General features: G+C 37.7%; 3 protein-coding genes across 15 annotated transcripts; 2 read left to right on the forward strand and 1 right to left on the reverse strand.

The window, feature by feature from the left end:
• The first annotated feature begins 7420 nt into the window (after positions 1 to 7420).
• On the forward strand, positions 7421 to 41996 carry LG02H4orf54 (linkage group 02 C4orf54 homolog). Of its 5 annotated transcripts, XR_012493242.1 has the most exons (5): positions 7421 to 7492; positions 23698 to 29133; positions 34170 to 34232; positions 35883 to 35939; positions 37252 to 41996. XR_012493242.1 is itself a non-coding variant. In XM_074323173.1 (4 exons), the coding sequence occupies exon 3, from the start codon at positions 23729 to 23731 to the stop codon at positions 29105 to 29107; it is 5379 nt and encodes a 1792-aa protein (XP_074179274.1). In that variant the 5' UTR covers positions 7427 to 7492; positions 16223 to 16343; positions 23698 to 23728; the 3' UTR covers positions 29108 to 29133; positions 37252 to 41996. The 5 variants fall into 5 exon arrangements, 3 of the variants coding, with proteins under 3 accessions (XP_074179253.1, XP_074179274.1, XP_074179269.1); XR_012493240.1 differs by lacking the exon at positions 35883 to 35939; XM_074323173.1 differs by lacking the exons at positions 34170 to 34232; positions 35883 to 35939 and adding an exon at positions 16223 to 16343 and having other exon boundaries at positions 7427 to 7492.
• Positions 41997 to 47790: 5794 nt separating this feature from the next.
• Positions 47791 to 101145, reverse strand: MTTP (microsomal triglyceride transfer protein). The gene is made up of 20 exons (XM_019757656.2): positions 101059 to 101145; positions 100708 to 100742; positions 92322 to 92479; positions 86480 to 86667; positions 85050 to 85193; positions 79168 to 79275; positions 77834 to 77950; positions 77331 to 77470; positions 75503 to 75653; positions 73242 to 73399; positions 71062 to 71230; positions 70073 to 70180; positions 65982 to 66194; positions 64249 to 64460; positions 61936 to 62033; positions 61708 to 61829; positions 60108 to 60335; positions 52972 to 53096; positions 50649 to 50819; positions 47791 to 49148 (listed from the first exon to the last, which is right to left on the reverse strand). Exons 3-20 carry the CDS (start codon positions 92380 to 92382, stop codon positions 48977 to 48979), a joined length of 2685 nt encoding a protein of 894 aa, XP_019613215.1. The 5' UTR covers positions 92383 to 92479; positions 100708 to 100742; positions 101059 to 101145; the 3' UTR covers positions 47791 to 48976.
• TRMT10A (tRNA methyltransferase 10A) lies at positions 100870 to 117408 on the forward strand. Of its 9 annotated transcripts, none has more exons than XM_074323190.1 (9): positions 101231 to 101363; positions 107765 to 107914; positions 108045 to 108241; positions 109115 to 109277; positions 110012 to 110083; positions 111114 to 111188; positions 112954 to 113103; positions 114854 to 114959; positions 116153 to 117408. In XM_074323190.1, the coding sequence occupies exons 3-9, from the start codon at positions 108057 to 108059 to the stop codon at positions 116419 to 116421; spliced, it is 1020 nt and encodes a 339-aa protein (XP_074179291.1). In that variant the 5' UTR covers positions 101231 to 101363; positions 107765 to 107914; positions 108045 to 108056; the 3' UTR covers positions 116422 to 117408. The 9 variants fall into 9 exon arrangements, with proteins under 9 accessions (XP_019613221.2, XP_019613222.2, XP_074179291.1 ...); XM_019757659.2 differs by having other exon boundaries at positions 101233 to 101608; XM_074323184.1 differs by having other exon boundaries at positions 101237 to 101450.
• The last annotated feature ends 7237 nt before the right edge of the window (positions 117409 to 124645 follow it).

Raw genomic sequence — 124645 nt, forward strand, 5'->3', positions numbered from 1 at the left:
CCTCGGATGCCAGCCCTTTCCCTACTCCTCAGGGTATCTGTTGTATCTCCCAGATTGTCAGTAATTTTAAAAAATATATTATATCCATCTGTATTGTTTTAATGTTTTTATTCCTCCATTATGCCCATATTTCTTCTATAAAGTAAAACATGAGGTAGCTCGGTAAATAATCTAGTAAATACCTAGAATTGTAAGCTATAGTATAGTTTAAAAATAAGGTGCATGAAACAAGTTGCAGAACAGTATATAGGATATGATTTCAACTGTGTTACAGAACGAAAATATATTTCAATGTGAATACAATACGTCTGAACTGAGCCCATGGCTATCAGAGGGAAGATGGGGCTGAAGAGGACCAAGAGTTGTGAGATGTAGGAGACATTTCCTTTTTGGAGGTTTTTAAGTTCTAGTCAATCCAGGTGGGATTCTGTAGGTGACAAGATGCCATGTAGGAAGCTCAGGTCTTATCTATAATTTAAGACACCAAGCTCTTTATTTGTTTACTAAATGTTGTACTTTAATTACAGGTCATAGAGACTCTTTATAAATCAATTATTAGTCTTTCACAAAACTGCTGTACACACCAGAGATCCATACTCAGATTTCAGAATGACTGTATCGTCCACCAAGGAGTATAACACATCTTCCATGCACTAACCTATTACTCTTTTAAGGTCTATGCCCACCTACTTGACATATTTCTGCTGACTCCTGGCAATGCCAATTTTGCTGTAAACATTACAATTATTACCGGGCAAAAATGGCTTTGTACGGTGAGTGTCCTGTCACTACCCAGCAAAAACGAGATAAATCATTCAGTGACTGATCACAGTTGAAAGTAGAGTCAGTAAATCTTTGTAGTGTTGGGCTTGCCAAGCAGAGCTCCCTGGCATTACTCATGTACTGACCAGTTAGGGAGAGAACCTCCAGGTCACACCATTCACTCTGCACCCCCGACTATCTTTCTTCTTCTCATCCAACTTTTTTTTCTATGATCATACTGCAGTCTCTGCTGAAATTTAAGAAAGACTGAAAATCAGGGACACCTGTTGTAGTTGGAAATGACCGTGTGGTCTGTGTTATAGTGGCCATTGAGCCTGACAGCTGCACAAATGCAAGGCCAGTCAGGATCCACTTCAATAGAAGTGTCTTCTCTGTTTGGAAGAAAAATGCCAGCAGAACCCCAGATCCTGTCTGTTGCTGCAGGTTTGTTTGTTTTTGCAGAAAAAAACATTTTCTGGTCTCATTATATATACATGCATACACACGCATTATATACCTGGGGTGCAAAAAACATGTATACACATGACTTGTATTCATCTTTTGTTACCGGTATATACTGAGTATTACAATTTTAATACAGTGTTTTCCTTTCTTAAAATGTGTATACATTTTTTTGGCACCCTCTGTATATGTACATTGATGGTTGGACAAGCAGTTAATTGAAAAAAGTCAAAGTGGGGAATCATAAAAATAACACATGTATATATTTAACTATTTTGTTTTATCTTAAAGCATAGATGTCTATGTTTTTCCAATGTTTAATGTAAAGCCAAGGCTTCATTTGAGTATGGAGTTGTGTTGCTGCCTCTTTGGGGTGAACTGCATTTTCTGACATGCCATGTACAATTTCCAGGTTGGATTCCTTTAAAGTGGAATTAACTCAGAGATACTTCTGAAACAATCAGAGAATAGATTTTATCTAGATTTTTACAATCTTTCCCCAAAAAGTTAACTCACCCATACATACTTCCACAGTAATATTTTTAGTGACTTGTTTTTATTAAGTCTTTCCAAAGCATTCTCTGTAGTAGTCATAGAAAAAAGGACTCTCATTTTGCTGTATTTCACTGGCTTATATAATATATGTAATTAAAAGAATATAATCAAAATAAGAAGTACAATTGGCATTGACTAGTTTGGGGACAAAGTCCAGCTGATTCTTGGGCAGTGAGCACACCAGCTGGAGAGAGCAGAGGGAGGCAGGTAACTGTGGGAGTAACCATAAGCAATGCCCCATTAGCCACAGAGGGCATCGGTCAGCAGGTCTTACTTAATTCTAGTAGAAGGTGAAGTGTAGGTCAGTTTATGGAACATCTGCTGTTTATTAATCTCTTTTAGGTTTTTGCAATACATTTTAAGCAGCATAACCCTTTTGTCAGATGAAACCTTACACAGAAGACCAGAACATCCGACAAAAGTGGAGGTATTCTAGGGGATGGATTCATCCCTCCATATTCCTCCTATTCCCCTGAGGTGGCCCTTAAAGAATATCTGGAATGCCTAGGGCTGTGTGAAGGACAATATGAAAACCTCTGACAGAATTCAATCCTTGCATAATAAAATGATACATTGAGATTTAAAGATACCGTAACTCAGCTTTTCTGGTTCCAAAATTTAAACCTTTGACTACATTTTCTGTCTTATATTTCCCAGGAAACTTGAGGCTGCCTCTCATGAGTCCTTTCTGCCAGCTGGTAATCTCTGTGTGGCAGCCCAAAGGCCAGGAAGGAACATAGTGGAATAGGCTCAGCATGGTCCTGATTCTTTGTATAGCTCCCTGAAATAGACACCAGCATACAACCTCTGTGAATCAGTGTGTGGTGGGCCAGGCATGACTTTCTGTCTGACCTTTCTTCAGGACGGTTACTTTTCAACACTTTGTGGGCCAAAGAGGTGTTTTCATTGCTAAGTACATAGTCCCTGCCTTTGCCTTCAAATTGCTCCCAGGGGAGGTAACATCTGAGCTGGGCTTTGTCAGAAAAAGGGGGAGAGATATGGAAGGCATTCTAGGCAGAGCAAATATCAAACCCAAAGGGCTTGACTTGACTTCAGCCAGTACCATGTTTCAGAAGGAGAACATGTGAGTGGGGGCCAGAATCAGCCCTTGTATCTATGCTAAGGAGTTTGGATTCTATCCTGAAGGCCATGAAAATCTATTAAAGGATTGCAAGCAGGATCATGACATGACTGGATTTGTGATTCAGTTGGGTTCCCCTGTTAACACTAGAAGATGAATGGTGGTGGGAGGACTGAAGTCAGGGAGACCAGATAGGAGGTGGCTACAGTGATTCAGGGGAAAGATGATAGAGACCTGAATGAAGGCAGTGACAATTTGATGGAGAGAAGGAAACAGATACCAAAGCATTAAGTATGCCTGTACTTAGAACACTTTCCAATGCTGACTACAAAGCTAGATTAAAGTGGCCAAAACAATTTTGGGGAGCATGAAAGAAAGTGCAGATTTCACATGTGCTCAAGCTTCAGATTCAATTTCACGGAATATTCCAGAGCTTCTAGCATTCCTATCAGGGCTACTAAGTATAGCTGGACAGGCTGTATACTGCACAACTCCAGAATATGCTGCTGACATAGATTGCAATGTATCTGAAACACCTTCAAGTTGTACAACACTAGCCTACTGCTCTGTATGGTTATACGAAAGAAAATTCCCAGAAATAGTCTACATAGCTTCTTGAGAAATGTTATGTGATGTATATGAGCCCTACTAAATAGAAGAGGTAGTGTGAGGCAAGGCCACTAATGGTAGCTTTTAGGATCTAATGCAAGATGGACACAGTCCTTGCTCCACACAGGTGCTGAGAGAAGAGAGGAATGCAGATGGCAGGAGACACTTGGGCAGTTGGGGAAGGACAGAGGAGGTCGTACAAAGCACCTGGCATCAGAACAGACTTAGGCAGAACTTCCACCAATATGGTGAGCCTCTGGAACATAGTAACCAGCTCTGCCAAGGACACCTGGCCATGATGCCCAATTCAAGGGCTCAGCGTATGGACTGCAGAGTAACTTGAAATAGTGTCCGCAATGGCAAGCCCGTCAATATCATGGGTACCTCCATACCAAGAGGCATTTTCTTTCCATTCTATGTTTGGGAAAGACTGAGATTTATGCACCTTCCTTTGTTTCATATTAGCCAATAAGAATGGTAAGTCTAGAAGCAGGCCCTTTGTTCACAATTCATATTGCATGTGAAATATATGAAGAAGTAAATAAATATGTGTACTTGTCTTTCACTATACACTGTCCTACATACAAACCAAATTTCAACACAAGTTTGAAATCTCTGAGAGATGAAATTGCAAAAGAAAGTGTCACATGCTCTGTAGATCATAATATCAATGCCTAACAGTGCCGGGCACTTAGTAGATGCCCCACGAAAGCTCACTGAATTCACAAATTAATGGGTTATGTTAACCAAGCGCTTCTGCACAAATGATCTCATTTGATCCTAACAAGTCTGTGAAGTAGGTGTTATTATCTTCGTTTTATTGAAGAGAAAACAGAAGCTCAAAAAGGTTAACTGACTTAAGTGCTCAAGGTCACACAGCTAATAAATAGTGTAGCTGGTACATTAATTGAGATCTTTGATTGTCTCTACCACTCGACAGCTGCTTGTAAAAGCTTTGGTCTGCATAATTCTGATTTAAAGGAACCTACTGAGAAATCCTCTTGTAAAGAAAACCATGCCTAATGTATACTTTGTAAGTCATTATTTAGGTATTTTTTGGATTTTCCTAGAGTGAGGTTCCATGTTACAAATGATAAATCACTAGTTTATACTCATTTTGAGCATGGAATATCTGCAGCTCATAAAATATTAACGAATGGCTGGTGGCCACACACACACACACAAAAAAAAGAAAGCCAAAAAAAATTAGACTTCTTAATTTCCCCTTTTTGTCCTGTTTATTAGAATCTACTTCTCTCATATATAGCTAGCATTATGTAATGTTTTACTTCTTTATTTTATCTGATTCAAGACTGAAAGATTTATTTTCTAAAGTTGGGATTCTAAGTTGTTTGGTTGACCTGATAAACTAATGAAGTAGAAATCGGTCCGTAGTGGAATGAAAAACCTCCCCCCAAAATCACAGGTATTGAAAACCATCATTGGAGGGAGTCATGATTATTGAGGCTCATAGATTTGTTCTATGTAAAAACTGAAGCAGTTGATTCCATTGGTGAGGGAAGCTGATCTCAGAAAGTTTCACCTCTCAGACATACCACAGAGAACGGGCACTGCCCGTGTGTGGTTTCTCAGATTTCCTTGTCTCTCCCACCTGCATGGGGGCCTTGTGGGCTGAAGTCAGTTCAAAATTTCACCCCTTGGGTGGCGATCCCCATGGCTCCCCCGGGACATCATGTTTTTGGTTCCTGTCCTAACCCACTGTGGAGCTTTGCACACTTGGTGTGCTCTGTCTCCTGATCTTTTTTTAGGTGAGGGTGAACAGAAGCCCAAGGATCAGGTGTTGGCTGCAGAACAGAGATGTTTAGTTTCCATCAAGATCAAAGGTGAACATAAATCAAAAATAAGGATAACACCTTCACCATCAGTGTCAGACAGACAATAAAACAGAACACAATTTTATACTTAAATCAGTAGATATTGTCCAGGAGGATTTGTCTAAAGCAATGCATTGTCTTAATTTGATCGATCTAGTCCAACTCTGGTGGAAGTGTCACATCGTGAACACAGAGCAGTGGGCCTCAGCAGCCTGGCCAAAGGTGGTATTTTCAAGCATTTCAGAGACCTTGATCATGTCTTTGGTTAAAATTCATTCATTCATTCTATCTGGCTCAGAGCCCTTTTCCTCAAGTTAGTTTATCCTAGGTATTGAGTAGAAACTGATTGAATTTAAAAATAAAAAGGGAATTTGCTTAGTATTTTAGTTGATAAAAAGGGGTCCAATAAAATCTAAACATATATATGCATGCATAAAATTTTGATGGAGATGGCACTATATACCCCAGCAAGCAAACTGCAAATTCACAATGGTGTTTACTGAAGTGCACTATATTTAGAAAAGGCAAGTCTGATGAAGCTTGGCTTTGAGAGCCGTTTGATCCTCCCTTTCATTGCTACGTGGTGGAGAGGACCTTGGCGAACCCTGCGTGGGGAGAAATCACCACCAGGACTCCCACTGCATGAACCTCTGCTCTTGTGACCAAACATAGCCCTGCTGTTTCAGGAAGGTTTGCATAAAAGGGATTGATTTTCATTTGATTCTGCAAATAAACTCACTGAGCAAGCCTGGCGGAAAGGAAGAAAATAAGATGGAAAAAAAATTCTTGGGTAGTCTGGACAGCTTCCAAATGCTTCAAGCTGACAGCACAACTGGTTTAATCTGCTTCTTTAGAGCTGAAGGCATACTTAGCTTTCAAGGCCAGAAATTTGGGACTTAATGAGTGATCGCCTGAGATTCTGTTTTTTTGTTTTGTTTTGTTTTGTTTCTGGTAAAAACAAAAAATACTAAAAAACAAGTTATTACGCTTGAACTATTTATTCTGCATTTAAAATGATGGTCCCACTCCTTTACTTAATTTGTTTTCACTTGTTAAAATGCATGACTTCTCTAAGAAAAAATAATTTTGCATCTATTGTTACTATATGATTAAATTAAAAATTTTTAAAGACAAACATTAAAATCAAATTCATCAAGCTGGATCTAAAATAATTGTTATTTATTTATTTATTTACTGACTATTTCTAATGGGTAAGAATTAGTCTTGGTTTAGTCACAAAGATAAAGACTAATAAAACACGTTCACTTGTTCTCAAGCACTCACAATCTAGTAGGGGAAGCACAAATTCACGACTATATAAAGACATATGTTTTAATTTTCATATAGTGCGATAAGTAGTATATTAAAAACATGGGCAAGATGTTGTGGAAACCAGGAAAAGTGGCAATGAATTTGGCTTGGGTGGAGCAGAAGTTTGTTATAGTTTCACATGGATATTAATGTTAAGCTGGGCTTTAAAGAGATACTATCCAACAAGATTTAGAAGCAAGACTGGGGCCAAATTGGGACATATTGTACAGCACTCTCAAAGAGCGAGGCCAGCTCTGTTCAGAGAAGGTGGGTGGGCCAGAGACAGGCTCCCCCAGCTGCTACCACCTAGTCCAAGCCCCCAGCAGCACTCACCTGAACTGAACGCTAGGCTCCTCACTGGTCTTCTTGCTTCACCTCTCCCCCTTCTGTAGAGGTCTTTTCTCCACAGAACGTCAGGATGCATCCCTTCAATATGATGATCTTTACAGAGCGAGCACCGCTTGTATGTCAGGCGCTCTGCTAGACACTTAGAATATGTGAGTAAACAAAACAGACAGAAACCCTTGTCCTTGTTGAGCTTTTTTTCTCATAGTGGGAGACAGTCACACAATAATAAGTATAAATAAGTATATTTTAGACTACAATAGAAAAAAATAAGTACAATTTTTTTTAATTGAGCAGAGAAAGGGTACAAGGAGTAGTGGAGAGGGAGCAGGTTGAAACTTTGAACAGGGTGGCCAGGGTAGACCTCACTGAGAAACTGATATTTAAGCAAAACGTTAAAGAAGGGGGAAGTGTTAGCCATGTGAATAACTGGGGAAGAATGTTACGGGCAGAAGGAACCGCCAATGTAAACAGCAGAAATGAAACAGCAAAGAAGCCATTGTAGCTGGAGCAGAGAGCAAGGAGGAAAGAGGTAAGGAGCAGTCAGAAAAGTACCAGGGAGGGGATCATCTCATGACGGGTCTCTTTGGGTATTATTATAAGGAATCTGGCTTTTACTCTCTGGGAAATGGGTTTGGAACGGAAGAATGACGTGCTGTGACTTATACTTCAAAAAGAAACAACCTGGCCGCTGTGTGGGGTTAGACGGTAAGGAGAAAGGCTGAAACAGGAAGAAAGCTTGGGAGGCTGCACCAGTAACCCAGGAGGGGGAAGATGGGGGCTTAGAGCAAAAGGCTAAGCAGAGGAAGTGGTAAATGAGGTAGGATTCTGGATATATTCTGAGGGCAGAATCAATAGGATTTGCTGATGGATTGGCCATGAGGTGAGAGAATGAACGGATGCAAAGATGACACCAAGGATTTTGCCTGAGTATCTAGAAGATGGAGTTTCCATTTGGCTGAAATGGGAAAGGCTGCAAGTGAAATAGATTTGGGGATAAGGAGTCAATTTTAGACATACGAAGGGACATGCATCTGAGCTCATGAGAGAGGATAGGATGGAGATACTCATTTGGAAATCATTGGTATATAAGTTGTACAGAAAGTACCGAAGTGTACTGGGTGGAGTCACAAAGTGAATGTGTGTGTATGGAGAAGTAAAGAAGACCATGTACTGAGAAAAAAAGGAACAAGCACAAAAGACTGAGAAGGAACAATCACTGAGGCAGGAGGAACACCAGGCACTGTAGTTTCCACATGAAGAATGTTATCAGCAAGGAAGAAAGAATGGTCAACTATGTCCAATGGTGCTAAAGAAAAGTACAGGATTGGCTTTTGTATTTAACAATGTAAGCTTATTGTTAAACCCAAGGACAACTATTAACTCTTACAAGAGCAGTTTTGATAGAGTGGTGAGGGTTAAGCTTAATTGGAGTAAATCATTTGTAGTCTGTGTTCCATAACCATTTCCACAACCTATTCCTGTTTCTGTCCTGCATCTTATTCTCCTGTCTATTTCCCTTGCTGTTTTCTCATTTCTGTCTTCATATCAGGTTTGGATTTGGTTCTTGGCCCCATTTTCATGGTTATAGCTTTGACTCCTTTAAATAATGACTATGTCCCAGTTACATTGCCTTCAGAGGCCTCAAATATGAATTCCTCCCAGCTCTCTTTGACTCTGACCCTTTCTATTCTGACTTTATCCTCATGTTTTACTGCCATTGGATTTGTTCTGGCTTTAGAAAGGACCAGATACTGGTGTGAAAGAGCTTACCATAGATTAGGTTGTTGGCAAAGCTTTCTTGGTGCACAGAATCTACCGAATTTCTTTCTTCCCTTCAACCCAGTCTGTTTCATTTTTCCTGAGGCAACTCACAAAACTGGATGTAACAGTTGGATCCACCCTTCCATGAGGTGAAGACCCTTCATGTCTTCAGCTGCCCATAAAACCTAGTTTCTTTTAGTGGCCACATAGTTTTCATGGAGAGTTCTGTATCCCTAGTAGACTGTCTTCCACTGAATTCCTTTGAAGTGATTTTGGAACTTTCTCTTTTGAAGATCAGCCCATACAGAAACTTCACTGACTTCTTGTCAGGAGCATTAATGTACATCTTATTTGCGTCACTATATGCCAGACTATGTGTATGCTGAATACTAGGGACACGTAGATGAAGGTCAAGAGGATTCCTAATGGATATTTTTGATCCAAAGAAACATAATAAGGAGTGTTCTTCAGGGACGTATGTTGGCCCTTATGTTTGTTATGGTTCCATTTAATACCAAAATGAGGCCATAATGATGAATGGTAGTAGATTCTAAAATCTAATTTCCCTTGAAAAGTAATGGCATGATGCAATAAGAACGGAAAGTTGTTGAATAATGACTGCTAAAGAGTACTATCCAGAGAGAAAATTCAAATGAATTCTCTTTGTTCATGTTCTTTAGTCCAAATATTTTATGAAAGCTTCCTGAAAATAAACACAGTAATATCTTGTGACTGTGGCCACAGTGACTAGGTTAGGCATCCTAATGAAAACAGTATAAAATTTACCATTTACTTAAGTTGACAATGATGGAAAATTTTGGAAGGTGTCTGTGGTAGCCAGCCTCCAAGATGGTCCCCCGTGATCCCTCCCTTCTAATATTTATGCTCTTGTATAGTCCCCTCCAACATTATGATCAATAGACTGAGGCAGAAATGACGGTATATGACTTCCAAAGCTAGGTCATAAAAGGCATCCGGGCTTCTGTCTTGCTCTTTCTCTCTTGAATCACTCACTCTGAGGAAGCCAGATGCCATGTTGGGAAAACATTCAAGCAGCCCTGTGGAGAGGCCCACATGGTTAGGAAATGAGGCCTCTGACCAACTGCCAGTAAGGAACTGAATTATCTTGCCAATGTTTGAGTAAGCCATCTTGGAAGTGGATTCTCCTGCCCCAGCTATGCCTTCATATGTCTTCAGCCCTCTCCAACATCTTCACTGCAACTTCCTGAGAGTTCCTGAGCCAGAACCCTTCAGCTAATGAGCTTCCAAATTCCTGATCCACAGAAATTGTGTGAGATAATAAACATTCATTGTTTGTAGTCACTAAGTTGTGGCATAATATTTTATGAAGCTATTGATAGCAAATACAGTGTCATATTGAAATTTTTGAAGGTACTATGCTTCCTTAGATCCTAGAGTGCTAATAAAATCAACTTTATTTATCTGATCTCTCAATGCACAATTCAATTTCCATTTGAAAAAAAAATATTTCCAAAGTTCTGGGCATTTTACCCTTTTGCCTTGATATTTACCATCATTTAGTGATAGAGCTTAGTGACTCAGAAATTAACAGGCTTTAATTAAACCACTGTCCTGCCACCACCCATTAGCAGTATGACCTTAGGAAAGATGTGCCTCAGTTTTCTTGTTAGCATCATAATTATAATATAAACCTAATACAAAAGACTGATGTAAAGATTAATTAGATAATATATGGAAAACAGCACATTGCGGTCTCATAAAACTTGTAATGATTATGATGATGATGATAGTGGTGCTATAATGATGAGGATGGTGGAGAAGATAAAAATCTCCTTGTTTTCATCTTACAGGTAGATCCCTTATGAGGTAAAAGAACCTTTGCAATTCTATATAGGGATCTCAGTTATTACCCTGTACTTCTTCCTGCATGTATGTAATTACATCGATAATCATCATCATCTAATTTTGCAACATACTTATTTGTCTAATTTCTTCACAGCCTATATCTATAGCCCACAATAAAGTAAGCATGTTACAGGTATTCTCGTGATAGAAACACATACTGTTGAACCAACTAAGGCACAATTTTAGCAATACATTTAATTTTGATGATTATTTACATTTTTATTGATTACTCTTTTTATAGGTAGGTGACCTATTGTTAAATCTATAATGAAAATGCATGAATTGTTCAACTATTCAATTCTTTGTAGAAACATGTAACTGTAACTTTTGCTAAGTATCTGAAGACTGTGGGGTGAGATAAATCTCCATAGTAGGATTAGTTTTAAAAGTTAAATAGAGTTCGCATTATTTAAAGAAGATTAGGGTATGTTTCCATCTTATGGTTAAATGTGACTTGGTTTTCCTTTCCTCATGGAATTTGACAAATGAGGGAAAAAAGACCGACTTGTAGTGTAGACCTACTGATAGCGACAAGTACCTGTAACCTTGGAGCCTTTCTTATTCTCAATTTTATCAAGTTTACAGTAATTGGATTGAACTCAATGACCTATAAAGTCATTCTTTCTCCAGATTTCTACTAATTCTCCAATAGGGAAATCACAAGCTCACTTCTTTCCCCACAAACACTACAAAAGATGAAAGGCTTGGCTGAATCTTTGTTTCTAAATGACTCTCTTGTCTTAAAGGTGAACGCTACATGCCTGTTATATACCTTCGTAGTATCTTAGGTCAGTAAGTCATAAAAACTTCACTAGGTGGTTCCAAAAGGATCTAAACTCATTCTCAGGACACCTGTTGTCATGAGATCAGCACTATAAAAGCAATACCAACAATAGAGGGCTCCCTGTATGCTGGGCTACATTTTAAGCATCTCACATATTTTACCTCCTTTAATTTCACCCCAACCCTAGTAGCTATCGTTATTCCCAGTTTACAGAGTTGCCTGGTGTCTCATTAAGAGTATTCTACATTCTCCACTCACCAGACACAGGGGAAAGCATTCTTACTGTCTCCATTGAGCCATTAATATAGTCGTCTTCCTGTCAGTAACAGTGGGAGCTGAACTGGAAAAAGTTCAGTTCTTCAAAGTGAGAAGTGAGAAGACACATCCATTCATAGCAAAGGGGTAAACATGTGGTCTAGAAGTCCATTCTGGAAGGTGTATATTTTACTTAGAAATTGTAAAATCTAATCCTTCTTACCCTCCACTCCCACAGCACATACAATACACACATATGCAAGGCATTTGCTGCAGCAATTTTAAATAACTTAAATTTGATTGCATGCCACAAGATTGAAATGGGACATATTTCACATTTAGTGGCTTTTTAAAAAGCTCAAGTCCCACACTTAAAGTCAATCAAATGAGTGAATCATTTTATAGAAGAAAGACAACAAATAACTTAAAAATTTGGAAAGATCAGCGCTCTGGCTTGGGAAGAAAAAACTGTCTGCCTTTCTAGATAATTGGATGGGTCAGTGGTACTAGATAGGGGTCTCTTGTGACTATTTGATTTATCTAATTTAAGGTCATTGATATTCAATAAAGTTTTTTCCATGCAAACAACTGGTTCCAAATGGGCTTTTTTTTTTTCAAGCATAGAACAGTAAGCTAGACTTTAAGATAGAACTTAAAGGCCAAAAGTTACCTTTCACCTCTGAAATAGAGAACCTTGAATTCAAAAGCATTTGATTTATGCAAATTAAACCACTCTGTGGGAGTGGGAGGCTGGGAAATACAATGTTATAAAATTATATTTTGCATATATGTCCTTTACTACATAACTGAATAAGCATGCACTCTTTATTATATATTGTACATAATTATGCATATTCACATGTTATACAGAGCTGTATATTATACAGACCTGAAATTAGACTTCATGGACAACTTAAGGGATTTCCAAGGGTAATTTTGACCTCACTTAGCTTTTGCCTTGAGCACAGTCTTAGAAACCCAACCAGCTTGTGACTCCAATGTGAATTAAAATGGCCCTTCAGTAAAGGAGAAGGCCCATGGGATGGATGGATGTCTCCTGGTCCCATGTACTAACCCAGATCTGATTGTTATTAAGGTGAGATCTCTCTGTTAGATACTAGCATTCACCAGGAATAGAGAAGGAAGCAGGTCAGAGTGACTCAGTAGCATTTTTGATCTGTCTGTTAGTTCTTATCCAGAATTTTACAAAAGTTGCTTTAGTCACACTAAGACAACTGGGAGAAAGCTCAAGTGAGAAGATCTTTTAAAACTAGGGGAACATACTCCAAAGTCAGTGAGAGCATGTTTTGTGAGCTATCATATTAAAGTGTGTTGTGTTTAGTTAGAAATGGTTTCCATGCCCATGAGTTTGCTTCTCTAGCTGCTAAGGGCATAGGGAGAGGACAGTTCATCAGAGTTAGTCAGATAAATCTTCTGCACCTGATCTCTTCTTAGAAGCTGGTGCATGGTACTTATACAGGGACTGACTCAAGTCTAATGGAAGGGGATATATGTTTACAGGGACTAAAATAGGAGCACATTAAAGTCAAGGCAGGTGCTTGACGGGGGAATGCGAACCCATCTTTTCAAAAGAGGCTCTGGAAGTTTTTATTTAAATGTTTTCAGCAAAATAAACTGTTACTAGGAAAACATCTTGTTATAAATATAAGAAGGGTCTGCAGGCCTGAAATGTATCTGCCTGATTTCTCCTCCCTTTGTAATCCCACTAAGCCTAGAAGCTCAGCAAGGAAAGATCTCCTTGCACCCTTCATCACCCATGGCTGTGGGCAGCAAATGGTCAACTTTCTGAGCTTAAAGTAAACAGTCTTTCTTGATTAATGACCCCTGCCCTTTTACAGAGATCTCTTTTGGCCCAGGAGGCTCTTGCATGGTAATTATATGCACAGACTGCAGAGGCAGTGACTATTTAATGAAGAGCTGTGGCATACACGAGTCCTGTTTTGAATTTACCTCATCAACTGTTGAGCTGAATTATAAGCAAAAGTGATTACTTTAAGATTATTTATTCTGAATTTGTATTGCTTGATGACATATCTGGAAGTTTGTCTTTGCATTATTTTTAAAAGTTTGTTACTAAGCAAGTTTATAAGGTAAACAAAATAACAAGGGATTAGTTTGCTAACTTTTGAGTGCCAAATGTTTCTAAGGACTTTGGATGCGACCACTTTTAAACAGGTATTAATAATACCCATAGATCATAATGCTTTGATGCATTAGTTATGAATCATTTTTAGCTATTTAATGAGAATTCTCCCTAAATAATGTTGCTGGCTTCTCTCCAGTTATCCAATAATAATAATTAAGTTATTTATTGGTTGATCGATTCAATAATATAGACAAAATATCATTTCCTGGATCCTTACCTTTCACTCAAGTCAACAAAGATTCTCTGTGTGTCTACTGTAAGTCAGGCCCTTTTGTAGGCTTCCAGGACCACATCAGAGAACAAAGTAAATAAGAAAAAAAAAAGAAAGAAAAGGAAATCTCTGACCTTGTGGAGCTTATAGTTTCCTAGATGTTGGCATTAAAACAATAAACAAGTCAGAAAAGTTTTTAAACTCCCTGCCTGCAGAAGGTTTACATTTTGGTGTGAAAGTTGGGCAGTAAATTGGGACAATTTTATAAAGGTAATTGTAATGTAGTACAGTATACTGTACAGGGTGATGGGGTACATGTTCATTCTGAAGCCCACTTTAGACAGAGGAGTCAGGGAAGATCTCCTGAGGAGAGAAAGATTAAGCTAAAATCAGAAGAATAAGAAGAAGCCAGGTATTTGAGAGCCAGCGGGTGGGAGGAAGATTTTTGCAAACATTTTGATAGCCCAAGGCAGGGAAGAGTGTGCTGCTGGAGGAACGTAGAGAGAGAGAACTGCTGTGACCAGAGTTTGTCGTGAGCAGCCCTGGAGACACAGGTAGGAGCTAGGTCATACATGCTTTAGATTTTATCTTAAGTGCAAAGGGAAGGGTTTGAGGGGAGGGAGTGGCAACACTGATTTCTATTTGCAAAAAAAGAAAAAAACAATCCTGATAACTGGCAAATTAATGGCAGAGGGGCAAAGAGGGAGCAGAGAGAGCAGTCTGAAGGCTGTAAGAATGATGAGGATTTGGATGATGGTGACTCAGGAGATGGAGAGTAGGGAATGACTTTGGGATATACTTTGGAGGTTGTTTTGAGAAGACTTATTAAAGAATGAGATGGGGGGATGATCAGAATAAAAGGGAGGAATGAGTTCCCAATTGATAGAAGTGCCACATATTGAGATGGAAAAGACTGGGATAGATTAAGATTGGCTGGGGACAGGGAAGGGTGTTGCAAACAACCACGAGATCTCTTCTTGACACTTTACATCTGTGACATCTATTATACATCTACATGAAAACGTCAAGTGGCCCGTGGGGTATATGAATCTGGAATTGAGGGGCTATGTCTTGGCTAAAGGCATAATGTTGGCGGCCCTTGGCAAATGTAAAACAGCTAAAACCATAGACCAGGATAAGATCACCAGAGGAAAGACTATAGATGACAAGGGGATAGGTAGTCAATGCAGTTTTATTGTGGATTCACTATGTACAAGGCAAACAGGGATCAGTCAAAGTCTTTAATCTCAAGAAATTTATATGCCTGGTATGAGAAAAAAACACATGAAAGTGAAAGTAAGTGTCAAAAAATGGGGGTGGTGGTGAAAGGGGCACTTTATTAGTCCTGAGAGGGCTAATTTCTATGGCATTGAGAACAGGAGTCACTTTTTCATAGTGGTTGTCGTGTAAGGATGAGAGATGGAAGGCTGAACTGAGACTCAAAGTGATTGTGAAACCTCCAAAAGGGGGTGGTTCATATATGTCCTTTTTTTTTTTTCTAACAGAGAGAGAATTGTCAAATTGAAATTCTTAAATTCTCAAAGTGTCTTGTGAATCACAAAGGATTAGAAGCATTGCCATAGGAAATCAATTCAATCACAGTCTTAAAAAATTGGTTAAATTGTAGAAGGTACAGAGAAGGAAGAAGGATATTTCAGAAAGTAGAAAGCATGGAAGACATAAGCAAAGAAACATTCTGAGAAATAAAAATGCCAGGCATGCTTGGGAATGGCTTTAGACTTATATGATTGGGACCGGGATTGGCAGAGAACAGTGAAGAAATTTAAGCTGGACAGTAGGAGGGGATTGAAATGGGAGACAAACTTCAATGCAAACTAAGGAGATGGACTTTCTCCTTTGGACATGAGGAGTCATTGGATTCAATTCAATTAAAAAATATTAAGCATCTGATACATACAAGCAATGTATGGGGTGGGGATGGGAGATGCACATGTAGGGGGAGAAGGGTTAAAATTGTCACACAGCATACCCATAGGTAGCAAGAATTAACTTTTATTCTATGGGTCAAGCCCTGGGCTAAGTGCTTTAAATGGACTATCAAATTTATTCCTCACAACTGTATTGAGGTGTCCCCTATTGGGGTAAAGGGAAGTTAAATTACTTGTCCTCAGTTATGAGACTGGGAAAGGTGGAGTCATTATTTAACTCAGGCAGTGTAACTCCAATGTTCAAGCTCTGGAACACTCTGCTGATGACCACAGAATATCCTGACTTTCTGGTGCAGCCAGAGATGGCCATGCTTCTCATCCAAACTAGGGCTATGGACACCTTGGGAGACACCCGGAGTATACCAGGTATGTGAGGTGACAATAAATGTTGCATATTTTTATTTCAAGATTAAAAAAAAATGTGTGTGAAAATGGACATGGGTATTTATGGTTGTAAAAATCACAGTAAGTTTTAATGAACGTATTTTATAACATGTGTTCAGAAAAGTGAAGAATCATAAGCCTACAGCTCCATACGCTTTTACAAAATGAACGCATCCATGTAACCAGCACCCAGATGAAGACATAGAACATTCCATCACTGCAGAGCCACCACCTGCCCTGTCTGTAACACCATCACCAGGAGTGACCACTATCCTGACTTCTAATACCCGTGATTAGTTTGTCCTGTTTTCGACTTTTATATGAATCGAATCATTTAGTATTTTCTCTTTGCATCTGGCTTCTTTTTCCTAACATTATGTTCTGAGATTCATCTATATTGTTGCATGTGGCAGTAATTTGTTTATTTAATTCACATTAGTTTTTAAAGTACAGCAATGCCATAATGAAATTATTTGCTTTTGTAGAGAACATACCCAAATTTTTTGAGAAAGCAATTTAGTCTTCTTTCCCTTTGGTCACTTTGATGGCAAAGTTTGAGCAACAGAGAAACAAGCACTGAATTGGGGGTCAGGAGACAAGGATTCTAGTCCTCCTCTACTTCCCATGGCTGTGTGATCTTCGGCAGGTTATGTAAAGTCTCTGAAGTTCGTTTCCTACATTAGTAAAATAACAAAAACACAGCTAAAGTCTGTTTGGTCTGTCCCTGTATGAGTTGTCTTTGCTTCAGTTATAAGCTGAATGGGCTTAACTTAAGGAAAGTTAATAGAGGAAACAAAAAATTCGCAAAATAAAATTATTTTTTTCTATTATAAAAGAAAAACGTGTTTATTCTAATATTTCAAACAACACCGAGCTGCATAAAGGAAAATTTAATAACAATTGTTCAATCTTAACTTCCCACATATACAAAAACAATGTTAGTTTGGTGTTTATTCCTATATATTTTCTGTTGATACAACTATATGTTCACTGAATACATTTTATTATTATTATTTTCAAAATGCAATCATACTAATACATTTTGTTCTATAACTTTCTCTTCATGGGAATTCTTTCAAGATCAGAATATATGGTCCTGGTCACTTAATGGCTGTAGAATTAATGTCTGCATAACATGTCATTGCATCCATGCACTGTGCTTAATCAACCATTCCTTTATTGATGGATATTTAGGTAGTTTTCAACTTTTTGCTTTCACAACATGCAGCAAAAACATCCTTGTACATGTATTGTTAAACCCTAATGTTCTTATTCTGTATGATATTTAGAAACTGTCAGGTCATTTTCTAAGAAGTTCCTTAATTTTCATCTTAGTTCTTGAATTTTGAGCAGATTTGAATGTGAGATTTGAATCAAGAAAAGAAATGGGATCTTAAACTTTTTTCACAATTACTCCAAATACTCATAGAAAATAGAAAGCTGAAAAATAAAATATTGAGGAAATCTTTAAAGGCTCATGTTTGAAATCACTGAAGTCTGAAATCAGAAATGTGGGGAGAAGAAATACTTTCCCAAGTAACACAAAACAGAACCATGATTTTAGCCTCCAAAAGGCAATATCAAGAATTAAAGGGCAAAGAAAACATTTCTTTCTAAAATTACAGAAATCAGTCGTTCGTGTCATTCTGTAGATAGGCAGCTGAGTTGACTGGTGATTTAAATTCTGTTTCAACACCAACTTGAAAAACTTACAATAACTTATTAAAGGCCGATGACCTGCTATCCCAGACCAGGAGGCACCCTTCACAAATGCCCTCTCAGCCCCTGCCTCCTGGAGGCTAGGATGACAGACGGTGGGCTTTGGTGAAAGGAATAAACAGTTGCAGTTAGGCGCTTCAAAATGGTCTGTATTACATAGAGGAAGATTTATTAGTTCTGTCAATGTTTCACTTTGAGGCTAGGTCTGGAAGGGATAATTTTCCTTTATCCAGTAAGATCTGAAACACCAAAATCCTCCACCACTCTCAAGAGAGAACCAGATGAAATCTATTGGCAGGAGTCAAGAGGAAGAAGGGGTCTGGGGTAGGGAAAGGGAGGGCAAAATGTCTAGGAGACCACTGGGAGAGGAGAAGGGGATGGAGGGAAACCACAGAGAGCAACCCCTTGATACACACCCTGACTCACAGGGAAAAAAATAAAGAACTCTTTTTTTGCACCACCTCTACCCTGTGTGTGCAGGCTTGAATGTCTATTAAAGTTTTATTTCTGATAGACTCATAGATACAGAGAACAAACTGATGGTTGCTAGATAGGAGGGGGTTTGGAGGCTGGGTGAGAAAGGTGAAGGGATTAAGAAGTGCAAATCTGTAGTCACAAAATTGTCACGGAAATGTGAAATACTCATACAGTATGGGGAATATAGTCAATAACAATGTAAAAACTATGTATGGTGTCAGATGGATACTAGACTTAATGGGGAAAGCCACTTCTTAAATTACATAAATGCCTAACCACTGCACTGTACACCTGAAACTAATATAAAATAATATTGAATGTCAACTATAATTTAAAAATACATATATATGTAGTCATGGGATGTTAAGTACAGCATAGGGAATATAATCAGGGTATTGTAATAGCTATGTATGGTGTCAGAGGGGTAGTAGACTTATTGGGGTTATCGGTCTGTAAATATTTCATCATTATGTTGTTTTGTACATCTGAAACTAATAAAAAAATATAATTTTAGAGATGGCAATGTACATGGAAACATATCACACAAATAAAGATAACCAACATAGCTATTATGTATTATTCCTATGCATTACGTTTAAACTTTTATATGTACTGACTCCTTTGCTAGTGAAAAAAAATGTTAACATTTTATGATGAGTGGGAAATCTGGATAAAGTAATTTAAATCTATTAAGCCTATTATTATCATTAGTATTACTATTTTTAATTAGCATAGCACTAAAATTTACCATCATTCCACTGGTATTTTTATTCAGATGTACACTAACTTAGTAATATAGGAGCACCATTACTATTTTATATTATGTATTAAAAATTAAAGGTTAGAAAATTTAAGTGCCTTAGACAATATCTACCAGACGTTTTTTCTCAAGAGTATGTCTAAATTGCTTCTCTTCTCTATATAGTCAAACTATAGAAATAAGTACACAATTTTTTATTCTTTCTTGAAAAGGAGTATGGTTTATCTCACTTAAAAAAACAAGTTTTATTTCTGGTGGTGAACTCTTGCTTCCTGTCCTTCCAAGTTTTAAGGACACAACTAAGGGGTTGCATCTGCAATGTGCATGGCACATTCTACAGTAACGTGCTCTTCTTTGCACAGGAAGATAACGCTACTTATTCATCCTGGTGGTACATACCCTTTTCTATTCACAGGGATAGTTTCACACTAATCCGGCCACTCCATTTCCTTGGACTCCAAGGTGACCAGCTGGTCCCGTTTGCAGGCAGCTGGTTGAGGCTATAGAACAGCTAATTGGCCAGCAGTGGGAATGAGCCTGTGACCTCCACCTCATGGACTGAATCATCAACTGAGTGTGGGCTTGAGTCGCTCAGAGCTGGGCAGTCAGGGCTCCAGGACTTAGTCACTGTGAAAAGTCACACAGACTACATGTCTTCACTCAACCTCAATTTTTTATCTATAAAGTGAGAATCACAAGCTCTCTCATAGTGAGATGATTAAATGAGCTAAAATATGTAAAGCATTTACCTCAATAACTGAACAAATAGGCACCCTTTGGCAGCCCCAGGCAGAAAAAAAAAAAATAATATGGTACCTTTCCTTTGGATGTAATCCTTAGGTGTGCCTACCTGGGCCATACTCTGGGCCTTAAACAGTGGTCAACAGAAAAGTCTCCTTCATATCATTGAGAGAGAATAGGTGTGCAAGTATTTATGGAAAGCCTTATACAACATTTAAAGTAATCAGAAAATCTCTCCTATTCCCAGAGATTCCTGAGAATGTCTGTGTACCATCCTTTCTCTGACTCCTACTTTGGGTCAGAGTTTAAACCTATCTCTTCACTTCTAGTCTAGTCATCTACATCTGATAAACTTTTCTTTCTTTTGAATGATATGCTTGTCTATCATGGTCCGTCACTGTCAGAGACCAGAAATATAGCCATCTCCTTTTACCAATTGGTGGACAGTCTGGCCTTCATTCTTAATTTCTTTAATCATGTTAAAGTTTTCCATACTATGAGACATCTCACAAGACTTTCAGGGAATGCTAAGAAACGTTCTCTGCAGAGATAAAAATAGTCACATGAATCATTTTCTTTGTTGCTCTTTGAATTGCCATATAAAGTTATCTACCAAATATACCTTGCCTGGTCGAGCAAGTATTCCTGCTTAACATGGGTTAATGCTTATGACATTAGTCACTGTTAATTGCTCAAGAGTTGAGATCAGGTAGGCAATCACTGAGTTCATCTGTCAAAAAAATGACTGTAGTCATATTAAGGAATAAAAGACTCCATGGGTACCAAATGACTGCCAATCTTTTCAATAGAATTGAGCATGTTTCGTAGTAACATATACCACCTAGAACTCTGAAAATGCCAGAGGGCAGGCAGTTTGGGGTAATTGTTTTACTGTACCCTTCAGTTGGTCATTTTTTTCCATTTATGAGTTCTTTTTTTTTTTAATCTTTTAATAGAGCCTGTTCTTTTCCAAATTCTCTGCTTGTTTGGTTTTTACATAGAATATGTGGTTTGAATTAAACCCTACTTTTTAGAAATTGACTTTATGTGAAAAATATTTCCCTACAAAATTTTTCCTACACTGGCATTCATTCATATGGAAAAGAGAAAAGGAGCCACACAGATATTTTGGAGGTAAGTACCTCTTTTAGGATAACCTCTCTCTTTGTCTCTTGGGGAGATTTGGCTAGGGCTGTGCTCTCTGGAGGAAGCAAGGATCTGGAAGTAGATGTCCAGAACTTCAGGCATTAAGCAATTATATACTGTACCCAGTGCATCTGACCTTCCAATGTTATACTTTGCCAACTGTAGGGGAAAACTACTGAAATCTGTCAAGTTGTTATGACAGGCAGGGCCATATGGAAAATGCTGGAAAAATTCCTCCTTAGACTGTAACTGCCTGGATGGGCAGAAACTCTGCCCTCTATTCATTTATGGAGTGTGTATGGCCCACAGTGCTTGAGACAATGGTCAGGATTTATTGTCCAAGGCCTCAAAGCAAAACTAAAGTGGGACAATACTCAGTTTGTCTGAGGAGCCAATTATATCTTATTTCATTTTACTTATAGGGTCAGTTTCCTTAATCCCTGAGTATATAATGTGTACACAGGTTTATGATATGAAGAAAAAGAAAACAAAACCCAAGAATGGCTATGTGCTTTATTTGTGGCCGTGCAGATGAAATTGCCTAGTGGATGCATTGCTCCCTTCTAACTGAGCATCAGGGTGCCATGGAGAGTATTTGAGCATGGAAGTCAGCAAGGCTCTGGAGTATGATGGTTAAGGTTCAAGTTCTGGAGCCAGAGTGGCTGGGTTTGAATTCTGCTTTATAATTCCTTATCATCTCTGTGCCTCAGCTTTCCCATCTATACAATCACTCATCAGGTTGTTACGCAGATTAAATAAATCAATATACACGTATTTAAAAGTTCTTCAAATAGTGCCTGGCACAGAGTAGCACTATATAAGTCTCAGTCATAAGTATTATTTTTAAATTGTTATTATCATTGAGAATCTAGGATTTTTGTGCCATTGAACGTGGTTCTCCATAGTGAAAAGGTTGATTGCAAGTTTTGCAAATTCTGTCCCTCTCTCCTTCTCATTCTTTCATTCCCATCCTCTCTCCCTCCCTCTATTTCTTTCTCTTTCCTTTCTTCTTTTACTTTCTCTCCCTGGTGCTCTGGTTTCATATCCACATTGCGATACTTGATATTTCCAGACTTTCCTTACGTCGTGTTTTTAATAGCAATGATGTGAGCAGAAATGAGTTGTCGTGGGGAAGAGTGGCAGGGCTGTGCCATCCACATCTCAATATGGGAAGGTAAATGCTTCTGTTGTTAGGGGCTCCCACTCCATACCTACCCCCACGCCTAACCAGAGGAAGGAACATTTTTCTGTGCGGGGGTGGCTTTCATGTTGGAAGGGGAAGGTTGATGGTGTTATTTTTGTTCCCCACAAATGTGGATGTTTAAAATAGTGCTTTATTCAATCGGCATAAGTGACACATAGACTATGTATAGTGGTGGAACTGGGCCTGGCAGGTGATGAGGGCCAGATCTCATCAAAACCAAGAGTCGTGGTTCTCCACTGATAGTGCCCAAGGGATCTGTCCTGAGGATGGCCAGCACAGAACCCCCATCATGGGTTGCCTGGCAAATTCACTTGCACAACTACTGATTTGTCTGAAATGGATGTACCTCAGAGCCAGTGAACTAGGATTTTGGCTTTGTTTCCATGGGGCATGCCAGCGGGTCACATTTCCTCTGTGAACCTCCCTCCAAGCCGCACTGTACTCATGAAGGGTAAGTGTGTTCGTTGTTCTTTCGTGCTTATTGGCTTGGTGCCCTGCAGGTCTGGAATTCAGCCAGTGTAACAGAATCAGGAGGCTACAGCTCTGGCTATATTTAATTGGAAGTTTATTGTTTTGTCACGGTTTTAGAAGTTTAGGGAACTTTTTTTGAGTTTGATTGGATAGTGTTGGGAGTTGAAGAAGTGTCCATTTTGATCCGATATGCTCCTTTTTAGAGACTATAATTAAAAGTTTATTTAATGCACCATGTTTTAAGTCTTTGAAAATTGCCCTTTTGTACTTCGAGTCAGCACAGTGAGGATTCTAGAAGGGACTCTTCCTATTTTGAAACAGACATATTACGTTTCATGGAATGTGGCTTTGGGGAAAAGGGGCTGGAACATTTTATTCCTATTAAGACTTTTATTACCACAATACCTCTGATTCAAGATGAAAGAGGAAGAAAATGCATAGTTTTTGAGGCAAACATAAAGCTTACCGGAGGTCCAAGGGCGATTCTGAAATCGTTCTAGATAGTCCTGAATTGATTTGAAATGCAACGCAGAATTTGGATTTTTATTTAAGAGCAAGGGAAAAAACCCATTTAATCAGACTTGCGAGTGAAAGTAGCAGTGAGTGAAGAATAATTTCATATTTGTTAGACGCCACTATAACAGATTACACAGAACACTGGGTTAATTTGAATTAGACCCCACATGCTTCCTCCACCCCCAAACTTCTCCTTTCATCTTAGAGCCCCCTCTCTACCCTCAAGTGTGGTTTCACTATGACTAGAGAATAGACACTAAAAATATTTCTGGAATGACGTGACCCACTCTCGCCCCATCCAGGAAAGGGACAAGGCTTCACAAGAAACAGCACATGCTTTCCTTTCATTTCTGGGAGTCCCAGGGTCGACCTACAGATGCTGCTCCTTCCCTCGCCGATGGCATTCAGACTCCTAGTTGCCGACGGTGCCAGGCAAACAACTGGACAGAACAACTCAGCTACAGGAAGGTGGCCACAGTCTCGGCCAGAGCAGCAGCCCCCGGGCCACAGACCACCTCTGCCACCCCATCCGGGAGCCTTGCCTCCTCCTTCAGTCTTGTCAGGGCCCCGACACAGGGGCTGAAGAACTGGGAGGTGGTAGCAGCAGTGGCAGTGGTGCCTACAGCCTTGGGGCCAGTCCAGGCACGTGGGACCCTGCTTCGGGCAACTCTGCGGCCCCTCCAGGGCCAGGGAGAGACCCAGGACAGCCCCAGCGCTCACCATTGTTTCTTCTTGTCGCTGAAACCTAGGCGAGGCCTCAGCATGGAAGCTGCTACTCCTGAGCTGAATCCGCAGGCCAGACTGAGGGAGGTGGGGGACCGGGTGAGCAGAGCTCAAGATAGCCCGGAGCTAAAGCAGCAGCTGCAGCTGCTGCCTAAGCCATCAACCTCCTCCCAGAGAGAAGTGAAATATGTGGAGATGTGCGCTTCAACTGGAGTCCAGAGGGAGAGTCCTGGGACCATGAAACTTACCCCGGAGCTCTCCCCTGGGGATCAGAGGGACTCTAAAAGTCCCAAGGAGAAAGTCCAAGATGAACCCAGTGGTCAAGAATGCCAGGCTCCAACCCCCCAGAAGGATCCTTCTTCCTCAGAACGCTCCAGATCCCAGCTCTCCCGCACTGATAAGGGCAGCAACTTCTCGCCTTCCTCCTCCTCCTCCTCCCCAGTGGACAAAGCAGAAGGTGGCCTTTCCAAGATGGATGAAACCACCATATGCACAGGGGCTCTGGCCACTTCATCTTCATCTTTGGGCTTTGAGAGTGACAGTGGTGAGAGCGCAGTGAGCTGCCAGCCCAGCGGAGGAGTGGGAGGGAAAAGAGCAGCAGAAGGAGGGGGAGGAGGGGAAGGAAAAGATGGGACAGAGTGCAGGGACATTATTGCCAAGTCTCAGGGCAGCAAGGGCACCCCAAAAAACGAGGAGGCTCACTACATCACCACCCACGAGATCCAGCTGAGTGAAGTCGAGCAGGACATGGATTTCGACGTGGGGCTGGCCTCGCGCTGGGATTTCGAGGACAACAACGTGATCTACTCATTTGTGGACTATGCTTCCTTTGGTGGCAGCGACGAGACCCCGGGGGATGTCACCACCCCGACCGAAGAGGAAGACAACAGCTGCTACCTCAGCACCACTCCCAGCACCAATGCCACCCGGACACCCAGTCCCACCAGCAGTGACCCAGCTCGCCCCAGCGCAGGCAGCAGTGGTCGCAACACCAGCAGCACGGAAGTGGGCAGTGGCCCCTCTGACAGGGGCCCGACTCCCCCACCCACTGGGCCTGGCACTGCCACTGGGCCTGAGCCCTTGCCGGAGCCCCCGGAGGCAGCTTCAGGGGCAGCAGCCGCCGCACGCAGCTGTGGGAGTGCAGCAAGCCAGATCCTCCTATCAATCAAACCGACTTCCCGGGCTATAAATGAGCCTAGCAACGTGCGTGCAAAGCAAAACATTATTTATGCTGCCAAGCATGAAGGCGACATGAGCCTCCGAGTCTCTACAGCTGCTGAACACAATTCAAGTTCACTGAAGCAAGACGGGGCTGCAGCGGTGGCTCAGGACCATGCAAAGAAATTCATCGCTGTCCCTGCTCGCCTGCAAACCCGGTGCGGGGCCATCAGGGCGAAGGAGTTGGCGGACTACTCCAGCGGGGCCTCCAGTGCGGTGAGCGAACTGGACGATGCGGACAAAGAGGTCCGTAACCTGACCTCCCGCGCCTTCCGGAGCCTCGCGTACCCCTACTTCGAGGCTCTGAACATCAGCTCCCGGGAGTCCTCCACGCTCTCCGAAGTCGGCTTTGGGCGTTGGTCGACCTTCCTGGACCTAAAATGTGGGGGTGTTGGAGCCCGAGTGGAACAGAGCCTGCTGAGGAGCAGTGCGGCCTCGGTGGCCGCAGGTCTGAGGAAGGCAGGTGGGGCCAGGACAACCGCAGACCAGCTTTACATCCACTCCAGGAAGTCCCAAACCAAGGCCTTGGAGTTCGTGGTCAGCAAAGTCGAGGGGGAAATCAAACATGTGGAGACACCTCTCTGTTTCCAAAAGCAGGTCCAGACGGGCTCCCGCGTGGTCACTCTTCTCGAACCCCTGAATTTACGCAGTGAGAGCAAAGCCAGCTCAGTTGCTGGGCCCTGCAAGGCCACCAGAGGTTCCAGCAAGGGCCCCGGGTCGGTGTACACAGATGACGGCTCTGAGACCTCTGAGAACAGTAAGCCTGCCTCCCGTGCAGAGGGCCCCCAAAAGAAGTCCAAGTTTGCTTCCAGCCTGCTCAAAAACATCATCTCCAAGAAGATGCAGCGGGAACATGAGTTCAAAATGGAGAGGGGAGAAGTCATTGACACATCCCACCATAACCTCTCCAGCATGTCCAAGGAGCCAGGGAGCACCACTGGGGGTGAGAAGCAGCGGGAGAGGAGCCTGCAGAGACAGAGCTCTCGCCACTCAGAGGCCGGCTCTGAGTACACGGTGCTCAGCCTGTCTGATGCAGGTGGGGAGGGGTCCATGGCCGGGTCTAAATCCCCAATTTTCAAAGCCAGTGCTCCTCGGGAGAACAGTGCAGGCTCTGGCCGAAACATCACAGACGGACACACAGAGGAAGCATGTGAAATTAAAAAGAGTGCATCAGAGACTGTCAAGGGCATCTTCCTCCGTAGTCAGAATAGTGCATTCCGATCGTGGAAGGAGAAAGAGGCCGAGAAGCGAGAAGAAAAAGCCCCCATTGGGAAGCTGAAACTCCCCAAAGGGGGCGACTGGAGGGCTGATCTCGGGGAGATATCTGCAAGCAAGTCCACTATCATGTCTCGTCTCTTTGTCCCCAACATCCAGCAGACACCCAAAGACAAACAGCCAGGGAAACAGGCCACTAAGTACCCTGCTGCCCAGGCCACCTCCACCGCAGTGATCAAACCCAAGGCTCCGGAAATCAAGATCCGGCTGGGGAGTGTGCAGCAGCCAAGCTCAGACTTCAACATTGCCAAGCTGCTCACGCCCAAACTGGCAAGCAGCAGCGCCTCTAACCTCCTCAGGACCATTGAGGACAACACCAGGACGCAGCAGAAACTCTTCCGGGGGGAAAACCTGGAAAAGGTGCCCCACTTCCAGGTGAGAGACGTCAGAGACAAGTCCAAGTCTCAGGGTCCCCTCCACCAGGTGAGGGATGTCAGGAAACTCATCAAAGGGTCAGGCGATAGCAGTGACAAGGGCAGTGTTACCCCAGAGCAGGGTCTGACTGGGCCCAAAACCAGGCAACTGGCTGCTGCAGCTGGTGGATCCAGATCCCTGTCCCCCATGGTGATTACATGCCAGGCCGTGGTGAACCAGAGGGAAGACAGCATGGACCGAGAGCTGAGGGAGGGCCTGGGCAAAGGCGGCAGCAGCAGCAGCGGCTTGAATTCTTCTTCGCCAGAAGGGACAGTCTTGGTTCACAGGGCATCTGGCAGGCTGCCTGTGGCCACCATTGCCCCCAATAAGCCTGAGCAGGGTTCATATCTGCCTGTGCTCAAGATCGTCTCCAAGGCTTCTGCTCAGAAGACCCCAGAGAAGGCCAAGGACGAGGAGGTCAGGGAGGAAGGGAAAGGTCCTAAGCCATCACGGAATGCCCTGGAGAAGCTGACGGCGGCCGTGAGGTCCATGGAGGAACTGTACAGTTTCAACCGGAACGAGTGGAAGCGCAAAAGCGACCCGTTGCCCATGATAACGGACAGCCATGTCCTGTCGCTCATCGCCAGCGAGGAGAGGGGAGGGGCTGGGGGTGCTGAGGGCGACCCGGACAAGCTGGCCAAAAGGCTGGGTGAGGTGGGAGAGCGGGGCACGGGAAACAAAGGCGGAGTGGTCCTGCGAGGGGGGCCCATGGAGCGTCTGCAGCGGAGAAACTCCAACCCGAGCGCCGAGAGTGTGTCTGCCAGAGCTGCTGCCTTTGAGAACCTGGCCAGGGAAAGGCCCCGGTCCCTCTATATTCCCCCAGTCCACAAGGATGTGCAGAGAACCCAGCCGCTGCAGCCCCTCCCACCCCTCCCCAGCAACCGGAATGAGTTCACAGTGAGTGCCAGCAGCACCCAGAAAACTGGGGGTGTTGCTGGCAAGTTTCCACAAGGGCTTTCTCCAGAGAGTCCTTCAGCAGCAAAGGGCATCAAGTCTCAGGGACTCCGGTCCCTCAAGATCTCTCCAGCCACCAGGGCACCTGTGGGGGAGGTGACCAATAGGAAAAATGGCAGCAATTTGGAAAAGAGCAATAGTGACTGTGAGAATTACCTGACTATCCCTCTTAAAGGAAGTTCTGCAGCTGGGGAACTTCCAGGCAGGCCTGGGGCTGGGAGGGAGGGGGCACCAGCCTCCTCAGTGGCCACTCTCTGCAGCTTGCCTCCCCTGAGTGCCCGCAGTCAGGTCCCCAGTAGCCCCAAAAGCTCCCATGTCAGTGGAACCAGCCGGCCAGCTTGGCGTACCAAACCTGACAACCCACGGGAGATGGTAGCTGCCCCCACAGGGCCACAGAGCCCCGAGCATCCCCCCACTGCCATCTACCACCAGCAACCACTGCCCTTCCCCCTGCAGGGGGCCCAGCCCCAGGTCCTCTGCTTCTCCCCACCTGGCATGCCTGCCCAGGCACCTGCAGGCTCAGCTTCCGTCCCCACAGAACCCTTCCAGCAGCCTCAGCCTCAGCAGACCCAGCGCAAGATGCTCCTGGATGTGACAACTGGCCAGTACTATCTGGTGGACACACCAGTACAGCCCATGACCCGGAGACTCTTTGACCCCGAGACAGGGCAGTATGTGGATGTGCCTGTGACCTCCCAGCAGCAGGCTGTGGCTCCCATGTCCCTCCCTGTGCCTCCCTTGGCACTGAGTCCCGGGGCCTATGGACCCACCTACATGATCTACCCTGGATTTCTGCCCACGGTGCTGCCTGCCAATGCCCTGCAGCCCACACCAATTGCTCACACTCCAGGGGGCAGTGAGCTCTCCCAGATGGCTGCAGAGCCCCCCAGCAAAGAGGCAGCTTCAACATTCACCGAGGCCCCATACTTCATGGCCTCTGGTCAGTCCCCTGCCTCCTCTTCCTCCTCAGCGCCAGCAGCCACATCCCAGCTCGTGGGGGCCAAGGGCTTCGCCCAGCTGCACGGCAAGCCTGTCATCAGCATCACCTCGCAGCCCCTGGGGCCCAGGATCATTGCCCCTCCTTCCTTTGATGGCACCACCATGAGCTTTGTGGTGGAGCACAGATGAAGAGTAGTCACCAGGAGCAGCTGCTGGTGAGTGTGACTTTGATAATCAGGTTTAAGGGATTAAGAGCAATCCTGTTTCTTTGTGTTTGAAGTAGCAGATTTACAGCAGAGGAAGCTGTCTAGAAATGGGCATTTTGGATGGTTAGAGAAAAACCCCATCCAAACCACTAAGGAGCTAATTTTCTTGCCAAGCTTCCTCCTCTCTCCACTCCTCTGTTCCCATGGCTTTTCCCCCTTTGACGTTTTCAAATTGCCTGAGTGTTTTTCTCACCTGTGAGTAGGAGGGAAGTGAACCTTGGATCTGCCAGGTTAGCTTTTGGTGAAGGTTGGCAGCGGAGAGAAACAAAAACCCGGTCTGGATTTCATGGAGCGAGACTCACTCTGTTCCTGGCAGCCTCAGTGGCAGAAGGCAGAACATCCTGAGAGATCACTGGGAACAGCAGTTAATCTGGTTGCTCCTCGGAAGTAAGGAGAGTCAAAACCTGACATTTTCTTCTTATGAGGTTTTTAAAAAATCTGCAGAAAAGCTTCACTCCCTCGTCTTCATAGTCCTCTTGAAGTATCTTATACAAAGAGACTGATTTTTGAAACTCTTGGTTTTCTATTTTCAGATGATCAGAATACTTTTTCTTAGCTGAGTTCAAGGTTTTTAAGGTCACACACACACACACACACACACACACACACACACACTAGCACACCCTTGACCTCCATGAGGGAGGAGAGCTGCTGTGGCTCCTTGGAGGGGGCTGCTGAGTTTGATTCAGTCCATTCAGACTGAATCCATGACTCACAGCTGGCAGTTCCTACAAGGCATTCGTTTTCATATCTGCATTCTCTCCCTTCAAAAAGAAACAACTCCCACTTGCCCCCTCTAAAGGAAATAAGACAAAGTCGATTCCTAACACCTGAGTTAATCCAACTTCACAGACAGGAATCCTTGATAGGTTTGTCTGAACCAGGACATATCAGGTCACACACATTATACAGGGGCAAACTTCAGCTGTGGGTGCAAAGATGTCAGCACTGTGGAGACAAATTGCCCTCATTCTCCTGTTCTCTTCACATTAGAAAGGATTGACATCATAAATGTTTCTTGGACTTTCACTTCTTGGTAAGATTATACCTAACCAAGAAAGGAGATGGAGAGGAGAGAAATTTTTTCTATTCTTGTAGGAAAGAAATAAGCCATTTCCTTTCTAAACTGAAAAAGAACAGAGCGACTTTCTTTTCATTGTGCAATGAAAGAGCCTACATTAGGAAGTAGGATCGTTAGATTAGAATCAGAGCTTCTTCTCACCAACTGTGTGTTCTTGGGCTGTAAACTCTCTAGCACTCAAGACACTCATGTGTCAATAATATCTACTGCTCAAAATGAATGTCAGATGATATAACAGAGTATAGCAACTTACAAATCTTTTTAAAATTAAGGGATTGTTACTATGCATTACATTTATTGGACTGCAAGACAGCATTAGGCCACTGTTCAAAAATCCTTGGATCTTCCTCTAAGAATTCAGGTGAAAGCACAAGCCTCATTTTACTTGCACTCTAGAAACAGAGGATTTGAATTATTTTTCTCCAAGAGTTTACCACAGGCGCTGTGTGATGAACACAATCAAGGAGGGGGAGGATTAAAGATAAATATAATGCATCTTTTGTCTGATGTAGAAAATAAAGCCAAACATTAGTATGCACGTGGAAGATACTCAGAATTGGAGAATTCGTTTTGCAGAAGGAAAGGAGTAGCCTCTAGACAAAAGCGTTTTAATCTTCTGGACAAGTGGTATGTTTACCTAAGGCTATTTTGGAGCAGCTAATCCTGTGAGGCCTTTTTGTGAGCTGTGGAGGTGCAGAAGCAAGGGGAAGGGAGGACAGGGCTGGGAGGAGGGGGGAGCCAGGCACAAGCTCCTCGTAGTGTCTGTCCGCTAGGCAGCTGCCTTTGGCCTTTCTCCTGTCTGCTGAGTCTGGAGAGATTAGGCCTGGAGTTGTCTCCATCAGACCCAAATATAAATCAGAGCTTTTAGTATTCGAGATTTGAACCGTGATTATTTTGAAAGTTTTTCCCTTTTTGAAAGCACAACCTTTATTTTAGTCCACAGCCCTAAAGATAGAAGGCGAAAGCTGGCCTCACGATTTAAGGAGACTGGTGATAAAATAATGATTAGCTTTTTGTGTACAGGAAAACATATAATTATGAAAACTCAGACGACTAATGAAAATCCTTCAAAACTCACCTTCCTGAAAGTTCTATGCCACTTGCCAAAGAAAAGTCAGATACATAAAGAAGTGTGTAGTTCTTTTCCTTGTGAGAGGAAAAAAAAAAAAAAACATTGTTCATATATATCAAAAATTCCATTGTACACACTCATTCAACTGATGATCATACACTTAGTCCTTGTGAGAAGTCTTGGAAGCTGATTTCAGTTCAAGATTTCCTTTGAAAACCAGACGTATCCCAGAGATTTCCCTTGAGGTGGAGTACGGTTTTTTGGTGCCCCTTTGAACTAAATCACATAAATGAATTGATCCAATCACATTTCACAGAGAAGAAAACTGGGGCTTAGAAAGAAATGGTTTTGCTGAGGTTCCCAGACAGTGAGAGAGCCAGGACTGTGGAGCTGACTCTTAGCTCCTGGGTCACACTATGCTCTCTGCAGGCCACTCTGTGTGTTCCTCAGTTGGAGGCATGGGAGCAAAGGGAGAATGGCAGAGGACTGCAGTGAGCTCTGAACTTGCAGCCAGGAAACCAGGGATCTAGTTTCTGCCTCTCTGGACATTTGTAAAATGAATGTTTGAATAAAATGCACTAATTCCCTCATTCTTTCAACGCATGAATTACGTGTTTACACTCTACCAGCCACAGTGTACTCTGCAGTGACTATAAACCCCCATGTGACCGACTACGGTCCCATCAGCCAGGAGCTACCCTCCAGCAGGAAGACACACATTGGACATACAGAACTGCAAAACCAGTGTTCAAGTCCTGTCTTAACCTTTAAGATTCCTTCCAACTCAAATAATAAGTATTTCATCATCTATTTTTAGCTGCATGTTGTAACTGGGAGCTTTGCTTTCTCCCCCTGTATATATTTGAGCATAACCAACTGCTGTTATCTCTTCCTAATTATTCTGTTACGAATGTCCCTTTAGTTTTGTTTTTATAGGTGGGTCTTTCCCACTTCTAAGAAGATAATTAGTAATGTAGTAGACTTTATTATTATCTAGTACATCATAGATTGTGATAAATGGATGAGGCTGTTTGTAGCCGGTGCCCAGTGGCCAGATAGTAACAGGAACCCATTTGTAACACACCAGTGGTTTAGGCACACCAGTTGCAAAGCTTCACTACTTTCTCTTTTTCTGTTAGGACTATTCTGTTTTAGATCTTTGTTGTTCGTTCATTTTTGTTTTGAAAGTCCCCGTTGCATAGGATCTTTGATGCTTTTTCCAGTGAAATTATTTTTGTTTTAGTTTCCTGTCATTGGAGGCATGTAGCTATATTTTTCCTTCTCTGATATATTCACTTTCATGCTTTCTCCTGCCCACCCACATATTTTTGTTTTAGGATTTTAGTTGAAAATTGATATTAAATGCCATTTGCAAGGGCAGAAAGATAAAATAAATATGTAATACTAACAAAAAAAATTTTAATTGCCATTATGCCTGCTCTGCAATGGGTATTGCAATTATTTTGTTTAATTTGAATGGTGTTTTTTTTTTCCTGTGAGGCTTTATCCATTTGTTTTTTCATTTCTGAGTGTGCTTTATGTTGCTTCAATATGTCAGTCTTTCTTTTCTCCTTACTTCCTTGGAATTATTTCTACCCCTGAATAGAGCCTCACAGGTCAGCAACTGAAGTGGAAAGAGAAAGGGGGCTGGATGCAGGTGATCTAGTTTTGTAGAGTGTTCTAAGGGGCCCCTACTGGGGTCCTTAGATCGTCAAACCCCATCCCCTTGTGGTAGGAAACTGGAGCTCAGAGAGGTTAAGTGGCCCTTCTTCATTCAGTGTCCCTTTGGGCCCTGAATCATCCCATACCAGAGTCTTTTTTCAGTTTGCTTTTTTCGTTGCATTCCGGTCCCCTACTCCTTTTCTCCCCAGGGTCACTCTTATTTGGTGGTCCTCCTGCCAGCGTCTGTCCCAATAGTTGACTTCCCCTCCCTTTTTTCCTCTCTATTTGTTTGAGAATTTACTTTCTGTTTTTTGCTTTAGTTTATTTATTGTGATTTTATTCCTTGTTGTGGTTTCTCCTTTCCCATTCACTTCAAGCTGATTTAATTTACCGCCCCACCTTACTTCTCCCCTTCTCCTTCCTTTTTTGTTTGTAGTTTCTTTTTATCACAGCCTGGACAATTTAAAGGGCTGGCGCTTCCTGCCAGCTCCCTCACCTGCATGGGCTTTGGATCTTTATGCAGGAGACCAGGTGGCTGGGCTGGGGCCATTTCATTTTCACATCATTCCATTATTACATTCCTGAATTAATTCATCTATTTCTATTTTTTCCTGACTTAGTTGTTACTTCCTCTCCCAATTATTATGCTGGGGGAACCAAAAACATGTATATGCATGACTTGTGTTCCTCTATTGTTATTGGTATATATTGAGTATTACAATTTTAATACAGTTTTTTCCTTTCTTAAAATGTGTATACATTTTTTTCCCGCACCCTCTGTCTATGGCTGTTGTTTTATTTTATCCTCTTAATATCTTTTTTTTACCTTTTCTTTTCTCCCTTTCTCTTTTCTTGGATTGTAGCTTTCCTCTAGCTCCTAATTTTGTGCCTTTCTCCACAATTTTATTGCCTTTATTATTTTCTTCTCTACCCTCTATAAAAATGGAAAGTAATAACTGAGGTGTATTAATCATTTATTATATACCAAGACTTAACATCATGCTGTCTGATTCCTAAAACAAGTAGGCACTACTTTTACCCCTATTTGACAAATGAAGAAATAACTTCATTTGTCAACAGATCAACTGGAATCCAGGCCCTTTGTGCTCCATGGCAGTGCTCTTATACATGGCCCCTTGTTTGCCCCTTCTCTTACTCTCTGCCCTCCAGGTCTCAATTCCTTGTTGTGAACTGTCTCCCTTCCCTCATCTGGGAAAAAGGGAAAAGAATAAGGTAAGAAATTGACCCAGAATCTGGTAATATCTAGCATATACTATGCCTCCATGTGTGTTTTCCTTCTGATTGAAAAATTAGCTGTCCTTCATTATTAGAACATTTTGTGTCCCAAAGAGAAATCTGAGCCAGTGTCAGCACTCCTAGGGGCTGTGGATCCCAGCGGTGGAGTACAGGTAACCCCTGTATAACACAGTTGTTAGGTTCCTTAAAAATGCCGTGTTATGTGACTCCGTGTTATACGAAACAAAGAACTAGTACAAAAAAGGGGGTTAGGTTCCAAAAAATTTTAAAAACACACTATTATGTTTTTATAATTAAGAGAAATATCTTTATTAAAGCAATTTTCCCCAAAAGTATAACATATTAATATATATTAAATAATGTTTTCTTCGTCATCACTACTAAGCACCATTAACCAAGGGCATTTTCTTTTTGACAAGATATCTTCATCCTCTGAAATTAATACTCCACGAACAAAATGGATTTAAAATTCTAATGTATTTTAAAATTCTGCAATCAAATCTAATAGGACATCCATGCTCGAATGAAAAATTTCAAATGAGATATCTTAAAAGCTCTTATTACATTCTGTGTTGTTCGGGGATTTCCCTAATTTCAAATGAGATATCTTTTGCTCTTAGAAGCTCTTATTATGCTCCGTGTTGTACGAGGATTTGTCTAATTCTCAAACCGCATTAGAGTGACACTATTCTAGGATGTCGTGTTGTACAAGGGTTTCCCCCAATTCTCAAACTGTGTTAGAACGAAACTGTGTTCTAGAAGTGCCACGTTATATGGGGCTTACCTGTAATTGTGTGTATATATGTGGCAGGGCAGGTGTGGGATGTCCACCTGAGAGTGGGATGCCCCTGGATGCCAACAGGTTCATGCATTTTTGTTGGAGGGGAGTACTGTGGTTTGACTCAAGTCCAAGAAGTCAGGAAGCACAGGCCTAAATTCTTGTACTCTCACTACTCTGGATGCATGACTTGCCCTCTCTCAACCTCAGTTTTCTCAACTGTAAAATGAGGATACCTTGTAGAAGTGTTGTGAACATTCAATTATAAAACCATTACAAAGGAAAAACCGAATAGTTCACGGCACGTAGTAAGAGTTCAATCTGCCTTGGAGACTGTAACCTCATGAATGCCTCAGGAACCCCCACTCCCCATCTCGCAGGGGCCTTCACCAGAGCAGAAAATCAGACCTTATCCTTGCAGACTCCTAGGGCAGTGTCAGGCCCTTGTATCCAGGATTGCTTTATATTTCCCAAAACAGGAGGCAATGTCTACAGTTCTGCAGTCACCTTCGAGCTGGCTGATCTCTTGGGGCAGGTCAGTTGGCTGTGGGTCAGAGTCCTCTAGTATCCCCCAAAGCTTTCCAGAATGTTATACAACTCGGGCCCTAGATTGCCAGCTGCATGTAGTGATTTTCCTCTCTGTCTGGGCACAGTCCTATGCGGAGCAAGGGAAAATCTGACCCAGCATCCCTGCTGAACTCTGTCATGTGTTCAGTCCTATTATCACAGGAAGTCACCCAGGCCAAACTGCCTGGTGACACAGTGTAGTCACTGACCGCTCTCATCTTTACTGACTTTTTCACAATCCTCTGGTTAAACTGGTGATTTTATTATTTTATTCTTAACAGGAATTAGAGCAACTTTATTACTTTCAAGACTTCAAATAAAATTCCTCTCAAGTTGATGTAAGCAGAAACAATGCCCTGTGAATGAATGGAAAGGCAATGTCTGGACTATGGATTCTGAAAGTGACGCCAGTAGATTGTATAAACAGGTTTCTCCTCTGTTTCTCAGCCTGCTCCCACCGTCCTGGAGTGCCCCCGGCCCCCTCTCTGTTCTCTCTCTCTCTCTTTCTTCTTCCCTTCTCTGTGTCTTTTCATTTTGCTCAGGGAGTCTTTGCAAATCTTGCCTCATGATGGAACTCAGCCTGAGTTGTTGTCATATCCTTGGATTGCACTGAAATGATTCTTCATAGTCTTCTATTTTCTTCTCCACCTCTTGTAATTATATTTTCTTTTGCTGTTGCTACTTTACATGTCCTCAGGTAGAAAAACTTAAATTTAGCAAATGAGAAGTCTTTAAACCCACAACAATCTCTTTCATCTTGAAGGTCATTCCTTAATAGAAAATACAGAAGAATAAAATACTCAAACATGGAATATATCCACATGAAACCATAATTATTCTTATAGACTTTTTTTAAATCATATATTTAACAGGTCCGTTTCTAGATGACAAGATTAAAATGTCCCTTGCTGGCTACTCTGATTATGCAATAATTGGTTAGCTAACTATTACTAGATACTTCTTGAAGGTGATTTTTCACATGATAGAATCTTCTTAATCCCTCACAAATATGACCTGCAGGCCACTCTGTTTTAGTCTTCATAATATTATGTTCAAATATCAACTCTCAAGTGTTAAAAAAAAAAGTTATTTAGTCACAGTTCTAGAATACTATAGAGAGAGGAAGTCTGCAGAAAGGGCTAATTTTCAGTTAGCATTTGAATATGTCAATGCTTGTCTTAGAATGGGTTTAACTAGGTTTAAGTTCTAACTAGTATATTTCATTTTAAACCAATGTACTAGATGAAATTCCACGTAATTTAGATAGTAATCATTCACTTTACAAGATTCTCAGTATAGATTTCACTCATTTAACTAGATTGCTAGCTTACGCTAAATTTCATTTCAGCATGACATACGTATTACCCTGTTTTATCTCTTCTATGGATGATTTCGATGAAACTACACATTTAACTCAAATCAAGGTTCAAAGAGAGGTTCCACTTTAAGTACTTTCTTCAAGTCAGTATAAGGTCTAATAAGTTCAGAAACATCTGCCAAATACATTTTAAAATGTGAATGTCATCATCATTAATATTGAAATCAGCCAAATAGTTAAATAAAATGTATTTTGATGTTTTTCTTGCTTCTTTAAAAGTGAGATTTACTTTTAGAACTAACAATCTGTTCTTTGACTATGTTTATTTATAGGAGCAAGACAGAAAGACAGACCTCTCTTCTTTAATCTGAAGGTTGTATTATAACAGCACCAAGAATTCATCTGAAAAACTTCCTCTACATGTGTTATTCTTAGTATTTGCTTCTTATAAACCAAGTGTGTAAGTTTCTATATTTTCCTGAACAACCCTGTGTAAGACAGTTTGTGTTATTTTAGTTTTACTAGGCTGATTGAATGGTTGCATTTTTCCCCCTGTAAAACTATTTCTTTTTACACTTAAATACAGGATATACGCATTCTATTCATCTTTCCCTCCTTTGGACTAGACAACAATCCCTTAAGTTTTTTATAGTTCAATCAAACCATACAACAGCATAGGTTTGGTTGTATTGTAAACCAAGCCAACAAACCAGTAATTTGGATCATAAATCTTGTAGGTCCTTGGAATATATATAAGGACTAGCTGGCAGAATTATAGCACATGCTTGGATTTTAAATATGTTGGGTCTGTACTTTGAATCATATACCAGCCAAGCCTAGTCATTCTCCTGATTATATTCTCCATGTTCTTTTCTTGGGTTTAGCATGATTTCAGATGTGATGGTGAAAAATAGTGGTGTTAACCTTTATGCTTTAATTTCCCCATTTTTACAGTGTCATGACACTATCTGTTGCCTTAAAATAGAATGACTTAAAATACTGAAGAGCTAGTGATTTAAAAGTAAGCCTTTAGTCTCAGGAAGGTATGAAATATTTATTTCCCTCTAGTAACCCAACCTTTGTTAAGTGTGTACAGCATTTTTTTTTTTGGTCTTTTTCAATGATTCCCGTCATAGTTGCATATACTCCTGTCTCTCACAGATTGTTTGGAGTCTGACGAGTGACCTGTTTGGGGTGATAGAATAGCATGTAAGCTCTGATTCAGTGGCTCTGATTCTCTCCAGCCCTCGCCATACCAATAACTGCGACCTAGGATTACATCACTAGTTCCTTAAGGTTTTAAGAGATGTTGAAAATCCAAATCACAGAATTTTTCATGAACAGTAACTATTGACTCAGTTGTAACCCAATTCTGAAGGTTATTTTAGTGAGTGTTCACAGTGAGTCTGGAAGAGTTAATCAAACAGATAAATATTTAGCTTGTCAGAGTTAATGTATGTCAACATATATTTGACAAATGTTACATTGGCATAGTTCTTACTTTAAAAAAGAATACCTTGAAGATTCTCCCAGGCTTTTTTATTTAAGGAATCTCCTCTTATTTACTTATTTATTCAAAGGTAAAGCATTCTGGTAATTTTTTAAAAGGCCTTATTTTGATTTTAGTGGTCATCAATATTTGGTTTCTGCTTAAAATTGCTTTTTGAAACCACAGAATTTTGTGCTATTCATGACTGAAGTTGAGACTGATTTTTGTATGGTTTATGAAATCTCATTACTTTGTAGTTATGCTTCTTATTTCAGACTCTATAAAAAAACAACTCAATTTCACTTTCAAGGCCTTCCTTAAAATAATTTTTTATCTAGAAAATTGTTGGCTAAAAGAAAAGTTTTGAGGGAGAAATAATTCCATTCATCATTGGGCTCATGGGCTATGTAATGGAGTGATGTCTCTGAGACATGACACATGAAATATGAAACAGCCTCTGTGTATGGAAAAGATGCCTTGTACCATATTAGGAAAAGCATTATTCCTTTGTCATAGAGGCCCTTATACCCGGGTACATCAACAGATTCACCTCAGAACATACTTAATTTTTCACCACTGGGGAAGTACATATATCAGCCCTTCCTCATTTTCAGTAGAGATCGGCTGGGTGTGAGATCACTTAATACTGAAACAAGAAAGTAGAATCAATTTCGAGGATCTCAAACCTATAGTACTCAAAACAGTGCCATGAATTCTCAAGTATTAGGTTGGTGCAAAAGTAATTGCGGTTTAAAAGGTTAAGAATAATTGCAAAAACCACAATTAATTTTGCACCAACTTAATATTTGACCATATCTAGTGAAACTTATACAGGATTTGGGTGGGTAGTACCACAATTGATAAGACTATTTTAAAACCATGTGTGACTTTTAGGAAAATCCAGTAGTCATGTTGAGTTGTCAACTGCTTGCCAGTTTTTCAGAGACTCTCCTTCCCGAGAAAATGTGGTCAAGTTTTTACCTTCCACTGGTCTAGGGGCTCCATTTTTTAATTTATTATTTATTATTATTTATTATTTATTTAGCACCAGTAGATCTGAGCCTTCAGTTCTCACACTGAGGTAAACTGAGACAGAAGCTAGGAAAGAAAGGAAAATGTCTCATTTTGGGGTCTATAAGAGAGGCCACATCCTCTGAGGAGCTTCCAGGAGGTAGTAAATGCCTAAGTGGTTAAGAACGTAACCTTAAAATAATATTCTATGAATATGACATCTTCTATTGGTAATTTTATGGTTCTCTATTTCCTTAAACCATGCAAAGCTGCTGGGCCATTTACTACCTCAAATGACAGGGAGGAACATTTTAAAAGACATGAGGTAAATCCAAATCCTCATTGTCATTGTTATTATCTCTTGAGGTCACATTGATATTTGAAAGAAGTGGTTGTGCCCTTCCTCTTTCAACCAAAGTTAAGTGGAATGAGAGTTTATGAACCTTCCAACCCACAAAAGTGTTACCCTCACAATGTCCCTTTAGCTACTGAACTACCCTTTTATGTTTTATGTACACAAAACTATTTGTAGCACAACAAGCATGTAGCCTTTCCTAAATAGCACCTTGAGCTTGAATCTACTTAGACTTGTAACGCCATTTTCTCTCAGCATTACAAGTGTGGCTCAGTTTTCCAGAGGAACCACAGGGCATCGTGTGTTGGAATCTTAACCCATTTCCTCTTTTTCCTTGTTGGTTAAATGGTCAGGTTGAAACATGCTCTATTTGAATTGTTTTTGGAAAACTGAACACATTTGTAACCAGTATGAAAATTTAATTCACCAGAATGTGTTTTTTTTTAAAGCACTCATTGAAATTGCCCTCAGGATTGAATAAAGCTCAGATATGCAGTTAGTGACTTAACTTATAGGCTCTCTGTATGTCGGTATATGTCTGTGTGTGTATATGGCTCTCTATATACCATTGGCTAAATGAGTTAGAACAAATTACATTTTGGCATCTCTGTGATAAATCTCAAATGTTAACGCACATTTCAAATTCATCCTTCTATCACTAGGAAATGCCTAGTGATATAAATTTATTTTTCTTAATTTCAGATTAGACTTTATCATCCTTGCCTCTTAAAGAAATTTAATGCATTTTAATTATTTTCATACTTTGTGTGTTTGCTATGAATTGAATGCTCATGCTACCTGAAATAATACTTTGGACTGCAGGACAGTACTGATTCCTAAGTAGATTGACTATACTCTCATGATAAGTATATATATATATGTGCATGAGAAAACACATTCAATTATAGTCTCTGTGTTTAAAAATGATCATGTATACATTTTCCTATGTGGTGCTTGAGGAGTTTCATTCTACAGTTTACAAGGTGTAGGTTTGCACCCCAAATTCTCAGGGTATGTTATTTTACCCAATACTTGAAAGAAAAAGGTGCCCTGTATCTTACCAGTACTGTTGAGGGGAAAAATTATGTGTAGGTTTGGTTTAGAAAACTACTTATAAAAATCAAATTCATAAAGTATGTTAGGCTTTTACATAATTTCTAAGGAGATATACATATAGATATGATATATATTTTCAAGAGACTGTTTCTATATTCTTAACTAACTTCTGGGTCCTAAGTAGACCTCACAGGTGCATAAAATCATTTAAAAAAGCATGTAGCATTTGCTAAATTGTATCTTGAGCTTGAATCTAATCAGAATTTCAGACTCTGGTTCTCTGGGGGAGAGGGAGAAAGCATATTTATCTGTGGCACACGTGATGACAAGGCCCGGGGTGGGGGGATTCTGAAAATTGGTCTTGCTTGTATGCCCCATGTCTCCGAAGAGAACTGAACATTCACGGAAGTATTTTAAGCTGTCAACATTCTTGTTTCATGTTGCAACTAGAGCACATTTTTAGACTTATTCCTATTTAATTCATAATGGTGCAGAATAAAACACATACATAGCACATCTAATTTGATTTTTTTAAAGTTTTATAATTGCTTTTTACAAGCTAGTGTTAATGGCAAAAAGTCCTTTCAAGGGCTCCCTGAATTACCTGTAGTACCTGAATCTATTTCTAGCAGGTGGTCCTTTTTTTCCCCTCTCCCTTTGAAGATGTAGTTTCTTTTTTTACATTTAAATCATATTATTGTACAGTAAAGACAATGGTGGTTGAAAAGAACGTGAAGACTGAAGAAGTTATGTCCCAAACAGAGGAGAGTAAATTGTGTGATGAATGGAGAAAGACATTGGATAATGCTGAATTATACCCCTGACTATGAAATAAGCCAGTGGTAAATGGAAAGAATGTGAAAAATTGAACTGTTCTCAAGATAGAAATCTTGGTGGAAGAGTTCCTACCTGAAGTCTGATGTGACTCAATTATAGAATGCAGTGAGCTTGGCCAGTGGGACTATGAATCTAGCCCCACATCTCTGAGAGTTACTCTCAGGGTATTGCATATGGAGAAAACTAGGACTCTGTGAGACTAGCCTACATACCTTAATTGCCAGCATTTGTAAGTGGTTGTGCAATCTTGTGTAATGGTCTTTTATTTTGACTCTTGAAAACAATATTTTGTTGTTGTTATTGTTGTTTTCCAGTAAAAGTAACTGCAAAGAAAACATACATTATTTGTCTTTATTTTAATTCAGAAACAAGCTTTGGACATTTTCATTTTCTTCAATCTTGTAACTAAAATCCTTCACTTAAGTAACATACTCTAATGTTTCACACCTAGCGTTGTATTAGTTTTCTATTGTCGCCAGAACTGCAAAGTTAGTGGGTTAAGACAATGCCAATTCATTACCTTAGAGTTCTGGAGGGCAGACGTCTGGAATGGGTCTTTCTCGGAACCCCTAGTATTTTACCTGCCTGACCAAAGGAGTGTAAGTGCTTGCATCATTACGTAGAACTGTGAGGAGAACCTGCCAAGGTGTGCAATGCTCCACTGACACCAAAGAGACAACAGTGTCCCTGAGAATCCACGCTGAGGCCCAGGAAAGTTCTTCTAGTGACCCCCTTCAAAGCCTAAATATAAGAGGCACACATTTTGGAGACTTAATGCACAGTGAGGATCAATGCTATAACAGGCCCCTTAAGTCATTATTCAACTGAACTCATTATAAACCTTAACACTGAAGCCCCAGAAAGACTTGAACCGACATTCCACATCGAGGGACATCTAGGATTCCTCACATATGTCCCGGATCAGGGGTGAAAGGGCAAGAAAGAAAGTTGAGGACAGTTCCAGGCCTATATTTTCCTAAGTCACCTCTTGCTGCCAGCTCTTGTTTCTAGTGAATTCTCAAATTCCACTCTCCATCTTGCCTCTAGTGTGTACTGTTTTACTCTGCATTGCGTTACCCGACTGGACTTCATTGCAGGACACGCATCCAGCCCCGAGTATTCCTGACTCGAGACTACACGTGTGGCTGGACTTTTCTGAAGGTTTAGGGTATATGGGATGGAAATTAGCAGGTGCAGCCAGCTAATTTCATATGGCAGCCAGCTGCATTAGCAAACTCCTTAAACCTGAACTGCTGGTATATCTCTGCTTATGCAGCTCCGTGCCGTCTCTGGCACTAGATAATGTTCCCTGGTTGTTGAATGCATTTGTGCTCCAGCCATCATCCCTAGTGCTAGAGCCCTCTCCCTCTCTTCATCCTCTGCTTCCTCTGTTCCGTAGCTTGCTGGCTCAGAATCTTCTAATTTCCTGTTATTTCTTATATAGAGCAATTTAGCCACCTATTGAAACCTTGCTAATGCATATCCATTAAACTATGTCCAGAAGACCTCACCTTCATAAACAAGCATGGCCATTGTCCTAGTAATGTATTGTTGAGAAAGAATCCACCCCAAAACTTAGTGGTTTAAGACCCACAAAAACCATTTGTTTAGCTCATGAATCTGTAATTCACGCAGGGCTCGGCATGGAAGGTTCTGTTTCACACAGGGGCTTGACAAGGGCTTGGAGAATATACTTCCAAGGTGGCTCACTAACATGACCAGAAAGTAGATGCTAGCTATCAGCTGGAGTTCAGCTGGGCCAGCCAGGAATCTCAGGTCGTCTTCAGCTGGGCTTCTCCATGGGCAGCTTGGGCTTCCTCAAAACATGGTAGCTGGGTTCAACAATGAATATCCCAAGAGCAAGCAAGCAGATGCCACCAGTTTCTTAAGGCCTAGTTCAGAACATGGCGTAGCATCACTTTCACCAAACTCTATTTGACAAGCCATCACAGAACCCAGATTCAATGGCCAGGAACATGGATCCCCGCTCTCAATGGAAAAGTGTCAAATAATTTGGGGACATGTTTTAAAATCACTATTCATTAAGGGGGTATTTTTAAACACATACATTTATAAAGGGAACTTTAAAATCAAGTCTTAGATTACTATAGGCTCAAAGATTCTTGAAAGACTCTAGAATGAAACTAGTATATATAAGGTTTGGTGGGCATGTATTTTTGTGTGTTGGGCATATGTTGGAGTCTCACAAGGCAGAAATCACTGTTGTATTTCTAGTGTGGAGGCAATCAATGTTCTTTAGAAATGAAGAAAAGCCTACTATATGCCAAGTGCTCTGATTCATGAAGAGGTTAGGATTTCAGGAAGCCGCTAAATATGGTGAGAATGCCTGATATGCTGATGAAGCTAGCTAGTCTAAGCCTCGTCAAAGGCATGGATATTGAAAGAGGAAACTGGCTACCAGCCACAAAGAGATCCATGCCAACAACTCAGCATGGGGCAGGCAGGGAGCAAAGAGGGCTTGGTGTGAAGAGACCAGGGGAAACCAGAGCAATAGCAAGAAACTGAAAGTGAAGAAGCTGTTTAATTGTGCCAGAAGCACAGGGGATCTTCTGAAGGGGCCGGTAAGGGAGGTGTGTAGGGCGTAGCAGCACAGCCAAGCCCTTTGATATGAAGTTTACCCAACAGAAGTGGTATGAAGAGAGGCATTAAAGACATAGCAAAACTAATATGTTCTTTTGCTCTTTTTAGTCAAGTTGAAACCTGACCAACAGATGGTTCCTTGAGTGAAGTGTTCTCTGAAGGTGTATATACCTTCAGTACTACTGGATAGAGAGTAAGAACAGGTTTTATTATATAACGTATGTATACTCGTACATACAGACAAACACACTAGATATAGTATTGCAGGATAACATTATTATGTTACATAGATTATTATAATGTGAGCATTATAGAGATAAAATATTACCTTTGGCCTATAGTTAGCATTCAAGAAATATTGACTACTATAATATTATAGCATTTCTGTTTCTGAAAAATTCAAATTCACTTCTGTATAGGTTGCTTAAAAATACTCAAACCAATTTTGGGGGATATCTTCTATTTATAAAAATAAGGCATATTCTTTGAAGGAAATTTAGAAAATGTTAAAATGTTCTGAATACTGAAAAGTAGGGAAAATTCTTCATTACTCAGAGAGACCCACTATACAGAGTGTCTCTAGGACTTAATACTTGTAAGTGTATTTGATACTTTACATGGTATTTTGTAGTCTATTTATGTGTGTCATAAAATTAGAAACCTATCTCCTTATCTTTCAGTGTTCTTATAGAATGGATTTTTAACAGATGAATCTCATTTCCTCATATGGCTGTATCATAACATGTTTAATCAATGTCGTATTTTAAGTACTTAGTTTTTATAGTTTTGGGCTATGAAAATAATGCTGCAATGAACATCTTTGAACATAAATCTTTCCAACCATTTCTGATTACTTCTTTGAGATAAATTCCTCTAAGTAGAATTACTAAATAAAAGGACATGGACATTCTTAAAACTTTTGACATATTGGATTTTGAGATGTCTCCCTACCTCTCATATCCCAACCTTGCCAGCCCCAAACATGCATGCACCTTATTTAGAAACTTTATATAGTTGACTCCCTTTACCCTCTTCGCCCATGTTGTGTAAGATGACTGATTAAATCAATAAATAATTTGTAGGGAAGGACTTATTGTATATGCTTTGGCTGGATTTCTTCCAGTTCCCTCTCCAAACTTCTCACTACCCGTTGTGCCTCTGGTCTGTATCAGTAGGCATTGTTGAGTACCATAGGCAGTAGATCAGAGGCAGGGAAACAAAAGGGAAGTCAGGGTGTTTGTTTCCATGGTTCCCTCACAGTGGAGGTGGTGAGGCTACTTCTTCCCCCTCAATCCAAGGCCATAGCTCCACACAGCTTGTGCTGTCTGGGTTCCAATGGTTACTCTCTCCCTTGACCTTTCAGGCTGCCTAGTGTTATGAATTTCAGGATGCTGCACCATCCCTTGTTTCCCTAAATCCTGCCCTCTTCTTTATATAGTTTATTGAGCAATTCTTAAATTACCCAGGTTGGATGTGCTGTCCGTTTCATGTAGAGACCTTGTTTCCTGCAGGGACCCTGACAAAGAAAGAGAACTTGGCCACGAGAGAGGTGGTGACTAAAACTAGAAAAAAGTTTAGACACAGATGTAGTATTCTGCTCAAGTCCCGAGGAAGGATAATGACTAAGCTGGGAAGCAATTTTCAGGTATTTTCTTTGTTCTCAAAATTTTCTCCATTTCACTTATGATGTGGAATCTCCTTATTATTTCTTCCAAAAACATACTTATTTTATGGCTGAATTTTAGATTCATTCCATGCTTCCTCATGAAAACACTTATCCTTTCCTCTTGGTAATCATCACATTCACAGAGAACAAAGGCAAAGGAATTTGGTAAAGAAAGGATTGGTGAAATCTGAAGTTAATTTGGGCATGTAAAGAAATGGATGAAAGTCATGTTATTACAAAATGTGACAATAATTTTTATAATGTGAAAGTAGTGAAATTTTTCTGATAAGCCCATAAACAAACTTGGTAATCTTCCTAAGTTCAGAAAATAGATTCACTCCATGAAGTCAGAACATAAAATGTTGCTTTCTTCTGCAGTTCTATAAGACCACATGTAAAAAGTTACTATTAGTGAACACTTATTAAGTGCTGACTCCATGCCAGGCACTAGCCCATTACCGCACTCCATCCTCACAACAACCTATGAGAGCTCCTCATTTTACGGATGAGGAAGCTGCCAGGCTTGGCGGTTTACATAGCAGCAGGATGTGGAAAAGGTGAGATTTCCGATATGCACAAGTATCTTACTCCAAATTGCCCTCGCTGTACTCCTCCATTTCCCACCTTCCTGGATGCTGCATGTGAGAGGTGGCGACATCCAAGTCAAGCAGTGAGCGTTAAAGAGGAAATGCCACTGTGCTTTCCAACTAGTTGCAAAGTAGAGGCAGAAATAAAGTGCAAACAAACCTGACAAATGAGAGCAAAGCTGATCATTGATAAATAAGAACATCGCTCACTACACCGCTAATATTTAAAACAACATTGATGATAGCAGAAATAACATTTATTAAATGCTGCTGTGTGGGGAATTAGCTCAAACGGTAGAGCACTCACTTAGCATGTGAGAGGTAGTGGGATCGATGCCCACATTCTCCACGTTTTACTGCTGCCACTTCGAATCTCCAGATGACAATCTCCAATGCTACTGTGTGCTTGGCACTGTATTTTACATTCATTATCTCAACAAATCCTGAAAACCACTCAGTGAAATAGAGGTTATCATACCTATTTTAGAGATGACAATTGATTGAGTCACACACCCAAGATCATTCACCCAGTATGTAGTGGAACTAGAATCCCAAGCCAGGCCTCCCTGTCCCCTTCCCTTGTTCCCCACTGCCTCTTAGTTGACAACTAAATTGATGAGGAGCAGTGAAATTTCAATCAGTCTGAATCTGGAACAGGTTACCTCAAGTTTTGCTTCCCCTCCCCGTGCAGGAGGGCATTTAGATTATTTAAATATGTTTTAAGCTTTCAGCAGCCGGGCGGTGGGTAGTGTGACACTAACACGCAGAACACGGCAGTCATCACTCATAAGCGAATCACTGCTTTACGCGTCACAGAAGCAGCTGTGATGTGTTAACCATCCCATGGCTGAGGTTCCTTAGCCCACGACTCTTCAGCTTAGTGCCCTAGATCAACGTGCCTTTGCTGCAGCATGAGTATCTTTACAGATGCTTCTTCTAAGGCCAGTGCCATCACCAACGGCACACCTCCCCGGCTTCCAGTTTTTGATTCCTTTCTCTCTTCTCAATAACAGAACAGTAAGGACCCCAGTCCCAGAGCTTTATGAAAAGTGGGCTTAGAGCTTGTTTTTAAGTTTACAGGTCTTTAAGGGGTTCTGACTGAGGTTAATTTCAGTGGCTCATTTTCCACAGGGCTCTGACCTCCTATTAGAGAATCTAGCCTGTTCCAGAGATCTGCAGAGACTTATTTGTGTATGTGTCTGGGCTCAGGTAATTGGCATGAACAGAGAAATAGGGTATTTGAAATAAGAGAAGACAAAAGCAATTCAATAGGATTTCCACATATTTATTTCATCACACATCATTTTAAATTTACAACCAATGGTAGGCTACCTAAGTTTCCATTGTGTGTGTGTGTGTGTGTGTGTGTGTGTGTGTGTTTAATGGACAAATGAACATATCTATTTTGGGTTTATGATTACAAACATGTATATCTGTTTTAATAATAAATGTTCAAAATACCTCTTTTAATTTGTATAAATATAATCTTTTCTTGATTTTATATGTTACAAGTTCAAATCCATCAGTTTCTCAAAGCAATATTAAATTATTTCAGTCATTCTGGCTTTCATACAGATTGTAGTCAAACAGACTGGAACTTCCACCACAGAACAATTGAATGAAAGATAAAACGATGAATATATGATGATATCCCTTATAAAGGACAGATATCTATTATAAAGGACCACACTGCAGGCTCAAAGAGACATAGCACAAGAAAAAATAAAATGGAGTTTCTGTAAGTAATATTTTTAATTTTTATGTGCTAAGTCCATTATTTTTGTAAGGCAGAAGGCAGGGGACGGACTATGTGGTCAGCAAAAGGACAAGATGGGATATTGTAATTCTGTGTGGTTTCTATCTGAATTCTTAGTAAAACTAACAACAGAAGAGAGTAATATTAATTCTTGAAGCTGGATGACCAAAGTCTTTAAAAAGTCTTGTCCCTTACTGCCCCGTCTCCTTCCACCCTCTCTCCCCGCTACCCACCCCCACAAAGGTCTGTTTTTTCCTGATTGAGGAATATGTTTGGTAGAAAAAAAATCCATGTTTAAGGTTCTATCAAGGGCTACACACACACTGATAAAAATTATTGTAAAAAAATGAGGTCTTTTCAGTGTGTATTTTGCTTTTTTGGTGTTTTTTTTTTTAATAAACAATAGTTTCTACTTAGGGCAGAACTCTTCTCGCTGTATCAAATGGGATTTGGAAGAGGTACAAAAAAACTAAGAATATTGCTAAAAATGTCACATATTTTGGCTCAAAGTGACATTGTGGGTAGTATATTGAATAGGCCCAAATTTGGTCATTTGAGGGATTTTTTTATAGCTTTTTACAAAAATCTTAAATACAAGTAAATATGTAAACACCGTGCTCTCAGAGAGCAAGCACTTAGGCATGTCACATTGTATCCCTTCTAGGGAGATGGATGCAAGTGAAACATCACCAATCAGTTTCAAAACCAACCATTGGAAGTATTCTCAGGTTGAGGGGGGAACACCACCTTGCACATCTCAGAGTTCTCTCGGTGGAGAGGGAATTCAGATCCCGCTACTAGCCTTTCTTTCCTCTTCCGTGAGACATATCCTCGGCCTGTGGACAGCCTTTCATACTTCGTCTCAAATTGCCTGTGTAACAACAACAACAATAACAAAATTACACACATATTAAAGTCACCTCACACTCTTCACAGCCAAGTTATTAGTGTACACTGGAAGCTTCTGTTTCAGAGCAATTGGAGAAAGGATATGAGTGCCAAGGACTACCAACTTCCATGCCCGTGAATAGGGCGATTTTTCTCTTCTCCTTTCCTTTTATACAAACAGATACACTTCAAATGCCTGGAATGTGGAAGTCTGCCATGCATTTTTCTGGAATGAAGGACTAAATTTCTCTCAGCTTTTTGAATATGCTGTGAAGCTTTGCAAGCCTTGCTATGTCTCCCACCCTTCATTCCAAGAGCCCCACCTTGAGTACACTCCCCTTTTGAGTAAGTAGCAAGTCCAGCTGGATTTAAGATGAGAATGCTCATAGGGAAACATTCCCAGAGCTCTGGCCTGAGTGAAACATGAAACCAAACCAGTTAGCCATATGCCTGAGTTGGTGGTCACTGCATTTTGACCGTTGGAGGTTGATTTTTTTAAATGCATTAATGGAACTTTATTCCACACATAAATTAGGGTAAATTAACAACAGCATAATATTCTGATTATAATCCACTATATTGTATTCTGCAAAAATATAACCAACTCATATTTGTACTTATGTCATTTGTGCATTCCTGGTATGGATCAGGAAACGTCAGTAATACAAAGAAGGTGCTCAACTCGGGCCTACTTATCAAAAGAGATGATGTAAGATATGGCTTGCTGTTTTAAGTATACAAATTGCTTTCATGGTTAATAGTGTGTCAAGGAAACGTCTACAACAGAAGAGTCATTGCCACCTAGACCTAAAGTGTTCTACTTCCACGTGACAGTGTTGTTATAAACATGGTTACAAGACTCAAAGGACATGGTGTAAGTGAGAAGCTCTAGAGTGGAAGAGGTGCTGGGAAAGTAACATGGACAATTATATATTAGGCTTTTGAGACACTAAGAATTCTACTGAAAACATTTTTTTTTTTAATTCAAAATCCCAAACTCTGAAGTTTGAGCCAAAGCTTAAACAATGTCAAGTTGCTATTGTATGGATTACCTAAAAACTGTGAATTCTATTGGGCTCTTAAACTATGGTAAATAATTGGAAGACGTTTTGTTTTGAACTTCCTGTCCAGGAAACAATTGTGAAGACAGCCAATAGTAAATACGCATCCAGTATTTTTGCTGAAACTACATGGCAATTCTTATGATAAATCAAATCCCTTTGTTTCTTTGATAAATTATTTCGGGATAGAATGTGATATTATTTCCCAAATGAAATGAACTAGTCATTATGGTTTTTGGTATCTTAAAAACTGATTTTCTTTAGCTTTATCAATTATTCTTTTATTCATTTAAAGAAAATTCATGTTTCACCTGGATTTTCACCATTTTCTTTTAATTTCTGAAAATGTATGCTCAAAGTGGGTGCAAGCTCCTGGTGAATTGGGGATGGCCCTGGAACATTCCACAAGTGCTGCTCCTTACCTGAATGGAGCTCCATCCCTGTCCATCTGCAGGCAAACTAAGAATGGGTACTGAGAAAACTGCACTGTGGAGATAAACTCCATGCCTGCTTCTGTTTCTGCACTGATTTCCAGGCCAGCTTTCACAAAAGAGGAGTCCACGGTGATGTCACCAGTTATTACCACAGCCAACCTAAAGATTTGGCAGAAAAAAAACTGTTAATACGCGTTTAACTGAGCTGAACTAATAGCTATAATTTCACAGGGTCTGAACTCATAACGCTGAAGACTGGAAGGAAATACTTATGTGAGTAATATGTGACTTAAATGTGCTAGAGTTCTCTTGGTAACCAGGGCCTGATTAGTCCCGGAGGCTGGGCAGGGAAGGTTTGCCCTTTCCCTGAACCATCCCCAGCCTTCAATTCTAGATGTGAGAATGAAATGTCTATCGGGTACTACTGTTTGGAATAAGCATACCAAGTGCCAAGATGAAAATAGCAGTATGCCTGGAAACTGGTCTTCTCAGGAAGTCAGAAATACCTGAGTTATCTTAAAAGAAAGTCTAAACTCAGAAGGAAGACAGCTTATGTGCATAACCATTTTCTTGGTTTCTCTGTTGGCTTCTATGTAGCTATTTTAATTCCACCTTATTACTTTCTCCAGAGGGTCTCTAGACACGTAAGTCTATGGTTGCCAAGATATTTGAAAAAATGTTGTGTCACAAAGAACCATTCCTACAGTAGGGCATGTACAATGGGTGCTCCAGGAATGACGGCTATGGTGGGTTCTCCAACAATTGCCCAGAGGACTAGATAGACATACTGGGTTGACTAGGGAGAGTGGCTTGGATGAAAATGAAGAGGAGAAACAGTCCCAGTAGAAGGTTTATGTCTTGGACCACTCTAATTTAATTGTAGACTTTAAATGAGATTGTGGGAAGCGACTCTCACAATTAAATCAGAAGTGTATGTCCATGCTTTTTTGATAGGGATACTCAATTTTGCTGTGCAACTTAAAACACACCAGCTGCTATTGTTATCAGTGTACAAGTAGGTCACAGGTGGTATCACTTAAACCCCTGAATACCTCATTTTACCTTTTAATAGCTTACACTCAACAAAAGCTTAAGTGGTATTTTTTTAATTTATTTTTCAATTACTGTTGACATACAATATTATATTCGTTTCAGGTGTGCAAAACAACGTAGTGATTAGATATTTATATACCTCACAAAGTGGTAATCCCAATAAGTCTATTACCCATCTGACACTGGACTGTTTTAAACAAACAAATGGGAAATTGAAGATAGATTGGCTACCCTGTAGATATTGCTAGATTCTTAGGGATACTATGTCCTTTTTGAAAGTCCAGAGTTTTTGTTGTTGTTATTACTGTTGTTGATTTCTTTCTGCAAAGAATTCAATTCAGTTTAATTTGGGGAAACTTCTATCTAGAAAATATTTCAGAAAGAGGAAACAGATGACTGATTCAATGGGAAGTGCTAAACTATATTGCTGATTCCTCTGCTCTGATGGCATGCTCCATGTCTCATTCTTTGGTTCCTTTAGTAACACCATGGGCCACCTTTCACATTAAATGTGCCACCTTTTGACTGTCCTCAATTTCTTCATCCATAATTCAAAATTTTTAAAAAGTTAATTTTATCACTCCTATATCACTTCTGCCTCACCATATTTTTAAATATCCAAAAAAAGGTAAAAATCAATTGCATTTCAATTTCCTTTTCTTTGGGGTTATAACAAACAGAAAAATAATTATTTTGATTATTACACTGGTTCAGAGACATTATTTTAGGATCAAAATAAAATACTTTCATTTGAACTGACAGGTAGATTAGAAAAACTAAAGGAGCTGAGAACATTTTTGTTTAGAAAAATGAGCACTAACAAAAAAACTTAAGGACTCTTAATGTTTAATACTTAGATTCTGCACAAAAGTGATCATTTAACTTTTATCCACTGAAGACAGAAAAAAAGATTTGAAATCCCAACAAGAGGGATAAGCTCCAAAAGTTTGTTTCAAAGTAAAATTTCCTGACAGCACTGTCAACTACTGAAGTGGAATACCAAGAGAAGATGAACCTCTCATCCACTAGGCATGCCATCAATGGAAGTCTTTAAAAATCAAGAAGATTCTTGGCTGAATTGTATTAGGTACTGACCTGCTCATAAGAAACTATGGGGATAATGAATTCCCGTGGTTACTTCCTATTCTGTGCTTTACTGGTTACAAATAGAAAGCATAGATTTTGAAAAGTCAGAAGGTTAAATAATTCTGAAAACATATTTCTACAGTTCTTTGCAGAGTATTATATGTATGCTTACCGATTTTTCACTCTAGTTTTTGACTCACGATACCACAGACTAAACTCCATTGCACCAGAAATATCAATGGCTAAAGCACCTTGGATGTCCATATTGGCCTTCAGGCCAGATTGCAACTGAAGCTCCTGGAAGCAAAAATATATAATAATAGTGATAATAATCACAATTAGCCAACCCCTTTCCAAGGCACATGGAACCTCTTGCTACCTGGCTAACACCATCTGAGCTGTGTTAATGTTAGAGTCTTTCTCTGGGTTTGGAAACACATTCTAACCTTGATCATTGGAAATAGATTATTAATTTGCTAAATTATGGAGTCAATTAAAATACTAAAAAAGTGAAGTGACAATTAAGAAGAGTGTTTTCTTTACATCACTGCCTCACTTTGGGAGGGAAACGGTTCTCAAAGTGTGTGTGGTCCCCTGATGAAAAATATCAGCATCCTGAAAACTTGTTAGAAACGGAAGTCCCATACCTACTGAATTAGAAACCCTGAGAGTGGGGCCCAGCCATCTGTGTGATAATAAGCCCTCGTGATTCTGAGGCACCCAAATTTGAGAACCAGCAGAGTAGGAAAAATGAAGGCGTCTCCATCAGGAATCCAGTTGTGGCTTTGGGGTGGGGCAGAGAGTTTGGGCTGGGTGACTTCTTGAAGTTCTTTAGCACTTTTCTAGTTATACGCAGTGTCAAATACAGACAACCGCATCCTGCTGGCAAATGAGAAGCATGATAAAAACTGCCAGTGCAGCATAAAAGCCACAGGAACTGCCTAGATCAAGCTAGGAAAGGAAGGCAAGGCAATTTAACTAAACCTTAATATCGTGTTGTTTGACATTTGGAATGACATCAGATTAACATGTTGAGTCCAACATGAACTTGACAGCATATTCCAGAGGGACAGTACTCACTTACAAACATATTCCCTCCTAAGTAATTTTGTAGTTGTCTGAAATTCACTGTTTGGTGCTGTTTGCCAGCATTTCGCCTTTCAGTCTTGCAGTTTCTATGCATGTTAGCTTTGGTGATGTCGGCTGAAAACTTCATCAGCTGGATTGGAATCAGAACACTTGGGGACAGTATTGGAAATGGTAATGGTTTGGGGAAAAGGCTCCGTATCCTTAATGTTGATTAGGTTCATGACAACTGGCAGCATGACCAACTTTATGTAACTGCCCTACTCACACCACACAAGCTGTGCTTTGCCAACTAAAAATGTCATGATTTCACTGTCTAGAAAGGATCCTGTTGATCTCCTTGAATTATCTCCACTTTTCAAAAAATGTGGCAGGGAATGTCACTCAAAGAACTTGGCTTACAACCAGGTATAAAAAAAAAGAAAAAAGTCTGATTGTGGCATGAAGCTTCCTTCAGTCTGAAAAGCACTTGGATGAAAGCATGAGATTCCCGACACAGAGTTCGAGACACATTAGGAGAGAGCCCTAAGGATACTTACAGCTACTTTCAGTCTAGAACAAATGTGGCTGTGATAGGATGCAGGGGTTGTCTCATGCATCATAACTAATATGAAGAAACACAAATTATCTTGAAAAACCACAATAATCATGTTGAGATTTAACCTATGCTTATGAACTGCAGGAACAAGATATCAGAGTTCTGCATTTGCACTGTAACTGTGATTGGTCCCAAATGAGCCCTACTGTGTGCCCTGTCTCTGAAGCATTTCTTTCTTTGTATCTTCTTCTCTGCTCCCAGTTTGAAAAATTATAATCTCGTTAGTCCACCCAACCCAGCAGAGGTCTGTGATGTGGACTTTGGCCTTCGGCCTTCCTACTGACCATACATTAGGTGGATGTCCCAACATACCAAGTGCCATGGAAAAGAACATTTCACAGCTATTAGAAAATGTTCCTTTTGTAGGGAGGGAATATTTCCACTGCAATGTGGGTTTTGAGGAGTGCCTTGGCTTTCTGGGAAGATTCCATTTCTCTCAAGCACAGGGATCATGGAAGAACTCGTATGTGTGGTCACAGAGGAATTTTCTTGGACCTCCATAGACAGACCACTGACCCCTGTAGAAGGGACTAAACCACAAAGTGCAGTGGTTCTGATTTTTCAGGGGGGAAAAATAAGAGCAACTATCAGTTTTTGAACACAACTGCATCCTAAAAGCTCTACATTTGAAATTTCATGTAATTCCCATTCTAATCTTACATGGTAGGTATTGTATCTGAAAACTGAAAAGAAAAATCAGGCTTGGAGGCTACATGTGGAGCCAGACTGTCCTAGTGGTGGAGACTATTCTACTTCCATCCATGACTATCATAATATCATAACTGTCTTTGTCTCCTGATGTACAAGGAAGCCTGCTCTGAGAGACATTGCAAAAAATTTGTTTGACCCAAAGTGCATATTTATTTAAATTCTTGCCTATGAACTAGAGGACCAAGACACTGGAGCTTTGTATATGTAGCTACTGTGGCCTCTTTGATCTTTTAGTTTTGGTTCCAAAGATGTTTCTTATAGCCCAGACACTGATATTTTCACAACTCATCCCATTCCTTCCATTCAGGAAAATATGTTCTTTGCTGACTAAAGAGGATCTCCCTATTAAGCTGACTTTATCAGGCATCCTTTTCTGAAGAGCAATACAATTAGCCGCAAACAGAGACAGAGGGGGCAAAGAGTAATTCCATCTGCCCTGGTAGCTATGACAGGCCATCCACTGCCAAAATTTCCTTCAATGTCAGCACTTGACCTAGAGTGGTATGTGCCTCTGAAGCTGGAATGACATTATTGGAGTGCTCTGTAGAGCAGGGAGCCTCAAACAGCTTATTTGTATAATATCCCCAGATCTGCAAAATACTCCAATCTGAAATTTACAGGCATTGGATTATAGTTAATAGCTTGGGGATGATCTTTCTCTTAGACTATATCTTAGGTGTCCTAGCTTAATGAATAGAAAAATCTTATAAATTAATCTAGATCAGAGGTTGGCAAACTATGGCCTGCAGGCAAATCTGGCCCACTGGGTGTTTTTGTAAATAAAAATTTTTTGGAACACTTCCACACTCATTCGTTAATATATTGCTGATGGCTATTTTTACTCTACAATGGCAGAGTTTAGTAGTTGCAACAGAGACCATGTGTCCCGCAAAGCCTAAAATATTTACTTTCTGCCCTTTACATAAAACGTTTGTTAACTCTGATCTAGATTACTACTTATATTTGCATCAAGTTTTATACCTGGATTCATACCATTAGGCCTTGTTGATGGGTAGCTGAGCACATACAGATGATGTTGAACTGTTATTATACCTGTCTTAAAATGTGAACTACATCCTCAGCACTCATGCCTTCTTTAGAGATTCTTTCATTAAGAATGAATCTCCCCAAAGGTAATACTGCAAAGGAAATGTACAGTGTATAATTTTGATATAATTTGAGAACTATTTTCTCATGTGACCTTGAGGATTGAGGGATATGAAAGGCACTGCTTGTTGTCCTTCTTTTCATTCATATCAATAGAAACATAGTTTCATTCATAGTGTCAATTCAACCATTGTCAAAACTATATTTACCAGCTTCTCTTGCAGCTAGAGATATCCCCATGACACAATTTTGGTCAATAACAAAAGGGCTTCCTTTTATAGATGCTTATCTTTAGTAGGAATAGATGGTGCTCCCAGAGAAGTTCTTAAAAAAGAGTCAGGCTCTATTGTCCCTGACCCTTCTCTTTTTCCTTCTTGGAATGAGGAAATAGCGCTGGAAGTGCAGCAGTCATCTGATAATCATGAGATGACAAGCAAGAGGTTAAGAGCCACAAGTAAAGATGGCTGAGCTGAGGGAAAACGAACCTGGATACTGATAATATTTTAGGATTTTTATATTAACACCTACTTCCAAATATTTGTTACATGATAAAAATCAAACTATGTGGTTAAGCTACCCTAGATTATTTTGTTGTTGTTATATACAGCTATCCTGAATTGTTATGAGAAATAATAAAGGTAAAGAATTACCATTAACTCTAACCAATCATGTTTTGGAGGAGTTTTAGTAAAATCTGATATTTAAGGTCTCTCCCGGCTCTTAAAATCTATGATTTCATAACCAGAACCCAAGAAATGAGAATCCTCAAATTATATGGCAAAGAACAACGCTGGTAAAAACTTCGAATCATTTTCCAAATGCCTCACTTCATTAGTAGAAAATCTTTGTTTAAGGTTATTAAGTAACTGCCCAAGAGCACACAGCAACAGTGGGGCGAAATTCAAACCTAGGTTATCACTTATGAATTTATTAAACCATAAAAGCAAACTTCCTAAGTAAGTCCCATAGTCTAAATTTTAATCCAATCTCCTCACATATCTCTAATATTATTATAAGTATGAGTTAAAGTACATAGTGATCACTTTAAGGATTTCCCTTAGGATCCTTATTTAGCAAATATTCCATTTTTTATATTGGTATGCTTAGTAAGGCAGGAAACATAGCAAGTCATTTAAAAAAAATTAAGCATCAAATACCCAAACTCAAAGGTTATTCAGATAAACGTCTGTTTCTCAAAAAATCCATTGAGGAAGACCACTGTTATTCCATAGTATCTTGGGTCACCTAAAATTCTACTGCACAGAAGATAGTATTGTCATACTTCAGTACAGTAATGTAAGATTTGGGGGTGAGGAAAATTGAAAATCATTCTGAAGAATGCAGTCCAAGTGAATGCAAGTTCTCCTATTCTCTACTAATGAATGAACCTTTGTAAGATTCTGTGAACGTGAGAGTTTGGGGCAAAGAGTCTCCATGAAACATGTGGTTGGTGTCAGTGGTTGTTTGAGCCTCTACTAATTTGGCAGGGTCAAAATGATGCACTCTATGGCTCTTCATCACTGTTGTCATGATAAATGTCCTCAGTAATTTATGAAACTATGTGGTTTAACTACTGCCTTCAGAGTAAATATCAGGAAATGCCCAGGAAATATCGGAGTAAATGCCCAGGTAAACTAAGTGGATGGGTAATGGCATCTCTGCTGTCTTGTAACCTAGCTTAATTTCTCCATAATTTCTTGTTTATGTTAGCATCAGTATTTTCTCTTTTTTTCAGTTGTATTGAGATATAATTGACATTACATTATACTCATATTGTGTCAAATATTTTCTCTTTTGCCTCAACAGTGAGGAGTTGTCTTAATCATCTAATAAAGGCAAAATAAATCCCTGTTTACCTATAGCAAAGGAGAAAAGGAGAAAGGGAAACAATACCAAGAGGCTGAATGCTTAGAATGTGAGCTCCAGGATGGGTGGAATTTTGTCTTATGTCCCCCAAGCACAAGGCACATTTAAAATGTGCCTGGCACATTGTAGGGATTTAATAAATATGTGTAGAATGAATGAATTACCTGAGAATGATCTATTAGCAGAATAAGTCCTTTCACCACACTGACAGGGTCGCTAGATGCTGACAGCATTTTGGACATCAAATCACTGTATCCGTTGAAAAAAGTGACAGGTCTGAGCTGAACATCAAAGAGGATGACTGACAAGCCGGCATAGGAGTCAAGGTTCTCCTCCCCCTCATCGGGAGTGGCAGCAATTAACGCCTCCAGTCCTTGGGCTTCAATGACCACCTCGGGAAAAATGGATATAACATTCATGACGTAAGGTCTGTGCCTGTTCTGTAAGTGATGGTGAGCTACAGCCAGAAATTTCCTAGGGGTCAAAAACTCAAAAATCTGCAGCAGCTAGGCAAAACGAAAACACAACACAACACAACTCTATGCCTGAATATGAGTTAGTTTTCTTCATTTAATCCTCACAACCACCCTTTGGGGGTACATATGATTTTTATTCATGTTGTAGGACTCAAATTCTTCTGTCTGACTACAAAGGTTGTGAGCTTTCCATTTTACAGTGTCATCTAGAGACTCTTAGTCTCTCCAGGTCTCATACATAATGAATTAGCTATTGTGTAAAGCCCCTACAAGGAGATGGAAAAGTGTTGGGAAACTCACCCTAAGGCTGCTACTATGAGAGGTGTGGAACTCTCTAAGCCATGACTCACATCTTTCCATATCAACCTTTTATCTGTAGCTCAAAGGAAAAGTGATAAACACCATGTGGGGACTCACATCTTGATCTCTACCATACCTAGGAGTCCTACATTTGCTTTGTCCCCTATGCGCAGCCCCTTAACCACTGGGTGTTTGGCATTTCAGAATGCATGTCAGGAAACAGACGTGATTCCTCAGGAAACAAAAGCATGGTATTCTGACTAGACTTCTATCAAAGGGTGTGGTAATGTAATATTGATAGGAACTCAAGTTCATATAGCACTGGATCATTGTTAAAGCTTAAATAATTTGAGCTTATTTAGAAGGGTATAATTTGCTACGCATAAAACCTAAAAAGAAAGCATATTTCAAAATTAAGAAGCCTTTACAGAGTGTTACCACATTTTAGATAAAATGAAAGGGATGGAAGTCAGCTAGTTGTTGAATACCTAGCCTACACTTTATTCTTTTCTCTCCTAGCAGTATTGGGAAACCATAGATTGACTCTTTAGAGAGCCATGTTCTATTATGAAAGCTTTTATTATGGGGAATCAATCTCTTCATAGAAACACCCAGAGAAGGAAAACAGATTCTAGAATTAAGTATCTGGGACTTCAAGGAATACATCTGTGAATAAAAATAACATATTTTTTAAAACACATGTGAGAAATACTGGCACGATTTCAATTTTGTCAATATTTGTACCTTTGAAAAGACAAATAGATGTTTGGCAAGTCCAGTGAATCAAATTACTTAGGTTTCTAGTTCATATTTGGAACTTCCTCTGGGATTATAAACCTCTTGCAGATGATACAATCATGGGTGACATATTACACAAGTCACCATTAACTTATGCATTCTATAGTGTTATCATCAGCATATATTTTCTTTTGCCTCAACAGTGAGGAGTTGTCTTAATCATCTAATAAAGGCAAAATAAATCCCTGTTTACCTATAGCAAAGGAGAAAAGGAGAAAGGGAAACAATACCAAGAGGCTGAATGCTTAGAATGTGAGCTCCAGGATGGGTGGAATTTTGTCTTATGTCCCCAAGCACAAGGCACATTTAAAATGTGCCTGGCACATTGTAGGGATTTAATAAATATGTGTAGAATGAATGAATTACCTGAGAATGATCTATTAGCAGAATAAGTCCTTTCACCACACTGACAGGGTCGCTAGATGCTGACAGCATTTTGGACATCAAATCACTGTATCCGTTGAAAAAAGTGACAGGTCTGAGCTGAACATCAAAGAGGATGACTGACAAGCCGGCATAGGAGTCAAGGTTCTCCTCCCCCTCATCGGGAGTGGCAGCAATTAACGCCTCCAGTCCTTGGGCTTCAATGACCACCTCGGGAAAAATGGATATAACATTCATGACGTAAGGTCTGTGCCTGTTCTGTAAGTGATGGTGAGCTACAGCCAGAAATTTCCTAGGGGTCAAAAACTCAAAAATCTGCAGCAGCTAGGCAAAACGAAAACACAACACAACACAACTCTATGCCTGAATATGAGTTAGTTTTCTTCATTTAATCCTCACAACCACCCTTTGGGGGTACATATGATTTTTATTCATGTTGTAGGACTCAAATTCTTCTGTCTGACTACAAAGGTTGTGAGCTTTCCATTTTACAGTGTCATCTAGAGACTCTTAGTCTCTCCAGGTCTCATACATAATGAATTAGCTATTGTGTAAAGCCCCTACAAGGAGATGGAAAAGTGTTGGGAAACTCACCCTAAGGCTGCTACTATGAGAGGTGTGGAACTCTCTAAGCCATGACTCACATCTTTCCATATCAACCTTTTATCTGTAGCTCAAAGGAAAAGTGATAAACACCATGTGGGGACTCACATCTTGATCTCTACCATACCTAGGAGTCCTACATTTGCTTTGTCCCCTATACGCAGCCCCTTAACCACTGGGTGTTTGGCATTTCAGAATGCATGTCAGGAAACAGACGTGATTCCTCAGGAAACAAAAGCATGGTATTCTGACTAGACTTCTATCAAAGGGTGTGGTAATGTAATATTGATAGGAACTCAAGTTCATATAGCACTGGATCATTGTTAAAGCTTAAATAATTTGAGCTTATTTAGAAGGGTATAATTTGCTACGCATAAAACCTAAAAAGAAAGCATATTTCAAAATTAAGAAGCCTTTACAGAGTGTTACCACATTTTAGATAAAATGAAAGGGATGGAAGTCAGCTAGTTGTTGAATACCTAGCCTACACTTTATTCTTTTCTCTCCTAGCAGTATTGGGAAACCATAGATTGACTCTTTAGAGAGCCATGTTCTATTATGAAAGCTTTTATTATGGGGAATCAATCTCTTCATAGAAACACCCAGAGAAGGAAAACAGATTCTAGAATTAAGTATCTGGGACTTCAAGGAATACATCTGTGAATAAAAATAACATATTTTTTAAAACACATGTGAGAAATACTGGCACGATTTCAATTTTGTCAATATTTGTACCTTTGAAAAGACAAATAGATGTTTGGCAAGTCCAGTGAATCAAATTACTTAGGTTTCTAGTTCATATTTGGAACTTCCTCTGGGATTATAAACCTCTTGCAGATGATACAATCATGGGTGACATATTACACAAGTCACCATTAACTTATGCATTCTATAGTGTTATCATCAGCATATATTTTATTTTACCTCAGACTAATTTCTTACATACTTTATTCAGCAAAATTAATGGAAAATGAGTTACCTGGCTACCATGAAGATGAGACTTCCCGAGGTACTGAACGATGTTCAGATTACTTCTCCTTAAAATGCCAGAACCAGAGTAAAGAATATCAAGGCCGTAAGTAGCTGCCGAATGGGAACTACCTAATGACGAAAACAGAAAACAACAAAAACTATAATTTAATGACAGTTCCAGCAATACTCAGCTGGGGAGGGACATGGAAGAGGAACCCCTTCTTGGTTTACGTACGTTGTATGTAGCCAGTATAGAAAGAAGAGGATCCACTCCTGGCAAAACGGTCATAATTATGAGCAACCATTTCCTTCAGAACTCGACGAACCATTTTGCTGCAACATGTAAAAGGAAAAAGCTGCACATTCATTGTAATGGCTGTTTCCCAAGTTAGATTTGGAAAAAAACCAAATCCTCAGTGGAAAAAAAAGGAGGCCAAATGTTCCTCATGATGCTCCAAGACTGGGGAGGTGCCAGCTGGAGTGCTAGCATCAGGATGAGGGCTTTCCCCTTCATCCTCAGATATTTGAAATTTAGTTTGCTATCAAAATGAGAGCAACATGAGGCCACTCAGCTATGAGATTGCTTAAGCTGGTGGATGGAGACACCCCAGGAGTGGGAAGCACATGTTGTTTGAATCATCACGAGTCTATTGTTAAATAGTATATACTTTTAAGGAAAGCTGTACCAAACTGAGGAGGTTCCCAATATTTCTTTAAACATTTGCTATACCCTCTAACGTTGTTGTCACTGGCTAATGATATATAACAGTAAATTTCTAGAAATTTCTTCTGTTTATGCCGTTTTCAATTAAGGAAAAATCTGTTAGACCCATACAATATATAAATCATTGTCTCCTCTAAAGTAACTCGTGCCTCTACCTCGTCTACCTATGAAATAGTGCTGAGATCTTTCCATTCCTAACTACTTAACCCTAATCATATCAGTAACTATAAAATTATAACCACACAGCAAAAAATATTTTTTTAACCAACTAAAGAAATCTGGACTTTGATCTAAGGTAGAAAATTGTCAAGAGGAGGAAATGGGTACCTTATATGATTCCTCCCCCACCAGTATCAGTAAGTTATAAGATTTTAGCATGGAAGAAAAAAAGATGAGGAGGGTCATGACAGCTGTCCTCAAATATTCAAAGGGCCTGCACATGGATGCATAATTTTTCCTGTTCTGCTTTCTTGGGGGATAAAACCAGGGCCTATAGAAAGATTTCAGTTATACAAAGTGAGGGTGAGTCTATGAACAACGACACAAATTCCTCCAGAGGAGGTGATCCTCCTGCCACTGGAAGGGTGCAGGGAGAGTCTGGACACCACCTGCCAGGAGGCTAGACCCCTACATAGGAAAGAGATACCAGGCAAGATGGCCTTTAATGTCCCTTACAACGCTAACGTTTTTGGTTCTCAGAATCTGACCCACAGTATTTGCGATGGCTTCCTCGCCTTTCCTAGGCTGCTCCCTAGCCCACTGCCTCTTCTTTAGGCCCTGAATCACTAGGTTCACAAGACAGGGGAAGCAAATCCACCCAGGATCTCCTCCACTGAGTGTCCTAAGAGCAAACAAAGCAATAGAAGGAGAAATCAGATCCTCAACTAGTAATAGATGGCTGCAGACGGACTGTTTCTTCTCTCCCTCACTCACGCTCCTTTCTTCTTCCTTACTTGTCCTGCTCTTCTCTCTTTTCCACTCACTTCCTGTTTCTTTTTCCTTCATTCTTCTTATTTCTTGTTTTCCTTTCCTTCAATTTTTTACTGCCTTTTTGGGTTTTTTTTTCCATTTTCTCTTTATTTTCCATCTCTCCCATGTCTGTTTTCCTTTTCAACTGGTAATGCTCAAATTTGATCTTTCCTGAGGTAGTGCTCTGCATGTAACTCAGGGAAAATGGAAATTTCTTTTCTGGCTCTCTGTTTCATGGAGGAGGGGTAGAGATTTTGAGGGGAGCTACTTGGAAGCGAGACATCAGTGAATTCAGAAGAGACTTGGGAACTGGCAAGAAGATGAATCCAGGAAGGGTAACTGAAAGCAATGAAGTCTGCCGGTCCCAGTCTTCCTATCTTGAATAGTCCTTAAACTGGGTCATGCCTACGGTTTTAAACGTAAATGGTAAATTTACTTGATCTGTGATAAATGAGGCTTTAAAGATTTCGAACATTTGGGAAGTTAAGATGACAGACTATCAAGTGGGTCTGTCTAGCACAACCTAACATCATTTTGTTGTGCTAGTTATAAAAATAGTCCTATTAAAAATGTAGTCGGATTTTAAAACATGACTAACACTTGGCAATATATATTTACCAGACTAAACAGGAGACCTAGAGCAAAAATCGTACCCAGAATTCCAAATCATAGTGCCAAAGTGAAGCTGTTTTACCTGGTCCACTATACAGTTCTCTTATAGGAAATTTGGAAAATTCTTGGATCTTGTGACACAACCCAGCGTAACAACCACACCGTTAGTATTATCCACATGTGTACCACACAAGTATACAAATAAGTCTGAATCAGCAGAGAGTTAGGTGCACCGTATCCTACCTTGCAGGCATTTCAAAACGTAGGATGTCTTGAACAATGGCAAGCATGTATTTGTTCATTTCTTTGGGGAGCTCCCCAATAGACAGCAGGATGTTCTTTACTTCCATGTAGGATGGATTGTTATTTAAAATGATAGTAGCAGCAGTAGTGCGCACAGTCTTTTCATGAACTTTATGATTCTGATGGTATATCCTGTTCAAAGTCTTCTTTACCTGTTCATAAGACGTTCAAACTTAGTGCACATCTAGATTTTTTTAAACTGATAATGTGGCAGGCAGAGTCAGTGGTCTTAAAATCCACATGCATTCCTACATTTCCCAGGTTCCTTTGCAGTTAGGTTGGGGCCATACTTCTGGCTAATGGATTATGAACAGTATTGCTTTCAGCAACTTCTGGGCTGAGTCAGTTAAGAGTTGGTAGGCCTTCTCTGTCTCTTTCTTCCACTACTGTAGTGAACTTAGGATCACATTTTTCCTTACCTGTCTGAGGCATAGCATGAATGAGAAATGAATTTTTGATAAGCTGAAATTTTGAGGCCCCTTTGTTATTGTAGCATATCACGATGTTACCTAATATAAATTTTTAAAGACACTACTGGCATGTGGCAATGGGGCTCTGGGGAGAGACGGCTACATGAACTCACATTTCCTTACAGGGAAGTACCTCAGACTCTTCCCTTCTCTTTTGTTAAATTAATAGACTTTATTTTTTTAGAGCAATTTTAGGTTTCATAGAAAAATTGAGCTGAACGTACAGAGAATTCCTTTATACCTCTGCTCCTCATCGCTCCCCACAACAACACACATAACTTCCCCCTCTATCAATATCCTGTACCACCGTGGTCATTTGTTAATTTGATGAACCTATACTGACAAATCATTATTACTGAAAGTCCATAGGTTACATTAGGGGAATGTTTTTTAAATAATGCATTAACACCAAAGAAAATTTGCCAAAATAATTGCATTCTGTGGCAACAAATAATTCCATTAGTTACCAGCATTGCCTTGTTGTGATATGCTGTGTGTAGTGTTTTGTACTAGGCATTTATAAATATTTCTTTCAGTTCTACTTCCCTTTGCCTTTTTTCTATCTCCCCCAAATATAGGCCTGTTCTCAGGTGTTTAGGAGTTAAGTGACCAACTTAAGCATAAACAACTACAAAGGGAAGAGAGGTAGAATTTATATGTGGGTCTGTCTGTCTCAAAAGCCCCTGATCCTAACCATCATGCTTTGCATCCTATCAACTTGGACACAAAACTGGTGGGAAGGTGTTTAGCTGCAAACTGGAAACATCATTCTCAGTGCGCAGTTTTTCTTGAGGTTTACCAACATTCTCTGCCTTAATAGAAGCTGAATTTAGACAGCTTCCTGAAAACGTAGCTGTAGGAACCAATACAGTAATACTTAAGCCAGGATATTTCAGTGTCAAAAATTTAACAGCATCTTAAAACTTATGGAAATAAAGATATTTCTGAAAATACTTTGTTTCTTAAAATAAGAGGCTATGCCTTAATATTTATGCTTCAGGATATAAGATATTTTCTGTTCAAAAGGTGAGCTGCTTCAGAACAACCTTAAATCCAAGTTAAGAGTCATTTCTAAACAGGAAAGAGAGGTTGGTAGTTTGAAAAAAAAAAAATAGGGCGACTTCAAAGTTGTTTGCATTTGACTTGTGTGTAGGCCTGCTTTTTTCCTTTTGTAAATTTTGCAAATATTCTTGGGGAAATTACCTCATCTGTTATGAAAGGGACATCGTATCTCTGGAGACTGGTGATAGCGAGGTGGCTGATGGACCCGTCTTCTGCCTCTGCGTACTTTAGCAGGAGTGGGATGCCTTCCGGAATCAGGGCATTCTTCAGAGCCAGCAGGTACATCATGATGTCCTCTTTTTTCTCTGCTTTCTCAAGTCCTCCCAGGATTAACTTCTTGGCTTCTACCACTGCCTAAAAAAATTCACATACTACCTCAGACATATGCATAACCATGCATTAAACAAGGCTTGGGTAAGATTGGCCTCATTCTTGGGCCCAAGAAAACAACTTAAAGGTTTAGAAAGTTTTGCATTGTGTGCCCGACTGAGGTACACATGAAAATGAACAAGTAATGCTTGATAAAGGTGTTGTGTTTTTTATAATGTATACATTAACATATTCTTAAGCAATGAATATAAGAATAGACATATTTACTTTTGAACACATTCTGAATGTATAAAATCCTTTTAAAAATTCCCTTGTGATTGATTCATAAAACTGCCCATTCATTGAATTTCTAAAGCAATGATTAGATGGTGCCTAAGAGGTGCCACCTACCTTTTGTTAGGTGACAATGGGTGAAAGGGAATGAGACATCTCTGAGAATACTTTTAAAATAGAGTTTTGACTTTTGAACCATTTTAATGTTTCATATATTCAAAAAACAAAATAAAATCAACAAGGATGAAAGACTGCTAAAACTGAATTCAAACAGAAACAAATGAACATAAATGTATATCAAATTGGTAACATAACTAAACAGGAGAGAATGAAAAAGAATTAATCCAAGCAACTTTTGAACATAGAACTCTGACTGTATACCTTTACTGGAATATATTTTACAGACAAAAAGAACAGGGATGAGGTCTTGAATCTTATTTAGTCAGTTTATTTCTTGTAGTGATATTGGTCTAGCAATTCCAAAAGCTTTTGTGTGCGTTTTCGGATTGAGTGAATGAATGGTAGATTGATGTTCTTGAAAACCAGCGTTCTCACTGTGACAGAAGGATGAAATAATTATGGAATGGGAGAAGTAGAGAGAGAAAACCCTGTGATACTGGATTGGAATTAGAGGTAGCAGTATGAACTCACCATTTAATAAATATAAATATATGTAGTTTGCCCATTTTAAGAGGCAAAGGAACTCAATTAGTAAGAATTAAAAGAATTTAGGAGTAAAATGTCAGATGTCTGCAACTCACTCTCAAATGATTCAATCAAAATAAAATAAAATGAAATGAAACAGAATGAAATCATGCAAATACAGTAATATGTTGAAAATTAGTGCATCTAGATGAAAGGTATACAAATGTTCATGGAATTATACTATTCTTACAACTTTTCTGTAGGTTTGAATTTTTTCAAATACGAATTTGGGGAAAAAAGAAATTAGGATGAAGGGAAATCAAAATGTAAGCAAAAACCAAACAGAAAAACGAAATAGGGACTTAGTACTCAAGAACGTGTCTCGCTGCCATTCAGACTGCCATAGGGCTGTAGCTTTCACGCTACTAAATGCTGAAAGGCTATAACACGTGATAGGATGGCAGGTACCTTCTGGGCAGTGTAAGTATTGTGTGCTCAGTAGACACCTTAAATTTATACTTAGAATACATCATTTTTTTTCTGATTGTATAGCTTTGATTTGGGCAAATGGTAGATGAGTAGCCCAGAGCAGCAAGTTTAAAAGAAAATTTGAATACTTACTACAGTCCATTTGGTGGCCAAGTCTTATTATTTTCAAAGATGCATTTTTTTTTTTTAAAGGTTGCTCAAAAACAAAATAATTGAGCGACAGTGATAGTGACTAGTTCACTTTTTAAAGCTGTGACGGGAACTAAGCTGTCCCATTATCAAAAGAACGTTAAATTTAATCCTTTGTTCAGTTTCCTCCTTATGCTATACACATCCTCTGACTCATCCTATTCTCTCCCAAAATTTCAGCCGCTTTCTTTTACTGGTGTTCACTCTTCTCTGGCCTGCAGATGGGTATGGTCACCTGCCTGTGGCCATAAGGATTTCAAGCTTAACCTGGTGGCCCAAAGGATTTCATGTTTAACATGGCCAAAACCAATTAATAGATCTACCCTCTTCCTACCCCCAAACTAGGTTCTACAAACTTTCTGTAAGTGGTGGACATCACCATACAGCTAGTACACTAACCTGGAAACTTAACAGTTGCCTAGATTCCTACCTCTTTCCCATTTCCCACATTCCATCAGTGGGGACTCCACCTCCTAAATGGCTCTTGAATCTCTCTCCTTCTCTCACCATACTGTTCCTACATTAATCACAATTTTACTAATTCTTGCCCAGGTTCTTGCAAATCTTTCCGATCAGATTTCACTGACTCTACTTTAGCTGATACTCAGGCAAGATACCATTTTGCTTCTTTCTAAATAAAACATCTGAGTATGTCATTCACCTGCCTAAAAACCACACTGTTCTCCCTTCTCTGTATAGAATGAAGGCCGGACTACTTACCTTGTCATCAGTCAAGATCCAGCCTACCTCTCTTCTCTCTTCCCCCCTTTTCTGCATCTCCACTCCCACTTATCTGCCCCACAAACATATATTTTGTGCTCCAGCCACACAGAATTTCTCACTGTTCCCAAGCATACCAGGCACATTTTGACTTTAGGACTTTTCAGACATTGTTGTTTTTCTCTTAGCGTCCTTCATTCTGCACTATCTCTTCACCTACAAAGCTCTTCTAGACTAAGCTCAAATATTACTATTTTGGTGAAAGCTTCCCCAGCACCCCAAACAGAATACTTTGTTACACCTTCTGTAGTCTCAGAGCACTCTTTTTATATTTCAGTATTATTGTATTTATCTGTTTGCACTTGATAAACAAACTAGGAGTTCTGTGAGGATAGTAAAATATTTTATGTATCTTTATATTAAGGGATTAATATCATATCTCGCACAGAATAAATGATCATCAAATATGGCTGAATGGATGTTTTCATATGTGAGGCTTGTCTTTAACCAAGATATTTGACATATGATTGCTGAAGTAAACCAGCTACTCAAATAATTATGGAAATTAGAAAAATGTAAGCAGTCATAGTTCTTTGATGTCATAAAAATTATACAAATTTGATTTCTGCCAAGTCTTAATAAGCTGTTACTCAGACGTTGTCAATGCCTTTGATGTTTTTAGTGATCTTCTTCATAGCTAGTTTACATTCTAGTTATGAGTTGCCTCTTTTGGAACTATTTGGTTTCAAGAACATTCTGTTTGTTGTTTTTAATAGCAAGCAGTCAGTAAGCAAAATAATATAGTGATGTCTTTTGAAGATTGAAGAAAAATGCTGACTAGAAGCTGGTTGTATGATCAATGTGGACAGAAAAAAGACTGGTTTTATATAGTTAGCATCTTTAATATATTTGCATTATAGAAAGATGGGCTGTGTTGTATATTAATCCACTTGGATTTTCCGTATTTAGTTATGCTTACAAAGTGAGGTTTTGTTTTCTTTTATTTTAATGAGAAAGATGTTAAAATTGATAGTCCACTCAGGCAAGTGGAGAAGCTTTGAGAAAATGAAAATAAAAATAAAATATAAAGTTCTAAGTACTTAGAAATAAATAATTCCCACCATCAAAACTCAAAATTGCTAACCACAATTACTGCAAATAAAGTTCTCCTCTAGAAGGTAGCCCTAGAGTCTAATTATTTTTCTAAGAACAAGACTGTACCACACATACCATTCAAACTTAGTACAGAGTGGGAACTCAATAAATATATATTGATGGGGAATTAATGGACTATTCAGTTTTTAGCAAGTACTTATTGAATATTACCTATGTACAGGTACCATTTTAAGCAATTTGTGTTGAACTAAGAAAGATCCAATTCTACATGGAGTTTAGAGGGAGACAGTAAACAACAAACATAATAAATAGCTGAATTATAAAGTATGTTAGATGACAGTAATTGCTATGCAAATAGGGAAAATAGAGTAAAGTGGATTGGGAGTGCCAGTGGTGAGCAGCATTGTGAGTCTTAAATAGGATGGTCTGGAACCATATACTAATTAATATGACATTGGATTCACACTTACTTTGAGTTTGCAGCCTTCGTTCTGACACAGCTTCCTGACCAGGGCCCCACTGATGATCATAACGGTTTCTCTGATGTCATTGCTCCCAAAGGAACCTTTGAACTTACTCTATTAGCCAAACAGGGATAAAATAGGTTACCAAAACATTTAAACATTTCCAAACGACATTTTTAGTTAAGAAGCAAAGTAACCAGTGCCTGAGGAAATTGATGTTATGTTCCTAAACTTCAAACTCAGAATTTTACTTTGGAGACACTTACAAATTCAATATCTAACTTTGAAATGAAGAATTAATAGAATCTCCCCTTTCCAGATATTCTTAACATGGATCTATGAACTCCTTAGAGGTTTAGGGATTGCATTCACTGGGTCAGTAAACAACAACAACAAAAAAAAACTGTAAAATTTTACGTATGGGTGAAAAGGAGCTTCAATGTTATTATCAGATTTTCAAACAGGCCCATTTGCCTTCCAAAAAGATGATCCACATTTGACTAGATCATCAGTGGATAAATGCACTTTAAAAAACTTTTTGGATCCAAGAGAAGTCTAGCTTGTGCTCCCAATATAAATTTTTAAATATTGGAAGAACCGCATCTCTGCAACATACTGTGTATTAAATACCATGAAGATTTTTGAAGTCAAAGCAAATCTTTTAAAATCAATTTTTGAAGCACAACCAAGACTTCTCGCTTCTGAAATTTTGTCCTATGTCATATTATATGATAGGCGAACACAATCTTTAAATTTCCATAAAGTATAGTTTGTATTATTTAGAGGAATTGCAAAGAAAACACTATGTAAAATAATTTACTGTACAGTTAATGATTAATGGAAAGAAAATAGTTCAATAGAATTTTAATATGAATAATCAGAAGGCTCTAGTGCTCCTTTCATTTTGACACAAATAACTTTTAATTACTGCTTAGATTTTTAAGCGCTTTTTAGCAGCTGAGAGCCTTTATTTTCACAGTATCCATTTGACTTACAATAAGGGCTCTCAGGAGTTCTTCATCCGGATGGGAGGCAAATCCACAGGCATAGAGAAACCTCTCCTGGAGGATAATGTTACTGTCACTTTTGAAATCCAGAAAGTCCAAAATAGCATCTAATGAGTCTGGGGTCTGAGCAGACGTGACAGCATCCACCAGCTGAGGCCTACAAAAAAGGCGTAGTCATGGATATCAATGTTTAGGGTGTTTTAAAAATTATTTTAAATTTCTACCACTTACAGAGTCTCCATTGGTTTGAGTTTCCTAAAGAAGTGAACATTTTTTCATTTGAACAACAACAAAAAAGAATGACTTCCTCAAAAAGACCTCCCCCATTTTATTTTAAACCTTTCCCTTAACTCCCCTGTCTTTCATTCACTGTATACTGAGAATATACAAACCAATTTTATTATATTATATTACATTATAGCCAGTATTATATTATTATATTACATTATATTATATTATATTATACCTAGTGTTATATTATAGAAAAATAAGAACGGGTCTTATATTAATTTTTGCTCCAAAAGACGCATTAGAGCTGATTGTCTGGTTAGGTCTTATTTTCGGGGAAACAGGGTCTTTGGCCTGGTTTCATCCAGTGTTTTTCAAACTCTTTGGCTCACAGAATCCTTTCCTACTGGCTTACTTGTTAATATTCTGCAAATTACAAGATCCATACAATAGACACTTTGGAAATGTTACATTCCATCACCCTGCTTTTCTTACAAGAAATAAAAGGAATTATTCTCTGTATCTTACAGTTGTTTAAAATGAGGCTCAGAGAGGGCTAAACGTAAATGACTTGCTTGAAGGTTATAGGCTATTTGAAGTCAGAATTGAAAACTAGGTCTTGATTTTAGTTCATTCTCATATTCTTTCCACTACACTATTATATGTGTGTTACACTGTGGTAGAATATTGTGTAAATAATCTGACTTAGGAAATAACACGAAGTCATCCAAATTATTGCTGCCTTAAGAGTTTTAGAATACAAATAAGGTTAAGTTTTAGTGTAACCCATATTCTAAATTATAGTTAACTTTTGCACTTTTCTTGTAAGTATTTTTATCTTTGAAATAGATAAGTCACCCTACCAATCAATATATTTTAAAGTTCTATAATTAAAACAGAGTCTGAAAATTAATGATTGTGTATATCTTTTAACTTCTGGTTTAAATATTTATCTTTAAAGAGCAATCAACTTGTGGTTAATCATATGGAATTCCTATCAATGTTTTTAATGTCTTCAAGGCAAGTAAATAACATACAATCAAGAAGAAACAGACTTCTCAGGAAAACGGCTAAGTTCTCTTCTTGGGTAACTGAGTCCTTTGAACTCCATGACTGCTGCAGCTTCTGCTGTGTGTGTGTGTGTGTGTGTGTGTGTAAATCCATCAATTGCCACTTTTGATTATGTTAATGGATGGTTTTCACTGTCAAATTAATTGAGCCATGTTCTATATCTTGAATTAGGATAATTAGTATCATATATCATATAGCTGAATTTGTATTTGTAGACAAATTCTTTATTACAGACCAAAAACCCTTGTAGTTACAAAGTAAATTTGAGAATTAAGTCAACTCTCTTAATCATGTAAAATGAATCACTCTTTCATCAAATATCTAAATAATGTACGGTTTTTTTCTCCAGATTTTTTTGGCTGTTTATCCCATTTCTCACTTTTCTGTATAAAACAAGGCTTTGATGGGGATGATCACTGAATCTTTAATAAGAGCACATTTTTCAGTTGAAAAAGTCATACACCTTTTTGTTTTTATAATCATCTCTGAAATCTTTTCAAGTGTAAATTAACAGCTCCGGGAACACAATTTCGAAACCAGTAAGACATCACGTGCACCATGGTATTATGATCAAGCCTGCCCTCCTCTATCTATGCACACATCTAGACCTGATTTAAACTCATAAACCCTCAAAAAAAATGTTCATTCTGAGTCACTGTTGAAAACTTGTTATTGCATTTCACCATTAAATCACTGCATTGCAGCATAACTGTTCAATGAAAAGGCAAAACAACAAAATAATTGATTTGGAGGTAGGGCAGTTGGTAAGAAGGAGGTTTTTCTTGCTTAATAAAAAAAAGTAAAATAAAATAAAATAACCCAGAAATGCTTTCCTACAGACAACCTCACACAACATTCAGGGAACTTACAGAATTTCCTTCTTTTCAGCCTTTAGGATTTGGAGGATCTCTTCTTTCGTCGCAGTCCTGAGGTGCTGAATGAAGGCTAGGAAGCTCCTGATAGCCTCAGCCTTGGAGAGATTGTCAGGCTCCAGGTGTTTTCTGATGGACTGCCAGTGCTCCGAGAGCTGCAAAACATAGCTGCAGGCTCATACACCATTCATCATTTTGAACATCCACACTTACAAGGGGTTCTCTGCCCAGAAATAAGTTTTTCCTTGTATCTGACAAGCAAAAGAAGCTTCTGGTATCTTACCTCAATATACCTGATTCTCCCCTGCCCATATCACACTCCTGCGTCTCTCAGAGGCAAATTTAAGCCTGCTGACCTTGTGTAAGATTCTTCTGTAGAAGGACTATTTTTGTTTATTACTATTTAGCTCAAAGGATCTCAGGCATCTGGGCATATAGGTCATTCTATGGCTACACCAAGGGAATTATACCTGAGGCCAGGTTTTGACTGCCATAGTGAAATTGTGCAAACTTTTCATTAACAGCAGGATATTTTGGAGGGAAAAAAATTAGAACTGCTGAAGAATTGTGTCAGGTTTCTCATGTACCGGAAGTTCACAGAAAATAAGCTTTTGTAATAATTTGAGCTCCCTATTCTAGCTCTTTATTTTATTGTTTATATGAAATGCCATGTTTTACTTAACTGTCTGAACTGTTCATTATTTATGTTTATATTAAGTAGAATAGCATTTAGATAAGGTCATTCTCACATACACTATTGTTATGCTATTATGCTTTTAAAAATAGTTCTAATTAATGACATCATTTGGCTTTGAAATAAGCTAAAGAATTTATTTTTCATAGTTCACTACTTTTCCCCTGGTGTGAAGAACGTGTTAAATCCCATTAGCGACCTTCAGATCTGTAACTCTGGGATAATTAGCATGCTACCAGTTTTTTAATTATTCATTCCCTCTAATAAGCAATAGACATATTTTGTTCTTTTTCAAATCTCTTTTGCTTATCTAATTGTAAGAGGATATTGCAAAGAAAAATTCCAGCTGTACTTAGCTAAGGATTTACTGGGTCATTTCTGAGGTCAGAGAGCATATCAATGTGAAGTCAGATTTTTTTTTTCTTGAAGTTGTTGCAATAGTGACATTATAATGAAGTTGGAAAAGTAAATACTTCAAAGACATCAAACCTTCCTACAATAATGAAAAAATAGTTATCAAAAATCTTAGATGGCTCATAATGTTTGATAATATGGGTAGAGAAATTATAGTTCACAACATAAGAAAACATGATTGGTTTCATTAATCACTTTCCTAAATAATTTCCCTCTCATGTGACATAGAAAATGATACTGGAACGTTAAATGAGATAAAAGAAAAACAAATAAAAGAAAAAACAAAGATAGAGAGTGATGATTTTCTGTTTAATTTTGGTTTTCCCTTAATTCAATTTTGGTATATTTGAAAAACTAGTATGGAATTAGTGTCTTGTACTTTAAGCAAATTATTGTATTAGTTCTTGATGATTCCACTTTTATAAACATTGATAATATCCAAGGGAAGAGCATTTACTGGTAGCTACAAAAAGGGCATGAAACCAAGGGTCTGCTCTCCTGACAAGAGGTTAAATATTAGGAAATACTGGACCTTAGAGTCATTTCTGTGGCCATATGTCACAACTAATTCATGCAATAAGTGAAATTTCTCTTAGTTGGGTTAAAAAGGTTACAATATGATCTACTCTTTGCTTTTGGGATGTGCTATCTCATTTCTGGCTATAATTGCAGGGAAGGTTGGGCTGGGGTAAGGAAGTGTTCCCTAATCTAGCCAAAGAGCTGGTATCCTTTTTTAGTCCTCACAGCAATACTCAGAACGCTGGGCTCAGTAATGCATTTCTCCTGTGGACATATTGCTCCTAAGCGGCAGAACTTGCAGGATTCAGACCCTTGTGCACACTCTTGATACCATGTGCTTCCCCCAATGTCATCAGGCCCTTATTTCCCCTGTATTCTGGGTGATACTTTTAAGAAGCGGCCCTTAAGTCATATCATTTTTTTATTTGAGATGAGTGGACGGTAATTATTTGTTAATTACTGTGTTATGCATCATCTCGGGTGCATATATTAGGCTACTGTCACTAAAATTCATTGGTGGCTGGTAGTTCACAAAATTAACTGAAGTTTCCATTGGAGACAAAAGGAAAATAGAATTTTAAGCCATGATTGTTCCCATAATTGGCCACACAACACAATTGTTCACACTTACAGAAGAGCACCCTTTACACTCGCTCTGGAAGACCTGCCCCACAATGGGAAGGGCCTCGTACTTTGAATCAACTGCTTTAATTACGGTGGCAACTTGCTTTCCAGGTATCAGTCTTGGGCCTGCTTCAGTGGTCTTCAGCTCTAGTTTCTGCCTGTATAAATAATCAAGGAAGAGAAATATCACATGAGCAGCATTCTATTGAGTGAAGAAGCTACTAATTGCTTTTTTTTTCAAACAAGATACTAATTTATTCAAGTTGTTTAAGTCTCTCATGTCTTTCAAGCTATGACATCTCCAGCAGTAACAGAAACCTCAAGACAATTATGACATCTTTCTAGAGCAGAATGTTATTTAATGATTGAAAATTTAACTCTGGATTTTCAAAATATAATGACGAGAGAATTCAGGGAAGCCAATTTGCCTAGATGCTGAACAAGATATGTAATGTCACCTCTTTTGAATTTAGCCCCGCTTGCCAAAAATGATATCTTCAATGCAACCATACTCATATGTTATTTATTAACTAAGACAATTAGGAAATCTTATTTGCCAAAAATAGCCTCACTAATATTTTTGTCTTACATGCTCTTTTAGAACTTTGTCTCTTTCCCATCAAGAAATAAGAGTCTACATTCCTCTACATGAGACTGGGCAGAACTCTGTGACTGTCCCAACTAATAGAGGACAGAATTGACACTATGTGACTGGTAAGGCTAAGTCATAAAAGAGAATTCAGCTTTTGTCAGGAGTGCTAGCAGCACATGTACCTTTGGAGACCTGAGCTGCCATGTAAGAAACACCACGTGGCGATAAAGAGAAATGCATGAAGAGCTTCAATAATTTGTGTCTTCCCAACCCAGACACCAGAGAAGTGAGGGAGCATCCTTTGAACCAGCTCTGGTCAGTGACTATTTGCAACTGTATAACAGACACCAAGCAAGGCTTGTCTAGTAGGCCAGGGCAAGCCCCAGAATTATGGGAGAGAATAATAAAATGAATGTTGATTTTTACACTACTAAATTTGGAGTGGTTTGTTATAGAGCAATGGAAACCTAATAGACCTGATAAGTAATTTAAAATATTAATTTATTTGAAAACCATAATAAAATACAAAATTCTACCCCAGAGAGACTTTAATACAATTTCAAGAATTTATGGTTTAAGGCACTTCTCCCAGGTTTTACATTCATTCCCCTCTGACATGAGGGCTACTTCAGAGGAAATATTGAGAAGCAATGGCTTAAGATATAACACATTTAAGACTAAAAAATGTTCTTCTAAATTAAAATCTGAAAATAACACATACTCTTAGATTTAAAATTCCAGTTCTTATGCCTGTGAGAACTATTCTGACCAGAGAACTTTTCTCAAATTGAAATAACAAGCTTGAATATGTAAGTACTATAAATCACGTCAAAAATTCTGTCACACATTTTACTATGAAACTTTGTATGTGTTTATTAACAACAACAAAAAAATCCTGAAGAGAGAACATCCAAATGCCACCACTTTTAACCCTAACATTGAAAACATTTGACAGAGAAATTAGAAAATAAAATAGAATGAATCAAGTAGATTGTCTTTTTAAAATTTAAATTCTATTCAGTGAACAATTAATTTTTAATGAAATTCTATTAAAAAACATTAAGTATTTACTATATGCCATAATTGTTGTAGATAATGTGAAAAATAAAAGATGAGCAAGATATAATCATTGCTTTCAAGGAGCTCACAGTCAAAATGAGGAAGCACTATATACATTTAAAAACCAAGTATAAAAATATATTAAAGAAGAGTAAAGAAAATTAAAATTTCAGCATTGTCTTACTTTGATACTATTTTGCCTGCAATGGTTTGTAGAAAATTCAGCCCAAAAGCGTGTATCTCTTCTGCCAGCACAGCTATAACAAAGCTGTCTTCTATCTTATAGGTAGTGACAGACGTGGCTTTTGAGGTGACACCCAAGACCTAAATAAGTAAGTAAGTAAGTAAGTAAATAAATAAATAAATAAATAAATGGAGTTGTAAAATATAATCAGCTTTTTATGTTTGGATTAAGTCAAACACTAAATTATCTTTTAATTTTCTTTTTTTTTTTTTTTTTGTCTTTGAATTTTCAAAGGCGCTTCCCCTTTACACTCTCCCCCACCATTCAAACTTATAACATACTACAATGAGCCTATTCGTTTGATATTATGTGAAACTATACCCTAAACTAAAAATTATAAATGTTCCCAAATGATATCATTACCTTATTCTTCTATTATTTTAAATTAATTTCTACAAAATGCAATCATTTGGATGCTTCGAAGAAATGGTTATCAATCATACCTGATTTCGGGTTGTAAATCCAGGCCTTTCTATTTTGCATGAATCCAAGGCCTTAGTTTTGGTCACTTTGTCTTGATGAGCCTGGTAGGTTACTTTACAATCCCCAGAGATGTCTACCTAAAAATAAAAGTCAAGGTATAATTTTGGGGATTCTCACATGGACCATGTGAATTCCAGTGGGAATTGGTTTGAAAATCTCGGTCCCTAATATGTCACGGGGAGGGGGGGGGGGCTGCTTTTTTGTCCAGGCTGACAAGATAGGAAGACAGAAAGAACTCAGTGTTTCCTGCAGCATGTGGGTTCTTTTCCATCCTCTGGCTGAGTCTTACTAGTGCCTTCTTATTGCCCAGGGAATAATAAAGGATTTTCTACTTCTCTCTAATGTCTAATAAGAGTTGGACAAATAGTCTGGTCCCAATCAAAACCTCTGGTAAATGGGTAATTATGTGGCAAGAGGAGTTGACTTTTAATGTTATACCTACGCTATGTGTGTGAGAGTGTGTGTCAGTGTGTACATGTGTGTGCACTTTGACTAGCTGAGTATAACTAGAAATCTTTAAAAATATGTTGGATTAATTCAATTTATTATAAGTCACATCAGCAAATGGAGTGTATGCAGGTGTATCCCAATACAGACTCTGTTTAGCTTCTCTAAACCTTCCCGCTAGACTCTGCCAGCACCACACCCAGCCTTCATTGTAGCAAGCTAACTAACATTTCCTTGGCTAGGCCCTCTATCAGATTTTCCTCACCCATTCCTGGGCTGTCTGAATTCAGATTCAGCTCTGCTTTTGATTCCAGGTGTGGTACTGGGGGAACCACTGAACTTCTCTAGTTTAACCTCAGTTTCTTTGTAAAATGATGAGGATTGGCATAGACCAATGGGTCCCCAAACTGGCAATGCATCCAAATTGTCTGAGAAAATTTAAAATACAGATGCTCAGGTCCTCCTTAATCTATTCAGTCAGAAGCTCTGCAGTGAATCCTGGGAATCTATATTTTTAATACTCTCCCCATGGGATAGGGATGCATAGTGATGCCACTAAAACTCTCCCCAAGGTTTTCTGCACCTCTATCCTTCAGTCGTTCTATAGGTCTTCTTAGTATAACTGAGTCGAACTCTCTTTACCCTGTATCTGAGTACACATTGGTGTAAATGACATATGTAAATAAGACTTTACTTACATTACAAAAGGTAAGACCCAACTTACCTTTTCTGATCATTATCATTGTAGTAACATTTTACTGACTTTCTGCAAGTAGAAATCCATACGAACAATTTTGGTAACTCTATTGACAAATAAGACTCTGGATTTTTAATATTAGTTAAGTACCTCATTGGTGGTTCCAGAGCTTAACTGCATCTGAAATAGGCTAGCCAGGCCTCTCTTGAGATTTTCTATGGCAACTGGCTCATTTTGATATGAGTAGAAGTTTTTGACCTAAGGGGGAAAAAAAAGACAAACATAAATGAAGCAAAAATGCATCGCTTATTATCTTTGGTTAAATAAGTGGCAGGAAAGGTCAGATTCTTACCCCTACCAATTCTGGGAGAAAGGGATTTGTTACTCCAAAGCTGGGATATCTTTTGTTGTGAAAAGAAGCTATTTAAATTTCTATGCATAAGAAGCTGGACCATCAGAATATGAAATTTTGGGAGACTGACAATGAAGGTTCTGAACATGATGGGCATAACATACGGAAGGAAAGAGAACACTGGTTTAGGCTGGGATTTCTGTGAAAACAAGGATTGCCCAAGGAAGAGAAATCAGGAACAGTCTCTTTGAACATGTCAATATGTTCTCTACCTGTAACTCTGCTTGAAACAAAAACTAACCAGCGGTTAAAATAACAGCAGAGAAATAGGGTTTTGGAAGAGCATAGCAATCACCACTCTGGACACTGCTAAGATAACATAGCCACAAAGGGCCATGATAAGGACCCAGGCATGGCCATAATGCCCATGGAAAAAATTCCACATTGGACTTTCTGTGGCCCTCCAGAGCATTCACATTGGCCTTAGATCTGAGGAGATAGTGAAAGTTGGAAGATTTCAGGTGGAGATTGCTACCATTGCACGGCCTGCTCCAGGGACTGCTTTGAGTTGCCCGTTAGAAGGCAGGAAAAAGAGGTTGGAATGAGGAGGGTGACTGTGGTTTGACTGCAGTAGTAAGTGGCATATCATGGTTTTATTTCATCCTTGATATTATAGGCACAGGGGTAATTTAGCTCATGTTTAAGAAACAAGGATAAAAATACAAAGAGAATTTTCTGGAAAGCAGTCTGTCATTTTTCACCCTATATTAACTCCAAACACATCACACGATTTAGAAATAGGGGATGGATGGAGCTTCTCTAAAAATTCCCAAGGTCTATGGTAATTATAGCTGAGCACTTCTACCAGAAATATCCTGAATGCCTTCCTATTTTTCTTGAAAGCCAACCACAACTTCTCAAGTAAAACAGAAAGTTCATTAATTACACAATGAATTCAATTAATACCAATCTGAACAATTCATACTATGTGGAAACTCTCTCATACCCTTAGAAAAAGATAATATTTTTCCTAAATATTCCAAACGTCTCAAATCCCTGTTTTTATTTTCCACATATACTCTGCCTAGTGACAGATTTACTAGGTACTTTATCCAGCGACAATCAATTTTAGTCATGATACTGGACAAATCTATAAATGTTGGAATTGTGCTTGTCCAGGTTAAAAAGGAATTGGAATTGTGACCTCAGCATCTGAAAATCCATGGCATCTTCCTCAAACAAATCACTGACAATGTCTCAGATCCAAAGCTGAGTTTTGTAAACTGGGTCTTCTTACTTTTTAGGAATTACAGTGTAACTTCCTTTTCAAATATTTGGGAGTATGATATTTCCAGATATCATGACTATTAGAGGTTCATAACTGGATCGCTTGCACCCAAGTACAGTCAGAAGGGCTCACTCAGTAGCAATGCTCACATGCCTATGGACTGTGACGATGTTAGCCTGAGTCTTAATTACTTTAGAAAGCAAGAACAGCCATCAAGTGAAAATACTTGTACCATCACCGGTATTCTCACTTTCCTTCTAGGCTACAAAATGTGCCTGAACTCTTTATAAAGTTTGATCTAAAATGTCAGGAAACCTAGTTCTCAGATTTCATCCTTGGACTATGCATAAGACTAAGTACTTTTCTATTTCTGGCCCATTTCCATGGATCTAATTTTGATATTGACCACTAGGTCACTAAGAAAATGGTGTTAGAGACATTTTTTTTTTCCTGGCAGGCTAAACAATGTAAACTGTGAGACATAAAGAAAATTTCTTTTTCATTCTTTCTATTAGTTTTTATGATTACCCTAGAACTACAAAACTGGACAACTCTCTTTTTCCTTGATTGCTACCTTCCCTTTGTATGACTGGTACCTTTGGGGCATAAATTCTGTCCCCTTAGCGCAGACCACTGAGATCCAAAGTGAAGACAGCACTGGTATCCAAATTAGCTAAGTTGCAAAACTGTTAGAATTGAGCAGGTCTTCAATAATGAAAAAAATAATAATACAGTCAGAACTTTGCAGTTCAATCCATGTGCTGTCACAGCAGTAATCTTAAATTCATTATTTCACAACAGGAACTGAGTAAGTTTTATTATATTCAGGCTATAAAACTGATTTCTTCATTCAGTTTGAAATGAGTTCTGAATATCTGAGAGCACAGGACTCTTATCTAAATTCACAGTCGCCAGAGCTTCCAGAGAGAGGCAGTGGCACAACCTAGTTACAAACTCAGACTTTAACCCACGGAAACCAAACATAGAGAGAGATGGGTGAGTTGTGGGGAAAAAGATAAAGTGCCTCTTCCAGCCAAATTTTGAAGGTCCATTTCCCTTTGTAATCAGTAGGGATTATCCATATTTTTTCCTTAGGGAGAAAATGGTTCTATACAATTCCCTTAATTTACACATTCTTTAAGAATAAGAGAAAGCAAAATTCCATCAACTGGACAAACCACAAAATTAAACAAGAAGGATCCCAGTAAACAGAGATTAGTCATTTTATTTGGTCTACTCAGCTGGAGTTATGTCTCTAAACGTGTCTGTGATATGCATCTAAGACAGAACAGAGCTAGGAAATGGAACCCTGGAAAACAGACAAGTGAAAAAATATATGAAAAACTACATTTTCAAGGTGTCACATTTATTTTGGAGGTTCAGTGTGTGTGTGTACAGAAGCCACACTGCCAGATTCAGAAAGCAAATCAATGGCTAGAAATAACAAAATAAAAGGTTGACTCAGCAGCCACATGGTCTATTTAATCAATACTAACAGTGAAAACCAGAAATGAAAATCTGGTAAATATCCAGTTAACTGGATTAGCATTTCATGCCGAGAAAGAATTCATGCTATAACTTGAGGCATCTTTTGGTTGTCAGTGTTAATCAACTTAACCAGAAAACTGTCATGTTTACAACTTCATTTACGATTTGTAGACAAAACTAGAGTCATGTCCAAATACACACAGGGGAGATGAGAGGGTAGGGAAAAAAGATGTATCTACGTATTTTAATGGGCTCTCGTTTGTAATGTAAATATAGGAGCTTAAAACAGGGGCTCAGGAAAGACAAAAAATACGTGTTGATGAACATCCTTGAAATCAAAGAAATTTCAGGCCGTAAAACTTAATTTGAGCCTTGGGTAGAAAATGTTCTTCAAGGAAACTGTCGATCAGCAGCAGTTCAGTGTTTCCTTTCATAATCTCTCTCGTAGTAAGCTGAAGTGGGAGTTTAAATAATGATCTTTCTGAGAGTCATGTAGCTCTCAGTGATTTTACATAGTTTCTTAGTCCTCAGGGACATGTTTTTTCCAAAGTACTTTATCGTATCATTGAAAGATAGTAGTACGATGCACTTTAACCTGTGGCTATAATAAATTACCACAAGTCATAGCTCCTGTATAATTGGCATATTGGAGTCACTGAAATAATGATGTGGCAGCTCCAACCCAGCCTTTGAACAGTGAGGACACTGAGTCATTTGTGCGTGTGTAACAAAAGACTTTGTACTCAACTGCTATCCAAGGGGCTATAAAATGATTGGTTGTCATTAAGACTATAAATGCAATTAATAATTTATGGGCTCGAGTATTTTGCCACATTGGAAGGCCAGAGAAGGAAATAACAGTATTTAGTGTTGTTAACAAAGCTGTGCCATATGAAAATCAAGTGAGTTAACAGATATGGTGAAGAATAATATAGGAACATTATAAGTCAACCAAAGAGGTAGCATTTTCCCAAACACTTTCCAGCTAGAAGATAGTATAACATAGTGGTTTCCAGCATAGATTCTAAATTTAGACCCTCTGTTCTAAATCTCAGTTCTACCACTTGCCAGTTGTTTGACCCTAGGCAAGTTTCTTTACTTCTCTTAACTTTGGTTTCCTCATCTGTTAAAGAGGATGATAAAGCAGCAACTGCTTCCTATGCCTATATGGAGGATAAAAGAGATAATTCATGGAATGTCTTCAGTCAGTCCAGGAATTGAGTGCTCTACATTTTAGTTATTATGAAGCAAACAGTAAAGTTAGCAAAGCCTTTCTCAAAGTCCAACTCATTTTACCTCCATATAACTTATTTGTTCATTCCTTTAGTTTACAAACATTTACTGCCTTCCCACTATGAACAAGGTGCTGAATATATAAAGACAAAATTGTTGCCCATGAGAAGTCTACTCTGACTGTGAATGGCAGAGAAATAAAGAGAGGATTACAGTACACTGTGATAAGTGCTTAGATAGAAACAAGCCCAGGGGAGTACAGGGTTTGAGAGAATGTTGGGAAAAGTTCCCTGGGACACCAAGTCAGTCCGTGCAAGGCATCGTTCTGGGTGTTGTGGGGAGGAAGACAGTGGAAGGGCATGAAGGTGAGTGGAGGGCTGGAATATAACAAGAAATGGGAATTTTCTCTACTGAAACCATAATCTAGCAATGAACACAAATGATCAAAAGGAAAGTGACAGGACCATGAATAAACTACAAAGTGCAACAGGGTTCTAAAGAGGGCTGGTTATTTCCGACTGGCTAGAAGAGTGTGAACTTCCTGGAAGAAAGGTCCTGCGGGCAAAACCTGAAGCGTGGTAAGCATTTTGACAAGTGGAAAGAGAAGCATTTTTGAAATGGTAATTTCATATTATGATGAAATGGTAATTTCATCATAAATGGTAATTTCATAATAATCCTTCGTGTGAGTCCCTTTGTAGTACTTTATGTAAAATCGTGCATCATGATGAGAAGTATATTATATGTCTGAAATTTATATTTTAAAGTATTTGTTTTCAGCTTTATTTTGGATCTAGAAATTCTGAATCTAGAGAAATTTTAGAGACACGTAGAGTTTTAACTATAAGAGTCCCTTTCTATTTTTCTACTTTAGTTCCTAAAATTGACTTTTCATCTTTACTAACGCATTTTTAAGCATATCAATGTAATACCTATACTTTTTATAAACCCACATATGTAATGCCTAATTCATTGATCACAACTGCTTCTCAATTCCAAACATATTTAGACCATTTTAATAGACTAAAATCAAACTATAAGTAATGTACACTTACAGAATTTTCTGAGCTAATTTTCAAATGACTATAGCATTCATTCATTACCTTAATATATAAAATGCTTTTCAAAGTCATACTTTTAAAATAATCTCTCAACGCTTTTTTAAAAAATCAACTCTACCTTAGAAATGCCATATCCTTTCAAAATCTTCAGTTTTGTACTCTAGCCAGATATTGATATTCCTCTAACAAGTTTATATCACTTTTAACATCACTTATCTAAGTTAGATAATTTAATTCTCATAATTTGTCTACTTTCCTGAATTTATCCAATCATCTGTGATGAAATTTTGTTACAATATCTTTCTAATCCTTTCTAATGTAATAAGAATGACACTTTTAATAATCTCTCTTATCAATAAAGAAATACTTGGTTCTATTATAAAGAATTTCATAAAAATAGGAAACATAGACGGCTAGAAAATTAAGTGAATTGAATGCCTTGATTTACTTTTGAAACAATTAGCAATCTCTATTTATTTAATTCTTGAAAATAATTTTATTTACCATGAAAGTAGCGACAGCATAATCACCTGAAAATAATTTATCCTGAAGGAAAGAAAATTATGAAATTGGAGAAAAGAAGATGTGGGACCCCCAAAGTCACTTTTACCTTTCCATGGACTAGATGAAGGAGCATAGGTCTTTGTAAAGCTTCCAGGTTTTCTTTTCTTATGATTTTGGATGGATTTTTTCCTTTGAAAATGCTCTTATCTCCCCTCTTCTGATTCACATTTTCGACATTTACATCCTGTATCTGGAATCATGGAGAGAAACATATTAGAAAATCTTTCTATATCATCACAGTCTCTTAGAAAATAAAATGGTAAAGCAATGAACAGGGTTGGCCATAATTTCTTCTGTTGTTTTTCAATTCATGACTAAGAGGGTCTAGCCATCAACTTTAAAAGAATGGAGAAGGTATTCAAAAATTAGCTTTTTGAATTATGCAAAAATACTGATACTAAAAGAAATACGTGACTTCAAGTTTGTAATAATTGTGACTAGAAGATGGCTCTTTTATGCCATTGTCACATTTCTCATTCATTTTGAACTGTTGCTATTTGCCTGATATATTCACTCTCTGTACCATTTGTTGGAAAGAAATCCTGACCCGTTGTACTTCATCTGTATATACGAAGTTAAACATGAACAATCTGATTATTGAACAAGGAGGTACAGAATGTTTTCTGCGGAATACTGTTCTATTGAGAAATGGCTCAGAGAGGTAGATGAAGTTTTGATCCAACTTGGAAAATATAACAGCTGTTAAGAGACATCCAAAGAAGCAAAGATCACTTGTTAAATGTATTGCAAAGACACCTCATTATAAAATATAACAGCAACTACTTCTCAGTTACAATGAAGTAAATTTTGGTCCTGTATACTTATTTCACACGAACATGTAGAGGAATAACTGACTTTACTAAAGAAATCTATTGCTTTTGGGTCATTGAAAAGCAAATATGGAATCATCATATAGTAAAATTGGTTGAGATCCCAAAGGCATTTGACCTCCTTTCTCAACCCATAAATCTAAAGCATCATAAGTGGCCAAATACTGTCATGCAGAGGAGCACCTGGTTCTTTCCTCAGGAAGAATACAGAATAAGTTCACCCCTTCATTGGTAATTCCACCTTTTTTTCCCCAAGAAACTCAGGAAAATTGGAAGGTCCCAATTTATCTTTTCTTTCAGTTAGAGTGGCCTCAATTGTTTTTCACATGACATGGACTCTTGACTCCTCACACCCAAAACATTTCAAATGGATTTTAGTTTAACGTGCTTATTAACATGACATAAAGAACTGGACATCACACTCCAGTTACTCACCAGCATACGCCTTCTTTTGCCTACTTCAACAATTTGGAAAGGTCAGATCACTTCTGATTAGCAATAACTTCAAAACTGTAGGTCTACTTACTTTAGTGATAGAGAAACTAAATGGAAATACAACTAAGAACACAAGAGCTGTCAAATGGTATACTTCTCAGAGACTTTGCTGACATGTAACGTTTGCCGCTTTCTGGTAGAAAATGCCCACCGTGATTTGGATCAGTTGGTCATCATCACCATCAGGATTTCTCCACAGTAAGACGACGTCCACATTGGATGAAATTCTGTAACCCACACTGTCTTGCAGTTTTCCTTTGCCCCGATTAAGGAAAACTTCAGTGGAGTATGTGAGTTTGTACAGTCGGTCATTATTTAATGAGAGACCAGTTGTGTGACCTGCATAAAGATAGTGACACAAGTCAAGTCTTAGTTGTCAGGCATCCATCAGGCCAGAGACTATGCTTTCTTGCCACCAATGCATTCCTCATGTAGCACAGTGGTGCCAAGTGGGAGCTTAATAAATATTTGCTGAATGAAAGATAGTTCTACTTCTCCATTTGCTAAAATCATTGGCTTTAGCAACAAAAACTAACAAACAAATAAGCTTCTATTTCAGAAACCTTAGTTTGTATCCCTGGTCAATCAGATTATCTAAATATTGCCCTGGTTGACTACAAAATATATTTTTTTTAATGTCATTATATTGCCTTTAATTATATGCATATGATTTTTTCCACTCCAGCTGGATTAAAGTATAATGAATACAATTTTAAGTAGAGGTTCAGCCTGGGATTGCTTTGTAAAATTAATCAAAATAATTAGTAATTAACATATCATTTAAATGCAATGGATCAATGCCAAAGTAATTTTAGAGGTTAGAAGACAATTCCTTAAATTGGATATTTGGAATGAATATTTGAAGAATATCCCTCTAATGAAATTTATTCTGTTCATTTAATCAGTAAACTTTTAGTACAAAGGTGCACTTCAAGGCTACACACATGTAAATTTAAAATAGCTCTTTCTGAATAAAAGAATGTTTCACATAAAACCTTAGCACAGACTTTAATTCGGCAGGGCAATTTAATGTTTAATAGGATACATGTCAGTACTGTGAGCCAAAAAAAATGACATATGGAGGAGTTCACACACTCTTCAATTCAGTTTAATTTAACCCCCCAAAAATATATATATAAGAGTAGGATCAAGTCTTTCCTAGAGATGACTTGAAGTTTATGGTTATACAAACTCTTTTTTGTATGTTTTCTATCTCTAGCTCTCAGGAGGTAGTCAGAAAATATTTCAGTCTATATTGTTCCTCAGCGCTAATGAGGTTGCATTGCCTAGTCAATGAAACTAGGCCACCACAACATTTTTCTCCCCCTCAAGAAATATTCATAAGAGGGCAGGGACATGGAGGAGGTTGAGATGACTAGGCCAGAAGTGAGGCAGCTGAAAAAGGAAGTGAAATTACTTTGCAAAGTCAAAAGTTAAAAAAAAAAAACTCTGAAAAATCTTTGCCATCTACTGTCTCCATTACCTACTACAACACCTACTGCCCTGAGGAAAAAATAGTCATAATACATTGTCTCTAATAAATGAAGTGTTTTATGTATATTAACTTATTGAATCTTCACAAAAACCTAATGGAGTAGGTACCATTATTAATCTCATTTCATAGATAGGGAAGTCAAGGGGCACAGAGATTACACATTTTATCCACGATTATTCAGATAGTTGTGGAATCAGGACGTGAACCCAGGCTGTCTGGCTCTAGAGATCATGCTCTTACCTATACTATACACATCGAAAACTTTAAGTAAAACTCTTTTCTATTCCTAGGGAGTGAACTAGGAATTCATTCATTTATTCATTCATTCAACAAAGATGTAGTGAGCACCCACTAGGTGGTGGGCACCTTTCTAGGCTCTGGAGTACACCAGTTAACAAACAGACAAATTGTCTATCTTTGTACAGTTCATATTTAAACGAGGAGGAGATGGACAATAAGCTTATATATTTATAAATTATGTGACTATATGAAGAAAAATGAAACAGAAAAGGGAATGGAGATACTGAAGGAAAGACCTTTGTGAGAAGGTTAGATTCTGGACAAAGGCTTTAGGCTAACCACATGGATATCTGGGGGGAAGAGTATTTCCTTCCCCTCATCCCACACTCCTACCTTGCCATCCTCCCCACAAAGGGAGTAAGTTGAAAGGCCCTGAGAAGAGTTCATGCAGGTGTAATGGAGGAATGGCAGGGAGGCCAAAAAGGCTGAAATTGAGTAAGGGAAAGACACAGCAGAAGGAGACGAGGTTTAATAGGTACCTATGGGTGGCATGAAGACTAGGAGGGACCTTTGCATAGACTTAAGAGTTTGAGTAAGATGGGTGGTGAAATTATACAACCTGACAAACTTTCCAAGACAGAGGATGAGGAAACAAGCAGTAGGAATCTGGAAAAGCCAGAAGAAAGAAGTGTGGGAGTGTATAGACACACACACACACAACCCAGACTATGTCCAAACACCAAGTCAGGTAGAACTCCAGGTGTGAGATACAGAAGGCAGAAAGTGTCAGGACAAACCTCGAAGGAGATGAAGTCTGTGACTCCCTCTAGCCTCTCCTACCTCTCTACCATTTCTACGTTTTAACTGGTGACACTGCTGCAGGTTCAAGCGTTGGCTTTCTGGCCAGGAAAGATAGTTTGACCAGAAAGGCCCTTTTTTATTGACACCTACCAAATTCCACATAAGGCATAAAGGAAATACATCTTATCTAATCCTCACAGTAATTCTGAAAGGTAAGCATTATATGACAGCTGGAAAAAAAGCTGACTTTGCGCTCAACCCAACGTAGCAGACATAATGCAGAATTTGACATTTAAATATACTGAGATCCAAGTTTTGTGGACTACAAAAATGTGTCTTCTGATTTAAATAACTATGAAAAGTTTTTAGGAAGGTAGCCTTTCTTAAATTCCAAAGCTTTCCAAACTACCATGTTGTGCATTTTTTCTTATTTTTATTTTACTAGTCAGAAGAATGTAGATCAGTTTGTAACTATGACTTGGAAGTGATAAAGCACAGGAAAGAATGAGACTTGTTCTCTTAAAACTTTTTCCTACCTCTTTTAACAGGAGCTAAAAAGCCTAAATGGTTCAAATAAGTGCATTGTGTGGTAGTGTTGTCCCTGTTACCCTTTCTTCTTTGATAAACATTTTTCTGTTTATGTTGTTCCGAGATCTGGCAACACTGGGCAATGGGGTCATGTTCTATTGATATTGTTGACTTAATTTCTTTCTTAGCGTGTTGCTCTTTAGAGTATGCAGAACAGCACTTTTTGAAGCTGATGTTAGATAAAACCAGGAGAGAAATTAATTTTAGCCCCAAAAGGAGTCAGTACCTCTTCATTGTGTCCTTTCAAGTGCATCTAGAATTTTTAAATGACTTAAAAACAACAAAGCTCTTCATTTTGAACCGTTTAAGAAATATCTGAAAATATTCATTCATCAAACTTAGATGAATACAGTAATAGTACAGTTAACTGGCTTAAGCAAGAAGATAAAGTGGAGGTAAATTAAAGGTGAAGTTTAAAGAAACATGCAATAGTGATAAGAATGACAGGTAATGGGATTTAGGATTCTAAAATTATAAGAAAATTATAAGGCTGGAAGTAAAAGAGTAGGATAAGTGGGAAAAAAATGGAAGATGATTAATATGAATAAACTGAAAATTATAAGTAGGACCAGAGACTGACAGAAAGACTGGAAGTGAAGAAACAGTTCATGTTTATAGGTGACAAGATTAAATAGTAAGTTTATGTGTGTTATCAAAAGCAGAAGTACTATAAAGAAAACCCGAAGAAGGCACTGAGAATAGACCCAGCGGTACAAAATATGATGTGGAAAAAGTAGGGAAAACTTGAGTCTTTAAAATGTTCACAGTCAGCATCTCTTCCACACAGACCCTTTTCCATATAATCCTAGTTCCCTCCTCCATTCTCTTCACAGTCCAACTGGCACTCAACATCCACCCAAATCTGGGAATTTGCTAAACAGTTTGCTAAAACAATTAAATTTTACATGAGTTTTGAGGTGATTCACGGGTTGCCACTATTTATAATGATCTGATTTTAAAGTAAACTTTTCACAAGTAGTTTGCTTATTAAATGTCAATCATTACAGAGGGCAAGGAATCAATAATGACATCGTGGTACTAGAATACAAAAGGTTATCACATCTAGGTAGAGAGAAAGCTGTCAAGTCCTGTACTTTTCATTTATGGTATTTGGCATAAGCAGCTTACACCATGAAGCTAATGACTAGGTTTGGGGCCTTCACTTGCCCAGGCTCCTTTCACGACCTTGGAAGGGGCTAACAATGTTACACATGCCGTATCTTTTTTCAGTAGCATTCACAAGAACAACATGTGTTTGTAATCTTTTCTCAAACATGGCCCTGAAATTACATAAGCTTCAGGTTATAAAAATCTGGGTTTACCACTGAGCTGTACACAACAAACACTAGCTGTCATCTTCTAAACCTGTGTGACAGTTGTGTGCGTGCGTGTGCATGTGTGTATTTTTAAATCTTTATAAATACATGTATTTGAAAATATCAGGTTATCTAGTTTTCTAATTTATAGAGTGGGAAAAAAAAAAGCCTACAGTAACTACTATATCTCAATTATTTTTCTCAAAATAATCATGGTATTAGGTTTGATATTATGGCATATAAATCACTCATATTTTAAATACACAACAGTTTATTTGACAGATAATAAAACAGTAAGCTCTCTATGTAATAATTCTTAGTCAGATATAATTTACAAACCTTTACTTTTTCCCCATTAAATATTTTGTCATCCAAGTAAGGACTGTATTTTTAAATACTAAACATTTTGGAAAATTGGTGAAAAATATTGTCTTTAGTTCAAGAATCTAAAGTATCGTTTGCTTAGGTGAAATAATTTAAATTTAGCCCTCCATTTACTGTTCCAATAACAAAGATTATCTTTTCCCTTCACATGGAAATTTTCCATGCAAAAAAATCTTGAGACAAACTTCACTTTTTGATCAAAAGCCATAGTTATCCAAAAACTGGTTTAGAAGTTTACCAATGAATTATTTTATATCAATTACTTAGAGTACACAGTTATTAAAATTGGACTTTATCATACTAAGTTATGCGTTAGGTCAATTGACTTTGACAGTGGGCCCTCTTAAGAGACGCTAAAAAGTGATAACTTTACAGGTGAAACATTTAGGAACCCAAGGAATGTATAAATGTTCATTTAAAACAAGATTCCATATTAATACATTTCATGTACCTTTTTGAAAATACTACTTGTATTTTGTGTTTTTTCTCTGAAATGTATCAATTCATGTTTTTTTAAAATCAATTCTATCTTAAAATAGAAACGATAACTAGCAACACTTTTTCCAAAGATAATAAATCTTCTTTCTTAAACCTACATCATGTAATTTTATTTTCTGTAATTTACTAACTTGATAATTCTATCACTTCTAAATAGTAATGGAATTAAATACATGCTTTACCATTTCATACATAATTCTTTGGCAAATCAAATGCCCTTCTCATTGGGTCTAACTCTTCTTGATGTCACATTGCTAAGCAACTAGAAGGAAATTTAAGAACTGATTTTTAAAAATCTTCTTTTACAACTCAAATGAAGGAGCTACACTCAGTGAGTGACCAACAGCAGCAGGTAACAATAGCTGGCATCATTTTCTCCCTTTTAAAAATAGACCATAAGTGAGAAAATGAAGCAAGAAGCCCACTAATCTGAGGGACTGTAACTAAAAGGAACTTCTGTTTCCTTAATGTATGGAAGAATTTGAATTAGGTTTTCATTCTAACCTAGTCATGCCTTCACAAACATTCCATAGTTACATGGTTTTGAAGATGGTTTAATTAGAAACTCTTTCACTATTTACACACACACACACACACACACACACACACACTCACACACTTTCCCCTCAACAATTAAAATTAAAATTTAGCAAAAGGCAATACAAACTTACCTTTAACAGAAGCTGAATATGAGGAAATGAAGCAGAGGAAAAGCACAGCAAGAAGAATCATATTGACTAGCCACCCTCTAATGCATCCAGTTCCCAGCAAGAAGTCACTGAGAAGTGGACTCTTCTGATGGCAAGGAGGAAATACTCCTCTTCAGAACCTGCAACAATAATGTTTATCTTTGAGGAAAGGTCAGATTCCAAACTCCAATATCAGGACCTAAGTTCACCAAAGGGCTCACTATTAATGATTAAACATAGGTGGGCTGTAATTTTCAGTCTTTCACTCTTTAATTTCTTTTACTCAACAAGGAAATTCAAAAACATTTTCACCTTTGAGAGCTAAATAAAATCAATCTACCTTCTTGTGAATTCAAAGTACTGAGGGACATTCAAGGAAAACTGGTGGTGATGCTTTTCTGCTCAATCATCATCATCATGCCTGTGTTAAATGCCTGTCTTCATATTTTACCGCTTTATGTGGCAGGGTGGTGAGGATTTTAAACTCAGCTAAACTTCGTTGAATTTTATTATGTCTTGTATGTTCACCTTTGAATTTTTTTATACTATGTGTACGCTATTAGAAAAGAATCACTCTGAATTTTAGGGCTTAAATTGTAAAATTTTAAGTTGTACCACCACTAATCACCTCAAAATAGTGTTACAGTAGATAGAACTTTCATTTCTGAACCCTAGATGATTCTCCTTATGTGTGAAACTATATGGGGTTGTAGCAAATTAGCATTGTCCATTATTAACATGCTAGCAGGCCGATTGAGTAAACATATACCAGGGATGCCAGAAAAATGTATACACGACTTGTATTCATCTTTTGTTATCAGTATATATTGAGTATTACAATGTTAATATAGTTTTTTCCTTTCTTAAAATGTGTATACATTTTTTGGCACCATCTATATACATACATATACAGAGGGTGCCAAAAAATGTGTACACATTTTAAGAAAGGAAGAAACTGTATTAATATACACCAATAACAAAAGATGAATACAAGTCACGTTTGACTTCTGCAATTGCAAGAGGTGCTCAAAGTGGTTACCATCAGCGTCCAGACACGTCTGATTACCGTGAACTACTGCTTGAGCAACGCTGACCAAAGTGTTAACTTCTCTTAAAATGTGTATACTTTTTTTTTTTGGCACCCCCGGTATATACACACACAGGTGTTCATATATATCATAGTAGACCTCTAGCTATGACAAGGAAAACTTGTCCAAGTCCCCAAAGTGGCTGGATGGAGTCCCTCATACTTTCTAAATCCCATTTCTAGGAAGAGATTCAGAGGGGCAATTCCAGCCCTTAGCACTTTTGCTACAGGAAATTACTTAGGAACTGTCTCTAGAATTAGAACAAATACCCTAGTATGGCTAAGGCCACGCTGACTGAACCAACTCTTATCCTTGGAAACTCCCACAAGAGGCCTGATATGTACCAAACTTACTAAAATGAGGTGGTTTGGGTGGCATGTGGGATTGTTTTGGCAAAGGTGAGAATAAAGTGCTGGTGAAGAGCTATTTGAATTAACTTGAAAATACTTAAGGCCATGTTTAAGTATAAAATGTGTTCTTAAATCTACCCTCGTCTTGCTCAAAATTATTTTCTAGAATCCTGACCTTCGGCTTAAATTTAGACCATCCAGGCCAACTTGATAGGGCCACAAAATGAAATATAAAATGTTTTAAAATCTTCGAAGTTTATACAAAGAACTGAAAGATGAAAATTGTCTTTATCATTGAGATGAGAACTTCATTTGCTATTATAAGTTTTGTATATAAATTATGGCTAAAGTACCTATACAAAAATAAAATGTTTGGTTGTAATTATCACCTTAAAGTTATAAGTTTTCCTGGGGTAAACAGAAAAGGCCATTCTTAGAAAAATACCTTTGTTGAAGAAATGTAAGTTTTTATGAATAGTAGGTATTATAAATACAAGGTAATGTGAAAGTCTTTATTGCTTTACATTTGAATAGATTTCTATGTTCCCACAATTTCTGCATTACATACATAGGGATATGAAGCCATTATAGTCACATCAACTTTACATATTTATTTAAATTAAGAAGTAGTTTGAATCTCATATGATTCAATGAGAACTGTCTTTTGTATTTCCATTTGAGGCTGATAGTTACTTAGACCTTTAATGTTTGTGATTAGACTAAGTGGTGCATGATATGTGTCTCTTCGGGTAAAGTACCATTTGTTGTCAGGTGTTTACCAGAGTCCAACCAATAAAAGGCCTATCACTATTGCCTAATAAAATAAATGCTGTTTCATTTAAGCATTTGCTTTCCACTAGAGAGCTCCTATATATCACTGTGTTAGTCATTTCAACATAAATTGTTGAAATAAGACTGCTTCTGTTGATAATAAATAACATCATCCTTTTATATTTTGCTTGTAAGTTTTCCTTTTTACAAAGTCATTTGAAGGACTTCAGATTGTTTCACCAGAGATGAAATAAAAATACCAAACTCTTTTCATATTCAGTGAATTTTGTGTACCAAAGAAGAGGCATTCTCTTCTGTTGCTTTTTGATCAAGCAGAACAAACTTTATACAGTAGACGTGGGAGATATCTCCCAAAACTCATCAGCTATTTTACATGGTATGTGAAGCAAGACAGAAGCATAGCACAGCATAAAAACAACAAGAGCTGCCATCTACGGAATGATTACTATGTACAATATACTATACTAAGCACTTTACATTTTTTATAGTATATCCTAATGACAATCATTTTACATAATAGAAAAATAAGGCTCAGATTAATTTAGTAAAATGAGTTAAGAATTACAGAAATACACCTTGAAACTTAATATTCTCCTTTACTTAAAAAGTATTAGAGGTAGAATGTGGAAAAAATTGATTTCTCATGGATGACATAGAATTATTAGTTGGAACTGCCCTTTGATTCCATCAGAATTTTGTATGGAGGCTAACAGAGCACTTGAGTATTGTGGTTAGGTGTTCTGAGCTGCACTTACAGAGGGAAAAACTGATCTGTGCTGGCCAGGTCAAAATCAAATAACAGATTTTACAACAATGCTATTGCAATGTAATTCCACTGGTAGTACATGACACTGGAATACTTGCTATACTAGTATTTTGCAGTGATAAATAAGAGGCTATGAAATAAAGATTGATGACTAATTCCAATGTACAGTGGTGTTTCTGTTAATTATCAGAGGTTGTTAGAAGTTAACTCATTTTTCTTGATTAGAAGATAAATGAATTTCACCACTATAAAGGCTGGAAGAAAATGCATTACCCTACTAGATATAGATATAGTAAGTCAGGATGTATGATAGCTATAGAGGAAATAAAAAGTCTTTATAACATCACAACACTTTATCCTTAGAATCAATGGGAAAAAAAAATTTCTTAGAGGGGCACTTCAAGTTATCCCTAAGTGGTCATAATAAAATCTAATAGTTTTCAATTCAAGGAGGAAATTAGCATTTTTTAAGAACTATGAAAAATACATGTTAGGTTAAGAATATTCTTATGATGTGTTGAAATGTTTCACACCATGGCAAAGATATAGAATACATATACTATTTTAAAGGTATTGTTTAAGAATTCTGTCTGATAAAATAAATACATACTAAATGCCTTTCCTTGACAAGAGTAAACTTGAGATTTAGGTTTGAAACATTTGGAATCTAAGACTCTCCAAAAAGGATAGTGATTTTTCCAACAACCAAAAAAAATCCTTATGGGTCAACAACAGTCACTCTAAAGGGAATCTAACTTTACATTACCTTTGGCTACATGTAACTGAATTTCTAGCATTTAAAGGAGAGGATTCATGGCTTTCTTTCAGTAGATGAAAGAGATGGCTCTTTCTCTCTTATTTTGTAAAGAAAACAAAATTTAAATTTTGATCAGAATTATTTTATTTACAAAGACAGTCCAGAGATTTCCCATACAGCTTGCACTGTTATCCCTATTATTAATATCTTACATTAGTGTGGTAGATTTAATAAGAAACCAGTATCAATACATTATTAGCAACTAAAATCCATACTTTAGATTTTCTTAGTTCTTATCTAATTTTTTTTTCTGTTCCAAGATCCATCTATGATATATTATATTTAGTTATCCTATCCTTAACCGCTTCTTGGCTGTGACAGTGATTGACTGGGTTTATAGGTTTCGGGGAGGAAGACCACAAAGGTGTCATTTTCATCACATTATATCAAAGGTACGTACTATCAACATGATTTATCACTGTTGATGTTGACCTTGATCATCTGGCTAAGCAGAAATGTCAGGTTTCTCCACTGTAAAGTTACTCTTTTTTTTACTTTCTTTCCATACTGTACTCTTTGGAAGTAATTTGTGTAGCCATGGAGTAGGGAGTTATATTCCTCCTCCTTGAGGGTGGAGTATCTATATATTTAGAATTCCTCTGCATGAGAGATTTTTCTCTTCTCCATTTATGTATCATTTATATCAGAATGGACTCATGAATATTTACTTTATATTTTGGGTTATAATCCAGTACTACTTTGTTTCTACAGTTTTTCCAGCTCTGGCCACTGGGGGCTCTTGCAGTTGGCTCCTGTGCTCCTTTGACATATCCCATCTCTGTGTGTGCATGCACTCTAAAGCATTTCCTTAATTTTAGGCACTACAAGAGGCTCCAGGTTTATCTTGCACATTTCCACCCCAAACCTAGAATCAGTCATTTCTCCAAAGAGCTCTTGTTCCTTTTATTGGAGAATGGTATTAGAACCAAGATCTGGGCACAAAGTGTGCTATTTCTACGAGTCTTCCAACCATGAACACACAGTATCTCTACACTTACTTAGATCTTTTTTCTTTCATCAGAGTTTTGTAGTTTCCCTCATATAGACCCTGTATGTTTTGGTAGATTTATACCTAAGTATTTCTTTATTGTTTTAAGTTTAGAGCTCCAGTTGTTCATTGATGGTAGATAGAAAATCAATTGACTTTTGTATGTTAACCTTGTATCGTGTGACTTTGCTATAATCACTTACTAGTTCCATGAGAAATTTTTTGTAGTTGATTTTTGGGGATATTTTTACATAGACAATTATGTCATCTAAGGACAGTTTTACTTCCTTTTCTTTCCTTGTCTTATTGTACTAGCTATGACTTCCAGTATGATGTTGAATATACATTTTATGAAAAGTACATGTTGAATGTACTTTTTACATTGCATATTCTTTTCTGAGTTCAGTCACTCCTCTTCAAATCTTTTCTCCAATCACCTTATTTCTGAGTTTTTCTGTTTCATGTTGTTCTATCTTTTTCATTTTACAATTTTCTCGTTTTGAAATATTGTTATACTTTTCATTTGCTTTTCTTCCTGCTTCATATTCATTTTTATTATAATAACTTTTAATAGGACTCAATTATGATCCTTTTTGTGGTATATTTTTTGGCTAAATGTTATTCTGTACTTTTAAGAGAGGGAAGTGGGTAGAATAGCTTTTCAAGCCTCATGGTTCTAGTTTCCTTTTGGTTTCATAAAGTGATAAATATGCATCTTTGTCATTGCTGAGCTGTCCCCTTCTTCACTTCCACATTTATCTGGACCATCTTTTTACCTTTGCCCCTATTGTCCCTGTCCAGTTCAATTTGAATTCTACTCCCAGGAGTTTTTTCTTAGTGTTGGGCTTTGTCCAAGAAGGGCGCTTAGATTTAAGTCTTGAGAGTTGATAGGCCCCCACACCCCTCTCACACTTTCAGATCTTCCTGCTCATTCCTTTGTACTCACCTTGAAATCTGCCAGTTTTGCTGCTCATCTCATACTGGACTCCTCTTTTTTCATGAATATCTGTTGGGAGTTTTGGGGTCCTCCCATTCTCATAGCCTTCAGATGCTATGTTGTCTTCCCACTACTTCCTCCTACACAGATGTTAATACTAAATTGGTGGTTTGTTCCCACCCACTCATAGTTTGAGCTTTATAAGGATTCTTTTTCACTTAGTTATGTTGTAGCCATGAGCTGGGTTTGTTGTCATTATTGTTGTTTTGACACGAGTATCCTCCTAGTGCTCTACCTGTTTGTATGAGGAGATTCAGACTACACTGCCTCCATAGTCATCTTTCTAGAGTCTTCAATATTCATATATCATCCGGGAGGGGAGTGAATGAGGGATTTAAAAAAAAACAAAAACATTTTAAACTTTTTCTGTATTTTTGAAGGCTTAAGTAATTAAATTAGTGCTGACTGCCCAATGTTCCCAGGCCAAACATTTGGAGAGGACACGTTTTGTTTAGCCTACTCAGTATTTAAAAAAAAAAAAAATCACTGACAGCACTTAAATACCAGGTTTCACATGAAAGTTCAGATTTCTAGCTGCTTTTCAAAAATTGAGATCTGATGTCATTAGGTCCACATTCCTAGTTGGAACTTGTACCCTAATTAAATAGAGAATGTGCTCCCATGTTTGTGACACTTTACTCCCAAATAGCTTTTTCTCTTTTGTTACCGTCTAGTCCTCATAACTATTATAGGTTTGTAACCATGGACTAACATTTTTATTTCAACCTTTTATGTTGGCTTAAACTACCAAATATGTGATGATTTCTAAATCTGTTTCTACTTAGATGTCCCACAGACTCCCCAGAACCCACATATTAACAACCAAATTATTGTTTTTCAAAACCTATTTTTCTTCCGCTATTCTTTAAATAACCCAGTTTAACACAATCACATTCCTACAACTGTCCAAATTAGAAAAACCTTTAGGGTTATTCTCTCTTCCTTCTTTCTCATCTGACTCATAGCTTTTCAGTCATGTGCCAAACTATGCCATGTCTTTGCTTTTACTGTTCCCAATATTTTAAATACCTTTCCCTTCTTCATATCTGGAAAACTCCTATTTACTTTCCAAGATGGAGCAAATTTATTCAACTTCTGAAACTATGTCTCCTGTCTACAGGAGCATTTAGTTGCTCCTTTCCAAATACAAGTGTCTTAAGTATATTTTATGTTATATGGTATTTATTTTCTGCTGGTTCTCCCACTAGACTAGGGATTCCTTAAGGACAGCAATTATGATTTAGTCATCTTTGTATCAAAGTACTAAGACAAAAAATATGGAACTCAATAAACATGTCAAATAAACACATGAATTTTACAAATCAATGAAAATAAGATTATTTCATATCATGATTTTACCTTACTGTACCTTTTATATGCTTCATCTTTAGTAAACCCCCCCCTCCATTTTGTTATTTTTTGCTGGTACTTCACTTTAAATCTTGCACCATGACTATAAAGTGGCTTTGTAAAAAGAAAACTTATTGACCCCACTATTAAAACATAAGGGTTTTTTTAAGTACATTAATTTAAAAAATATAACTAAGGGTGCCAGGTATTAACTCTGAAAAAATATAAAATTATTCATAAAACAGATCCCTGAGGGGCAACTGCACAGCTGTTAAAAGATTTGTCACATCACTATCCCAACCTGAGTTTAAGGACCTACATATGAGGAGCTACGTATCCAATTACTAGTCATCTCTTAGCTACTCTTTGCCCTGATATGGAGGCAGCTGAAAAAAGATGCCCTACTAACAAATCGGAAATAGATCCAATACTCAATTAAGAGATCTTTCAGATCTGAGGTGAGAAACAGAGTGACCCACAACAGGGTAACAGCTGACATAGTTTTTCAAGAAATATTGGAGAGTTTCAAGCAACAGTGACTTAATTTTTGTGACCAAATTTAGATAAATTTCAATTCTTTTAGAAAACTCAAATTCTTAATTTAATTTTTATTCATTGAAACCTTTAAACATGTTCAAATGTTTTCAAATATCAAGAATAATTTACTTCAAAATTGTTTCCATACTGAGATAGCAGTCTATTCATCGATTCAAACTTTATTTTTATTTTTAAATTCTGCAATAATCACCTATGAGAAGTAGGACTGAATAAAAAAACTAAACAGAAAACTACAATCTATGGGATTATGCTTCAGTTCTCCCTCAGTTGACTTGGTTTATATATAGCAAAAAGATTACATAAGGTCAAGTGTTATAAACAATGAAATGTCACCTGATGTTTTGCAAAACAGCATTAGGAAAAATAATTCAAGGAATGAATGGAGAGTAAGATTTCCGGCTGTAAGCAAGAAAAAAAGGCTTAAATATTCTAGATTAAAACTCATCTTATGGGGAATTTGACTCACTTTTTAAATTTGATTGTCCATTTGAATTGTGTAAAACCATGTGATATTCACAACCTTCTTCCGTAAAAATTAGTTTGGGCACTCCTGCTTTCATGTTCAACACAGAAGAATTACGAGCCCTTTGCATTTTTAATTTTTAGGAGTAGGAACGTCTTACCCAACCCCAAGACCCTCACAGAAAGATATGAATGAATACCCGCATAACCTGAATGTCCGCAGATACACACGTGCCTGTAAGTGGAAAAAGAAACATCACTGTAACCAGCTCCCTCTACGAAAGCCTTAACTCCTGACCCCGCCCACATACACTCCCTCCCCTCCCTCCCACTGAGGGTCTGGTTTGGGCGCAGGTCTATGACGTAAGGCGTAACGCCGTAGCCGCCTACGTGCAGCTGCCGTCCCTGCCTCTGGGAGTTGAAGTTTCCCAAGGAGGACTGGGGAGCGGTATCTAGAGCACTCCAGAAAGGCTCTCTGCGCGTGGTGTCAGGTTCCTCGATAACTCCTCAGCTCGGTAAGTCTCCTGCAACTGAGCCTGGTGCTCGCCTACCCTTTGGTATCCTTCGGGCGCAAAAAGGGTGCGTGCCAGTGCCTCCCTCCACTCGCACCAAGCGCTTCCGGGGAAGAGGGGAGTGGGGCTGTGGTAGTGGCAGTTGTGACATCAGACACGTGCGCCCCCGCGGCCCTCCAAGAAGCTCCTTGATTGGCTGGCTGTAGCTGAATCCCGCCTCTGTAGTGCATCCTCCCGGGCATGGCCTAATTGGCAGAGTGGGGCGAGGCTGTGCCCACCCGCGGTGGGGAGGTTACGGTTGATGTCTGCTTGGGGATCGGGATGCGGTTCCTAGTATGTGAAGAGTGAGTTTCCAAACAACGAAGGGAGAGGAGAATCCGACTCTGAAGGGCCGAAAACCAGTTCTGCCACTTGGTAGCTAGAGACCGTGGGCAAGTCGCTTTCCCTCTTTCCACCTGCCTTGTCTCATTTCTCCTACGAGGGGCTGACGTAGCCGCGCGCTCTGACCTGCGGGGAGCCCAGGGGGAAGGTGCTGCAGGTGCTGTAGGCTCCTTGGCGGCGAGCTGAGGACGATTTTAAGAGGACCGAGGTGTTACTTTATTTCACTGAAATATTTTAAGCGTTAAAATTCGGGCATTCATGTAGACATACAAGGATAGCAACAGATGATTTTCTTACTTTTTGTTTGTTTTTAAAATCCTCCTCGTCTTCCTATCCCATCTCAACCCTCTGCCCAAAGGGCCTGGCAGCTGAGCCAAGTGCTCTCGCTACTGCGGATTTGGCTGGCTTGTTTTAAAAAGGATTTTAAACGGGTGTTTCCTTTTCTTTTTCACCAGAGTCAGTTCTCCTTCCATCACCATATATTTGACCCCCTTTACCGTCTTCTACCGTCCCCCTCCCCCCTTACCCTCCGGTAACCACTGAACTATTTATAGTCTGTGTCTGTGAGTTTTTATTTATTTGTTTGTCTTGTTCCTTTGTTCTTTTCAGTTTTGCATTCCACGTATCAGTGAAGTCATATGGTTCTCGACTTTTTCTGTCTTACTTAACTTCACTTAGCGCAATAAATCTCAAGATCCTATGATAGGTTATTTTTTAAAGAGGTGAAAAATATTAGCCAAGCAGAATTGAGGTTGACTCTCACTTAAACCATAGTTGTCTGGGAACAAGTAAGGACCCATTATAAGGTGACCTAGGAACCTGGAACTTCATCCAAAGCAAGAGAAATTTTGCCCTGGAGAGGCGTGGACTTGGGCGTCTGGCAGATCTGGGTTCAAATCAACCTAACGAGAAATTGGGAAAGCTTTGGTTCTCAAGTCTGACCCTTGCGATGTTTATAGGGATCCAAGATCCTCAGATACCAAATAAAATAGCTGGTTATTTTGATGTTTGCCCAGGATAGATAGAATAATGGTGAAAAAATGCCAACTCCAGAAGGACAACATCTGGGTTTGGACCCACCACTTCTTGGATGCATGACCTTTAGAATCTCCGGGTATTTCCTTAAAACCTCCTCTCAGGTCATGTAATTCCAGTCTGTAGTAATTTAAGCATTCGTTTGGATCTTTCTGAAAGGGAGTCTGTGTCATAACTTAAGACTTTTAGCCATATCAATAAAATCCATAAAAGTGTGGGGTTTTTTTGTTTGTTTTACTTTGGCCATTTACAGATTTTGATGTGTGCTCTCTCTGCTGAAAGCTGCTAGGAAATGGAAATACAAGGAATATTGAAATATTTTTTAGTGTATTTGTACAACGCCAAGTGGCCTTAGTCATCTTTATCTAGTTTTATAAGGACCACATGACACTACCTATTTCTGTGACTAGACGAACCATTTTTAAAATTCTATGTTAAAGTAAACAATTTCACACAAATACTTCTGCAGTTGCTACAAAATATTCTTAAATATTTGTTAAACACAGTTGAATGAATGAAAATGTACTGTGAGAGCATCACTGCATGTGAGGGAGGAATGCAAAACTCTGCCATGGAGTTTATAAACTGTGGCCCAAAAATAAAGCAAGTGTACCTAGTAAAACACTGTATGTTTGTTAACGGGCAATCCGAACAAGCTAGTACATAGTGAACTGCCTATTTACTATAGGCAGTGGAAGTTGGTATCTATCCTTGTATGTAAAGTGTGCTGTAAGCAATAATTTATAGGATCTCAAGCTAACATCTTTTTTGTGGTATTCCATGCCTCCATGTATCTAGCTTAATCAAAGCTTTAAAAAATTCACTTACTACAGTGCATTTTTGTAATTGGGAAAAGCTTTAAAAATAATAATAATGTTGACTAGGTTATGACCTTGCTATATGTTTGGTAGTCTGTTTAAAAACATTAGTATGGGGGCGGCCAGATGGCTCAGTTGGTTAGAGTGCGAGCTCTAAACAACAGGGTGACTGGTTCAATTCCCACATGGGCCAGTGAGCTGCACCCTCCACAACTAAATTGAAGACACTGACTTGACTCGGAACTGATGGGTCCTGGAAAAACACACTGTTCCCCCAATATTCCCCAATAAAAATTTTAAAAAATAAGTAAATGAAACACTAGTATGCAGAGATAGGCCAAATTACATGTAACTCAGAATTCTTAGATAGAAAAGGCGAAAGCTCCCCCTGGTGTACATGAGCTGTAACATTGCTCTACATAACATTTTTAAATTTTCGTATAGAGCCAATCAATACTTGCAGTTTTTAAACATAATAGAGAACTAGCAGAAAATGATGCCAATGATGGATGGAAATAGTCTCCCTTAAAATATTATTGTTTCATGATGAGAGCAGTTTGTCTCCTGTGAATTTCAATTGTTCTTTTAAGTTTGCATGTTTAGCTTAATGAGCAGGTTTAGCTTGTTTTCACCACCCTAGATTGTTATAGATGCATGCATTGCTGGTTTTTATTTAATGCACTACCAATGGAAACGAAGTTAAATAAAGATGATCCTGGGGATCACATTCATTGTAAAAATTTTTTCTAATCTTTTCAGGTTTATTGAGTTTCCTGTCTCCCATTCCTTAAATTCTTACTTTATTTTCCAACTTTAAAACAAAAATTAATGAATGCACTCAAGGTTATACATTTATCTTCAATTACCTTTTGCCTGTATTTCTCTCATTTTGTAATTCAAGTCTTTTAACTGCTCTGACATCATTTTCATTCTATTTCTCTGAATTCGGAGTCAGATTATCAGGATGTTTTCTAATCCATCCAATACCTCTTAAACGCCAGGTAATCTGAAGTTTGTCTCGTGTATTGAAATTTTCGTGTCCTCATTTCCAAATAGGTTCTTTATCATGAATTCTTGTTTTGCTTTTATTATGCCTGCTTTTCTGTCCCCATTTCCTGTTTTGTTTTTGTGGTTCTTACTCTATGATCTCTGAAAGGTTCCAGCCAAATTTATTTTAAAGTCATTTTCACGTCACCCTATTATTTTCAATTTATGTAGAATGAGTTAATCTGATTGTTGATTTTTTTTTTATCATTTCTTTTTGTAATTTTGCTTTGTAGACTCATCTTGGCTGGAATTACTACTTCCCCTCTCCAAACCACCTCTCTATTACTGATTTTGTGGTGCTTCCCACTCATGGCCCTTCAGTCCATAGTAGAGTTTACATAGGTGATTCAGAATTCTAATCATTTAGTGTTATAAGTTCATGCCACCTCAATGGCTTGGCCCAGGTTGTAGCTGAGAGGCTGTGTCTTGCTTCCTTCAGATTCCTCTCCAGTACTCAGCTTCGGATAAACTTTTGTCTAATTTTACCTGTTTTCAGGCTTTTTTCATGGAAGGAGGAGCCCCACCCCCAATACTAGATTAAGGTTCATCTTAAATTGCCTCCCATCTTCTGTCTTGTATTATTATTTTTCTCCCTACTTTAAAGCTAGAGAAACTCCCAGCTGCCTTTGCACAGAAGACCCAGCAGGAATAGTATCTATTCTAGTACTTGTTTTGGGTTTTGAGAGAGGCTTACCTTTTTTGTTTCCCCTTTTTATATTTTATCACCTATTGTCTAGTATTTCAAGAGTGGAAGGCAGGGTGCCTCAAACCATGAGCTGTTGGCAACCATCTCTAGGAAGTCTGTCCCAGTTTTTGATTTAGTGGCACAGGAATAAAACGAGCTATTTTTTCCTCCTTTCTTTCAGTGACACAAATGTCAGTGCCCTCCAACAGCAGGGTTGAAGCAGCATAGCTTTTATATTCTTTAGAAACCCTCATTTTCTAAATAAGATTTGGGATTCTGGGAGATAGTAGAGTTAGATCTGGGATGAAATATTACCTCCATCATGTCATTCGTCTATTCATTCAACAAGTATTTAGAGGACCTACTCGCTAAATTTGTTCTAGATGACTGGTTTCTTAGGAATTGTTTAATAGCTTTGTAATTAGGGGCAAGTTATTTAACCTCACTGTGCCTTCTTCCTTTGTAAGGTAGACATGATTCTTTCTACCTCGTAGGGTTGTTTTAAGGAGTAAATGAGGTAATTTTTTTAAGCACACTGAGAATTAAATGTTTGCTATTAATTACTATTTTCATTACTTTTTTATTAGTTTCAGGTACACAAAATAATGTAATAATTAGACATTTATCATTTATATCCCTCACACAGTGTCAACCCCCCTCCCCCATCCACTATCCCTCTTGACATTCACACCCAGCCATTACATTTTCATTACTTTTAAAAATCGTTTGTAATATCATATTCACTCATTTATTTATCCCACCAATATGTAATAAGAATCTGTTAAGTGTCAGGCACTGTGTTATTACTGGCAATATAGCAGTTGGGCAAAAGCAGGCATCATCCCTGCCCATATGGAGTTTCCAGTGGAGAATCGAATTTGAGTTGTCGTATCTAGGAGGTGTTTCCCCAAACTGAGGATACAATTTCCTTAGTGGTGTAGGGAAAACTTGTGAACTCTTACTTGGTTTACCAGATGATTCTTTCTCCTTCTTAGTAATTTTGTGACCTAGTGAAATGCCAGGGCTTTTGCTGTAGCCCACAAAGCACATACCTTAAAATTTCTTGTCTTTTCAGTCAAAATTTGGTACTTTCTAAGTTTGTTTAGTTATCCCATATGTCTTGTTACAACATTGTACTTTTAAAGACATCAAGAACCATATAATAAAATTACTGCTTAAATTATGTTCAGCAAAGGTTTTGTCCTTCTACTAGCTGAATTGTGGAGATTTTTCTTTTAGATATGATGATACCTTCTCTGCACAGACTTGTTAGCTGTTTAAGAAGAAGGAATCGTAGAATTTTCTTTAAGAACAATAGAATGTTTGCAAGCTTCATGCTTAGTCTTTGGTAGGGATAAATACAGTTTTAAGCTTTGGGTTAATTATCTACGAGAAAAGAAATCTCAGTATTTCTAGCCCTTTTCACTGATCTGGAGGCAAATTCAGTTATAGGCAATAGATACTGTGTTTCCCCGAAAATAAGTCTGGGTCTTCTTACATTAATTTTTGCTCCAAAAGACACATTAGGGCTTATGTTCAGGGGATGTCATCCTGAAAAATCATGCTAGGGCTTATTTTCCGGTTAGGTCTTATTTTCGGGGAAACACAGTATATAGATGAGAGTAGTTAAAGCCAAAAAAAGATATTTGAGATTGTCCTAAGCGTTCCACACTGATTATATAATCAACTTATGCATTTTGGTTTTTAATTATGACTAGAATGGGATATTTACAATTGTATATTTACAATGAAATTTATTGGGGGAGGGCAACCAAATTTGTTTTGTGCACTGCTCAAAATATATAAATCTACAGCATATCTTTTGTCAAAAACCAATTGTGAGTGTCCACCTAGATAATGAAAGGAACATTTCCATCATACTGTAGCATTAGAGACAACTGAAAACAGGTGCTTTTCATCGCTTTTTAAAAATAATATTTTTATAAGACAAAATGTTTACATTATAAAATTTAGAAAATGCAGAAGATCATGGGTAAGAATTAGACATGTTTGTGTGTATACTTTGTAAAACAGAATTGGACATAGTATATATTGTGTTGTGTTTTTTTATTTTCTGATTTAACAACAATTTTCTTTTATCAGTAAATAATTTGTGGAAGCTTGATTTTTACTGGCTTCTGAGTATTCTCAGCCATGTTATAGATGAACTGTGATTTACTTAGTCCCTTTTGCTAACATTCAAGTACTTACTAATTTTTCATTGTTACATATAACACTGTAGTGCATGCAGTAGTACCCCCAATCCAGTTTTGATTTCCATGGTTTCCGTTACCCTACAGTCAACCACAGTGCGAAAATATTAAATGGAAAATTCCAGAATTAAACAATTCATAAAGTTTAAATTGCGTACCATTCTGAATAGCGCGATGAAATCTAGTGCCATCCCACTCCATCAAACCCAGGAGGTGAATCGTCCCTTTGTCCAGCAGATCCACGCTGTGTATGCTACCTGCCCATTAGTCACTCAGGAGCCGTCTTGGTTATTAGAGAGAGAGAGAGACTAAATTCACGTAACTTGTATTACAGTATATTATAATTTTTCTATTTTATTATTGTTATTACTCCACTGTATCTAACTTACAAATTAAACTTTATCATAGGTGTGTATGTATAGGAAGAAACAAAATATATAGGGTTGGGTCGTATCCGCCTTTTCAGGCATCCAGTGGGAATCGTGGAATGTATCCCTGCAGATAAGGATGAGACTACTGTATACCCTTTTGCATTAATTTTATGTATATTTCTGATTCATTTACAGGAATTTATTCTAAAGAAATAAATTATTCGGTCAAAGGGTATCAACATTTTAAAGCTCTTGAAACATAGATCTGTGTAGCCTTCTGGAAAAATTGTGCCATGACAACCAAAAGTATATGAAAGCACGCATTTCATCACATGATCTTTGCCAGTAAATGACATTTAATTTTCTAAATTTGCATCCTTGTGCATATTGACACAGTTTACTCTTTATCACACCTACTGGTCATTTTGCTTACTTTTATGTGTGTTTATGAATCATCTGTTCATGAATTTTTCAGAGGCATCACATAATGTCATCTGAGACGTTGCCAGCATTTATTGAGACTTGTAATGTTGAAAGAAAACAAGACTTAAGTGAAGATCAGGAGGAGAGCCAGAAACCAAGATTAGGTAACGAGTTTGAACCAATATCTAAACGACAAATGAAGAAGCTAATAAAACAAAAACAATGGGAAGAACAACGAGAACTCCGCAAGTATGTTTCAAAATGCGTATATTCTACCCCTGTTCAGAAATATGGAATGTTGGACGTTTCCTAGTCCTTTGATACCTTAAAAGTAATTGTGTTAATTAAAATAGGGGCTGTGTATTGTTAGCCAACACTATCAGTTGGCTGTTAAAACTGTATGCTTTGAATTTTTTTTTTAGCAGTGTTGATAATTTTACACCGTCCACTTTTTCTCACCCAGAACCTATTATGAGTAGCAGCACAATTTCTGAAATAACTGACTTAGGAAAGGGATATAATTAGCATCTATGTCCTAGATATGGAACAAAAATAACCACCACAGGAAGATCAAATTTGGGCCTAACATTGACTTTGCTAAAAGAACTAATGCAGGTTTTGTTGAGAAGTTAGGCTGAAGCTGTTACTGCATAATGCCAGAATTTGCTGGGAGAAAATAAACTATAGCTGATGCAAATTAGAGAAAAAGTATATGAGATTTTTTTTTTTTTTCACTAACGATTTTACTTTGCTTTTTTCCTATCCCATATAAATGTTGCTTGAAAATCCTGTAGGGGAAGAATGATAAAAGTAAATTTCATCAGACTGTATTTACAAAGTTTTCTTAGTTTAGTCTGATACTGATAAAATTAATTTATCAGTATATTTAGGATTTGTGTAAAAAACATTATAATGTTTTTGCAAACTCATTTCCTTCCTATCCAAAGCGTTTAGGTAGACTATATAAAGTTGCTGGCATTTGACCAGTTTTGGTCCACAGAAGTGGCAATTTCTTGTGGTTCACTCAGCCAGCTGATTTAAAAAAGTAATTGTCTATTCAAAAGAGTCTTGTAAATATCTCAATATACAAATAACAACAGTTATTTCAATTACTAATTTTAGACAAAAGCGGAAGGAAAAACGCAAGAGAAAGCAATTAGAGCGACAATGTCAATTGGAATCAAACTCAGATGGAAATGACAAAAAACGTATTCGAAGAGATGTTGTTCACAGCACACTTCGCCTTATCATTGACTGTAGTTTTGACAGCTTGATGGTATTAAAGGTATCGTGAATCATTGTCAGAAAAATCCTGTAGGTAAACTAAGCTGAATAATTCTTACTTTAATATGTAATATCACTTTGATATAAATTTATGTATTAAAATGCATCTTAAATCAGGTTTTTCAAAATCTGTGCCCGCTAAATTAAGCGAGCTAATAAAATGCTTTTATGTATCTGCATATGCACATGTATATGTATTGACATAGGGAGACAGACACCGTAATTAGATTATAAAACTCAGTATAAAACTCATGAAAGTCTGTGTTTTTGTTATTTATCCTAATCAAAAATAAGAAAATAAGAAATATGATTGGCTTAATATAATTATTTCTTATTTAATAATTTGAGAAACCTGGGTGTTTGAACAATGCTAATGAAGAGAACATGCTTTAATTACTTTCCAAACCATTGGTAAGTTATGATAATAGTAATAACATGGCACTTTTTTTTCTTTTGCTGACTTTTAAGAAGAGCAAATGTTTTCATGAACTAGCATTTTAAATGTATACAAAATATGAAATAATGGGTCATTTACAGAGTATTGATTTTATTTACAGTAATTATTTTGTTAGTGTGTAAGGAAATTGAATGGAAATTATTAGAAATGACTTGTATTTCAAAAGAAAAATATGTACTTGTCTAGTTATCCCTTCTGCTTATTCCGGGCCACTAAGATTGTGGAACAGCCATAGGTGATTTTGAAAATGCTGCTTTAAAAATTGCACTCTTTTATAGGACATTAAGAAACTCCATAAGCAGATTCAACGATGTTATGCAGAAAACCGACGAGCACTGCATCCTGTGCAGGTATGTGTCAGGAATTTAAAACAGATTCCAGTTTCCTTTTAATGTCTTCATTGGGAAAAGGCATAGATAATCCCAACTGCCTTTACAAGAATCTTACAGATAGTCTTCCTTAGAGAACAGAATGCCTATTTGAAACGTTTTATTTTCTACAAAAATAAACTATTTTAAACATTTTTTTCACATATGTCATTCTCAGTCACAGCTCAGGCATCATCAGTCTTGTACACGTTTGCTCATTGCTATGTAGTCACACATCTTCATTAGAGGACAGACACACACTTTTATGCCAGTTTCTCAGCTCTCATTCCTTCCCTTCTGGGGGCTGGGGGCACTGCCTCTGCCTGATCGTGTGCTATGATGCTGTGGTTGGTAGGTTTCTTTCTACTTAAAGGATTTGGAGTCACTGATAATTTTTAAGGGTATTTCCTTAGCTCGAGTGAGGGAATGCTTTATGAGACTAGTTGTCTGCTGTTGAAAGTAGGGTCTTTTTCTTACTGAATTTGATTGAATTCTGGGAGACCTAAAATTAACACTAGCTGACTAGTGTTGAGAACCAAGAACTCTTAATGTTTTTGGTTAGGTATTTTTATCAAGTGATCGTAATATTATATTTTTACATTTTGTATTCTTCTCACCCTGATTAGACGTGAAATAGGTGTCAGGGTTTAGAATCAAAGGAACCTTATGAAGACTTTTGACTAGTAAAAAGTAATGGTGATGGCAAAAGAAAGGGAATGAAACTTGACAGGAAAGCAGGTAATTTGTAGGAAAGTAATCAGTTGAGAAGCAGAATATAGCGCCTGAAAAATGGGATGAAAATGTAGATGGAATAAGGGAGTTAGTGGGTTATGAGATACAGAAAATATGTCATTTCTATGACAAATTCATTCTTGTATGTTTAAAGCATACCACATACTTATTTTTCCTAGAATGAAAATATTTTTTGTGTTTCATTAGTGATCAGATGAGTGTATGAGGGAAATAAAATATTGTACTTTAATATAGTCTTTTGCTCTCTATCTTTTATCAGTTTTACCTGACAAGCCATGGAGGCCAGTTGAAAAAGAACATGGATGAAAATGACAAAGGATGGGTCAACTGGAAGGTAATAAAAATAGATTAACTCTCTCAAATTCCAAGTATATTTATGCTTAAAAGTCTACATTTTTAACCTAAACTCTACATAATGCTATTCGATACAAGAATAGGCAGTCTCCAAACCCTGAGAAGCTAAACAAACTGAGATATCTGTTAGTTTGTCATTGAGCTTTTTAAATCTCACGTGCTATTTTTTACCACCAGTTTTTTAAAAAGGACAGATTTTAAAGGTCTTTATACAGTCTCTACCCAGCAAACTAGCTATACATTATTTCTTAAAGTGAAGTCACTCTAGAATTTGGAAATGTGCTTGCATTCTGTTTCTATGTGGCTATTAAACTCTTGAACTGTGAGTGGTCTGAATTGAGATGTGCTATAAATGTGAAATTATACATTGGTACAGAAAAAAAGAGAATGTAACATATCTCCTTGAAATTTTTAAAAATATTTGTTATGTTTTGAAATGACAATGTTTTGGGTATATTGTTGGTAATACAATGTATTATTAAAATTAATTTCACTTATTTCTTTTCACCTTTTTAATGTGGCTACTTGAAGATTTAAAATTACATATGTGGCTCACTTTTTTTTTTTGGTAGGACTAAACCATTTTCAGTCATTTGCCAAGATGACTAATAGATTGTTAGTTTAGTAACAATCCCTGAAGAATCCTAACCTAGTATTCAGAGAAATAACTGGGTCATTCCTGTACTTTCTTTTCTTTCTCAAAGCCAGTTTTCCCCATGACAACTATTCCTCTCACACTAATCCCATAATGACTGCATTTATTTTATTAATAGCCTATTTTTAAAGGCTTTTTTTAAGTTTTAAAATACATTAACCAAGTTTTATGATCATGCATTTTTTCCCTAAGAAATAATATGTTAGAATAGGCGTACTTTCAGTTATTTTGTGGCTTGTTAAATTTATTATTTATGCCACCAGCTTTCCAGAGAGACATAAGTTCAATGGTCTCTAATTTCAGTTCCCTCTTGGGGCCTGAAATTAAGCAAAGGGATCTAATTTAAAATGTAGCATTTTCCAGAAAAGTGGCTATTTATTAATCAGTAAGTTATACATTTTAGGTGAGAGGTCTCCCGCTTAATTTTTTTTTTCTTCCCTTAAAGATTATTGGGTAAATGTCATCTGAGCCTGGCGATGCAATTTCCTTTATTCTGTCAAGGTAGTTTGCAAAATTCTGACTGCCAACTGTTGTTTTGTACCTCTGACCTAACAATTTTGGTGCAGATTTCAAATGTGTATCTTTGTAGAAACAGATGCATGGAATTTATTAAATCTATAAGCCCTTTCATTTTGATAATTCATGTAGATGGAGAGGAAGTTACTGGAGAAAGCATTCTTTGGCTGGAAAACTGTGTGAGAAAATATGTGACAAATTGCATTTGTTTTGTTGGAACGGAGATAAATTTAGAAAGTTAAGGTTAGTCCCATATTCAGGAAAGAGTTACTAAGTTAAGGAGTTTGAATCTTATCCTACTGATAAAGATAAAACATTGAAAGTAGTGTTTTTAGAAAATGATTCTGCCATCAGCGTGTGGAACTAAATTGGAGGGATCTGAGGCTAGAGACAGGGACATAACATTAGGCAGCTACTTAACTAATTGAGGTGTGAGGTGATAAGGAGTTGAAAAAATGCATGGTAATGACATTATTTCAAACTTTCACGTGATTCACTTCTTTTCAAAATGACTGTTAGCCAATTTTCCTCAAATCCTATTCATTAATAACATCTTTCCCCATGTGTCTCAAAGGATATCCATATCAAACCAGATCACTATAGTGAATTCATAAAGAAAGAAGACCTGGTTTATCTTACATCAGATTCACCAAATGTACTGAAGGAATTAGATGAATCAAAGGCCTATGTGATTGGAGGATTAGTAGATCACAACCATCACAAGGTACTATTAAGTTTTTATTTTTGCTTTTGCTTATACTTAAAATTGATACCTCATTTTTCTCAATGGGAGTAATAATACTTCTTGGTGTTAATAATAATACTGATGATAGCTGATCTCTATTGAGTACATACTGTCTTTCAATCACCTTTCTAGCTAAGCAGAGCATTTCACATGTATTAGTTTGCTTAATCCTCACTATAAACCAGTCAGGTCAGTTCTATTATTATCTACATTTTACACGTGAGGAACTGGTGGCCTAGAGAAGTTAAGTCTACAATCAATAGCAGTAGAAGGTAGAGCAGTTATTTGAAAGTGTGCAGATTGTTCCATAGCCCAGATGCGTAAATGATGTGCTGTATTGATAGGAAATGATGCTGCTAATCAATTTCTAGGCCACTGGTAAAATTTATAACAAAACTGGTAAATTTATATTTTAAGTATGTGATTCTCATGGAATGTGTTTTCTGTTATATCTCTACTTTTGTCTTTTTCCACCTTTTTATCCTCATTCAAATGAAAAATTACTGAAATATACTTTCTAATAACAAACATCATTTTGTACTTTGCTAGCTGTTTTGCAATATGCTAAGTTCAACCCAGCTAAAGAAAAAGCATGTTTACTAAGTATCTGAGGAAATACTGTCAGCAGAATAATCTGAAGTAATCCATTATGATGTATTATATATTATATTATATTATATAGCACCACTATGCCGCAGAACTTTCTTGCTGCAGTGCTGGAAATGTTTATCTCATCCTGCTCAGTATGGTAGCCCTCTGTCTATGGAGCACATGAAATGTGTGCAGCATAATTGAGGAACAGAATTTTTAAAAATTGTCATCAGTTTAAATTTAAATATTCCCATGTGTCTACAGTTGGACAGAGCAGCTCTATAGCATCAGAGGGAATTTTATCAAGATGATCTTTAGCCTTTTTATTTTTTCTTAGTGGAAAAATTCTATTTTGTTATTTATGTAGAACCAAACTTTTTTCTTTCATGTATGTTTCTCTGAACTAAAACAATTTTGTATTTAAAAGCACCCGCCTCGATCTGTTATTAATTACTTATCCCTAAAATATGCAAATTACTGGTTGAGAAGGTGAGTTCTTTCTCCTGTACTATGTCTTTTGGCTATCTCAGTTCTGGTTAGACCCAGGCTTTAAAGATTTTAATTTTGAGAAAAGAGAAAATTCATATTCAACATTTTTTTTTAATTGACAGAAAGGTAAAAATTAAATTTATAGGAAGTTTTTAAAGTTTTTAAATTCAGCCTTTTATTTAATTTGTCTTTGTTATTGTGCATCTTAGTGTTATGTGATTGAAACATAGTTTTGTCTGTGTATCTTTTACATTCATGGGAAAAGTAATGGTGCTTTTCTCGGAATTCAGTTTGAGTATTTTAAACTGAGAGAAAGGCAGTGTGGAATGGTGAAAAGGTATTTGAGTCAGGAGGCATGAGCCAGGTTTTCCTATAGTTCTTCCACTGAGGAGCTTTGTGACAGGGCAGGGAAAATAATGTCTTTGGTTTCCTCACTTGTAAATTGATTAAAACAAATACCCTGAACATTCTGACTATACTAATTGTCAAGAGAATATGTCCACGTTAGCAGTTACACACACACACACACACACACTTCTTCAGATAATGTTCTCTGAACTAAAGTGTTTTCTAAAAATTATGTATTCTGTCATAGACTTTGTTAAAATTACGTAATGTTCTAGTCCAAGTTATAGTGTCTTTGTTTTAGGGACTCACATATAAACAAGCATCAGATCATGGAATTGATCATGCACAGCTCCCCCTTGGAAATTTTGTGAAGATGAATAGTAGAAAAGTTTTGGCAATTAATCATGGTAAGCTATAAGGGGAAAAATTGAAAATATACCTGAGTGAACATTGTAAAAAATAACATTACATTTACGTTTTGGGCAAATAGAACATACATACCTTGGTGGAGATAAAATTATAAAATGTAATCATTTTTACTTTGTTTCAATATGGAACTAATACATGCATATTTTAGAAAATTTTAAAAGTGCAAAAAGTATAAAGAAAAGTAAATAAACTATAATTTCACTGCCCAGGGATACTTGGTATCAACTTTTTGGTGTGTTTCCTTCCATTTCTTTTCCTATGCATATATAATAGTATTTATTACATAATTGGATTCTTATTCTGTTGCATAAAATGTTATTAATTTGGGGCATTTTCCTCTCATTTATCATTGTATTTTTCCATGTCATTGAATCATTAATGGCTATGTAGTATTCTATCATCTGAATATATAATAATGTAACCATTCTCCTGTTGTTGATTTTTTTTCTTTTTACTATTATAAGTAACATTGTAATAGATATTTTTGGACCCTAAGTATTTGGAGTTTTGCTTTTAAAAGCTGTTTTAGTAGAGATTTTTGTTAGTATACAACTGTTCATTGGGCACGATAGCAGGATCTAGGGAGTTATAGAAATGAACTTGCTGATTCAAGGACAGAACTTCTTCTAAGACCTTTACTAGATAATGGAAATGACTTTTCCATAAGTAATCAAGATTAACCCTTCAGCAATGTATTAATATGAGAGTACTTTGGCAACAGTAGTAATATTCTTTACCTTTAATGTGAAAAAAAATCAAAAGCAGGCAAGATTCTCCCCAGAGTAAGTGGCTCTTTATAGGACTGATAGAAGAAATGTAGATTAATCCTAACATTTTTTGGCCTAGTTTTATATTAGAACATAAGGATAAAGAAATGAAAGGGATAAAGACTAGAAAGGAAACAAAGATTCTCTGTTGATTATAATTGACAAGCGATAATGCTGAACCTCTGAGAGCTTAAGAACTGAATTGAGGAGAAGCTAAAGAAGAGGTAACATGAGAGCTTTGGCACGAGTTGGCTTTGACAGCCAATAGGAGAAGAAAGTGATCAGAACAAAATAATTATTAGGACACGCTAGCACTCTTAACACAAAAGCAATATATTTTAAAGTACAGTATACAACATTGTGTTGAACTCAGCTAAGAAATGTAGAGTTTGTCTTTGTTTCAGTGTTTGAAATTATTCTGGAATACCTGGAAACAAGAGACTGGCAAGAAGCATTTTTTACTGTCTTACCCCAGCGGAAAGGAGCTGTTGCCACAGACAAAGCCTGTGAAAGTTCTTCCCATGACAAGGAATCTGCCAGGGTTGAAGGTAGACTGGACAGTGATTCCAGTGAGGAAGAAAATAGCAGAAACGAACTAGATTCACCACATGAAGAAGAAAAGCAGGATAAAGAAAATAGCACTGAATCTACAGTGAACTGTATACCACACTGATGTCGTCTGTTTTTTTCCTTTTGGTTTTTAGTTTAAGGAAAAACTAGGAGAAAATGAGGCACTTCATAGAATATTTAAATTGGAAAAAAAATTCATTTTCTCTTTTTTCTGTTGTGAATTTTTAAAACTTTTTTTTTACACCTAAGTAATATAAAGCCCTTGTAAGAAAGCACTTTTTGTTTTTGCATAAAATTTAAATGTGTAATTTTTAAAATAGTTTTCTAAGCCTCAAATAAGTTTTTTTTGAGAATTTTACTCTATTGGGAAACCTTCATTCTCTCATTTACTGTATTGTATCCTTCAGTGCCTTCTGACCTTTCAGTTTTATTATTTTATGTTTATGTCAATGTCTTTCGGATTTATTGCCTACTTATTTATGGAGGCAGATATTTATAAATCTCCTGTAAGTGTACCAAAATGTTCTGTATGGGAGGTTACCTTCTATTTGCGCTTTTTTATTGAATTTAATAACTTTAAAGGAATATAGTGATTTTAAGAAGTATTGAATTGATAAAGTCAATAATTTATTTCTTTTGGACTATGGAGCCTGTCTCTGTTTTTCCTTTGTGATGCCTTTTCATGGTTCTAAAGCAATCACTGAAGAGTTAATCCCTTTAATATATTTTCTTAATTCAAATACTGGTGGTAAGTTATTTCAGTTACAAAATTAATTTTTCAGGCTAGATTATTTTTAAAAGGCTGTTGAAAGATCAGTTCTGTCTTTACCTAAATTTAAGAAGAAATATCTCTCAGCAGTTAGCTTTTCCTTCCATGTACACTTTTATTAAATATCTGTTCCTTAAAATAAATAAAGTTAACTTTATATGTGCATCTGCCTACTATCATATAATCATGCTAATGTAAATGTACATTTCTGTAAATAATATAAGCGTGTATGAAAATATGCATAATTGTATATGCATATGCATACATATGTCCACATCATGTATAATTCTGTTATTAGTGATAAACAGGATTTAGTTGCCATGTATATGTATTATTTGTGTGAATGGTTGTGTTGAACAATACTAAGGAATTTGGATTTCATAAAGTGCAAATATCCATAACTAAACATTTGTATAAGGACATTGGCAAGGGAAGGAGATGGTTCAGTTTCCTACCAGTAATGTAGAGCAATTGTCTAAAGTAAGCAATTGTTTTGTCACAGCTACAGTAGGACTTCAGAAGCCTTCACTGAGTGGATAAATGAAGTTTCTGTTTTTTTTACTCATTGGCATCTCAGATTATATACACATTTGGTAGGAAGTTGATTGGATTTAGTATTGATGTTCAAAACTAGCTCTTTTCATTGCTTTATTTGTAGTAATCTATTATAGTTCTCCATTTAAAGTAAGGTCTGTTAGCAAGATATATAAATAAAGAAAAGCCCCTACAGTTTTAGAACAACAAAGCTATGTCTTAAGTTGTATTTTTCAAAGGTTCACGTTTTTCTGAGCAAATACGAGTATGGTTTAGTAGCATGAGATATTCTGCTTTTTACTTAAATTATTCCATATGGAGTAGGCACAATTTAATTTTGAAAGATAGGGAGAAATTGTTACAGGCATTATATAGTTTAATTTTCACTAATTATAAAAGCCCTGTGTTAGTTTCATAGGGCTGTCATAACAAATTCACACAAACTGGGTAGCTTCAAACAACAGAAATGTGTTCTCTCACGGTTCTGGAGGCTGAAAGTCCAGAATCCAGGTGTCAGTGGATCATGCACCCTTCAGAGGCTGTAAGGGAAGAATCGTCCCCAGCCCCTTCTAGCTTCCGGTGGTTGTCAGTAATCCCTGGTGTTCCTGGCTTGCAGCTGCTTCACTCCGGTCTTTGTTTTGTCATCATACGGCCTTTTACCCTTGTCTCCCATGCCTATGTGTGTGTCCCTCTTCTTATAGGATAACGGTCTTCGGATTAGGGACCCCCACATCTTAAACTGATTGCATCTACAAAGACCCTATTTCCTAAAAAGGTTACATCCTCAAGTACTAGCTACTACCGGTGGGACTTGAACACATCTTTCAGGTGGACACAATTCTATCCTCTACAAGTCCATATCTTATTTCAGCTATTAACAACAAGAAAGCAAAGATTACCCTTAGAAATAACTAATTTCTGAGGTATTTAAAATTGTGGTTTTTTTAAATAATAGTGATTTTTTTCTTAATGTATTCTTTTCTCTCAACACTGTTTTGGTTTATTGAGGTTCCTTATTATTTAAAACTTCAGTAATGGTAAAGTCACTTGTATTGGAACATAATAAAAGTAGGGAATTCAGTTAGTGTTTAAATAAGTGCCTCAAAAGGAGATATGTCTGCAGAAATAATAGGATTTTCTCTCTTTGTTTAAAAACCTATGATCTTTATAAAGCAAGCTCATTCTTAAGAGAAGGGGCAGTCTTCAGACTGATTTTCCAGAGATCGGTGTGTTGCCATCTAGGAGTATTTGAAAAAAACTCGAAATTGGAAAAGAAAAGAAAAAAAGGAAGTAGTTCTGAAGGAATGTTTTTAGGAGATGAATGAACAATTATGAAACCCACCAATTACTGACAATTATAAAGTAAAGTGATATTTCATTTTTGCATGAAAAGGGTCACTGAGATGCTGTAGATAAAAGGCAAGAATTGTCCATAGAGCATGGAGAACATGTACAGACAACAGTTGTAAAAAAAAGAAAAAGGCAGGGATTATAATTAATGACAGCAGTGGCCTATAGTGCTCATTAAATTTTGATCTCAATTAGCATAGAGATGTGTCTCTCTGTTTTCCCAGCTCCTTGCCAAACACGGATAGTAGACAGTTACAAAATGTGAAAAAAGGAATCAGTGACAATCACATGATAATAGTGGGAAGAGTAGGCTTACATCTTGGCACTGCCACTTGTTAGTTATGTGACTTTGGGCAACTTATTCAACCTTTGTAAAGTCTCAGTGTCCTCATCTGTAAAGTGGGAATGTTATCCCATTTATCCTGTCTTAGGGTTGAGCAATCAGTCCGTTTAAAACCAAGCATCAGCTAACTTGACAATACATTTTCATATTGACATTCCTTTAGTTTTTGCCTTATTTCCCTTGTTTCTCACTCTTCCTTTTTGACATTGCCTGACTAAAAAAAGTAGTAATATGCTTTGTTTCACACTCTACTCTCTGAGGAACCCAGGCTTAGATAAGATTTTTAAAATGCAAACTTTCTCAATTACCAAAATGAATATTCATTAAAATATGGAAATGACAGATCATTTAGTGAATCACTTTTTTTAAATCTATGAAAACAATGCTAATATAAATACAGTAACCACACAAGACCAAATCTCTCTCCTATCAGCAAGTATAATACAAGTGGTCTAAAATCACTCAAATTGGATTGTACAAAAGCTCAAAACTTAAATATATGCTGTATTTAAATAAAGTTACTCAGCAATGTTGAAAATAATAGAGAAAGGCATTGGGCTAATAAAAAGAGAAAGAAGTCACAATTTTAACATTCGATAAGGTTCAACACATTACAATTAAAGAAGGACATGTTGTAATTTTCAAGAATTCAGTCCTTAGTGAAAATCTGACAGTTATGAATATCTATGCATCAAATAGCATAGTATTCAGGTTCATTAAGAAAAAACGTAAGGAATTTACATGAGATAGTACGAAATGCATTAGTATAGGAGACTGATTCATACTTTCCAACCTGTGGCAGCTCAAGTGGACAAAGATAACTACATGGGAGATGTAAATGTTATACTTAATAAGATATATCATTGATATATGTCAAGTTCTACGAGCTGAAAGTTTTCAGGTGCCCAAGGAAGTATCTATATGAGATTTTCCACAATGGAAAATTGGACCCTAAAGTAGATGCAATATAAGCAACTTCTCTGACAATAATACCTTAAAGTATAAAATAAGCTTGTGGAACAGGAGAAAAGCCTTATCATCTGGAACATTTTTATTTAATGTCAGATAGTCTATTGAAAAATCAGTGTTAGAGATAAAGTTGGTCGTGAATTATAAAATTCTAAACTATGTTTACACAAGACTTCAAAATATATGAATCAAAATGGACAAAATTACAAAGACCACAAAACTACAACATCTACAATAATGATTGGGAACTTTTAATAATATCTTTTTAATTGATAAATCAAGCACAAATAAAAATTAGATGGGATATATAAGATTTGAAGAACACAATGTTCTAATGAATATATAACTTTGTACCTAACAATTTTAAAATTCACGTTCTTTTCAAATTATATAAAAAATTTATATAATGTTACCTTCAAGAAAATCAGAGGTATCATTTTACAGGTCACATCTGACTATAATGCAATTAAATTATAAGTCATTTGAAAACAAGTTTGAAAAACATCGTATGTTTGACAATTCAAAACAAAAAATCTCTTCTAAGCAACTTCTGGGTCACAGAAGAAACCAATGAAAATTAGAAAAAATTCAGAAGTAAATTTAATGAAACAATATGACTATAAATAAAAATTACCAAAAATAGCAAAACAAAAAAATTTGCAACCCCAAAGAATTGTATAACTAAATTGATTTAGTATTTAAAAATCTAGGGCCAAATGTTTTATGGGCATATCTGTGAGACATAGCAAAAGCAAATAAATCATCTTACACAGACTCTTTGTAGAAAATTTAAAATGAGGGGAACCTCATTTTATGAAGCTTGTTAACTGTGCCATTCAAGTCATATATTTTCGCATTTGTTTTTTAATTAATACGGTAATTAATTTTACCATCTTAAATTTACCATCTTAATCATTTTAAGTGTATAGTTCAGTAGTACTAAGAATATTCACCTTGTGCAACAGAGCTGTAGAACTTAGTATCATGCAGCACTGAAACTCTATACCCATTAAACACTAACTCCCTTTTCCCCTCCCACCAGCCCTTGGTAACCACCTTTCTACTTTGTTTCTATGATTTTGACTACTTTAGATATTTCGTATGATGGAATCATACAGTATTTGTCCTTTTGTGACTGGCTTCTTAATATATTGTCCTCAAGGTCTATCCATGTTGTAGCATGTGACGGCATTTCCTTCTTTTTAAGGCTGTATAATATTCCATTGTATGTATATACCACATTTTCTTTATTCATCTGTCGAAGGACATTTGGATTGTTTCCACCTCTTGGCTATTTTGAATAATACTGCAATGAACACAAGTGTGCAAATATCTCTTTGAGCTCCTGCTTTCACTTATTTTGGATAGATACACCCAGAAATGGGACTGCTGGATCATATGATAGTTCCATTTTTAATGTTTTGAGGAACTGCTATACTGTTTTCCATAATGGCTGTACGAATTTACATTCCCACCAACAATGCATGGGGTTCGAAGTTCACATCCTTGCCAACACTTATTTTCTACTCTTTTGATAGTGGCCATCCTGATGTGTGTGAAATGATCTCTCATTGTGGTTTTGATTGTATTTCCCTAATGACTAGTGATGTTGAGCATCTTTTCATATGCTTCTTAGCCATTTGTGTTTTAGAAATGTCTATTCAAGTCCTTTGTCCATTTTTAAATAAGGTTGTTTTTCTGTCATTAAGATGTCGAAATTTCTTATATATTCTAGTTATTAACCAGTTATGAACACATGATTTGCAAATTTTTTCCCATTCTGTAGGTTGCCTTTTCACTATGTTGATTTTTGTGTGTATGTGGCACAGGAAGTTTTAAAGTTTGGTGGAATCCTATTCATCTACATTTTATTTTGTTGCTTCTGTTTTGGCATCGTTCAAAAAATCACTGCCCAAATCCAATATCCTGAAGTTTTTCTTCTATGTTTTCTTACAGGAGTTTAATAGTTTTAGATCTTACATTTAGGTCTTTAATCAAGTTTGAGTTTATTTTGTTTATAGTATAAGATAACTTTATTCTTTTGCATCTAGAAACAAGTTTTCCCAACACCATTTATTGAAAAAGACTATCCTTTCCCCATTGTGTAGTCTTGGCACCTGTGTTGAAAATCAATGGGCCATGTATGCAAGGGTTTATTTCTGGGCTCTCTAGTCTGTTCCATTTGTCTATAGATCTGTCTTTATGCCAATACTACACTATGTTAATTAATGTTGCTTTGTAGTATGTTTTAAAATTATGGAGTGTGACACCTCCAACTTTGGGGTTTTTCCCTTTTTTTTTTTTTTAATTCAGGGTCCCTTAAGGTTCCATACAAATTTTAGGATGGCTTTTTCTATTGGGATTTTGATAGGGATTGCATTGAATATATAGGTATTTTTGGTCAGTATGGACACTTCAGCTATCTTCTTCCCCTTCTTCTTCTCCAATTTGTATGCTTTTTTTCGTTTCTTGTCTGATTGCTCTGGCCAGAACTTCCAGTACTATGTTGAATAGAAGTGGTGAGAGTGGACACCTGCCTTATTTCTGATATTAGAGGACAAGCTTTCAGTCTTTCCCTTGTTGAATATATTAGCTGTGGGCTTTTCATATATGGCTTTTATTATGTTGGGGGTAGTTTCCTACTATTTCTAATTTATTGAGTATTTTTTACCATAAAAAGGTATTAAATTTTGTCAGATGCTTTTTCTGCACTGATTGAGATGATGGTGTGATTGTGGTTTTGTCCTTCATTTTGTTAATGTGGTTTATTACATAGATTGGTTTTCAAATATTGAACCAACATGGCATTCCACGTATAAATCCCATCTTAAAAACGTATGCTAATAAATGAGAATGACTGACTATAACTACATTAATAATATTTAAGTTAAGGCATTAGAAAAATAGTGAACCTACAGGAACTAAAAGAAAGAAAGGAGATATTAATGAAATAAAAAATAGGAATATTATAGAACATAGCACTAAATCCAAGACCTGTTTTTTTAAGTAATAATAATATGTAAAAAGCCATTAGCTAATTGAATGAAAAAAATTATGAATACATAAAAACAAGATTGTAATATAAAAATAGGAATTTAGAGTTGTGGGACAAGTCTGTCTCAATTCTATGAAAATAAATTTGGAAACCTGGATGTAATGACTACTTTTCTAAGAAAATAAAAATCTCCTAAATTGATTCTTCAAAATGCAGAAACTGTAAACAGGCCAGTTATCATAAGAGAAATAAAATTGTCAAAGGGGCTGCCACTCCCAGAACACCAAACCTTCATGGTCTGATAGGTGAATTTTACCAAGTTTTCAAGGAAAAGGAATCTGTAATGCTATTGCAACCTCTCCATAATAGAAAAAAAAAAAGGAGAGAGAGAGAGAAAGCTTTGTTATTAACTCTATGGTGTGAGTATGGTTTTGATACACAGTAGTAGTGCCTAGTGGTTAAGCACATAGATTCCACATTTTGAACCAGTCACTAAACCTTTGTGTCAGAGAATTAACTGTTCGCTAAAACCCAGTTTTCCTTTCCATAGAATATAGTTGTATTAATAACTGGCATGATTCCTACTTAAGAATTTTGTCAGCCCCCTTTCAGCCAGACTATCTCTCAACCATGGGATGTGACTAGAAGTGATGTTTACCATTTCAAGGCCAAGACTTTAAGCAGATGTGCCCTCCTTGTGGAAGGCAGAATAATGTCCACCATTCACAAAGATCCGAGTCCCTGGAACCTGTGATATTACATGGTAAGGGGAGTTAAATTGCTAATCATTTGTCTTTAACGTAAGATTATCTTGTATAACTTAGATAACATCCAAGCCAAATGTAATCAGAGTCCTTAACAGGAAGTTGGGGGCAGAAGAATCAGTATCAGAGTGATGTGTTATGAGAAAGACTCAAACCGGCCATTGCTGGCTTTAAAGATAGAAGCCATGAACCAAGGAATGTGGGTAACTTCTAGAAGCTGGAAAAGGCAAGAAAACAGATTCACGCCTAAAACCTCCAGAAGGAATGTAGCTCTGCCAAGGCTTTGATTTTAGCCTATTAAGACCCGTTTCGGACCTTTGCCCCCAGAATGTTTACAGATTAAATTTGTGTTTAAGCCACTAAATTGGTGGCAATTTATTACAGCAGCTATAGGAAGTTAACACTTTCCTCCACTTCTGTTCCTCTTTTGCCAGCAGGATGCAATTGACAGTGAAACCCTCGGTGATGGTTGAGCCACAATAGGGCAGGATCCTGGGTCTCTGAAGCACCAAGTAAAGCAAAATCATTTGCTGACTGAAAGCACACACTTTGGACTTTTATGGGAGATATAAACTCTATTGATGACATTTGTTACAACTGTAT

Source organism: Rhinolophus sinicus, linkage group LG02 (genome assembly GCF_036562045.2).
Source record: "Rhinolophus sinicus isolate RSC01 linkage group LG02, ASM3656204v1, whole genome shotgun sequence".
Taxonomy (NCBI): Eukaryota; Metazoa; Chordata; class Mammalia; order Chiroptera; family Rhinolophidae; genus Rhinolophus; species Rhinolophus sinicus.

What these genes read in the sequence shown, in the direction of transcription:
- MTTP (XM_019757656.2), bottom strand. Translation starts at nt 92,382, where the DNA reads ATGATTCTTCTTGCTGTGCTTTTCCTCTGCTTCATTTCCTCATATTCA. An exon ending in AGTGTAAAGGGTGCTCTTCT is followed by an intron (nt 73,400 to 75,502) that starts GTAAGTGTGAAC and finishes TATGTTTTGCAG; the next exon opens with CTCTCGGAGCACTGGCAGTC. An exon ending in TGCTAATAGATCATTCTCAG is followed by an intron (nt 53,097 to 60,107) that starts GTAATTCATTCA and finishes TTTTGCTTCCAG; the next exon opens with GAGCTTCAGTTGCAATCTGG.
- LG02H4orf54 (XM_074323152.1), top strand. Translation starts at nt 7,440, where the DNA reads ATGAAACAGCAAAGAAGCCATTGTAGCTGGAGCAGAGAGCAAGGAGGA. An exon ending in AGAGAGCAAGGAGGAAAGAG is followed by an intron (nt 7,493 to 23,697) that starts GTAAGGAGCAGT and finishes CGCCCCATCCAG; the next exon opens with GAAAGGGACAAGGCTTCACA.
- TRMT10A (XM_019757662.2), top strand. Translation starts at nt 108,057, where the DNA reads ATGTCATCTGAGACGTTGCCAGCATTTATTGAGACTTGTAATGTTGAA. An exon ending in ACAGCTTGATGGTATTAAAG is followed by an intron (nt 109,278 to 110,011) that starts GTATCGTGAATC and finishes ACTCTTTTATAG; the next exon opens with GACATTAAGAAACTCCATAA. An exon ending in AGTTTTGGCAATTAATCATG is followed by an intron (nt 114,960 to 116,152) that starts GTAAGCTATAAG and finishes TCTTTGTTTCAG; the next exon opens with TGTTTGAAATTATTCTGGAA.